This window comes from Ranitomeya imitator, chromosome 2 (assembly GCF_032444005.1).
Source record: "Ranitomeya imitator isolate aRanImi1 chromosome 2, aRanImi1.pri, whole genome shotgun sequence".
NCBI classification, from domain to species: Eukaryota; Metazoa; Chordata; class Amphibia; order Anura; family Dendrobatidae; genus Ranitomeya; species Ranitomeya imitator.
In genome coordinates, this window is record NC_091283.1 from 310859921 (window position 1) to 310994678 (window position 134758).

The following is a 134758-nucleotide window of genomic DNA, read 5'->3' on the forward strand; positions in this document are numbered from 1 at the left end:
CATGAGGATGGCCTAACTGCCCAACGTCCACAGATGGGGGTTGTGCTCACAGCCCAACAATGTGCAGGATGCTTGGCATTTGCCACAGAACACCCGGATTAGCAAATTCGTCACTGGCGCCTTGTGCTCTTCACCGATGAAAGCAGGTTCACACTCAGCACGAAGTTCAGTGACAGAGTCTGGAGACGCCATGGAGAGCAATCTGCTGCCTGCAACATCCTTCAGCTTGACCGGTTTGGCAGTGGGTCAGTAATGGTGTGGGGTGGCATTTCTTTGGAGGGCCGCACAGCCCTCCATGTGCTCGCAAGAGGTAGCCTGACTGCCATTAGGTACCAAGATGAGATCCACAGACCCCTTGTGAGACCATATGCTGGTGCGGTTGGCCCTGGGTTCCTCCTAATGCAGGACAATGCCAGACCTCATGTGGCTGGAGTTTGTCAGCAGTTCTTGCAAGATGAAGGCATTTGAAGCTATGGACTGGCCCGCCCATTCTCCAGACCTGAATCCGATTGAGCACATCTGGGACATCATGTCTTGCACCATCCACCAACTTCATGTTGCACCACAGACTGTCCAGAAGTTGGCGGATGCTTTAGTCCAGGTCTGGTTGGTCATCCCTCAGGAGACCATCCTCCGCGTCATTAGGAGCATGCCCAGGCATTGTAGGGAGGTCATACAGGCACGTGGAGGCCACACACACTACTAAGCATCATTTCCTTGTCTTGAGACATTTCCACTGAAGTTGGATCAGCCTGTAACTTCATTTTCCATTTTGATTTTGAGCATCATTCCAACTCCAGGCCTCCGTAGGATATTAGTTGTGATTTATGTTGATCGTTTTTAGGTTTTATTGTTCTCAACACATTCCACTATGTAATGAATAAAGATTTACAACTGAAATATTTCATTCAGTGATATCTAGGATGTGGGATTTTAGTGTTCCCTTTATTTTTTTGAGCAGTGTATATTTCAGGCTCTGACTACAGGCAGATTATACTGATAGAAATACACTGCTGTGTACAATGGATGTTTCTGTATTCTAGAGGAGAATAAGAGAATTTTTCATCCTATAAAATTACTAAAAAATAATAATAAAAACCACTTGATAATGAAAAATAATGTCAATTTTGAATGCGTTTTTTAACCTCTTTGAGGTGGACTCTGGCGGTGAGCCCACCTTAAAGCCGCGACATGTCAGCTGTTCTCAACAGCTGACATGTGGCCGCAATTGGCGAGAGCGGAATCGCAATCCGCCAGCACCCATTAACTAGTTTAATGCCGCTGTCAAACTCTGACAGCGGCATTTAACAAGCGCCGCGTGGCCGGAAGCGCTCGCACCGCTGACCCCCGTCACATGATCGGGGGTCATCGGTGCATTGCCATAACAACCTGAGGTCTCCTTGAGACCTCTATGGTTGTTGATGGCAGATTGCTGTGAGTGACACCCTGTGGTCAGCGCTCATAGCAATGCTGCATTTCTGCTACATAGAGATGATCTGTGCTTCACCTCTATGTAGCAGAGGCGATCGTGTTTGCATGCTTCTAGTCTCCTATGGAGGCTATTGAAGCATGCAAAAAAAATATGTTTAAAAATATAAAAGTTCAAATCACCCCCCTTTCGCCCCAATCAAAATAAAACAATAAAATAAAAAATCAAACCTACACATATTTGATATCGTTGCGTCCAGAATCGCCCGGTCTATCAATAAAAAAAAGGATTAACCTGATTGCTAAACGGCGTAGCAAGAAAAAAAATCAAAACGACAAAATTAAATTTTTTTGGTCGCCGCGACATTGCATTAAAATGTAATAACGGGCGATCAAAAGAACGTATCTGCACAAAAGTGGTATAATTAAAATCGCCAGCTCGGCATGCAAAAAATAAGCCCTCAACCATCCCCAGATCACAAAACTGTAGACGCTATGGGTATTGGAAAATTGCGCAATTTTTTTTTTAGCGATTTGTTTTTTTCACCACTTAGATAAAAAAATAACCTAGACATGTTTGGTGTCTATGAACTCGTAATGACCTGGAGAATCATATTTGCAGGTCAGTTTAAGCATTTAGTTAACCTAGCAAAAAAGTCAAACAAAAAACACAAAAAGTGTGGGATTGCACTTTTTTTTCAATTTCATTGAACTTGGAATTTTTTTCCCGTTTTCTGTTACATGACATGGTAAAACCAATGGTATGGTTCAAAAGTACAACTCGTCCAGCAAAAAATAAGCCCTCACATAGCCATATTGATGGAAAAATAAAAAAGTTATGGCTCTGGAAAGAAGGGGAGCGAAAAACGAAAAAAGCTCCGGGGGTTAAGTGGTTAAATAATAAGCATCACAAATCAGTAAGTAACCCGGACATGTTTGTGTCAATATAATCATAACGACCCGCACAACACAGCGATCAGATTATTTACAGGAATCGGTAAATTATGTGGGAAAATGGCGTAATTGATATTTTTCTCTATTAAACCTATAAAATACTGTAATAAACTAATGCTGAGGTCGTGTTCACACATAGCGTAAATGCCGAGTTCTTTCTTCTGCAGGAGTCCGCACCAGGTGACGCAGTGATAATCTTCTCTGATTATTGCAGGTTTGTTGCGTTTCTTTTATGCGTTTGCCCCCATATTTGATGCGCTTTTGGGGCAGATATGAAGCCGCATTTAACACTTTATTAATAGTACAGAAAAGCTTTGATTCTGCGCTTAAAAATGTAACGGCGTTTTTTTTCTCTTCTTACGTTTTTTTCAGAAGAAGCTTATAGAGGAAAAAATGCATCAAACCCCAGAGTTCAGCAGCGTCTTCAGACCAGAAAGCGGAGATTTCATGGAATCACGTCCACTGCTGTGAAATTTAGATCATGTTCACATGTAGAGTAAATGCTGAGGATTTTCTGCTGATTTTTTTTCATAAAAATTCTGCTGTTTAACTGTCCAAGCAAAGTGGATGAGATTCCATGAGATCTGCGCGGCTATTAGGATCCAGCACTCAGTATCTCACATTATGTAACAGTCAGTATTTCTCTATATGTCGTCCCTCCGCCTCTTACAGACGTTCTTCCTTCCCCTTTTCTTTCCTTGCCTTTCCCATTCCTTTTCTTCTCCTCCGGTCTCTTAAATGTTTTATATATAAGGTCTTATACCTGTACTGTAACCCCTTCCCCTGCCCATCCTGTACAGACCAATCTTTTTCATTTTCCTTTTCATTTTTCCCTTTTCCCTATTTTTCTTAATAAACCATATTTTTCCTCCCTCATCTCATCCTTAACCCTTTCCACCCTGCATTTTGCCTTTATCTTTCATCCCTTTATATTTCCCCTTTTTTTGCTGTTATTTGGTTCCTGTTTGCATTTATATTTCTGTGCATTTATAATCCGTCTCCTCCTTTTTCTTTACCCAATTTATGTAAGAAATCCTTAATAAAAACTACTGTAACATAGAAGGCGCTCGCTGTGCCCCAAGGCTAATGTGCGGTTTTGGGGCTTTTTTTCTCGTCTTCTATGTGGAGCCTAATAAAAACGCAGGTAAAAAACTGCAGAAACTTTATTAAGTGCAGAATCAAAGCTTTTCTGTACCATAAAAAGTGCATTAAAAAAGCGGCTTCACATCTGCACCAAAAACGCATCAAATAAGGGGGAGAAGATTGTTATTGTGGAGTTTGATCCTGCAGAAAACAAAACACGCAGTATTTCTGCACCGTGTGAACTCGGCCGTACAGACACAACAAAGCCGGATGTCGTATAGTGACGCTACATAAAGATGAGAAAGTTCTGGAGGCTCCGACTGTGAATGGAGGAACAAACAATAATCCCCAGGTCCCACGTGCTGGACCAGAGACCCCTGAATCCCCCTGCTCCTCTCTAGTCCCAACTGTCCCAGATACAGTGGACAGTCCTGGATTTGGGTCTACACCCTGCAGTCTCAGGCGTCTGCTGAATTTCCCTCACTACCAGCTCCCCTCTGACAACTCCTTCTGCCAGGGGAGCAAGAAATGGTAAATGGGCGTGGATTGGGGTGTGGACAAAATTAGCCGCTATGTGCACCGCATGATCTGTGCTTCAAAGTTTGGGACATGTGCACAATTACTTGGTGTAATACTGGTGGATGTGGACCCAATGCACCACGGGCCGGGCTTACCCTGGAGGGTGTAACTAGGTCTTCACTACAGCTACTGGTGGAGAGGACAGGCTGGACAGCCGGTAGACACAGGTACTGCTCCAGGGTAGTCACCAGGACTGCAGCAGCTGATCGGAGAGTCAGAGACACAAGTGTGAGGTACAACAGGAGAAATAAACTAGACACAAGCAGATTGAACAACCTAGGAACCAACATTCAGCAGAGCGGTGGATGGAGCTGCCTGAGGCCGGTTTCACACGTCAGTGGCTCCGGTACGTGAGGTGACAGTTTCCTCACGTACCGGAGCCACTGACACACGTAGACACATTGAAATCAATGCATCTGTGCAGATGTCATTGATTTTTTGCGGACCGTGTCTCCGTGTGCCAAACACGGAGACATGTCAGTGTTCGTGGGAGCGCACGGATTACACGAACCCATTAAAGTCAATGGGTCCGTGTAAACACGTACCGCACACGGATGCTGTCCGTGTGCTGTCCGTGTGCGTTTTTCCTGCCATAGGGTTAAAATTGTTGCAATACACGGACTGCACACTGACAGCACACGGACCATAAAAACATACTCACGGACATCACACGGATCCCACACGGATGGTCTACGTGAGCACACGGACACGGATAACTCCGGTACCATTTTCTCCGGTACCGGAAATATCTGGATGTGTGAGACTGGCCTAATATAGGACCTGCCAGCACGTGATAAGCTGGGGAACCTAATCTCTGAAGGACACAGCAGGGTTATATTCCTGTAGAGACCGGCCAATCCCCCCTAAATGAAGCAACATGCTGAGAAGCCGTGCGGTGACCATAGTGAGTAGGGAGGCGCTGAGGGCAGGTGAGGTACCACCATGACACCTGGTTAGGAGCCCACTCAGATGTTTCCCCCTGAGCTGAACCCCTCGCTGCGCCTCAGAACAAATGTAATATTATCTTCATGACCAAATGGTAAAGAAACCAGTGACACCTGTGGGATAAGAATGCCCATTACACCCTGAGATGACTTCCCTGGTGGGTGCAGTGTCCGAAATGGGGTCACATTAGGGGGTTATGTGTCTTCACACACCACGGGGGCTTTGCAATTAACCCCCACAAGCGAGGACTGCCAAATTACTGCTCCAAAAGCAAAACAGTGACTCTCCCCATTGGAGCCCGGCCGTGCGCAGTCATTTCTGGCCTCAGGTTTGGGAGAAATTTCCGTATAAATTGTGGCTCCATTTTACTCTGTGAAACTGAAAAATTTTGACCCAAAACATTTTAGTGGAAAAAATAATTTTTCCATGACACACACACAAAAAAAAAAGATCTACGATGTAATGGTGGGAAAAAATGCCCCCCACCCCAGATGGATTCCCTGAGGACTGTCGATCTGAAATGGGGTCACTCTGGGGGTGGGGGTCGCTGTTCTGGCAGCTGCACATTATTCCAGACAAATGTACAATCCAAGAACCAAACAGTGATTCTTCCCTCCGGAGCCGCGGAAGCGAGATCTCCTGCCACATTCTGGGGGTCGCCTCATTCTCCAGAAAATACTTTATAAATTGTGCCGCGTCCTATAAGATATTCCTGCCCACAGCGCCCCCATCCAGCGAGTGTCTGTGACGTTTCGGTGTAATGACCTTTCTCAATGTTCACGTGTGCTATACGGTCTGCTCCGTACACCTCGTACACACGCGGCTCCGCTCCTCACATCTCCTACACACACGGCTCAGCTACATCCACACTGTAAACCCCTCCTGACCCCACACAGAAACTTCCCCTCATCCAGCACCATGACAACCAGCACAGCAGAGTCCTGCATACACTGAGGCCCCTGATCATGTGACCCCTGACTCCTCCCCTCCTGTGACCTCATCACAGGTCCTGTGCGCACAGAACAGCCATTCAGCTCGTCTGCTGGTATTGCTCCTTTAAGAACAGGTAACGTTGCAAAAAGTAGAACAATTTCCCCCAATAAGTGACTGGATCCCCCAGATCTTAGTGATATTATAGACAGGAGTTTCCAGAGCGCTGGATTCAGGGCAGTCCTAGTGTGACTGAGCCGTGCGCCTCCATCTATAGTTCTGTTGTGTTCGGTGGTGGTGGAGCCGCTCGTTCCTCTGCATTGTTTGCAGTGAAATAATCTTCTCCATTGTCAGGATGGACGCTGAGGTGACTTCTAGGCAGTTGTGACGCAGGTCTCCTGGCAGTGTGCTGCGGGCGCGCTCCGGCCTATCACAGGGGCAGCACCTGCACGTCTGCAAACATCCTCAGCCAATAGCCGGGAGACGGATGTGTCAGAGGCTGCAGACCGTTACACTGCATCTGTCTGCAGAAGGTCTCAGTAGTTTGCTTTGCAGACGAGTGGCCACCTCCCTGGTGCTAATGGCCACACCTGGACCTGAGTGTTGATATACTTGCTGCTGGCAAGTCTGGGTGATATATTCTATTTGCACTTCCCTGTTGAGGCCTGGAGCTGCAGCAGTCGCCTGGCGTCCTCTGTGGAGTTTGAAGGACGACGGTGATTCTCTCTGAGTCTACTCAAGCTAAGTTTCCTTGTTTTATGTGTCGTAGCTGTCTTTAGCAGTAGTGGGGAGTGACTAGCGCTATCCTGTCCTTCCCATTGCAGTTCTTATCCCCAGGGTCAGGCAGGGATTAGGTATCCTGCTTGGCGATAGGTGCAGAACCTATGTAGGGACAATAGGGCAGACGGTGAGTTAGATCTATCTAGGGGTCTTCACTCCCCTTCCCTAGTGTTTGGTTGACTTTCCCCTTATCCATTCGTGTTGCACATAGCCTTTCCTTCACGTTACATGACAGAGACTTTTGATATTTAAGGCATCCTCTATTATTGGGAGGTACCTTAGCAACTATAGTAATCAGTGTGTTTTCTGCTACTCAGTTGTAAGGTCCCTGTACCTGTGCTCCCTTATTCTGTTCTTGTCCATCATGCTTGCCCTGTTTGAACCTGATCATGTGCATCCTTCTGTAACCTGCTCCTCAGCCCATCCTGCATCTACCAGAACCTGATTCGTCCTGTACGCACCTATACCGCTACCCTCACCAGTGCAGTCTGAACCTGCACCTGTGTGATCCTGTACCCGAGTCCATCCTGTGCTCCTGAACTTATTGTGTCTGTTTCCTATCCAGTACCTGTCATTTTACCAACCGTTCAGTCCTGATCCAGAACTTATTCTGTCTTTATGTGGTGCTTTGCTTAGATATTCATACTGATGGCTTCTAACAGGTCACTGATCCCTCACTGACCTGCCCCCTATTTTACATACTGAATATAATATGTTTCGAAAAATATAAATGCACATTCAGCAGGCAGGTGCTGGCTACGGCAAAGCCTGCGCTGTAGCATGATCACATCTATAATACCCATTTAATTATTGTATTTGGTGATATAAACGTATTCAGGAAAAAACAAAAATTCTCTCTCAAAATGGGGCCGGCCGTGCCTGTGCAGTGGCATCTATTTGCGATCTGATAGCTGCTACTGCATAGGTGCCGCCGGTGCCATCCTGGTGGAGTCAATTTTTTTTTCCTCTAACAAAATGGCATGGTCAGCTCCTGTGCAGTAACATCCTTCAGAATTTTGAGAATTTTGTTTTCTGAATAAGTTTATATCACCAAATAAAATAATTAAATGGACACTATAGATGTGAACATGCTATGGAGCAGGCATCGTCGCCGCCACTGGCACCTGCCTGCTGAATGTGGATTTTTTTTTTCAAAACATATTACATTCAGTATGTAAAATAGGGGGCAGGTCAGTGAGGGATCAGTGACCTGTCAGAAGCCATACAAATGAATATGTATGAAGAGCACCACATAAAGCCCCGCCCACAGCCCCGCCCTGAAGCACGAGAATCTCATTAACTGAAAATTGTAAGTAAAGATTAAACAACAACCACAAGACGGATTTCATCACCAGGTATCAATGTAATCAGTATAACGGCGCCGACCTGACACTGTCTGTAGGTTCCTGTGCACAATCCTGCTGACAGGTTCACTTTAAATCATGTTGATCAGAGGGGCCCTGACCATTCAGAAGCTCTTCCCTTATCTCAGGCCAAGTGACAGGTAACTGTAATAAACAAATCTGGACCGTTGTATATCTGAACATGTGTCATGGCATCCTGAGCGTACTCGTGCATATGTCTGTGACCTGTTAATGTAGCCGGAAAAATAACCATTCCCCAATGTCCACCACATTGTCATAATTGGCAACAGCATTTCTTATATTAATGTATTCATCCACTCTGAATATTTCTTGCTTCAGTCTTATGTACAGAAGATGCTCCCTCTCCCCCTTGGCATACAGATCTACTATACATTGATGAGAAAGTTGCCTCCATTGTTGTCTGATCATTATTTGGAAGGCGTAGAAGTCCATAGCTGATATTTTATTGGTTGGTTTATTGGTCGGCCTCGCAGTGTTGGGATCAGTCTGCGTTAGATTATAGTGATCGCCATCTTGGCCATTCCACAATATTATCGGATATTGCAGAGCATCATATGATCTATGTGTTTCTGTAATACACTGAAGATTTTCACTTCGTCACTGAATAATTATATCTCGGCTTAGAAAGTCCCGTCCAACCATTTCAATAGCATTTTCATTAACACTGGGAAAAGTAAATCTCCTTTTGTGCCACCAACCGGGGTCTTGTCTGCTCTTATTGCACCCTGATATTCCGCACTTGACATTCTTTATAAGGCTGCATTATAAAGGTTTACTAACTGATTGTGTTGATGGAAAAATCTTTGCAAATTCAAAACAATGTCTTTTAGTCTCAGGTATAACTTCACAGTGGTGATCAGCTTGTATCTGTTCATCTCCCAAACAGTAAATTTGTAAAAATGTTGGGTCTTGATTTTCTACAGGAAGCATCAAACCTATTTCGTGATAGATTTGTCCCTGGACTTTAAAAGTCGGCATAAATCTTGCTTCAAGTCCAGCTGTCGTACAGGATGTCATCTGGAAAGATGAATTGTCTCCTAATAATTTGCAGTAAATGCTTAGACTCATGAGTTGTTCCCGACATGTATGAAAAAAGTGGTTCAGGAGGTAGAGTTAAAGGTGACAAACTGTAACGCCGCTGGGTTTATACCTTGTTTCTTCGGCGTTACTTTTGCATGTCTCTGCTTTAACCCTTTGCTCCTCTCCCCCTAACTTGCAGGGATACTGTAGTCTGTTACCTGTATGGATGCGGCTCAGTTCCTTGTACTGCTGCATAGCTGTACATGTGTTGTGATGTCTTTGCCCTGCTGCATGACGACCCGCATGTGCGGTCCCTGGCTGCCGCTGTGGAAGCTATCCGCAGCTTGCAAGATCTTCTGCAGCTGGCGTACGACTTTCCACGTGTGTTCAGGCTAGCAATCACTGCCAGGTGCCCTAAGCCACAGTTCCTGTGCTATCTGTGCTGTAATGGTTTCTGTTTGTGCTTAGGGTGCGCGCAGCCACACCTACCCTGCTTTTATCAGGGTGTGAGTGTGCACCTGTAATGCTTTCCTGAGCCTATCGCTGAGAGGCAGCTTCTATATAAACTCCTTCTTTCCTGTTGGGCGTTGCCAGAGGAGAACTTTAATCTAGATGCTACCCTACCCCTGAGGAAGGCCTCACAGGATCCTCTACGCTAGAAGCTCCTTTCTCCCCCGGGCCCCGTGGATTCCAGGTGTTCAGCTCTGCAGGTGGAGGTCTGTGCAGTCCTCGTCATCCTCCATGTGGGGGATTCCTCCTCCTATATAGCCTCCATACTCCGCACCCTTGCTATAGCGCTTATTCACCCCGGGGATTCCTGGCTGTGTCTGTGCAGTGAGTGCGTTTTCCTCTGTCTCCAGACAGTAATGTCCTCCCCTGTGTAACGGCCACTGTAATAATTCTCCCTTCCCACATATAAGATTCCCCTATTCACCTACAGGAGCCATAAGTCTTTCTGTGTAACGGCCACTGTAATAATTCTCCCTTCCCACATATAAGATTCCCCTATTCACCTACAGGAGCCATAAGTCTTTCTATGTGGCCCTAAATAGTATTAGTGGCTCCTGTGCGCCCCCATATATCACTACTGGCCTCTGTGCGCCCCCATATATCACTACTGGCCCCCGTGTGCCCCAATATATTACTACTGGCCCCCGTGTGCCCCCATATATTACTACTGGCCCCCGTGTGCCCCCATATATTAGTACTGGCCCACGTGTGCCACCATATATTACTACTAACCAGGGATTCAAGCTTGAGGAGGTTAATTTGCATATTCCAGGTGCCTTTTGGGAAAAGCGAAGAGTCTCCCTAAGCAAGAAGATCGTTGGGTACAGCCGGGACCAGCTGCTTGGAAAGCATCACCAAACCAGGGATTCAAGCTTGAGGAGGATAATTTGGATATTCCAGGTGCCTTCTGGGAAAAGCGAAGAGTCTCCCTAAGCAAGAAGATCGTTGGGTACAGCCGGGACCAGCTGCTTGGAAAGCATCACCAAACCAGGGATTCAAGCTTGAGGAGGATAATTTGCATATTCCAGGTGCCTTCTGGGAAAAGCGAAGAGTCTCCCTAAGCAAGAAGATCGTTGGGTACAGCCGGGACCAGCTGCTTGGAAAGCATCACCAAACCAGGGATTCAAGCTTGAGGAGGATAATTTGCATATTCCAGGTTCCATCTGGGAAAAGCGAAGAGTCTCCCTAAGCAAGAAGATCGTTGGGTACAGCCGGGACCAGCTGCTTGGAAAGCAACACCAAACCAGGGATTCAAGCTTGAGGAGGATAATTTGCATATTCCAGGTGCCTTCTGGGAAAAGCGAAGAGTCTCCCTAAGCAAGAAGATCGTTGGGTACAGCTGGGACCAGCTGCTTGGAAAGCATCACCAAACCAGGGATTCAAGCTTGAGGAGGATAATTTGCATATTCCAGGTGCCTTCTGGGAAAAGCGAAGAGTCTCCCTAAGCAAGAAGGACATTATTGCAAGAAAGATTAGCTGAGTAGATTACACAAGAAGGAAAACACACAGCAAGTCAGCAGAATCTAGGAGCAACATGGCAGATGTGACAACCTACATGGTGAGCTGCAGCATGTGCTACATGTTCACAGATCGACCAGAAGAAGAATCCAATTTCACCTGTCAGAAGTGTAGACTAGTGGCCCTTTTAGAAGAAAAGGTGCGGGGTCTGGAAGAAAGAATAGCAACTTTGAAACTCATCAAAGAGAATGAAGACTTCCTAGACAGAACAGAAGCATCTCTACTGGTCACAGAAGGTGAAAAAAGTGTCAGAGAACCTTCAAAAGCAGATGAGTGGAAGCATGTGACCAAAAGAAGCAAGAAGACCATGGAGAAATCACCAACCACACAACTGAAGAACCGATATCAAATCTTTGTAGAGGATGAAGATGGCACACCTAAGGATGAAGCAATACCAGCAAGCAAAAAAGAAAAGGGCACACAGCAACAAGTGACCACAAAAAGTACAGCCAAGAAGCAACGAAGAGTGGTGGTGGTGGGAGACTCACTACTGAGAGGCACAGAAGCAGCCATCTGCAGACTGGACATAACCGCAAGAGAAGTATGCTGCCTTCCAGGTGCGATGATCAAGGATGTGACCGATAGGATACCAAAGCTCTTCAGCTCCAAGGACGTCCACCCATTTCTTCTGATACATGTTGGCACCAATGACACAGCAAGGAAGGACCTACCGACAATCTGCAAGGACTTTGAAGAGTTGGGGAAGAAAGTAAAGGAACTGGATGCACAGGTAGTTTTTTCTTCTATCCTTCCAGTAGACGGGCATGGCACCAGGAGATGGAACAGGATCCTTGATGCGAACAACTGGCTAAGACGATTGTGCATACAACAAGGATTCGGATTCCTGGACCACGGTGTGAATTACTTGTACGATGGACTCCTCGCCAGAGACGGACTACACCTCAACAAACCTGGGAAACACACATTCGCCAGAAGACTCGCTACACTCATCAGGAGGGCGTTAAACTAGAAGAAGAGGGGACGGGAAGAAAAACATTAGACTTGAACAAAGAAGACCCAGGAAAACATACTCAGAAGGGAGGTAAGAACATTTCTAAAACAATCCACAGCGAGGAGATTGGAACAAAACAAAATCCTCTAAACTGCATGCTCGCAAACGCCAGAAGCCTGACAAACAAGATGGAAGAACTAGAAGCAGAAATATCTACAGGTAACTTTGACATAGTGGGAATAACCGAGACATGGTTAGATGAAAGCTATGACTGGGCAGTTAACTTACAGGGTTACAGTCTGTTTAGAAAGGATCGTAAAAATCGGAGAGGAGGAGGGGTTTGTCTCTATGTAAAGTCTTGTCTAAAGTCCACTTTAAGGGAGGATATTAGTGAAGGGAATGAGGATGTCGAGTCCATATGGGTCGAAATTCATGGAGGGAAAAATGGTAACAAAATTCTCATTGGGGTCTGTTACAAACCCCCAAATATAACAGAAACCATGGAAAGTCTACTTCTAAAGCAGATAGATGAAGCTGCAACCCATAATGAGGTCCTGGTTATGTTGGACTTTAACTACCCGGATATTAACTGGGAAACAGAAACCTGTGAAACCCATAAAGGCAACAGGTTTCTGCTAATAACCAAGAAAAATTATCTTTCACAATTGGTGCAGAATCCAACCAGAGGAGCAGCACTTTTAGACCTAATACTATCTAATAGACCTGACAGAATAACAAATCTGCAGGTGGTCGGGCATCTAGGAAATAGCAACCACAATATTGTACAGTTTCACCTGTCTTTCATTAGGGGGACTTGTCAGGGAGTCACAAAAACACTGAACTTTAGGAAGGCAAAGTTTGACCAGCTTAGAGATGCCCTTAATCTGGTAGACTGGGACAATATCCTCAGAAATAAGAATACAGATAATAAATGGAAAATGTTTAAGAACATCCTAAATAGGCACTGTAAGCAGTTTATACCTTGTGGGAATAAAAGGACTAGAAATAGGAAAAACCCAATGTGGCTAAACAAAGAAGTAAGACAGGCAATTAACAGTAAGAAGAAAGCTTTTGCACTACTAAAGCAGGATGGCACCATTGAAGCTCTAAAAAACTATAGGGAGAAAAATACTTTATCTAAAAAACGAATTAAAGCTGCCAAAAAGGAAACAGAGAAGCACATTGCTAAGGAGAGTAAAACTAATCCCAAACTGTTCTTCAACTATATCAATAGTAAAAGAATAAAAACTGAAAATGTAGGCCCCTTAAAAAATAGTGAGGAAAGAATGGTTGTAGATGACGAGGAAAAAGCTAACATATTAAACACCTTCTTCTCCACGGTATTCACGGTGGAAAATGAAATGCTAGGAGAAATCCCAAGAAACAATGAAAACCCTATATTAAGGGTCACCAATCTAACCCAAGAAGAGGTGCGAAACCGGCTAAATAAGATTAAAATAGATAAATCTCCGGGTCCGGATGGCATACACCCACGAGTACTAAGAGAAGTAAGTAATGTAATAGATAAACCATTATTTCTTATTTTTAGGGACTCTATAGCGACGGGGTCTGTTCCGCAGGACTGGCGCATAGCAAATGTGGTGCCAATATTCAAAAAGGGCTCTAAAAGTGAACCTGGAAATTATAGGCCAGTAAGTCTAACCTCTATTGTTGGTAAAATATTTGAAGGGTTTCTGAGGGATGTTATTCTGGATTATCTCAATGAGAATAATTGTTTAACTCCATATCAGCATGGGTTTATGAGAAATCGCTCCTGTCAAACCAATCTAATCAGTTTTTATGAAGAGGTAAGCTATAGGCTGGACCACGGTGAGTCATTGGACGTGGTATATCTCGATTTTTCCAAAGCGTTTGATACCGTGCCACACAAGAGGTTGGTACACAAAATGAGAATGCTTGGTCTGGGGGGAAATGTGTGTAAATGGGTTAGTAACTGGCTTAGTGATAGAAAGCAGAGGGTGGTTATAAATGGTATAGTCTCTAACTGGGTCGCTGTGATCAGTGGGGTACCGCAGGGGTCGGTATTGGGACCTGTTCTCTTCAACATATTCATTAATGATCTGGTAGAAGGTTTACACAGTAAAATATCGATATTTGCAGATGATACAAAACTATGTAAAGCAGTTAATACAAGAGAAGATAGTATTCTGCTACAGATGGATCTGGATAAGTTGGAAACTTGGGCTGAAAGGTGGCAGATGAGGTTTAACAATGATAAATGTAAGGTTATACACATGGGAAGAAGGAATCAATATCACCATTACACACTGAACGGGAAACCACTGGGTAAATCTGACAGGGAGAAGGACTTGGGGATGCTAGTTAATGATAAACTTACCTGGAGCAGCCAGTGCCAGGCAGCAGCTGCTAAGGCAAACAGGATCATGGGGTGCATTAAAAGAGGTCTGGATACACATGATGAGAGCATTATACTGCCTCTGTACAAATCCCTAGTTAGACCGCACATGGAGTACTGTGTCCAGTTTTGGGCACCGGTGCTCAGGAAGGATATAATGGAACTAGAGAGAGTACAAAGGAGGGCAACAAAATTAATAAAGGGGATGGGAGATCTACAATACCCAGATAGATTAGCAAAATTAGGATTATCTAGTCTAGAAAAAAGACGACTGAGGGGCGATCTAATAACCATGTATAAGTATATAAGGGGACAATACAAATATCTCGCTGAGATCTGTTTATACCAAGGAAGGTGACGGGCACAAGGGGGCATTCTTTGCGTCTGGAGGAGAGAAGGTTTTTCCACCAACATAAAAGAGGATTCTTTACTGTTAGGGCAGTGAGAATCTGGAATTGCTTGCCTGAGGAGTTGGTGATGGCGAACTCAGTCGAGGGGTTCAAGAGAGGCCTGGATGTCTTCCTGGAGCAGAACAATATTGTATCATACAATTATTAGGTTCTGTAGAAGGACGTAGATCTGGGGATTTATTATGATGGAATATAGGCTGAACTGGATGGATAAATGTCTTTTTTCGGCCTTACTAACTATGTTACTATGTTACTGGCCCTCGTGTGCCACCATATATTACTACTGGCCCCCGTGTGCCACCATATATTACTACTGGCCCTTGTGTGCCCCAGTATATTAGTACTGGCCCCCGTATGCCCCCATATATTAGTACTGGCCCCCGTGTGCCCCCATATATTAGTACTGGCCCCCGTGTGCCCCCATATTTTAGTACTGGCCCCCGTGTGCCCCCATATATTAGTACTGGCCCCGTGTGCCTTCATATATTAGTACTGGCCCCTGTGTGTCCCCATATATTAGTACTGGCCCCTGTGTGTCCCCATATATTAGTACTGGCCCACGTGAGCCTCCATATATTAGTACTGGCCCCCGTGTGCCCCCATATATTACTACTGGCCCCCGTGTGCCCCCTTATATTACTACTGGCCCCGTGTGCCCCCATATATTAATGTTCCCTATAGATAGAAGATTGCAGTGTGGGGAAGACGGGAAACCTTCATATAGACGGCCGGTGGTGGTGGAGTCAGTGACGGACTCTGGACAAATATGTTTCTAGAGCCGTAGTAGAAGATGAAGATGTCGTCCTCATCATGAAGTAGTTATTTCTCCTGTCATGTGTAATGAATATCTCCTGCAGTATTGCTAATGCCGATTCCAGTGTCGGTAAATGAGACGAAAATTAGCGTTATGGAAGATGAGTCTATGAGAAACGTATTCAGCTGCCGACTCCGAGGAAGAAACTGCTTGTTGTCTGTGGCCTAAATATATAGGTTTTATTAGTAGATGTAAAAACGAAAACTAAATACTGTAAAATAATAAATCTCATACAGTATGTTTCCCTTATTATCTCCAGTAATTGTATTATTACACAGGATTTTTATGATGTTGCATTGGCTCATCTTCTCATTCAGGTCTCTACAATATCGGATCCTGTCAGTGAAGATCTTCTATATAAGAGAATTTTCCTGATTTACCCATCAAGGATGGATATGGACAGAGACAAGATGGCGGAGAGGATATTACACCTCACCCTAGAGATCCTCTTCCGGCTTACTGGAGAGGTGAGAGATTCTGATGACGTCACATTACATCATTCTTATCTATGGGAATAACAGATGGACAGAACTGGAGAGGTGAGGACTCTGGAAATGTCTGTAGTGAGATTTATTAATGTGTCTCTCCATAACCAGGATTTCACAGTAGTGAAGAAGACCTCTAGTGAGCGCTGTCAGGACCCTGTGTCTGAGGGATGGGGAAGACCCCTGAGCCCAATCACGGGGCCTCAACCTCACCCCCTGATACATGAGGACTTCAATGACCAGAAGATCCTAGAACTCACCTACAAGATGATTGAGCTGCTGACTGGAGAGGTGACACTGCTGGGAATGATGGGACATTTTGCAGTAATGCTATGAAGGGATCGGGGGGATGACTGTATCATTGCATGTGTTAGGTTCCTATAAGGTGTCAGGATATCACTGTCTATTTCTCCATGGAGGAGTGGGAGTATTTAGAATTACACAATAATCTGTATGAGGACGTCATGATGGAGGTTCCCCAGCCCCTCACATCACCAGGTAATAGACAGGACTAAATACACATGGCCTATAATTATCTGTATGTAAAGAATGAATTCAGTCCCTGTATGTGTTTCCTCCAGATCTATCCAGTAAGAGGACAACACCAGAGAGCTGTCCCCGTCCTCTTCTTCCACAGGACTGTAAACAAGAAGATCCCAATGTTACTGAGGATTATCAGGTAGATGGAGAGAAGGTGTCATGACATCTCTCCTATGATGTGTAGATGTCGGTGATGGTCTTGTGCTCAGTCTTGTTTTATCCCCCAGTATTATATACTAGCTATTGAACCCGTTCTACGCCCGGGTGGCTAGCATCTATATTGGTATATGGTTTCCATCCTGGTATGTGCTGCTCCATCCTGCGTCCCCATCCTGTCATTTGCTGCACCCATCCTGCGCCCCCATTCTGTCATGTGCTGCACCCATCCTGCACCCCCATTCTGACATGTGCTGCTCCCATCCTGCACCCCCATTCTGACATGTGCTGTTCCCATCCTGCGCCCCCATTCTGACATATGCTGCTCCATCCTGCATCCCCATCCTGCCATGTGTTGCACCCATCCTGCGCCCCCATTCTGTCATGTGCTGCTCCCATCCTGCGCTCCCATTCTGTCATGTTCTGCACCCATCCTGCGCCTCTATTCTGTCATTTGCTGCTCCCATCCTGTCATGTGCTGCTCCCATCCTGTGCCCCCGTTCTGTCATGTGCTGCTCTCATCCTGCGCCCCCATCCTGTCATGTGCTGCTCCCATCCTGCGCCCCCGTTCTGTCATGTGCTGCTTCCATCCTGCGCCCCCGTTCTGTCATGTGCTGCTCCCATCCTGCGTCCGTTCTGTCATGTGCTGTTGCCATCCTGCGCCCGTTCTGTCATGTGCTGCTCCCATCCTGCTCCCCTGTTCTGTCATGTGCTGCTCCCATCCTGCACCCGTTCTGTCATGTGCTGCTGCCATCCTGCGCCCGTTCTGTCATGTGCTGCTCCCATCCTGCGCCCCGTTCTGTCATGTGCTGCTGCCATCCTGCGCCCGTTCTGTCATGTGCTGCTGCCATCCTGCGCCCGTTCTGTCATGTGCTGCTGACATCCTGCACCCGTTCTGTCATGTGCTGCTCCCATCCTGCGCCACCATTCTGTCATGTGCTGCTGCCATCCTGCGCCCGTTCTGTCATGTGCTGCTGCCATCCTGCGCCCGTTCTGTCATGTGCTGCTGCCATCCTGCGCCCCCGTTCTGTCATGTGCTGCTGCCATCCTGCGCCCGTTCTGTCATGTGCTGCTGCCATCCTGCGCCCGTTCTGTCATGTGCTGCTGCCATCCTGCGCCACCATTGTATTATATGCCCCCCATAAGACGCTCCAGTGTGTATGCCCCCGTATGCTGCTGCCATATAAAAAAAAAAAAAAATACCATACTCACCTATCGTCCGGCTCCACTGCAGGTGTGTCTTCAAGAAAATGGCGCCGGAAAGCGCGGACTGCGCAGGCGCCGATTCCGGCAGCAGGAATCGGCGTCCGCGTTTTCCGGCGCCGGCGTCACAGCAGAGGAGCCAGGAGACGGAGCCGCACGCAGCGCTGGAACGGAGGACAGGTGAATATAATACTCACCCTCCTGGCGCTTCCACGGTCCCTGATTCTCCGGTGGAGATCGCGGTATGCGTTCAGTGTTTATGCATACCGCGATCTTCTGGGAGCGTCACTCTGTGGGGGCCAGACTGCGCCGGCGCTTGCGCCTGTGCAGTCTATAAAGGCTTCGGACAGAGTGACGCTCCCAGCGTTATATTATAGATATTATTCTTGTGTAATCAGAATGGTGGAGATGGCAAGATTAGATCTGATCATAGATGTGACTTCTCCATCTGTCTGTGACTTTTACAATATTTGATTCAGGGTGAAGATCTGACCCATATTAATACTACAGAGACATATGTGAGGGGTGATGAGCGGTGTAAAGAGGACATTCCCACATATGACTACCCAGGTGAGTAGTAACCACTAAATGCAGAGAAGTCATAGATTCTTCTCAGTCACCGGCTGTGGCTGCTTTATCGGTGGTGTAGTTCGGACGTATTACCATGATCACCATTTTGCCTCTAGACCACAACATTCTCCTCCATTCAAAACTGTTCAAATGACTTTGGGCATTGAAAGCCCTTTTCTATAGAACTTCAACCTGGTAGATCCCCCTACCCCTTGGGTTTAGGAGACACTGTTACCTGCCCAGATCTGTAAACTATAAAGCCAAATGACAGCGTACGTAGAATGTGCTGACAAGATATGATATTTTTCTTCAAGTGATTTTTCTGATGGTCCTGTAAGAGAAAGCGGAGGGTAATGATGCTGTTGGCTTCCTAGTACCCTGAGATCTTATTAGATGAATCTCCCTTCTCTCCCATCTGTGCTGCTGAATGTGCTCATATGGTCCCTACAAGACCAGGTCCAGTCTTTCTGGCCAAGCTTCCGTTTTATGATTGACGACATTAAATGTGCAGTGAGGCCAAGTGTGAATTTCTGTACAATAACGGAGATTCCCTTTATTCTGACTTTTCAATTTGTATTAAAACCAACTAACTTCAAGGAGGATTGTGATAATCTACATAAAACACAACACACCTGTGCTATACCGTATCTTTTTCTCTTTGCCACGACAGCACCCACTGAGAGTGGGGATCCGCCCCTAGGAAACCTACAGAGAGATAAAAGGGGCGGCCCCCCCTCGCTCCTCAGTTGGTTTCCTGTTCCTAGAGGGGAACCTGCAGAGATTTCTCTCTGAAGATTGTTAAGAAGAAGAATTGCTGCCTGTGCAGTTTCTGGTATAGCGGCAGGGGCTCCAGTGCGGGTGGCAGTTGGGGGAATGTTGCTGCTGGCTCCCCCCTCTTCTGTGAAACATGAAATATGGGCATGTTAGCAACAGTCTCCTTGCTGGGACACTGGTTGCGTAGTCACATCACCAGGAGTGCGCTGCTTCAGAGGGCCGAAGGTAAGGCGCTGATCACCAACCGCAGGCGCTTAACTGAAGTCAATGTGTGCCGGGTCCGGTAAGGACCGCTGCTGGGGCGACGCGGTGACGCTGAGAAGCAGCATGGATTTGCACGCATGCGCGGTGGATCAGAGCACCCGGAAGTAGTTCGATACACTTCCGGGATTGCTATGGTGGATTAGGTAACGCAGCCTTGAGCGCCGGGGGCGTGGCGGTGACGGACAGCTTACATGCTGGATTAATGGAAGGTGACGCCCCCATGTCTGTCGGCTTGCTCTTTGTCCTGAAGGCCCCATGTAACGCTCCTTCCCCTGCAAAAAAAAAAAAAAAGGGGGTGTGTATGTGTGTGGATGAACTGCCATGACCTGGATATAAGGCACAAGCTGAGAGAGCTGAATGTGTGTGTGCTAACATGTCATCTCCTAGTGACAATATCGCGCGCTCACTGGAGGAGCTAATGTTACCAGTGCGTGACAGTGGCAAGAAAAGTAGTGGACACTCTAAACAGTGATTCCACAGATAAAACGGGGAGGGAGAGAAGATCAAACCGGTCTACACCACAGTCTAAGCAATCTTCCCTACAGCCGGTATCTTTTCAGATTATTCGTCAGGGTGAGTTTTGGGAGAAAATTTTTAAGCTGATGGTCGCCTGTTTTTGTTTTATATATTCATAGGCCAAAAAAACTGGGAAAACCAAACATAAGCAATGTGCTTTATGTTCTGAACCCCTGCCAGATACCTATCTGAAGAGATTATGCCAGTTTTGTATAAATAGTACCTTACAGGAGGAAGGCTCAGTCAAGATGGAGGACACTCGTTTAATGATCCGTGAGGAACTACAGTCCTTAGCTGAACCAAGTACTAAATTATAGAGGAAGTCCGGCAGGAAAATGAGCTCATCCACAGCAGAGTCCTCTTCTGAGAGTAGGGAAATAAATTTGGATGTATCACAGGCGTCTTTATCCTCGGATGAGGAGGAATATGTGTGTTTTCCAACGGATGGTATTAATAATTTAGTTAGACCCATTGTGTCTCTCACGGACTTATCAGAGTCTAAAGAGCCCCAAACTCCCCAAGAGGTTATGTTCCCAGGCCTTTCTCAGCGGAAGGGTCACATTTTTCCTGTGATACAGACAATTAAGGATCTTGTTAACAAAATAATGGGACAAACGGGGGCAAAAGGGTTTTGTGCCCGTAGCATCAAAAAGACGCTACCCGTTTGATGAGGATCTGGCCTCCTGGGCTAAAGTACCCAAGGTGAATGCAGCTGTGGCCTCTACTTCACGTCGCTCCTCCTTGCCGGTGGAGGATGTCGGAACCTTATCTAACCCAATGGACTGTAAATCGGATGCACTCTTAAAAAGATTCTGGGAAACTTGTATAGCTACGTTCAAACCAGCAATCTCAGCCACGTGCACAGGGAGGTCCATGCTTGTTTGGCTAGATCAGCTGGATCAAAATATAAAAAATGGAATATCCAGAGTCAAGTTTCGCTTTGCTATTCCCTTGATTAACCCCTTCCCGACCCATGACGCCACGTAGGCGTCATGAAAGTCGGTGCCAATCCGACCCATGACGCCTATGTGGCGTCATGGAAAGATCGCGTCCCTGCAGATCGGGTGAAAGGGTTAACTCCCATTTCACCCGATCTGCAGGGACAGGGGGAGTGGTAGTTTAGCCCAGGGGGGGTGGCTTCACCCCCCCGTGACTACGATCGCTCTGATTGGCTGTTGAAAGTGAAACTGCCAATCAGAGCGATTTGTAATATTTCACCTAAAAAAACAGGTGAAATATTACAATCCAGCCATGGCCGATGCTGCAATATCATCGGCCATGGCTGGAAACACTGATGTGCCCCCACCCCACCGATCGCCCCCCCCAGCCCTCCGATCTGTCCGGTACACTGCTCCGGCTCCCCTCCGTCCTGTGCTCCGCTCCCCCCCGTGCTCTTGTCCGCTCCCCCCGTGCTCCAATCACCCCCCCCGTGCTCCAATCACCCCCCCTGCACTCTGATCCAACCCCCCTGTGCTCCGTTCCACCCCCCCGTGCTCCGTTCCACCCCCCCTGTGCTCTGTTCCACCCCTCCCGTGCTCCGATCCACCCCCCCATGCTCCGATTCCCCCCCCCCCCCGTGCTCCCCCCTCCACCCCATCATACTTACCGATCCTGCCGGGGTCCGTCCGTCTTCTCCCTGGGCGACGCCATCTTCCAAAATGGCGGGCGCATGCGCAGTGCGCCCGCCGAATCTGCCGGCCGGCAGATTCATTCCAAAGTGCATTTTGATCACTGAAATAGATTATATCTCAGTGATCAAAATAAAAAAAATAATAAATGACACCCCTCCCTTTGTCACCCCCATAGGTAGGGACAATAAAAAAATAAAGAATTTTTATTTTTTCCACTAATGTTAGAATAGGGTTAGGGCTAGGGCTAGGGTTAGGGTTTCGGTATGTGCACACGTATTCTGGTCCGCTGCGGATTTGATAAATCCGCAGTGCTAAACCGCTGCGGATTTATCGCGGATTTACCGCGGTTTTTCTGCGCATTTCACTGCGGTTTTACAACTGCGATTTTCTATTTGAGCAGTTGTAAAACCGCTGCGGAATGCGCACAAAGAAGTGACATGCTGCGGAATGTAAACCGCTGCGTTTCCGTGCAGTTTTTCCGCAGTATGTGCACAGTGATTTTTGTTTCCCATAGGTTTACATTGAACTGTAAACTCATGGGAAACTGCTGCGGATCCGCAGCGTTTTCTGCAGCGTGTGCACATACCTTTAGAATTAGGCTATGTGCACACGGTGTGGATTTGGCTGCGGATCCGCAGCGGATTGGCCGCTGCGGATTCGCAGCAGTGATCCATCAGGTTTACAGTACCATGTAAACCTATGGAAAACCAAATCCGCTGTGCCCATGGTGCGGAAAATACCACGCGGAAACGCTGCGTTGTATTTTCCGCAGCATGTCAATTCTTTGTGCGGATTCCGCAGCGTTTTACACCTGTTCCTCAATAGGAATCCGCAGGTGAAATCCGCACAAAAAACACTGGAAATCCGCGGAAAATCCGCAGGTAAAACGCAGTGCCTTTTTACCCGCAAATTTTTCAAAAATGATGCTGAAAAATCTCACACGAATCCGCAACGTGGGCACATAGCCTTAGGGTTAGGGTTGGAATTAGGGTTGTGGTTAGGGGTGTGTTGTGGTTAGGGTTGTGATTAGGGTTATGGCTACAGTTGGGATTAGGGTTAGGGGTGTGGGGGGGTTAGTGTTGGAGGTAGAATTGAGGGGTTACCACTAGTGTTGAGCATTCCGATACCGCAAGTATCGGGTATCGGCCGATACTTGCGGTATCGGAATTCCGATACCGAGATCCGATACTTTTGTGATATCGGGTATCGGTATCGGATCAATAGGGATGTGTAAAATAAAGAATTAAAATAAAAAATATTGATATGCTCACCTCTCCGGCGGCCCCTGGACATCACGCTGCTAACCGGGAGGCTTCTTTGTTTAAAATGCGCGCCTTTAGGACCTGCGAATGACGTCGCGGCTTCTGATTGCTCGCGTGCCGGTCACATGGGCGGCACGCGACCAATCAGAAGCCGGGACGTCATTCGCAGGTCCTAAAGGCGCGCATTTTAAACAAAGAAGCCTCCCGGTTAGCAGTGTGATGTCCAGGGGCCGCCGGAGAGGTGAGCATATCAATATTTTTTATTTTAATTCTTTATTTTACACATCCCTATGGATCCCAGGGCCTGAAGGAGAGTTTCCTCTCCTTCAGACCCTGGGAACCATGAGAATACCTTCCGATACTTGATGTCCCATTGACTTGTATTGGTATCGGATATCGGTATCGGCGATATCCGATATTTTTCGGGTATCGGCCGATACTATCCGATACCGATACTTTCAAGTATCGGACGTATCGCTCAACACTAGTTACCACTGTTTAGGCACATCAGGGGTCTCCAAACGCAACATGGCGCCACCATTGATTCCAGCCAAACTTGCATTCAAAAAGTCTAATGGTGCTCCCTCACTTCCGAGCCCCGAAGTGTGCCCAAACAGTGGTTTACCCCCACATATGGGGTATCGGTGTACTCAGGACAAACTGCGCAACAATTACTGGGGTCCAATTTCTCCTGTTACCCTTGTGAAAATAAAAAAATGCTTGCTAAAACATCATTTTTGAGGAAAGAAAAATGATTTTTTTATTTTCACGGCTCTGCGTTGTAAACGTCTGTGAAGCACTTGGGGGATCAAAGTGCTCACCACATATCTAGATAAGTTCCTTTCGGGGTCTAGTTTCTAAAATGGGGTCACTTGTGGGGGGTTTCTACTGTTTAGGCACACCAGGGGCTCTGCAAACGCAACGTGACGCCCGCAGACCATTCCATCAAAGTCTGCATTTCAAAAGTCACTACTTCCCTTCTGAGCCCCGATGTGTGCCCAAACAGTGGTTTACCCCCACACATGGGGTATCAGCGTACTCAGGAGAAACTGGACAACAACTTTTGGGGTCCAATTTCTCCTGTAACCCTTGGGAAAATAAAAAATTCTGGGCTAAATAATTATTTTTGAGGAAAGAAAACGTATTTATTATTTTCACGGCTCTGCATTATAAACTTCTGTGAAGCACTTGGGGGTTCAAAGTGCTCACCACACATCTAGATTAGTTCCATTGGGGGTCTAGTTTCCAAAATGGGGTCATTTCTGGGGGATCTCCAATGTTTAGGCACACAGGGGCTCTCCAAACGTGACATGGTGTCCGCTAATGATTGGAGCTAATTTTCCATTTAAAAAGCCAAATGGCGTGCCTTCCCTTCCGAGCCCTGCCGTGCGCCCAAACAGTGGTTTACCCCCACATATGGGGTATCGGCGTACTCAGGACAAACTGGACAACAACATTTGGGGTCAAATTTCTCCTATTACCCTTGGCAAAATAGGAAATTCCAGGCTAAAAAATCATTTTTGAGGAAAGAAAAATTATTTTTTAATTTCATGGCTCTGCGTTATAAACTTCTGTGAAGCACCTGGGGGTTTAAAGTGCTCACTAGGCATCTAGATAAGTTCCTTGGGGCGTCTAGTTTCCAAAATGGGGTCACTTGTGGGGGAGCGCCAACGTTTAGGCACACAGGGGCTCTTCAAACGCGACATGGTGTCCGCTAACGATGACGATAATTTTTCATTCAAAAAGTCAAATGGCGCTCCTTCCCTTCCAAGCCTTACCATGTGCCCAAACAGTGGTTTACCCCCACATGTGAGTTATTGGTGTACTCAGGAGAAATTGCCCAACAAATTTTTTTTTTTAAATTCGTTTATTAATTACAGGACAGATCATACACACATTTGCTTGTATTCATCATTATCCATTAGTTAGTTACAGAAAATTACCATACATAGCCATGTATAAAATATTATAAAGATAATAAACTGTGTATGCTAATCATTAACATCTTATTTGAACCTTAACTACATTAACTTCTAATAAAGCCTCCAAAACTAACATAACATAGTGCCTCTTGCAGGAGAGTTCTAAATAGACTCCGCCCTGTGAGTGAATAGTGTCTGCATAATCATATACCCTTTTTTATGCGTATACTGAGTTATCTTGACCTAAACAGTATGACAGGATGAGTTCCATCTTCCCCATATCTTCTCAAATTTGGCTGGACAACCCCTGTTTTGATACAGCGTCCGCTCATATGGAATAATTGAGTTCACTAAGTCAATCCATGCTCTAAGAGATGGACAGGAACCTCCCATCCAACGCATTGCTAACACCTTTCGTGCCATAAATAGCGATTCTCTCAGAAAGATTCCCGTGTGGTAATCCCAAGTCTCTGCCCCCCACACCCCAAACAGGCATACCAGTGGCTCAAGTGGAACAGGGATCAACACCAAGGATGTCAATAGTACCGTTACCTCTCTCCAAAATTGAAAAACAACAGGACATTTCCATATCATATGAATGAAATCTGCGTCACTGGAATGACACCTCAAGCAGTCTGATGAATGAAGATGGCCCATTTTAAATAGACGAGTCGCGGTCAAATAGGATTGATATATAATATACAGTTGGGTCATCCTATTATTGATTGATGGGGAGACCTTAGTTGGGGATTCCAAGATTTCATCCCATTCTTCTCCTAGTGTATCTGGAAGTAGCCTCCCCCATTTTCCCTTAATTAAATCTAAGGTGGATTCTTCGCCTATGGATAACATATAGGTATATAAAGAGGAGATGAGTCCCTGAGGCCCTTGTGATTTGAGAATTCCTATTAATGGTAAAGTTGAAATAGTTCTACCTGCACCCGTATGCCGTACATATGATTGGAAAGCAGATCTTAATTGTAAATAGCGGAAAAATTGAGATCTCGGTATATTGTGAGTATTTTGTAATTGTTCAAAAGAAACAAAAATTCCTTGGCTATGTATATCACTCACTGTGAGGACACCATACGATATCCAAAATTCAGTAGATGGATGGCCTAATAATCCCGGGAAATAGCTATTGTTCCACAGTGGCATTTCGGCTGCTATATCAACAGATTTTGTAACTTTTTTAATTTGCCTCCATATCGATCGAGCCAATCGGAGCAAAGGAAGCAAATGAGGGACAGTAATTTTCTCCATTTCCAAAAAACCCAGCGGGCAATCAATTTGAGCTGAATGTAATACATGGCTTTCAGAGTTGGGAAGAGACTCCCCGGGCATCCACTTATTTATCATTTTAGCCTGCCCAGCAAGGTAATACAGATAGAAGTCCGGCAAGGCCGCCCCACCCCCCTGTTTGGGTCTCTGCAGAGTGGATAATTTAAGTCTAGGCCTAGCCTTCCCCCATATGAAGGATGTGGTAAGGGAATTCAGGGTTGCAAAGAAAGATTTAGGTATTAAAACGGCACTATGTTGAAGACAATAGCTCAATTTTGGGAGTAATATCATTTTGATCAGGTTAATACGACCAGCCACAGATAGCGGGAGCTTGTCCCAGGTAGCAAATTTAGATTTAACCACGTCCAGTAGTGGATATATATTGAGATACAAATCTTGGTGACTGCATTGAGACATATGTATTCCAAGGTACTTAAAATTGGAGACAATGGGCAGCAGCGAGAGGGTTTCAAGGCATGGCATTGGGGTATGGGAGAGAGGCATCAAAGCAGATTTATCCCAATTTATATATAGACCAGAAAATTTACTAAATTTATCAATCATCGTTATTACTTTTGGTAATGTATCTTCTGTCTGGTCCATAAACACCACCATATCGTCTGCATAAAGACCAATAATGTCCACCCGATCAGCAATATGTATCCCTTTAATGTCTACAGAGGACCTTATCCGTATTGCCAGGGCTTCTATAGCCAAGGCAAATAGAGCTGGGGAGAGAGGGCATTCCTGGCGAGTTCCCCTATGCAAGGAAAATGGTGCAGATACAGAACCGTTTACCACCATACGTGCCCCAGGTTTCGCATATAGTGTACCTATCCCTCTTAGAAATTTATTCCCAAACCCATATTTCCGTAGGCATGCAGTTAAAAAGGACCACTCAAGGGAGTCAAAAGCCTTAGCTGCATCCAACGAAACCAATGCCCACTTATTGTCCGGCTCTAATGAACTATATTGAATGACCGATTGCACTCTTCTAATATTAATAGAGGTATTTTTCCCGGGCATAAAGCCAGTTTGATCTGGGTGTATGAGATCTAATATGATCGCATTCAATCTAGTAGCCAGAATTTTAGTGAAAATTTTGTAGTCCACATTCACTAAAGAAATTGGTCTATATGATCCACAATCCAGAGGATCCTTCCCCTCCTTCCTAAGCACGATAATATTAGCATCATAAAACGATTCGGGTACCGATTCTCCCTCCCATATTCCCCTAAGTACCTTCAGCAATATAAGTGCTAATTTATCACGGTATTTCCTATAAAATTCAATGGGAAATCCATCAGGTCCCGGGGCCTTCCCAGTAGCCATATCTGCTATAGCATGTTCTACCTCTTCCAGAGTAAATTCAGCCTCCATAAGAGCTCGTTGGGATGGACTCAGCGAGGGGAATGTTATATCCGATAAATAATCCAGGCATTCGTCGACATCTAAACCACTCTTAGACTTATACAACGAAGTATAATAATCATAAAAGCCCTGAAGTATTCCATCAGTAGAGGACACCAATGAGCCATCGGACACCCGGATCTGCAATATTGTGTTGGAGGTGCTATGTTGGCGCACCAAGAAGGCCAGGAGTGTGCTGGCCTGATTCTCTAGCTCAAAGTAGGACTGACGAGTAAAAAATAATTTGCGCTTTGACTTAGCATCTGTATGTTGGGTATACAATCTCTGGGAAGTAAGCCACTCAATTCTGTTACTGCTGGACTGATTAGCTATATAAGTGGCCTCCTAGTCTTTTAATCTTTGCTCTATCTCCTCGTCCTCCCTCGCCGTCACCCTCTTAATATAGGAAATAGTAGAAGACAAGCATCCTCTCAAGTATGCCTTCAGGGTATCCCAGAATAGACCAAGGTTTTGGATTTCCGAATGTGTCAGCACAAAGCTATTCAACTGATCAACCGTCCTATCACTAGAGTCTATCAATTTTAACCAAAAGGGATTTAATTTCCAGGACCTATTGCTATTATCGGATTGCCCATATTTAAGTTTAAGAATGATCGGGCTATGATCTGAGATCCCCCGGTTACCATGTTCAATGCTATCCACCCATAACGCCAAGCCACCCGACCCAAATATATAGTCTATTCGAGATAAAGACTGCCTAGTAGACGAGTGGCAGGTGTACCCCTTAACTTCTGGATGGTTTATTCTCCATAAATCTAACCACCCACTCCCTTCCATAAACAGTGCTAATTGTGAGGGGTGTTGAGGCACAGCTTCCCCTGAGTCCACATCGTCCAATCTCAATCTATCCATGGACTGATTCATTATTAAATTAAAGTCTCCCATACAGATAACATTGGCTTCCGGATATTTTAAGGAGAAGCCCAGAGCCATACGTAGGATTGACATGTTAGCAGGAGGGGGGTTATAGATACACAACAACACATACTCTCGTGAGTTAATAAATGCATGCACAAAGACGAAACGACCCTCCGGATCACGTCTCGCCTCTTTAGCCTCCCATCTGACCTCTTTGTGTATCAGCAGAGAGACCCCTCTTGAATAGCTAGTGTGGAATGCGTGTAGGGACCATTGTACCCATGGCTTTTGCATACATCGAGCCGTGTCTCTTGTCAAATGTGTCTCTATCAGAGCTACAACTTGAGGGTGATATCTTTTAATCTGCGAAAACACCTTAATTTTCTTTCGAGGAGTTTTTATACCTCGTATGTTCCAGGTCATACATATAAGTTCAGCCCCCATATTTACTCTTAAAGGGAGCATTGATACATATCATTATCATTCGAGTGCAGTCTAGCGGCATCACACAGAGCAAAGAGTTAGCATTAGAGGCAACCATGCTTAGTAAACATCCAAAACTAGTATATAAAACTAAACAAAACTTGAACAGTAGGGGAGCATATTTCCATACTCCCACAGTCAAATTGAATAGGGGATACCCTCACTGGACTCAGTGTCCGGTAATGTTGATATTTTCCGCACCCAGGCAGAAAGCTCTATCTATGTTGCCATTAATCAGGGAACTCAGGTTAGGAGTCTTCTGCATTCGACCCCCCGCGAGACCGCAACCACTCGGTCGCCTCCGCTGGATCCGTGAAGAATAAGGAGGAGCCCTTATGAACGATACGAAGCCGGGCCGGATAAAGCATGGAGTAAACGATGTTCTTATCTCTAAGTTGTTTCTTGATATCCATAAATCGTGCTCGCTGCTTTTGAAGTTCCATGGAAAAATCTGGAAAAATCGATATGGTAGCATTATCGAATTTGATGAGGCCCTTCTGTCGTGCCAAGCGGAGGATGATATCTCTGTCTCTACAATTAAGGAGACGCGCCAGGAAAGGCCGCGGCGGGGCTCCAGGAGGAAGAGGCCTGGTCGGGACCCTATGGGCCCTTTCCACCGCGAATGTCGAGGAGAATCCATCTCCCAGTGATGACTTGAGCCATTCCTCCAGAAACTGTTCAGGCTGCTGACCCTCCGACCGCTCCGGGAGACCTATAATTCGGATATTATTGCGGCGCAGTCTATTTTCCAAGTCGTCTGCCTTTTGCTTCCAGGCATTTACGGATCCGGCAGCTTTGGTCAGTTTAGCCTCCATAGGGGTGATAGTGTCTTCAATATGAGACACCCTTGTTTCAACCTCCGTGATGCGCCCTCTCATAGTTTGCATGTCATGACGCAGGCGTCCCACCTCAGTATGCACATCTTCTATTTTCTCCGTAAGAGCTGATCTAGTGAGGGAGATAGCCTGCATCAACTGCTCTGATGCCTGTTTAAGAGTCAGTTCATCCTCTCCTCCCTCCTCATTGCTGTCAGAGGGGCGTTCTTTACGTTGAGACGGTGTAGGATTATTTCTAAGATTGCGCACATTATCATGAGGATCATCTTTGGCATATTTTTTTAATTTTTCAGCAGCCGATGCTCCTCTAGGGTGCTGCATGATGGATACTCACAAGGGGATTTCACAAAGCGACCCAAGGAGTAATTATGGATAAGCTGTATTCTGATTTTGAGACTTGTATTATGGAGCCCGAGGTTATAAGACAGGAGTCCACTGGGCAGGCAGCTTAGGGTATCCGGTATATAAAGATAGCCGCTGTAACACTCAAGCCGTGCAATTCCACAGTTACCATAAGGGGAGCAGCTGAAAAGGGGTTAATCCCTGTAATGTTATGGCGTTAGCAGGGAAAATGTCCACCCGACAGGGGGGCGCAGGTCCCACTTTCTCAGGGCACACACTGCACCACCCCTACTTCTTCAGGCGTACACTCACCGCCCAGCGCCGCTGATAAGATTAGAAGCGCACTTTCCCTATCTGTCAGGGTGTGCGCTGATATGATGGCCGCTGCCCCAGGCACGTACCGCCACTTGCGTCAGTCCTCACGGCTTACCGGCACTATCCACCGCCACCGCCTCCAAGATGAGGGGGACCCGGCTCTAGCAGAGAGCAGCACCGCGTCCCGTATGTCTTTCCTGCTTCCCCTTGCAGGTCCCTCGTCGCGCCCACCAGTGCGGTCGGTCACCGCTGCCTCCGAGATGGTAGGAGGTCCAGCTCCGGCAATAAACAGCGCGGTGTCTTGTGCTCCCTAGCGCGCGCTCCCAAGATGGCCGCCGCTGCACATGGGGTTCTCCTGCCTGTTTTGGCTTCTGCAGCTCCCGGCTCCACGAATCTCCACAGCGGTCTCCCAGAAGGTCCACCAGACCCTCCGGTGCATGGGGTCCCGATCCGGGTTAGTACCGCTCGGTCACGCACAATATTTATAGCAAAAATCAGCTCAGGATGTATGGAGCTCTCCTAGGATGCCTCCTTCTTCTTCAGCTACATAGCCACGCCCCTGCCCAACAAATTTTAGGATCCATTTTATCCTGTTGCCCATGTGAAAATGAAAAAATTGAGGCTAAAAGAATTTTTTTGTGAAAAAAAAAGTACTTTTTCATTTTTACGGATCAATTTGTGAAGCACCTGGGGGTTCAAAGTGCTCACTATGCATCTAGATAAGTTCCTTGGGGCGTCTAGTTTACAAAATGGGGTCACTTGTGGGGGAGCTCCAATTTTTAGGCACACGGGGGCTCTCCAAACGTGACATGGTGTCCGCTAAAGAGTGGAGCTCCTTCCCTTCCAAGCCCTGCCGTGCGCCCAAACAGTGGTTTACCCCCACATATGAGGTATCAGCGTACTCGGGACAAATTGGACAACAACTTTCGTGGATCAGTTTCTCCTTTTACCATTGGGAAAATAAAAATAATTGTTGCTAAAAGATTTTTGTGACTAAAAAGTTAAATGTTTATTTTTTCCTTCCATGTTGCTTCTGCTGCTGTGAAGCACCTGAAGGGTTAATAAACTTCTTGAATGTGGTTTTGAGTACCTTGAGGGGTGCAGTTTTTAGAATGGTGTCACTTTTGGGTATTTTCAGCCATATAGACCCCTCAAACTGACTTCAAATGTGAGGTGGTCACTAAAAAAAATGGTTTTGTAAATGTCGTTGTAAAAATGAGAAATCGCTTGTCAACTTTTAACCCTTATAACTTCCTAGCAAAAAAAAAAATTGTTTCCAAAATTGTGCTGATGTAAAGTATACATGTGGGAAATGTTATTTTTAACTATTTTGTGTCACATAACTCTCTGGTTTAACAGAATAAAAATTCAAAATGTGAAAATTGCGAAATTTTCAAAATTTTCGCCAAATTTCCGTTTTTATCACAAATAAACGCAGAATTTATTGACCTAAATTTACCACTAACATGAAGCCCAATATGTCACGAAAAAACAAACTCAGAACCGCTAGGATCCGTTGAAGCGTTCCTGAGTTATTACCTCATAAAGGGACACTGGTCAGAATTGCAAAAAAAGGCAAGGTCATTAAGGTCAAAATAGGCTGGGTCATGAAGGGGTTAAAGGAGCTGCGGCCTTTTTGTCAGTCGCTTCTATAGACTCCCTGCGTTTAGCGGTTCGAACAGCTAGTTTAACCAATACAGCTCGCAGAGCATTATGGTTGAAAAATTGGAAGGGTGGTGCCCAATCCAGATCTAGTTTTGTGGGATGCCCTGTCGGGGTGAGTACCTTTTTTGGCACAGTTTTAGATGATATCCTGACTAAAGGTACCTTCACACTAAACGATATCGCTAGCGATCCGTGACGTTGCAGCGTCCTCGCTAGCGATATCGTTCAGTTTGACACGCAGCAGCGATCAGAATCCTGCTGTAATGTCGTTGGTCGGGGCTAGAAGGCCAGAACTTTATTTGGTCGCTGGCTCTCCCGCTGACATCGCTGAATCGGCGTGTGTGACACCGATTCAGCGATGTCTTCGCCGGTAACCAGGGTAAACATCGGGTTACTAAGCGCAGGGCCGCGCTTAGTAACCCGATATTTACCCTGGTTACCATCCTAAAAGTAAAATAAACAAACACTACATACTTACCTTCGACTGTCTGTCCCCGGCGCTGTGCTTCTCTGTACTGGCTGTGAGCACAGCGGCCGGAAAGCACAGCGGTGACGTCACCGCTCTGCTTTCCGGCCGCTGTGCTCACAGTGAGTGCAGGAAAGCACAGCGCCGGTGACAGACAGCCGAAGGTAAGTATGTAGTGTTTGTTTTTTTTACTTTTAGGATGGTAACCAGGGTAAACATCGGGTTACTAAGCGCGGCCCTGCGCTTAGTAACCCGATGTTTACCCTGGTTACCGGCATCGTTGGTCGCTGGAGAGCTGTCTGTGTGACAGCTCTCCAGCGACCAAACAGCGACGCTGCAGCAATCCGGATCGTTGTCTGGATCGCTGCAGCGTCGTTTAGTGTGAAGGTACCTTAAGGCAGGAGAGGGGGAAAAGGGATTTCCTAATCCATTCATTCCCTCTTACAGAAGAGCATTCAGGAAGTCTGCATTTGGCAGGAAAAAAGACTATAAAGATCCTTGGAACAATTAAGATTTCAGGCAGAATGGGAATCTGTTTAACAGACGTCCCTTCAAGCCGGCAGATAAATTCCGCTAGTTCCGCACTGCCAGTAGGGGGTAGATTACTGCATTTCGGTCACCAATGGGAAAAAACGGCTAATTCCTGGGCCACTGACATTGTAACATCAGGCCTAACCTTAGACTTTATCCGGAAACGTCTGGATTCCTTCCTATTGACTTCCTTAAAATCCCAGGTACAACAGAAAGCATTGGAGGTAGAAATTAGGAGTCTTTTATCCAAACAGGTGTTAGTAGAAGTTCCGGTATCCCAAAGAGGGAAGCCTGATGGTTCATTTAGAACCATAATTAATCTAAGAAAATTAAATACCTTTTTAAGATCTAAAACCTTCAAAATAGAGTCTATACGTTCAGGCATTAAAGTTTTATTTCCCGGTTGTTATATGGCAGTTTTAGAGCTTAAGGATGCATATTACCATCTGCCCATACACAATTCACATCAACAGTTTATTTGGGTAGCGGTCACAATGGGGTCTGTCATTTACAATTTAGAGCTATGCCCTTCGGGTTATCTATGGCTCCCCGATTCTTTACAAAATTATTTGAGGTAATGCCTTTTTTACGGGTTAAAGACACCCTAATCATTCCATACCTAGATGACCTCCTCATTGTAGGAAAATCCCCCCTTCAATGTGAACAGAAACTAGAGGATATAGTATCTTCTTTACAATCACTTGGCTGGATTATCAATTGGGAAAAATCCAGACTTCAGCCAGTGACCTGCCAAATGTTCCTTGGGCTTCTTCTGGATTCGGTAAGCCAGAAATGTCTGCTTCCTGATGCAAAAAAAGACATCCATTATTAATCATGGAAGGCTGGCAGTTGATAAACATAGTATGTCCTTAAGGAAGACCATGTCCTTACTGGGTTCATTAACCTTTTGTATTCCCGCAGTACAGTGGGCTCAGCTACACACTAGGAAATTACAAAAATTTGTTTTACAGGAAGATACCAGATTGCAGGGACATTTAGAATGCACACTATTCCTGCCATTAGATGTAGTTCACTCCCTTAAATGGTGGTTAAACCCAGTTAATCTCTCGGCTGGAGTTCCTTGGGTGATGGCTCCCTCAAACATAATTACCACAGATGCTAGTCCTTGGGGCTGGGGAGCACATTTTAAGGATGAGGTGGTTCAGGGTCAATGGTCTAGAGCAGAGATTAGGGACTCTTCTAATGTGAAGGAATTAAGGGCAATTTATTATGCCATACTTAACTTTCATCCGCAGCTACAAGGTTCCCATACGAGGATTCAGTCTGACAACACCACCTCAGTAGCTTACCTAAACCATCAAGGAGATACGCGGTCAAACACCCTCATTAGCATTACAACAAGCATGAATCTAGCCGAGAAACATCTGTTGTCCCTATCGGCCGTTCATATCAGAGGTATAGACAATTTCCGGGCAGATTTTCTCAGCCGCCACACCTTACATCAGGGAGAATGGATGCTCAGCAGGCGAATCTTCAGGATTATAACTAGCCGATGGGGAATACCTCAGATAGACTTGTTTGCGACAAGACGCAACAGGCAGGTCAAAAGATTCGCCTCGTGCAGGCAGGACAATCCAGACATATTCGACGCCCTACTGATTCCATTGACATTCTATCTGGCCTATGCCTTTCCCCCATGGAATCTTCTTCCTATAGTCATCAGGAAGATAATAGAAGGGGCAAGAGTACTGTTAATAGCTCCTTTTTGGTCCAAAAGGCCATGGTTTTCATGGCTAACAGCGATGTCAATTTCCGATCCGTGGATTCTTCCGGAGACCAGAGACCTACTCTCACAAGGCCCCTTCTTCCACCTTGACGGTATGGAATTTGAGAGGCAACTATTAACACTTAGAGGATTTTCGGTGGGTTTAGTAAATACCCTCTTAAAAAGTAGAAAACCATCCACTACTAAAATATACACTAAAGTCTGGAGAAAATTCTTAGTTTTATACAGCGGCTGTAGCTACGGAGATACCTATATTTCCCATATTAGAGTTTCTACAAAAGGGACGTGAATTCGGCCTATCAGTAAATACTTTAAAAGTGCAAATTTCAGCTCTAGGGGCCCTTTATAATCAGGACATTGCAAGTAATAGATGAGTTTCTCGTTTCATATCTGCGTGCCGACGTTCAAACCCTGTCCATATACCTCAGGTCCCACCATGGGATTTAAATTTAGTTCTGGATGCATTAACAGAAAGCCCATTCGAACCTATCCAGGTAGCCTCAATAAAATTTGCCTCGTTAAAAACTATATTATTAGTAGCTTTGGTGTCTGCTAGGAGAGTGAATGACCTCCAAGCTTTATCAATTGATACACCTTTTTTTTATCAATATGGCCTGATAGAATAGTCTTAAAAACAGACCCATCCTATCTTCCAAAAGTAGCTACTAAATTTCATAGGACACAAGAAATCTTCATTCCTACTTTTCATGAGAACTACTCGACACCAGAGGAAGAGAAGCTACATACCCTGGATGTAAAAAGGACTGTTTTGGCCTATTTAGATAGAACTAAGGCCTGGAGGCAGAGCAGGGCTCTCTTTGTCTCTTTTCAGGGTAATAAGAAGGGCTCCAGAGTTATAAAAAAAAATACGCTGTTTTGCTGGATTAGAGATGCCATAATGCTGGCATATAAGGCCAAAGGAAGAGATCCACCAGAAAATGTGGGAGCGCATTCTACAAGAGCCATATCGGCTTCCTGGGCAGAAAAGGCGGACGTTCCAATAGATCTTATATGTAAGGCCGCTACCTGGTCTTCGCCTTCTACCTTTTATAGGCACTATAGTCTAGACCTATCATCTTCTTCTGACTTAGTCTTTGGAGTATCAGTTCTTGACACGGTGGTCCCACCCAGGTGATTGTCTCTGTAAATCTCACAGTGGGTGCTGTCATGGCAAAGAGAAAAAAACGGATTACTTACCGGTTATCCTCTTTTATAGAGCCCACGACAGCCCCCACTCACATCCCTCCCTTATTATAGTAACACATGGTACTTTGGTGGTAAGGAGTTAATGGTAAACTGTAAATAATAAGAAATTGTAAATATGTATATATAATTATTATGGAGCTTATTGACTAAAACCTGGTGGCGGTTCCTCCCATTCTCTGTAATACAACTGAGGAGGGAGGGGGGGCCGCCCCTTTTATCTCTCTGTAGGTTTCTTGTTCCTAGGGGCGGATCCCCTCTCTCAGTGGGTGCTGTCATGGGCTCTATAAAAGAGCATTGCAGGTAAGTAATCAGTTTTTTCGCTTTGTAAGATGCACTTTTTTCCCCCAAAGATGGGGGGGGTGTCTTGCAAAGCATACATGCCTTACCGATACCATGGATGTAGGCCGCAGGCTGGGATGAGGGGGTGTCTCCGGTGCCCAGCAGTGTTGCGTGAGTGTCCGGCGCTGCCCGGGGCCCTGCTGACATTTTGCGACAGGCTAAAGCCCCGGTAATTCCACGGTCCCCTGTGCGGTGGACTTCGGAAATATGGCCGCTGCCGGGGGTGGCGCATGCACAGATCTGATCTCGGGACCAAGATCTCGAGAGATGAGATTTCAGCTTTGATATCTCATCTCTTGAAATCTTGGTCCTGAGATCACCATCTACGCATGCGCCGCCCCTGGCGGCAGCCATATTCCCGGAGTCACACACACAGGGAACCATGGAATTATCGGGGCTCTGGCCTGTCGCAAAATGTCAGCCGGACACCCACGCAGCACCGCTGGGTACCGGAGACACCTGCAGCACCGGCCAACAACCGCCGGCCACCCTGAGACACCCGGCAGCACCACCGGACACGCACCAGCACAAGACCCCCGCACCAGGGTGCAGCACATTGGAGCTCCCCCTCATCCTGGCCTGCAGCATCACCCCACTCCTGCCTCCTTCAGCAGCAACTTGAAGACACAAAAAGAGCACAGTGAGGTCAAAAATACTCTGTTGTAAAAAAAAATCACAGTAATAAGCAAGTGCTAGTCAAAAGATGGAAAAAAACAGGGTATTTAGTTGATACTTTTTTTTTGCCAAAAAAAAGTATACTAAGCTGCTCCACCAATCATCAAGGTATACCCATATAGAGCAGTCCTACCTAATGTATATAATCCCTATCTGATGTATTTAAAAACCTGATCATCTGTATAGTACCTGTATAAGCAGGGTTCAGAGAGAGAATTTTCATGTGGACATGCTGGATGGAACAGCTTTGATGCAAATGACCCATAAGGAGTGGTGGACCCCCTAGTCTTGTAGAAACAATAGAACAATTACAGAACCAGAAACACATGAGCTACTTGCGCAATGAACAAGTCTGTAGGAACCTGTTCACCCTGGTAAGCAATAAGACGCATGGATTATAAAAAGCACCACTATTTTATTAAAAAATATTTTTTTCTTATTTTGCATATGTAATCAGCACCACATAAAGCCCCACCCCACAGCACGAGAATCTCATTAACTGAAAACTACAAATACTATAACCACAAGGTGGATTTCATCACCAGGTATCAATGTAATCAGTATAACGGCACCGACCTGACAGTGTCTGTAGGTTACTGTGCACAATCCTGCTGACAGGTTCCCTTTAAGACATCTCAGCTCTGCACTCTTATACACAGTTCTCTTTAAATGTGTAATCTTTTTTCTTTAAACTCATCTGATAGAAAATATTGGACCTTACGATAGTTTAGATTGTGAAGTCACTGAACCCCATGCTCTAATTACCCCAGAGAGGTTTAACCACTAGCTACTCATTTATTACTGATGGAGACTGTTCAGTTTGATCATTTCAGTAGTTGTCTATTGTCACAGTTTTTGATTACAGTAGTGTCCAAAATACTCTGATTTAACCTCTTCCTGCAGCCAATTTTGTGTTCTTAATCAGGCCCCATTTTTACAATCTGACGTGTGTCACTTTATGTGGTGTGATGCAGTGACCCCTGTAACAGGTAGTAATAGTGGTGTTTTCATGGGAGGCTGGCAGGGCTAGTTATGAGAGATGGGAGGGTCAAAATAGCCACACTCCCACCCAGGGGAGTGGTTACGGATATGTAATGTGACCAGGGTGTGGGTCACATGGTGTGAGTGAGGGGACCTGAATGGTCCATGTGCAAGGTCCTGGTAGAAACCTCGGTGTTGGGTGTGCTAGCCCTGAAGAGCACGTGGTGGGACTTTGCTACTGGTGGCTTGGGTATTGGACGGTCCCAGTGTGATCCTGGTCCCAGGCCACCTGTGTGATCCTGAGTAACCTGGGTGTTGGGAGTTCCTGGGAGTAGGACCGGATCCCTGAACAGCACGAGGTGAGGACAGGGATCTGCAGAGACAGTGACAGCTACTATGTGGGGAAGCTACAGTCCTTCGGTGGGTCTGGAACTGACTAGTGTGTGCCGGCTAGGCAAGTTGGTGATCCCCGTAGGTAGCTTCTCCGGAAAACAGGTCCCCGTGTGGTTCTGCAAGTGAAAACATGCAATGCTGACAAGCAGGTAATACCAGACTGTGTGTGTTTGGCTCCAGAGCAGCCTGAATGCTGGACTCGACCAAGAGTGTATGGTAACAGTCCTGAGGGAGCAGAGCCATGCTATGAACTCTGTTACTTAGTTTTGCTATACCATGAAGACTGTTGTTTTGTGATACTGGGGTTTATGGAGTAATAAACCCAGTTGAACTTTTGAAGAAAAACGTCTTGCTGTGTGTTATCACAAGGAGAAAAAGAAAGCCTATGCATAGAAGAGCGCACACCTGTTATGTAACAAAATAATTACCAACCTTTATTATGACAAAAACAAAGACACACCAATCAATTTAAAATCAATTAAAAACATGTAATGAACACACCCTTCCCCCTGGAGAAACAAACGACCAAAATAAGGTCCAATACTGCATAAATAGTATACCAAAACATTTTACATGAACAATATATTATGGCATGCAGAGATGTAAAAGCACAATATAAACTCTCACGGTAAAGGCAAGAATTGGGCGTCCCCAAAATAATCATGAACTATTTGAGCCAGAAAGAGAGTGTGCAATACCAAGTTATAGGTAGAAATATAAGAATGATTGAGCCCCTATTGAAAGGTATTTGTTACAGCCAAAAGCTGCAGCATAGTAATGGGAATAAACCTGCAGAGACAGGGAACAGGTGGCAAGTGGTCATGCCATTTCTATGCATGTTTGCAGCACCTTATTAATACATCTTGGATATTTTGATTATACTGGTGCACCTGTGATCCCATTGCTTACTTGCTGTATGTTATATCGCTGCCAAGCGAGTATTCCCCAACCCGTAAGTAAGTGCAATCTTACATATGGTGCTAGACTGCGGGCAACGGTCCAGAAAGCACGTGCAGAGTTGGTTGCTGTGGCTCGGCGGGGCCATGAAGATTGCAAGCATCGTGCTGTAGCTCGGCGGGTTACGAAGGTGACAAGCGGCTTGCTGTGGATCGGCTGGTCCACAAAGTTTGCGGTGGAGCCATACAGAGCATTGTGGAGTGTAGCTTAGGTTGCAGCAAGAGGTTCCAAAGCAGCTGGAGCTGCAGTGGCAGCAGCAGCGGCTTGTGATCGTCAGCCGGAGGTGCTGGTTGTTTGTAACTGCAGCAGGGGCTGTGGTAGTTCCAGCAGGAGCTGGTGCTGATGTGACATAAAAAAAAAAAAAAAACATTGGTGGACCAGGCCGTGCAGAGTCTTAAAGGGCCAGTGCAGCCCAGAGACATATTTTGTGTGTACTGTGTGAACTGGTGCTTAAGAGTACCGTGGGAGTCCACACGGTGTACCCCAGGGAAAGTGTAGTGTCCCAAAAAGGGGTGGTGTCCCTAGAAGTGGGCGGTAACCCAAATGGGGATGGTTGCCCAAAAAGGGTTGGAGTCCCAAAAAGGGGCAGTAACCCGAACTGCGATAGTTGCCCGAAAGGGGGTGGAGCATCCCGAAGGGGTGCCGCAGATGAATTGTTGCCCAGGGCATGTAAATTATGTGTGTCCGGTTTGCTGTGTAAACTATCCACCCGGTGAGAGTTTACAGAGGTGTGCCCTGCAGATGCATGATATGGAAATGTGCGGACTGGTCGATTCTGGGAGCCCGGTGACTCAGGTGAGGGTTGCACCCGAGGGATTTGAAATACCCGATAGGAGGGTCAGGGTCTCCTGCATCCATGGGCACACTAAGGACTATCCAGTGGCCAGGGTGGTCCTAGAGACGGCTAGGGACAGTGCAATTCATGATGTCGCCATAGTCTCAACCTCACCCTGTCCGGTGATAATTGGCCGGGACTTTGGGCTGTTCACAGACTTGTGAGAGAAAGGAGCTTTTTTACAGCAGGAGAATGGAGGGCTCTCAGCTGGTGGGGTTGCGTACCTTAAAGTATTTATTCCTCCCAAAGTTGAACGGTCAGATGCCAGATTGACCATGATGCCCAAACTAGACTGAGAGCGCCCTCGCGGCTTATAGGGCAAGGTGACTTGGGTACCTGGTCTCGAGGCCCCTGGGTTAAGACATGTCCAACCCCACAAGTTTGAACAGAGGGGGGATATATGATACAGTGACCCCTGTAACTGGTAGGGGGCGCTGCATGGTCTCTCCAGTATACGCACGGAGGCGTATTGAGGCCATGAGTGCATGGGAGTTGCATGCATAGCTGTGGTAATGAGACAAAGTTCGGCAGTGTGGTGAATGGCCGGTATGTGTATCGCAAAGGTAGACACTCTGTGCTGGCAGCCTGAAATATGTGATGTTCTGGGACCTGTAGTCCCACAAGTAATTGTGTTGTTTTCATGGGAGGCTGGCAGGGCTAGTTATGAGAGATTGGAGGTTCAAACTAGCCACACACCCACACTCCCACCCAGGGGAGTGGTTACGGGTATGTAATGTGACCAGGGTGTGGGTCACATGGTCTGAGTGAGGGGGCTTGAATGGTCCATGTGCAAGGTCCTGGTAGAAACCTCGGTGTTGGGTGTGCTAGCCCTGAAGAGCACGTGGTGGGACTTTGCTACTGGTGGCCTGGGTATTGGACGGTCCCAGCCAGGAATGGACGTCCTGAAGAGTACCCGTGGAGAATACAGAAGGCTAGCACTTGACTATTGTGGACGTGACAGTGCTAGTGAACGGAGCCAATGGTCCCATCAATCGTAGAAATGTATAGTCACTGCACTCATACTATGGAAAATATTTGTTTCCAGTGAAAAGTTTATTCAATTTTAGAAGTGATGTAGCGATAGGCAAAAACTTGTTCACAATATCGCTGAAACAGACAGAGAAAAAACATGCAATGAACATTTTCAAATCACAATATACATATATACAGTTGCCGAAGCATATATATGGTTTCAAACCCACATTTAGCGTGATTGCCAAGGAGTTATATCCAAAGATACAGGTATATGCTAACATGACATGTATGGTTGAAGGACAACATATAGAGCAGTGTTTCTCAACTCCAGTCCTCAAAACCCCACAACAGGTCATGTTTTCAGGATTTCCTTAGTATTACACAGGTGATAATTTCATCACCTGCTCAAGCATTAATTCCATCGCCTATGCAATACTAAGGAAATCCTGAAAACATGACCTTTTGTGGGGTGTTGACGACTGGAGTTGAGAAACACTGATATAGAGGAACCGGGTAATAAAAGCAGAGCATACATTTCATATACTGGAGAAGGCCGAGTAGATTGACATACCCTTATTCAAGGTTCTTTCTAGTATACTGTGTTGAGTTATTCAATTAGGTTTAGAGATGTATGTGCCTGTTGGAAGCGACAAGGGGTAGTGAGCAATGGCGGTATGTACTAAAGAAAAGACCGTATTGTCAAAATATTCTATAGGGAAATATGCACAATGGGTGGTCAGCCTTTAGAGTGTTATACTCATGTGACCGAAGGGTTAACGTTAGAAATGACAACAATTAGATGCAGGAAAGATATATATATATATATATATATATATATATATATATATATATATATATATATATATATATATATATATATATATATATATATATATATATATATATATATATATATATATATATATATATGTACTGTGTTAGCCAGTCTTTTAGTCTTTGCCTGATGAAGAGACCTGTGTAGTCTCGAAAGCTTGCAATTTGTTACCATCTTTTCAGTCAGCCATTACAAGGTATCAACCACTGAGGACTCTCAATTCTAAATATTTTTTTAACAATTAGATAAGAACACAGTCCAGTAGTGTAGTAGAATACAGTGCCATTGTACAATCCCCAATCGCCATATTGAAGATACAGCCTAACACATAGCGAGATTGAATAGGGAAGTACTATGGTGTGGTGCCGTGCTGGGGTCCCATGAATATTGGTAGAGCACCTAATCAGCAGGCCCTACAGGGTCACCTAAAGGTGATTTGATAGCTATAGTGTACTTGCCGGTATAGTATTAATGCGATTGGTGCCAGGTATGTGGCGGCTGAAATGGCATCGCCGTACGAGGTTGAAGGCAAATAGCTGTATGGAGAAATTCAGATATATGTTGGATGAAGTACCAAGGCCGGGTAACAAAGTACTGAGTGTATGGTTATTTAGTACCTGCCAAAAAGATGTAGAGCCAGCCAGATCCAAAATGTGGTATAGCTGTATTGTGTTAGTACCCAAAAGGGGAATATGCAGAGGTACAGGTGAAAGACAAAACCAGACAGCAGGTGGAATGAAATTTCCAGTGTTATACTGTAGAGGGTAACTTACTGTATCTGGTGAGTAGAGTGGTTATCGCGGTCTTAGTAGTGGGAGAACTGTCACGCGTCCTGTGGTTACCGCAGTCCTGGTCATGGGAGCCAGCATTGGTGGCTAAGTGGAGCTGACACAATTTGTGACCAAGCAGGGAAGAGGCTGCGGTAAGTGAAACGGTGGCGCTATTTAAGACCCAGGCCGGTCATGTGACCGGACCTTGTGTGACGCACCGGCGCATGCACGGTGCGTATTGTGGGCAGCGTGGTCCTCGGTAGGCGTGTATTTGACAGAGAGATGCCGGCGTGTGCGCAATGCGCATCGGTCTTGTGAAAAACAAGGGGGAATTTGTTTATATGTTACTATAGGGATGTAAATCCCCAGTAGATCAGACGTGGATGAAAGTGAGGCTGAGTGTGACTGATTGTGTATTGTAAGAGAGAGAGAACAGATATGGCAGCACCTGGTTGAAATAACAAATACATGGGAAGTTGCACAGTATCAACATAATGTATATTATGGTCATCCCCAGGATAAACGTAAACACGCAATTCATACATGAAATACTTAAACAATAAGGTAGGAGTCCAAACCAAATAGATATATGGAGTCGTTGAAAACTTGAACATTCCTATGTAACTAAAATGAGAAAGGTTAAATGGGTATACTGCACGGAGAACCAAATTAAATGGATAATAGCAATTAGAACACCATAAGGGAAGGGGAAAATAAAATAAATATAAATATAAAATAAAAAATGAGAATGAGAAGTAAAATAAAATAAAAAAATGAAAGAAAAAAAAAATAAAATAATGTATAATGGAAAATGGAGGTAAATATGAAATATTTAAATAAAGATGAAAAATATGCAAAAAATGAAACTTATGAAATACCTAAAGGGTATGCATCTTACCATCTCGAGTATGCAATAAGCCGAGACTACATGTGCGTTGGATAAGTTCATCTAGGAAAAATAAAATTACGTTAGCCACTCAATCTCTCGGTTCAGTCCCTTCGGGTGCAGGGTATCCAGAGTGTAAATCCAGAAGGTTTCCCTCGGAAGGGGTACCTTTTCTACCACCTGAAATCTAAGCTGGGCTACATTGTGTTTAGCCTCTTTGAAATGTAGGGGTAAGGGTAACCACAATTTTTCACACCTGATGGTGGACTTGTGGCTGGATATTCAGTCTCTGATTGCCTGGGTGGTTTCACCAACATATAATAGCCCGCATGGGCATTTGATGATGTACATCACAAAGTTAGTTTCGCAGGTATAGTAGTCCCTGATAGGATATGACTTGCCGGTACGGGGATGTATCACTTCGTTACCCTTGATTATGTTGGAGCAGCTCATACAGCTTAAGCATGGAAATGTGCCTGTTCTCTTTTGACCCGTTAACGTTCTAGTGATAGGCGTTTTGTGTGATCCTAAGTCAGCCCTCACCACTTTGTCCCGTATGTTTTTAGGTCGTCTTGTGCACATCAATGATGGATCCTTAAAGATAGAAATAGTTGGGTAGGCCTTAGTTAGGAGAGGCCAATGTCCCTGGATAAGGTTGTGTATCCTGCGTATAGTAGGGTGCTGGTTATGGACAAAGGGAAGTCTCGGGGTTTTTTGTGGGCTGATGGCCATATTGTCCGTGTCATTGAGGGCTTTGATGGATTCTGTGTTAAGGAGCTCGGTTGGATAGTTACGGGCCTTAAACTTGTTTGACATTTCTTGTATTCTTGTTTTTCTGATTAAGGGGTTAGAAACAATTCTGGTCACTCTCTTGAATTGTGATCTAGGGAGACTATCTTTAGTAGATTTAGGATGGCAGCTGTTATATAGCAAGAGGCTGTTGCAATCAGTAGGTTTTGTGTAAATGTCCGTGCTGAAATTGCCCTTGGCATCTTTGAGCACTTTGGTATCAAGGAACGTGACTTCCTTTTTGTGATGACAACCACAAGAAAAAACTAAGTATATTACCTCAGATTATCCATAAAACGATCAGTTTATTTCAAATATTTAAAAAAGACAGAGTATAATATAACAATAGAAGTATTAATACAGAGATATTTGAGTTATAAGGATCGGGTGCACCACAACACCCACTATCACATTAGAGGAGGGGAGGAGAACATGAGTTGTAAAAGGAGTAGTGGTACGTCCCTGTATAAGCTTATTAAGACCTAAAGTGCCAGTGCTCAGTATCTAACAGGGCATTAAAGACATCTCCTAATGCTGCGGACACATATCAGGGAAAATATCCCAAGATCTAGTGACCCATAGTCCCCATAAAATGCAGCAAAGTATATGTTCCACATGTAGCGATCTTACCCTTCTCCATCTCCAATAAAACACGCCCCAACGCGTGTTTCGCCCACGGCTTCCTAGGCATAAAAGCAACACTGAAGCAAAGTCCTGCTTACCCATGTCGCCTGTCAGCATGTGTCCAAGGCAGCCCCGACGCACGTTGAGGAGGCAACCTCCTGAAGAAGCCCACGCGAAACGCGCGTCGGGGCTGCCCTGTACACACACTGACAGGCGACATGGGTAAGCAGGACTTTGAGTGTCGCTTTTATCCCTAGTAGTGATATTTGCCTAATAGGTTTATTTAGAGTGATGTATACTCTCCCACAGTAAACCATATTAAGCTCTCTACTTTTTCGGATAATTGATATAATGTTTGCACCTTATTTGCACTATGCACTTTTTTGCTATTGCATTGAAGTTTATTGAGGTGGAGATTTATGACCTCTATTTGCTTGCCCAGCCTGTGTTTTCTCAGTTCTCCTGTTTTTGTGTCCTTCACACAGAAGCTCTCTATGTGCCTTGTCATTGATAAGCTGTTTTTATCATAATTTTTTGTGATTTTCTTGTGATACAATGTTTTCAATAAACTTATTTTTATGAAATTATTATTTTTGGACATTTCCTCCGTGTGTTTGTGCAGGAATTATCTAGTTTGGAGTGTCCTTGATCATATTGATCTAGTCCCTTTAAAAAGGTATGTAATCGGACCTGTTTAATTAGTATGTATCAGTGGTTTTTGTTCTCAGATACTCACTGTGCTGTGTGGTGACATGGTGTGTATCACACTCAGCATGGACCAGAGGAAGCAAAGGAAAGAGTTGTCTCAGGAGATCAGAAAGAAAATTATAGACAAACATGTTAAAGGTAAAAGTTATAAGACCATCTCCATGCAGCTTGATGTTCCTGTGACTACAGTTGCACATATTACTCAGAAATTTGATATCCATGGGACTGTGGCTGCAGGAGGAAGATTGATGGCAAATCAAAGAGACTTATAATCCGAATGGTAACAAAAGAGCCCAGAAAAACTTCTAAACAGATTAAACGTGAACTTCAAGCTCAAGAAACCTCAGTGTCAGATCGCACCATCCGTCGTTGTATGAGCCAAAGTGGACTTCATGGGAGACAACCAAGGAGGACACCATTGTTGAAAAATAATCATAAAAAAGCCAGACTGGAATTTGCCAAGCTACATGTTCAACAAAATACTGTGAGATAGTGGTTTTTAGTTTTTCGAAAATACTTGGGTTATCTAATAGAGATTCATTTAATCTCCAAGACATAGCGGGATGGGGTAATGTGTTAATAGTAAGGTCAATAAAAATAGGTGCATGGTCTGAAATTGTGATAACTCCTATTTTAGCAGCTTTAATTAATTTCAAAGCCTGAGATTGGAGTAGGAGAAGATCAATTCTGTGATATGAGGCGTGGGGAGAAGAAAGTAAAGTTTTTTGTGGTGGGATGGAGGAGACGCCAGGGATCTATGAGCTGAAGAGCGTCTAGCTTATTCAAGAGTTTACGTCTTAGTACCTGGGAAATGGGTGAAGATCTGCTAGAGGCATCTATTTCAGATTGGAGTGTTAAATTGAAATCGCCCCCCACAATCAGTAGCTCCTCCTTAAAGAGTTGTAGCGTGTCCAGTGTATTTGTAATCCATTGTACTTGGTGAGTGTTGGGGGCATATAAGTTAGCAAAGGTAACCATTGTATTGGCCAAACACCCTTTAACGAAGATGAATCTTCCCTCATGATCTCTTAAACTATATTTTAATGAGAATGGGAGACCTTTTCTAGTGCTACACTAACTCCCTTAGAGTAAAATGTACTACATCTATTAAACCAGATGGGATAAGAAGAAAAATACATATTGGGGACTCTGCCGACTTTAAAGTGGGTTTCCTGCAGGAAACAGTGAGTTTTGTTTTTTTTGAAAGTGTAAGGATTTGGTTGCATTTTGCGGGGGACTTTGACCCCTTGACATTGAAAGGCTACGTTCACATTTGCGGTGTTGGGCGCAGCGTCGTCGACGCATGCGTCATGCACCCCTATCTTTAACATGGGAGGTGCATGGACATGCGTCGGTATGCGTTGAATTGCGTTTTACGACGCATGCGTCAGTTTGACGCACCAGACAGGGCGCGGAGGACGCTACTTGTAGCGTTTTCCCTGCACCAAAATTCAGGAACTTAATACTAGTTTGTCAATGAATGCGTTAAAAAACGCAGCGTTGTGTATTACGTTGTTGGTTGCGTCGACGACGCTGCGCCCAACAACGCAAATGTGAACGTTACCAAAGAAGCCACCGTGACAGCCTGGACTCGCATGACTTTTCATATTTAATAAAAAAAAGAAAAAAAGCAAGCAGCACAGCCTTTAGAAGACCACATAAATCAGTGTGTCAGGAATCTGGCACTCACGGGAGGTGCTCGCGTGTAAATCAACTGTGAAAACATCCGAAAGATAAGAGCAAAACACAACAACACTCACCGGTCCTGTGATGCAAAGCTTGTCTTTATTAAAGCCTGTGTCGACATAAATCTTCACGGCACGGGGGAGAACGATGGAGTGAGGAGTGAACAGACGATGATGACAGCTGTTTCACGCCCGATCGGTGCTTCTACAGGTCCCTGTGTTTTGCTCTTATCTTTCGGATCTTTTCATATTTAACATATCTCGAATAGAATTCTCTCATCAGAAAACCTGAAAAAAGAAAATAACAGAGTAAACAATAAACTTTTAACAAATATAAGCTCGCCTAACGCAGGGGGGGGGGGGGGGGGTTCGTAGGCCCAAACATAGGCTAGGTAGTACAAGTTGCTAACTTAAAGTGAGAGTGGAGGATTTAAATCGTTGACTGGATTAAACTAGGTAAAATTGGAACTAAGAGAACAGAATACTCATAAGACATTAGTCGAAAAATATCAAGCAGAAACGTTTTGCAAGATCAAGGTGGATGTTTCTTGGGATCATGTTTCTTGACTTTTGGAGAAGTATGTTTCTTCTTCAGGGACCATTCTTGCGATCTTGTTAGTGGAGGAAGGCTCCAATTGGTGTCAGTCGGCATCCAAGAAGGCAGGTTAATCGGAGAAATGTCCAAAGATTCCCAAGCTTTGTGTAGATCATCCGGGGAGCGTATTGAAATTTGTCAGCCTCCTACGTTTATAGCAAGGCCAAAGGGGTACAGCCATTTAGAAGTCAGGTTTTTGGCTCTTAAAGCTGAGAGAAGGGGGGCTGAGAATCCTTCTCTTTGCAAGGGTGGATGGAGCCAGGTCCTGGAAGAGTTGAAGTTGAGTTGTCATACAAGATTTTATCCTGTTCTCTGGCGCTTGCTAAGGCTACTTTCACACTAGCGTTGTGTGACGGCTGTCGCAATGCATCGTTTTGGAGAAAAACGGATCCTGCAAAGGTAACCGCCATTGACTTGCATTAGCGACGCATTGCAAGCTCGGTGTACTCTTTCAATTGTAATTGCGGCTGCTCTGTCTTGACCAAGAAGGTTGACAAAAATCTCTCTGGAAACTTTTTCTAAAGATTCACGCGCAAAAGTCTCAGGAATGCCTCTAATTCGAATGTTTTTTCTTCTGCTCCTGTGTTCCTGGTCCTCTGCTGCTAATAAACCAACATTAAGGTGGTGGTGTTGTTGTTTGAGAATTTGCTCATTAAGGCAATTTAGAGCATCAATAGTGTCCGTGTTTGCAGATTCCAAAGCTTCAACTCTTTGACCTAAATGTTGGAGATCCGAGCGCCTGCCAGACAGTTCTTCAAGGAGGGGTTTCATGTTTTGGGCCATCAGTTTTTTCATAAAGGCTCTGGAGATAGGAGCTGCATCTTCCATCACGAAGCCACTATCAGAGTCGTCTTCGCTGAGGTCAGAATCGTTGATATTATCGAAAGAGTTAGATTTTTTTTTAAGGGATCCTCTTGCAGGGGTTTGAGAGGAGTCTGATTTTTTTTCTTTAAATGTTTGTCGAGATCCCCATGAGCATTTTTTTTTCTGTTCGTCTGCATCAGCTTTATTCGCTAGTTTTTCACGTTCTTTTTGTGATTTAACCATTACGAGTGTTCTGTTCACGTGAAAGGCTCTTCACAACTTGGACATATGAAGACTTGTTTAAATGTGCATTATGGTGGAAATAGAGCAAAATACCTAGCATAGACACTAGGTGTTGCTGATAAAATATGAAAAAAGGGAAAAAATGGATTTGAATACAGAGCAGAGTTGTTTTTTAAAATATATGTATAAAACAAATGAAATAGAGGAGATTTGCCCCTTATTGCGCTGCTATAGAGGAATTAGGGGAGAACAGTCACCAGGTCCAGGAAGTCAGCCAGCAGACTTTGTATATGGTTATTTGTTGGGGATGGAACAGAATGGGGTGTCTCCTCACAAGGAAAAATTATTACAGCTCTGTATCAGAGCACAGAAGGGTTAATAGCCCCAATAGGCCGGTCTTCAGGCCTTTATGTCTGTTGTTACTGGGTATTGGGCAGCAGGGGAAAAACGTCAGGTAAGGGGGATTAGGGGGGCGAACCGCCTCTTCATCAAGACTGAATGTCCACTGATCCCTTGGCCGTGGAGAAAGGGTCCAAGATGGCCATGTAATTTGCAGGAGATTCCTCTGAGCCGCCGGACCCACAGGGACACTCCAAGCCGGGGTCCTCTGCTGGGACAGGAGAGCCATGGAGCACGGCAGCAGGAAAGGCAACCGGACCCCGAAAACACGCCCGCCCATGAGCCCCGGTCCTCGCCGGAGCACTCCCACACAGGAGCCAAAGGTGGATGATGGAGGTGACCCCAGGCGTCGGCAGCGGGCGCCTCTGTGAGCTCCTTATCCGGATCTGAAGTAACGGAGATCCTGTACAAGTGAGCGGTAAGCCGGAGTGGGGGAGTGTAATCGGCGCTGCAGTGGCTGGTACCTCTGTGGAGCGGTCTCCTCTTGCATCACGGCAGGTCCCAAGATGGTGTTCCCCCGCACCGCTTTCTTCTCCCGGCCAGAGCACAAGTCTGTTAGGTGAAAAGGGCGCTCACAGTGCAGAGAAATCGCCCCCGGTGTGAATTGCAGTGGATTTTTCTACTCAGGGGATAAAAGTTGGCACTATAGTGGCAGAAAAACTTGAGTAGTTTCACTTTGGTGCAGGAGCTCCTTGTTAGTGCGACTGGTCTGCAGTTCAGTCAGGCCAAGCCCCCTCCCCCCAAGCTACATGTTCACAAGCCCCAAAGCTTCTGGGAGAATGTCGTATGGACAGATGAGACAAAAATGAAACTTTTTGGCAAGGTACATCAGCTCTATGTTTGCAGATGGAAAAATGAAGCATATCAAGAAAAGAACTGTCCCTACTGTGAAACATGGAATAGGCTCTGTTATGTTCTGGGACTGCTTTGCTGCATCTGGCACAGGGTGTCTAGAATCTGTGCAGGGTACAATGAAATATCAAGACTATCAAGGGATTCTAGAAAGAAATGTGCTGCCCAGTGTCAGAAAGCTTGGTCTCAGTCGCAGGTATGGGTCTTGCAACAGGATAATGACCCAAAACAAAGCTAAAAGCACCCAAGAATGTCTAAGAGGAAAATACTGGACTATTCTGAAGTGGCCTTCTATGAGCCCTTACCTAAATCCTATTGAGCATCTATGGAAAGAGCTGAAACATGCCGCCTGGAAAAGGCGACCTTGAGCCACGAGACAACTGGAGTTGTTTGCCCTTGAGGAGTGGGCCAAAATACCTGTTGAGAGGTGCAGAAGTGTTATTGACAGCTACAGGAATCGCTTGATTGTCTCTAAAAGTTTGTGCAGCAAAATATTAACTTAAAGGGAGGGTGCCGTGATTTTAGTTTTTGTATTAATAATTATTGATTATATAATCAATTATTTTTAATACAAAAGTAAATGTACTACTTTAATACTTTTTTATTTATTCATTTTTATTTTTGCCACTGGAGGCCGCCATTTTCATTAGTGTGGGTGTAAGTGTCTGGGCACAACACTTGCACACCTCACTTACGGCAGCCATGGGCATAGGAGCCAACAGTCGGGCTCCGACCGCTTCTCCTGCCTCTCAGCTGTGACTTGGGCACGCCCACTGGGCTGCTACGTCACAGCTGTGAGAGGAGATCGCGGCCATTTTGTTTTTTATTTTCCTCTGTCATCGCACACACAGCTCAGGGTTGCATCTAGTTTGGAGTTGATTTTTTGTGGTTCTCAAAAAATCAACTCCATTCTAGCTGATTCACTAGTGAGCCGTCTAGATCGGAGTTGATTTTTTGAGGTCTCATTTTTTCAACTCCACTCTAGACGGCTCACTACTGAAGTGACTAGATCGGAGTGGATATTTTGTGGTCCTCATTCCAGCCACTCCACTCTAGATGGTTCACTGGTGAGGTGACTAGATCGGAGTTGAATTTTTGAGGCCTCACTGCAGTCACATGTTTTTGATGACCTCATTTTAGCAACTCCACTCTAGCTGATTCACTGGTGAGGTGACTGGATCGGAGTTGATTTTTTGATGATCTCTCTGCAGCTTCTCCATTCTAGACCGTTCAGTTTCTACAGTGACGTCCCTCAAAAAATCAACTCCAATGTTCAGAATGGAGCCGATTCCAGGAGCCTCATAGACTGCAATGTAGTGGAATTGAAATGTATACACAGTGTGTGTGTGTTTGTGTGTGTGTGTGTGTGTATATATATATATATATATATATATATATATATATATATATATATATATATATATATATATATATATATATATATATATATATATATATATATATATATATATATATAGATGTCAGCTTTATAATTGTAATAATATAATACTTTTATTTTTTAGATGCTTGCTTAAACTATTATATTTGTTATGTATTTCCAAAGGGCAAATTTTTTTTTTCATGATTAATCAAACTTGCATTTTATTATTTCTTTTTATAATATAAATAATTACACATAGCGCAGTTTGTTGATTTTTGCCTGAATTTTACTTTTGCTGTATTGCCAGTCCTGGCTGCAGCATTGACATTGGAAGAGTGGACGGAGCCTCACCAGGAAAAACGTAACAGAGAACATCAACAGAGTCCTCATAATTTACAACATTGGATCCTAGTGGATTTTTCAAGGACCTCATTTTAACAACTCCATTCTAGCTGATTCACCATTGAGCCGTCTAGATCGGAGTGGATTTTTTGAGGACCTCATTTTAGGAACTCCATTCTAGCTGATTCATTACTGAGCCATCTAGATCGGAGTGGTTTTTTTGAGGACCTCCCTGTATCCTCCAATCTGTACAGTTTGATGCTGAGGTGACTAGAATCGAGTTTTTCAAAGAGTGAGCGGAGCTTCACAGGGAGAAACATATCATAGCACAGCAACAGAGTCCTCATAATTTATAACATTGGATCCTAGTGGATTTTTTGAGGACCTCATCTTAGCAGCTCCATTCTAGCTGATTCATTAGTGAACCGTCTAGATCGGAGTGGATTTTTTGAGGACCTCATCTTAGCAGCTCCATTCTAGCTGATTCATTAGTGAACCGTCTAGATCGGAGTGGATTTTTTGAGGACCTCCCTGTAGCCTACAATCGTGACAGTTTGGTGCTGAGGTGACTGGAATTGAGTTTTTCAAAGAGTGAGTGGAGCTTCGCAGGGAGAAACCTAACATAGCACAGCAACAGAGTCCTCATAATTTACAATATTGGATCGGAGTGGATTTTTCGAGGATCTCATTTTAGCAACTCCATTCTAGCTGATTCATTAGTGAACTGTCTAGATCGGAGTGGATTTTTTGAGGACCTCATTTTAGCAACTCCATTCTAGCTGATTCATTAGTAAGCCGTCTAGATCGGAGTGGATTTTTTGAGGACCTCCCTGTAGCTTCCAATCTGTACAGTTTGATGCTGAGGTGACTGGAATCGAGTTTTTCAAAGAGTGAGCGGAGCTTCACAGGGAGAAACATAACATAGCACAGCACCAGAGTCCTCATAATTTATAACATTGGATCCTAGTGGATTTTTTGAGTAACTCATTTTAGCAACTCCATTCTAGCTGATTCACCATTGAGCCGTCTAGATCGGAGTGGATTTTTTGAGGACCTCATTTTAGCAGCTCCATTCTAGCTGATTCATTAGTGAACCGTCTAGATCGGAGTGGATTTTTTGAGGACCTCCCTGTAGCCTACAATCGTGACAGTTTGGTGCTGAGGTGACTGGAATTGAGTTTTTCAAAGAGTGAGTGGAGCTTCGCAGGGAGAAACCTAACAGCACAGCAACAGAGTCCTCATAATTTACAATATTGGATTGGAGTGGATTTTTCGAGGACCTCATTTTAGCAACTCCATTCTAGCTGATTCATTAGTGAACTGTCTAGATCGGAGTGGATTTTTTGAGGACCTCATTTTAGCAACGCTATTCTAGCTGATTCATTAGTAAGCCGTCTAGATCGGAGTGGATTTTTTGAGGATCTCTCTGTATCCTCCAATCTGTACAGTTTGATGCTGAGGTGACTGGAATCGAGTTTTTCAAAGAGTGAGCGGAGCTTCACAGGGAGAAACATAACAGCACAGCAACAGAGTCCTCATAATTTATAACATTGGATCCTAGTGGATTTTTTGAGGAACTCATTTTAGCAACTCCATTCTAGCTGATTTACCATTGAGCCGTCTAGATCGGAGTGGATTTTTTGAGGACCTAATTTTGTCAACTCCATTCTAGCTGATTCATTAATGAAGCGTCTAGATCGGAGTGGATTTTTTGAGGACCTCCCTGTAGCCTACAGTCATGACAGTTTGGTGCTGAGGTGACTGGAATCGAGTTTTTCAAAGAGTGAACGGAGCTTCGCAGGGAGAAACATAACAGAGCAAAGCAACAGAGTCCTTGTTATTTACAACATTTGATCGTAGTGGATTTTTTGAGGACCGCCACAGCCACGTAGTATGTAACACAGCCCACGTAGTTTGTTGCACAGCCACGTAGTATGTTGCACAGCCACGTAGGTATATTGCACAGCCCATGTAGTATATTGCACAGCCACGCAGTATATTGCACATTGAGAATATAATGATTATTTTTTTTAAATTATTTTTAACATTACATCTTTTGTCACAAAGGGTTAATGGCAGCGTTAACGGACCGCGTTATGCCGCGGTGGAATGTACTCCGTTACGTTCTCCGTGTGAGCGCTGACTGGAGGAGAGTATGGAGGGGGCACTGACTGCAGGGGAGTAAGGAGCGGCCATTTCGCTGCCGGACTGTGCCCGTCGCTGATTGGTCGTGGCTGTTTGGCCGCGACCAATCAGCGACTTGGGTTCTCCGTGACAGACAGACAGAAAGACGGAAGTGATCCTTAGACAATTATATAGTAGATTATAATACATTTTTATAACTCCATTTATTCCACGGTGCTGTACATGTGAAAGGGGCAGATATAGACAAGCACAATGAGCATGAGCAAAACAAGGCACACACAAGTACAGAAGGAGGACCCTGCCCACGAGGGGATGAGTGAGGATACAGTAGTAGAGGAGAGAGCTGGTCATGCGGCGGTTCAGCAGACTAAGGATCACTGCAGGTTGTAGGCTTGTCAGAAGAGGTGGGTCTTCAGGTTCTTTTTGAAGGTTTCCGTGGTAGGCGAGAGTCTGATGTGTTGGGGTAGAGAGTTCCAGAGTATGGGGAGTCATAGGAGAAGTCTTGTATGCAGTTGTGGGAAGAAGAGATAATAGGGGAGTAGAGAAGGAGATCTTGAGAGGATCGAAGGTTGTGTGTGGATAAGTACCGGGAGACCATGTCACAGATGTATGGAGGAGACAGGTTGTGGATGGCTTTGTATGTCATAGTTAGGGTTTTGAACTGAAGCCTCTGGACAATAGGAAGCCAGTGAAGGGCTTGGCAGACAGGAGAGGCTGGGGAATAACGGGGAGACAGGTGGATTAGTCGGGCAGCAAAGTGTAGGATGGATTGGAAAGGTGCCAGAGTCCTAGAGGGGAGGCCAGAGAGTAGGAGGTTTCAGTAATCAAGGCGGGAGATGATAAGGGCGTGCAGTAGCGTTTTTGTGATTTCATGGTCAAGAAATGCACGGATTCGGGAAATATTACTGAGTTTAAGTCAAAAGGAGGAGGCAAGGGCTTGGATATGAGGCTTGAAAGAGAGGGCAGAGTCGAGGATCACCCCGAGGCACCGAGCATGCAGGACTGGGGAAAGTGAGCAGCCATTGACATTGATGGATAGGTCTCGAGGAGGGGCAGATTGAGATGGGGAAGGATGATGAATTCTGTTTTGTCCATGTTCAGTTTTTGAAAGCAAGCAGAAAAGAAAGCTGAAATAGCAGACATTGTGGGATTTTGGTAAGGATGTGAGGTCGGGTCCAGATCGGTAGATCTGCGTGTCATCGGCGTAGAGATGATACTGCAAACTGTGGGATTCTATGAGCTGTCCCAAGCCGAAGGTGTAGATGGGGAAGAGCAGGGGCCCTAGGACTGAGCCTTGGGGAACACTGACAGACAGGGGGCGAGGTGAGGAGGTGGTGTGGGAGAGGGAGAAACTGAATGTTCGGTCTGTTAAATATGACGAGATCCAGGACAGAGCCAAGTCTGTAATGCCAAGAGATGAAAGAATCTGTAGCAGGAGGGTCGACAGTATCGAAGGCAGAACACTGGTCCAGGAGAAGGAGGACAGAGTAGTGTCGCTTGCTCTTGGCAGTTAGTAGGTCATTGGTGACTTTAGTTAGGGCAGTATCAGATGAGTGATGCGGTCGAAAGCCAGATTGTAACCGGACAAAGAGGGAGCAGGAGGAGAGGAAGGAGGACAGTTCAAGATGGAGATGCAGTTCAAGTATTTTTGAGGCATAAGGGAGAAGAGATGTTGGGTGATAGCTAAACACAGAGGATGGGTCAAGGGAGGGCTTTTTGAGGATGGGTGTGATGGAGGCATGCTTGAAGGATGAGGGGAATTTGAGTGAGAGATTGAAGAGGTGTGTTCGGATTGGGATGAAGACTGTGGGGAGGTTAGGGATGAGGTGGGATGGGAGCGGGTCAAGCGAGCAAGTGTTGAGATACGATCTGGACAGGAGGGTGGAGAGCACATCTTCTGTCATGGAGAAGCTGGTTTTGGAGGAACAGTGTTGAGCAGCTAAGAGGGGTATTGGGGGCTGCGGGCCAAAGCTTTCTCTGATCGTATCAATCTTCTGCTTAAAGAGGCAAGGTCTTCAGCAGAAATGAGGAGAGGGGGGAGGTGCTGGGGGACGTAGTAGAGAATTGAAAGTGTTGAAGAGCTGTTTAAGGTTGTGTGACAGGGAGAATATGAGAGATGAGAAGTTTGTGTGAGCGTGGACTTAAAGCTGGCAAGGGACTGCTTGTATGCGATGAAGTGCTCGGCAGAGGGGGATCGCTTCCATTTCTGCTCAGTGACCCTGGAAGCCCGCCTCAGTTCTGTGGTCAGGCTGGTCAGCCAGGGCTGCCTGTTGATTGTACGAGTTTTGCTATGTGTGAGGGGGCAGCCGAGTCAAGTGTTGATGTCATTGTGGTGTTATAAAAAGTGATAGCAGTATCTGTGTCATGAAGGGAAGCTGTCTGTTAGAGGGAGAAGGGACTCGGAGTGATTGTAAATTGAGGTGGTAGATTTCTGCGAGGGTGAGTGAGTTTGTGGAGTAGGGGTTGCACACTAGGAGAGAATGTCAGTAGGTTGTGGACAGACAGGGGGAGGGGTGAGTTAGTGAGATTGAGATTAGTAAGGGAACAGAGGCGGGTGGAGATAAGGTCCAGCATCTTTGTGAGTGGCCACGGAGGACCATTGAGTCAGGACAAAGGAGGCAGTGAGTGATAGATGTTTAGAGGCAGCTGGGGTGGAAGCATCAATGGGGATGTTGAAGTAGACCATGATGATAGTGAGGATGTCAGCAGAAAGGAAATGAAATAGCCAGGTGGTGAAGTGGTCGAGAAAGGTGGAGATGGCTAGTTCTGGGGGGTGGCATATGAAGGCCAGCTGGAGGTTGGAGGGGAAGTAGATGCAGACGGAGTGCACTTCAAACGAGGGAAGAGTAGCGGAGGGTGGTAGTGGAATTGGGGTAAAGGAGCAGGTATCTGACAGGAGCAAGCCAAGTCCTCCACTGCGTTTGTTGCTGGGGCGAGGGGTGTGAGAGGTGGAATCCGCCATTGGAAAGTGCAGCTGGAGAGGCTGAGTTAGAGGTAGTCAGCCAGGTTTCAGTGATGGCAATGAAGGAGAGTTTGCTGGTGATAAATAGGTCATGGATAAACGGCAGTTTGTTGCAGACAGAGCGTGCACTCCATAGAGCGCCAGCTAAGGGGACCGAAGGACTGGGGGCTGGATGAGTGGGTATGAGGTTATCATCATTGAGAAAACATGTAGAGGATCGTGGTAGGGTGTTAAAAATGAGTGTGGGGATGTGTTGAGGAGGGCCAGGATTTGGGGATACGTCGCCAGCAACGAGGAGTAGCAGAACGAGCATTAGAAGGTGGGAGCAGGATAGGACATGATGAACTTTCTAGACTGGCCTCTATTCTGTAGCTTGGTGCTAAGGCGACTGGATTTGAGTTTTTCAAACAGTGAGCGGAGTTTTTCCTTGTAGCCTCTATTCTGTACAGTTCATTGCTGACATGACTAGAATGGAGTTGCTGGAGTGGTGTCCTCATAGAATCAAATCTAATCTAGACGGCTCATGACTGAAACTTCCAGAATGGAGTCAATTCCAGGAGCTCCTCCTAGATTCCAATCTTGTGGCATAGGAATTATAAATGTATGCATGTATGTATTGTCACTTTTTGTAAAAAAAATAATTACACACAGCACTGATTGTTCAGTTTTGCCGAATTTGACTTTTACTGTATTCCAACCTGTCCCACCTCCGACATTTCTGGAGTGGGTGGAGCTAGACCGGCTGATAACCTCTGAAGGAGCATGCGACTTTTGCCATTTTTTTGTGTGCCTGATTTTGCCAATCGGGACTTTGCAATGCGTCGGACCTTTCTGATGAGGATGTGGAGAGGCATCCAGAGGAGGGTGTTATAGTGCTTCAGTAATCAACATTGTTGGGATATGAAAGAGCGGGGGTTAATAGAAATTCTTTATTAGCTATTTGGGCTATAGGGAATGATGTAGGATGCCCCAAGATTGCCATAGAAACACAGCTGTGACCTAATAAAATAGTCTGTAGGATGACATATATACAGGATGAAAAAGATCTACATTATTGCAGACCTATTATTGTGGCTATTTGTGTAAATACTTCTGGATTTTTAAAAAAAGATTTTGCAAGAAAACTGTTTAATTAACCCCTAAGGCTACTTTCACACTAGCGTCGGGCTCGGCCCGTTGCAGTGCGTCGGGCCGAGGTTACCGACGCTAGCGTTGTTTGCGCCGCACAACGGGTGCTGCGGATGCAGATTTTCATCGCATCCGCTGCCCCATTGTGAGGTGCGGGGAGGTGGGGGAGGAGTTCCGGCCGCACATGCGTGGTCGGAAAAAGCGGTCCGTCGGCAGCAAAAAACGTTACATGTAGCATTTTTTGCTCCCGACGGTCCGCCAAAGCACGACGCATCCGTCGTACGACGGATGCGACGTGTGGCAATCCGTCACAATGCGTCGTCAATACAAGTCTATGGGGAAAAACGCATCCTGCAAGCACTTTTGCAGGATGCGTTTTTTCTGCAAAACGACGCATTGTGACGGATTGCAGTTAACGCTAGTGTGAAAGTAGCCTTAGTGACAGAGCCAATTTGGTACTTAATGACGGGCCAGTTTTTACAATTCTGACCATTGTCCCTTTATGAGGTTATAACTCTGGAACACTTTAACGGATCCCGCCGATTCTGAGATTGTTTTTTGGTGACATATTGTACTTCATGATAGTGGTAACATTTCTTCGATATTACTTGCGATTATTAATTAAAAACATGAAAATATGGATAAAATTTTTAAAATTTTGCAATTTTCAAACTTTGAATTTTTATGCCCTTAAGTTGGAAAGATATGTCACACAAAATAGTTAATAAATTAAAAAAATTTTTAGGAACCATCTCACATTTAAAGTCACTTTGAGGGGTGTACATGACAGAAAATACCCAAACTTAACACCATTCTAAAAACTACACCCCTCAAGGTGCTCAAAACCACATTCAAGAAGTTTATTAACCCTTTACGTGCCTCACAGGAACTGAAACAATATGGAAGGAAAAATTGAACATTTAACTTTTTTTTGCAAACATTTTACTTCAGAACCAATTTATTTTATTTTCACAAGTGTAAAAAGAGAAAATGAACCACAAAATTTGTTGTGCAATTTCTCCTGAATACGCCGATACCCCATATGTGGGGGTAAACCACTGTTTGGGCGCACGGCAGGGCTTGGAAGAGGAGCACCATTTGACTTTTTCAATGTAGAATTGGCTGGAATTGAGATTGGACACCATGTCTCGTTTGGAGAGCCCCTGGTGTGCCTAAACAGTGGAAACTAGGTTTGAGCAAAACGGATCGGTCAAATTCAAAAATCACCGACTTTCGGCAAAGTCCTAGTGTTGGATCGACCATAACCCAGAACATGTTGTGACTATTTGTCGGGGTCGTCACGACAATACCCTTCATCTACCAGTCATTCCAAATCAGATTTAAAGCAGTGGTACCGGAGTGAAGAATGAGTCAGACACAATGCTGGTTCAAACTCAGAGTCTGCTTATGCTTCCACACGTAGTGGTAACCTCACAGCAACTACTGAACTTTATTTCATATACACAACATTATATGGTCCATTGGGGGAAGGTGTGCAGAGGGCGGGGTTAGGCGGGGTTTAAGCAATGTATCTAGTATTCAGTCCCTCTGATTGGCCTGACATCATCTGATGAATCTTCCTTTGTCCACATCGCTTTAAGTATCATTTCCAGAGAAATGATACTTGTCCTGGAATGTGAAACTTGTTTCTTCAGCCTGAAAGTGGGGCAAAGGTGAATACTGGCAGCCATCTTAAATACAGTTAAATTTGCATTTGGCAAGCAAAGGGAAAAAACTTATTGTTTCACAGCATAAGAATATATAAAAGGACAAAAGTGTATAAAGACGTATATTTTTACCTTGACAATCCCCCCTAAACACTAAGTTTTTCCCTAAAAAGAAAGATCCTTCGAGACTGTCCATGTGATGGGGAAAGGGGAGGTGGATTTCTTCATCCAGACACCTCAGAAGCTCTCCCCTTGTGAGAGGCCTCCAGGCAGCTGAACCCTTCACTAGCTTCACATGGAGTTCTCCTACTGTCCCTAAACTAAATCTTTTTACATCATCTGAAAATAGTGGGTTTTGTCTAATTTCTTGAGGGGGACGTACTTAGGGATTTCCCCTGGATCAGTACCATCGTACTCTGGTGAGTCTACTTCTTGGTTGAGGAAGGTGCCAGTCGGAGTTGCCTCAGTGATAACCTTTTTTATACAGGGGAATAACACAACAGAGGATTATCGATCTAACTACAAGAAGGGCAATCAGTACTAGACAAGCTTGTTGAAGGAATCCTTTGAGCCCACCCAACCAACCGGAAAAGAAAGATGTGTCTACTCCAGCATTTTAATTCTGCTGCTAACCCATTTATCTTTTTAAGGGCTATCATGGTCTTTCCATTTACCCCAGAGTTCTGAGGGATATAGGTACAACATTCCTCTCCCACCATCCCACAGACTCCTCCTTTCTCTGCTAAAATCATATCGAGGGCTAGTCGGTTTTGGAGGGTCATTCTAGTGTTAGGACCCAATTCCTCTACTATACCTTGGAAGGCATCACAGGTAAAATTGACAAACCTTTGTTCACTGTAATATATATAATTGATCCAATCAACATTTTTATTAATCTGCACCTGCGGGATTATGGAAGCAAAGCCAGCATAGATCTGGTTCTGGGCTTTAAACTGGTCAGGCACCCCCCTTGGCACTCCAATGCCATCGACATATACTAATGGATTTTCTTCGTAACTCATGTGGAGCTGATCGAGACTTCTCCTCTTTCTGGTATATTCATCAGGTGTCTCTGATGAAATATACCCTTTAACAAGGGTGCATTGACCTATCCAGGCATTAGGCAACCTAGGACGGAGCTTACCATGTCCACATAACCGATAAATGTCGTACATATACTGTGTATGATTAGCTAGCAAGTCAGTGTCCAGGGAACTGTTCTCTTTGCAGAAACCTGTCTCGAAGACCCCTACTGGTGTACCTGTAGTGTTGTGGGAATTATAGCAGGTATAATTATCAGCTAACACAGTTATCCCCCCTGGAACCTTTAGTTTAGGTGCTTCATGAATTAGTGGGACATAATCTCAGCAATTAGTGGGCTTTAGACCCTTCAACAGATTCATAACACAGGCAGTGGTATTGTCATCAGGAAAAAAACAATGCATATGTGTATAGATGTGTATTTGCTGCAGCACAAGCAATACATCCTACAGAGATATTCTGGACTCGTACATTGTATCTTACCCATTCTAACCATAAATTTGTCCTTGGGGCTGTTTGTGTTTCTATGGAGGAAACTTCTAACACATATATAATACTGGATGATTCCCTCTACCACCCGCTGAGTCTCGGGGCACTTGACTACATGGCAGAAATCAAATCACCAGATATTTACCGGGGCCGTTAGGTTTACCCAGAGAATAGTGGCACCGGAATTCTTATTTACAATAGGGGCCGGAAAGGTAGGGGCGAGGATGGCCCCCAGCCTCTGGACCAAAAACAACAGCAACATTTTCCTTCAATCACCACTGTGACTAAGCGCTGGTTCGGTCTCTTTTGCAGTGTGAAGTGTAGATCCAGGTGCTCTTTCCTTCAAGTTTTACTGACATAGCTTTTCACGACCATAAAACCACCAGGCTTCAAATTGTGACCAATATCGGTTTCTGCTGAATCTGGAAGGGAAAAAGAAACTAAAACATGGGTGTTAGCAACATTTTTTACTAAGCTGAATAACATATTGAACAGCACGGTCAGTTTCCTCTGACAACTACTGAGACTGAAAATTTACAACTGAGAACCTAGCACCAAACAATATCTCATATGGGGACAGGCCATGTTTTGCAATAGGGGTAGTACGAATGTGTAAGAGCCCTGGCCATGGAGCCGTAGTCTCCTGCATCATTTTGGTCAATTGTCCCTTCAGCGTGCCGTTCAGCCTCTTAATTTTCCCACTGGATTGTGGAGATTATGGAGGGCTACAGTGGATCCAAGCATTGTCAGAACCTCCTGACACACATGAGAAGAAAAGTCCGGGCCCTGGTCACTTTCAGCAACTTCTGGAACACCATATCTGCATATAACTTCCATCACCAGTTTCTTTGCTGTGGTCTTTGCAGTCACGTTGGTAACGGGGAATGCTTCTGGCCAACTGGAGAACATGTCGACAACCACCAGACAATATTCATACCTTCCAGACTTCGGCAACGTAATGTGGTCCACCTGGAGCCTTTGGAAAGGATAGTCGGGCTTAGCAAGGTGCTTCGGGGTTACACGTTGAAGTTGACCGAGATTGCAGGTCTGACAGATACCTCGATGTGTGGGCCCATGCGCCCACGTGGCAATAGCACTGTACATCCGCTTAGGGAGACACACAAGTTGGTCCTTTTTCCAGCGACCATTGTCCATACGTGCTCCATCAGCTTTCCACTGCTTCACTTCTTCCTTTGAAGACATTCTCTGCATCGTCATTAAGCGGTCTTGCGGGGTCCGGCAGAAAACCTCAGTCTGGCATAGATCATCAGGTTCCTGTAGAGTCAGTGTTTCTTGTAACTGTTTACGCTGAGAGCGTGTGGTCACCATAGCTGGTATGGTCTGTTCAACGGGCAGAAGAGCAGCGGCTTTTGCTTGCATATCCGCACAGGCGTTACCAACAGTCTGTTTACTGTTCCATAGCACCGTGCTCCTTATCTTTGATAATGGCCACCTGGGTAGGTAATTCGATTGAGTCCATAAGGGTTTAACAGCTTCAGCATTCTTCACTGGGTCCCGGCGGTAGTAACAAATCCTCCATTGGTCCATAGAGCTCCGAAATCATGAGCAATACCAAATGCATACTGTGAGTCCGTGTATATTAGCCCGCCTGTCTTTGGCCAGAGTACATGCAGTAGGCAGAGCCTGAAGTTCTACTTCTTGTGCTGACAGGGAGGGAGGGAGTGCAGCTCCGTGCACTACAGTATCTTCCGTAGTATCAGCATATCCGGTGTGAAATCTGCCAAAATCATCAGCATATCTTGAACAGTCTTTCAGGGCCTTGTAGAGAAATTGCATTATGCGGGGTGCGTCCGGTATCCACTGACAATAAATACATAGTCCAAGGAAACGCTGGAGCTCAGTCTCATCTTTTGTAGCTGACGGCTATTTTTCTTTCTTCTGTGAGGTGTCTGGCACCCTGAAGGAGACAGTGACCCAAAAATATCACTTGACCAAGGCAGAACCGAAGTTTCAAGGCCGAAACCCGACAGTTCAGATCTGCCAGATACTTGCGAAAACTAACAGTGGCAACAATGGCTTCCTGCTCTGTCTGTGCACACAACAAAAAAAACAAAAAATTACCCACATACTGAAGCAGCATAACATAGGGATATTCTAACTGCCAGGGTTAGAGACACTATCCCCCCTATTTTTTATTTTTTTTTAACACATCTCATTATACTCGTCTACATAGGGGTTATATAACATAAATACCATCTGACCATCATCTTGGCTCACCAACTCTCTAGGTCTGCTCAGGTGCACCTATACATCCATCATATTATCTTTGTCTGTAAAATGGGAAAGGTTTGTTCTCAGGGTCAGCCAATTATTTTAGCGTAGCTAGCTAGTCAGAGGGCTTCCAGGGATAATACTCCTGTATCTGTTTTACACTACCTGATGTGGTTGGTTCTCTGGTGGTGGGGGTGACTAGATGACCGGTTGGGGGTGACATGACATGCTGGTCTACAGCTCCTTCCCAAAAGGATTACTGTCAGCCTACTCCCAAAATTAATGTCCCCACTACCCACTATCCTGTGTCAGCTTCTTATGTCACTACATGTGATCTTATCTGGACAGGAATCAGTGTAATTCATTTAGATTGGGTTGCAACACAGATTATACAAGTATTTCTCCAGTCTGGGTTTGTCTGACCGCAATATTTACAAATCCATCTGTCTTGGCTTGGTCTGAAAATTAACATGGCGAGAGAGATTTCCAGACACAGGGTTAAAATGAATATCGGAATATGAGACTAGATTTGTGTAAGGGAGGGGGAGCTGGAGCTGAAGTCTTCTGCTTCTTGGGCCACTGATAAGGAAGCGAGCTGCGTGTCCTTGAAGCTGCGGCGGGGGGGAGGACTAGAGAGCGAGTAAAGATCGCTGCAGCTGCTGATACAGACTGGGTTAAGTTCTTCTGAAAACTTTGGCCCCCCTTTCTCTGGCCCGCAGCACAAAGAGGAGAAGTAAAAAAAAAACAATTCGCGCAGGGGTTCACCCCTCCCATCAGCTTTAAACACAGAAATAAGAATTTACAGCATTCCTCAACACAAAAGGAAACAATAACGCAGCTATTTGACTCCCCCCTCCCATGGGGTGTTTTGGAAAACCACAGTAACGGAATACAGCAATTCTCAGACTCAATTAATTTCTACAAAACCTTCACACAATTCATATACCAAAACACCTTAGAAAAACCAATGATTGAGGTATTTTATAGCCAAACACGGGCTCTGCATCTCCTCATCCTCCCTCTCCATCAACCTTTTTCCTCGTTCTTTAAACCTCGCGCAACTCGCAGATGAGCTTGCACTTGTTCTAACAGTCCTTCATCTTTCAACATTCTTGACTGCCTTCTTCCCCTCCCGTGACTCTACTATTGTCTTGACTTCCACAGCATCCTCATCTAACTCGTGGGGCACGGACTTCTTCTGCCATAAGAGACGCAACATGACTCACAGAATACTATGCCCTGCTGCAGCCCAGGATCACTGACAGCGGTAACAACACGTGTGTCCTTAACACGGAGCTTCTCATTCGACGTGTCATGAATAAAGAGCCTCGCGCTCGATATCCTGTCCCTAACCTGAACACCCGTGATTAACAGTCTACCCTGTCACGATATTCTAACCAGTCGGGAGGCGGTCTCCTAGTGAGAGCCCTCCACAGAAAAACAGGTGGTCCCCTCTCGGGACGTCTTAATTACCTAGTTGGTACAATATCACAGAGGCTGCGTCTCCTGTCCCTTCTCTCAGCCGCCCCCAATCCACAAACTTCCTCAATCTTTCACTCTATCACTACTAGGCAACAGTCACGGGTAGGGTGGTTGAATGGAGTACAATGACCGGTGGAGGAGGTGTGGTGTACACGAGGACGCGCAGAGTGCGACGTCTCTCAGTTGCTTGTTCGAAGCGTGGCACGGGATCGCGCTCGGTCTCACCACTCGACCGGTCACTCCCCGGACCCAAGGAGACCACAGACTAACCAATAACGGCTGAAACACTAGCAAGTGTGACACATACATAGTATGCATTCTCCACTTACCGTGCTTAGAGGGTGATCAGTCCTCGAGGTCAGCCACTACGGGTGTCGTCCACGGACGTCCAGGCATGGGTCCAGGGGGTCTCGGATCGCGGGCCACGCCCCACGTTGGTTGCGCCAAATTGTCGGGGTCGTCACGACAATACCCTTCATCCACCAGTCATTCCAAATCAGATTTAAAGCAGTGGTACCGGAGTGAAGAATGAGTCAGACACAATGCTGGTTCAAACTCAGTCTGCTTATGCTTCCACACGTAGTGGTAACCTCACAGCAACTACTGAACTTTATTTCATATACACAACATTATATGGTCCATTGGGGGAAGGTGTGCAGAGGGCGGGGTTAGGCGGGGTTTAAGCAATGTATCTAGTATTCAGTCCCTCTGATTGGCCTGACATCATCTGATGAATCTTCCTTTGTCCACATCGCTTTAAGTATCATTTCCAGAGAAATGATACTTGTCCTGGAATGTGAAACTTGTTTCTTCAGCCTGAAAGTGGGGCAAAGGTGAATACTGGCAGCCATCTTAAATACAGTTAAATTTGCATTTGGCAAGCAAAGGGAAAAAACTTATTGTTTCACAGCATAAGAATATATAAAAGTACAAAAGTGTATAAAGACGTATATTTTTACCTTGACAGTGACTATTAAGAACATACATTGATAAGTATAGTCTCCTTGAAAGGAGACCATCAGACTACTGCGTCAAGATTCTAGCAATTCTAACAATTAAAGACAAAAGGCACTTAAAGGCAAACTATTAACCCTCCTATATCAACAGTGATTGGCTTGCTTTCTGTGGCGTCACAGGGGCTATGAAGGGGCGTGCACGCCGACCGCCATCTTATTTCTGCCGATCTTAGCATAGGGAGAGGTTGCTGCAGCTTCATCAGAAGGGATATAGTTAGGGAGGGAAGATTAACCCCCAAACCGCTTGTACTGTAGCGATTTCCACTGTCCAACACCAGCTTTTCTTTGCAGGGACAGTGGAGGCTATATTTTTGCGCATCAGCTCTGTAGCTTTTTAGGCTGCCTTATAAGGCTCACTGATAGCTGCATTGCTGTTTGTACGCCGCTGTGCAAACCAACTGCTTTTTTAAAAGCAAAAATCCTGTTGCTCCTTTCTGCACAGGTATCTTGTTTCTTTGTCCACACTGTTGTGTGCAGCAGTCCTTTTTATTGCTGCCATACTTGTCCTGACTCTGAGATCATTGCAGGGAGATTGAAATTGTACTACAGTCCTTGTATTTTTTTTATATATCTTCCAGCCACATTCTGCCACTTACATTGTGTAGTGTTATACACTGGGCCTGAGTTTTGTTGCAGTCTTCCCCCACCCCCCCAAAAAAAGGGAGATTTAAATTGGCACTAAGTGGATCTACGTCAGTTTTATTTGTCGTATATCAGCCAGCCACGTTCTGCCACTTACATTGTGTAGTGTTATACACTGGGCCTGAGTTTTGTTGCAGTCTCCCCCCCAAAAAAGGGAGATTTAAATTGCCACTAAGTGGATCTACGTCAGTTCTGCTTGTCGTATATCTTCCAGCCCTGTTCTGCCATTTACATTGTGTAGTGTAATACACTGGGCCTGAGTTTTGGTGCAGTCCCCCCCCAAAAAAAAGGGAGAATTAAATTGGCACTAAGTGGATCTACGTCAGTTCTGTTTGTCGTATATCAGCCAGCCACGTTCTGCCACTTACATTGTGTAGTGTAATACACTGGGCCTGAATTTTGGTGCAGTCTCCCCCTCAAAAAAGGGAGATTTAAATTCTCAACAAGTTTATATACACCTTCTACCTTGTTTTACAGTACCATATAATGGTTGTTATTTTGCTTACGTTTTCCAAAAAATGAGGAAGTCTGGTGGAAGAGGCGGTGGGCGGTCGTTGCCAGCTCGTAATGATGGTGGTGGTGGAGCATCATCTGGTGGTAGCGGGAAAAGCAAAATAGCACCTAAGGCTCGAGGTGTTGAGCCAGCGTCATCGTCTGGCTACACAAGCCCTCGAAGGCTCCCTTATTTTGGAGTAGGAAAACCGCTTTTAAAGCCGGAGCAGCAGGAAAATTTTTTGGCTTTCCTTGCTGACTCAGCCTCTAGCTCTTTCGTCTCCTCTTCAGAAAGTTCGAAATATAAAAGCAGCCGACAGTGGATGCTCCCGGTCAGGAACAAGTCGCTTCCTTGTGTCCTTCACCGAAAGCAAAAGTGAAGGATGCGTCAGGCGACACTAGTTTACTCCATGGAGCTATTTACACATACCGTGCCTGGGTTAGAAAGGGAAATTGTTAAAAGCCCATTACAAGATGAATCGGACGTGGAGTGCACAGATGCACAGCCACAGCTAGATTATTATGCTGTTCCATTGACTCAGATCACTACATTGCCTTCGCAGTGTACTGAGCCAGAATCTGACCCTGATGAGACTATGCTTCCCCGTCCCGAACGCTATAGCACCTTACACAGTGACACAGAGGAAGGTGCACATGACATTGAAGAGGAGGTGATAGATGACCCAGTTGTTGACCCAGATTGGCAGCCATTGGGGGAACAGGGTGCCGCTGGCAGTAGCTCTGAAGCAGAGGAGGATGATCCGCAGCAGCCATCTACATCGCAACAGCTTTCATCTGGCAGGCCCGTATCTGGCCAAAAACATTTGACAAAACCAAAAACTTTAGGGCAGCGTGGCCATCCGGTGAAAGTAGCACAGCGTGCAATGCCTGAACAGGTTTTCGATATTAGGAAGAGCGCAGTGTTGGAATTTTTTAACCAAGATCCGAATGATCAGTGCAGTCATCTGTAAGAAATGCTCAAAGACCTTTAGCAGAGGGAAGAATGTCCAAAATGTACATACAACGTGCATGCGTAGACATTAAACCAGCAAGCCTGGACTAACTACCAAACGTCCCGTACCGTTGGTGCACCCGCTCAGAATGTAGTCAGCAACGCTACATTGCTTCCCTCACTCGCTTAGGACACCACCAGCAGCAGCAAATGTGGAGGTATCGTCGCAAGGCCAAAGCAGTCAGGGAATCACAAGGTTCTTAGTAGGAAACACTGTATGTAGGCCAACATCAAGAATACCATCACCAACCCTCTCTCAATCTGCCATATCCACCACCACCCCCGCTAGCTCCACCATATGCAGCTCTCCAGTCCAGCTCACCCTACAAGAGACTCTTGTTAGGAAAAGGAAGTACTCATCCTCTCATCCGCGTACACAGGGTTTGAACACCCACATTGCTAGACTAATCTCGTTAAGAGACGATGCCCTACCGGTTGGTTGAAAGCGAAGCTTTCAAAGCCCTGATGGCCTACGCAGTACCACACTATGACCTACCCAGTCGACACTTCTTTGCGAGAAAAGCCATCCCAGCCCTCCACCAGCATGTCAAAGACCGCATTGTCCATGCACTCAGGCAATCAGTCAGTAGAAAGGTGCACCTCAGAACAGATGCATGGACCAGTAGGCATGGCCAGGGATGTTACGTGTCAATCACGGCACACTGGGTTAATGTGGTGGATGAAGGGTCTACAGGGGACAGCCATAGTGGGCCTAGCCCACGGTCTAGGAAACAGTTGGCTGTAGGCGTTCGCCACCCCTCCTCCTCCTCCAGAAGCGAAAGCACCTCCACAGAGCGCAGTCACACGACCACTCCATCCACAGCTGCCAGTGTTGCACACGAGGTGTCCCATTATGGAACAGCTAGTGGTAAGCGTCAACAGGCTGTGTTGGAAATTAAGTGTTTGGGCAACAACAGACACACCGCGGAAGTACTGGCCGAGTACTTGCAGCAAGAAACTCATTCATGGCTGGGCAGTGTACTGTACATCTTGAGGCAGGCAAGGTAGTCAGTGATAACGGAAGGAATTTTATGGCTGCCATAGCCATTTCAGAACTGAAACATACCTTGCCTGGCTCACACCTTGAACCTGGTGGTGCAGTGCTTCCTGAAAAATTATCCGGAGTTACCAGCCCTGCTCCTGAAGGTGCGAAGCCTTTGCTCGCACATCCGCCGGTCGCCCGTACACTCCAGCCGTATGCTCAACCATCAGCGATCGCTGAATCTTCCCCAGCACCGCCTAATAATCGACGTTGCAACAAGGTGGAACTCCACACTGCACATGCTTCAGAGGCTGTGCGAACAGAGGCGTGCTGTCATTTATTTGTGGGAGGATACACATACACGGGCAGGCAGTTGGATGGCAGACATGGAGTTGTCTGGTATGCAGTGGTCAAAGCTACAAGACCTCTGTCAAGTCCTTCAGTGTTTTGAGGAATGCACATGGCTGGTAAGTGCAGACGACGCCATCATAAGCATGAGCATTCCACTAATGCGTCTGCTGATGCAAAGTTTGATGCACATTAAGGAGCAGGCGTCTGCGGCCGAGGAGGAAGGAAGCCTTGATGTCAGCCATTGTCTGCTCAGGGAACTCTCCTGGACGAGGTGGCGGACGAAGAGGAGGATGATGGGGATGAATATTTATGGGAGGAGGATGCTTCTCAGGGGGCAATAGAAACTGGTGGCGTTGCAAGGTCAGGTACAGGGTTTTTGCGGGAGACAAGTGATGTTGATTTGCAAGAAAGGCTATGTTTACATTTGCGTTGTTGGGCGCAGCGTTGTCGATACATATTGATGCATGCGTCCCTATTTTTAACATGGGGGCGCATGGACATGCGCCGGTATGCGTTGTACTGCATTTTATGACGCATGCGTCATATAGACGCACAAGACAGGGCGCAGCGGACGCTACTTGTAGGGTTTTCCCTGCGCCGAAATTCCTGATCTGTAGGATCTTATGACAACGCATGCGTCACAAAACGCTGCGTTGTATACATGCGTTGTTGGTTGTGTCATCGATGCTACGCCCAACAACGCAAATGTGAACGTAGCCAAAGTGCTCCTCAACCCAGCACAAGCAGTGAATTGACACCTGGAACATTCGCCCACATGGCTGACTATGCCTTGCGTATCCTAAAAAGGGACCCCCGCATTATCAAAATGATGACCGATGACAATTACTGGTTGGCCTGCCTCCTGGATTCACGATATAAAGGGAAATTACAAAATATTATGCCACATGAGAACCTTGAGCAAATATTGGCTACCAAATAAGCAACTCTTGTAGACCGTTTGGTTCAGGCATTCCCAGCACACAGTGGCGGTGATGGTTCTCACACGAGCTGTAGGGGGCAACATAGCAGAGGTGTTAGAGGTGCACAAATCAGAAGTGGCGTTGGACAGAGGGGTTTTATGACCAGGTTGTGGAGTGATTTCGCAATGACCGCAGACACGACAGGTACCGCTGCATCGAGTCAAAGTGACAGGAGACAGCATTTGTCCAGTATGGTTACAAACTATTTTTCCTCCCTTATCGATGTTCTCCCTCACAGGTCTTTCCCCTTTGATTACTGGGCATCTAAAATAGACACCTGGCCTGAATTGGCAGAATATGCATTACAGGAACTCGCTTGCCCAGCTGCTAGTGTGCTATCAGAAAGAGTCTTCAGTGCTGCTGGTTCAATACTGACCGAAAAAAGGACTTGTCTGGCTACCCAAAATGTTGATGATCTAACCTTCATAAAAATGAACCAATCATGGATTTCAAATTATTTTGCCCCACCTTCTCCTGACACGTAGCTTGCCTGAAATATGTCTTGCTTTTGGCCTCCTCTTACTGACTGCTCCAATTCCTCCATTTGCAGCTGCTGAAATTCCACCATAGCCCATTTAGGGAGGTATAAAAATGGCTTGACTCCCCCCACAGGGCCGTGGTCACCACCTGTCGCAAGCACCCGTGCGAGTGCCGTTTGCCTGGACAGGTGGGTGCGCCCACTCTTGGGCGACGGCACTGGCACAGGGTCCCTCATAGTACAATGAAGTGTCTCTGACGGTGGTGGTGCACAACCAACATCAGACACACCGTCGTAATATGAGGGGCCCTGTGCCAGTACCGCCGCCCACGAGGGAGTGTTCCCCCCAGCTCGAACAGTGCTCTACCACTTGCAATACTTACCTCTCCCTGCTCCACTACTGTGTAGTCTGTGCTGTTAAATCCTTCAATGGCACTGCCAATACAAATTTGTTGAAATTATAGATGATTGTTAAAATATACTGGGGCCCTGGCCTCCATTTAGACCAGTTAATACTTTGCGCCTACTACCACTGTTTGCTACTCAGCAGAGGAGCCCACCCCCGTACCTAGCTATGCCGCCTGTTTAGTCCGGTTACCAATTTTGAACTGCATTTAGCCTACTTTTTTATTTTGGGCCTACTTTTTCTGTGCCACTCAATCCTTAACAGAACAAAGCTATGCCGCCTGTGTACTCCTGTTACCATTTTTGAACTGCATTTTGCCTACTTTTTTATTTTAGGCCTACTACCTGTGTCTGTCTGTGCCACTCCTTAGGCTAAGTTCCCATTGCGTTAATGGGACAGCGCTAACGGATAGCGTTGCACGGTGAAATTAACGCTGTGCAACGCGTCCGTTAGCGCGCCCATTAACAGCAATGGGAACACGCATCACTAGCGCGTGCCATTTTCGGCACGCGCTAGCGATGTGCTGGTATTGTGGCCCGCCGCAGACGCGGCTTGCAGCGTCCGAGGCGCGCCCGAGGTCCGTTCCACGCTCTTGCCGATCGGAGATCTGCGCTAGCGGGGACGTTTAACGCGACCCCTTAAAACACCTTGCGTTAGCACAATCCGCTAGCGCTAGGCGCTAAACGGATTGCTCTAACGCAATCTGAACCTAGCCTTACAGTTGTCCACCACCGAACAAAGCAATGCTGCCTATGCACTCCTGTAACCAATTTTGAAGTGCACTTAGCCTTTTTTATTTTAAGCCTACTAAGTCTGTCTGCGCCACTCAATACAGCTGTCCTCCACTGAACAAAGCTAGGCCGCCTGTGTACTCCTGTTACCATGTTTGAACTGCATTTAGCCTACTTTTTTTTATTTAAGGCCTACTAAGTCTGTCTGCGCCACTCCTTACAGTTGTCCTCCACTGAACTAAGCTATGGCGCCTGTGTACTCCTGTAACCAATTTTGAACTGCATTTAGCCTACTTACTTTTTTGGGCCTACTGTCTGGCCCTCATTACAGTTGTCTTCCACTGAACAAAGCAATGTCGCCTATTTACTCCTTTTAGCTATTTTGAACTACATTTAGCCTACTTACTTATTTGGGCCTACTAACTGTGTCAGCCTTTCATTACAGTTGTCTTCCACTGAACAAAGCAATGCCGCCTGTTTAGTCATGTTACAGATTTTGAACTACATTTAGCCTACTTTCTTATTTGGGCCTATATCTGTGTTTCCTCCTCGTCCTGCCCATTGGCCAGCCACTGCTAGATGAGTCTGATGGTACATTGACAAAGACCACAACATTCCCCTTGCACTCTACACAGCCAGAATCTGACCCTGCTGAAAGTCAGGTTCCCCTTCCCGCATACTATACCACCATACACGGGGACAAAGAGGAAGGTGCAGATGAAAGTGCAGATTCCTTCATCAGGTGGGGGGGGCATACTTGTTGGCACTGGCCCCTCATAGTACGCAAAAGTGTGTCTGGCAGTGAGAGGCGCCGCCCACCATCAAACATACCGCCGTACTATGAGGGGCCCTGTGCCAGTGCCAACTAGTGGGCCCCCCCTGCTTGCTCTGGATTACAGCACTTGCAAAGTTGAAATACTTACCTCTCCCTGCTCCACCGCCGTGACATATTCCGCGCTTCCTGGGCCCACGAAAATCTTGAGCCAGCCCTACCCCCACAACTTTAGCCAAATGACCCCGTTTTCAATGCCTAATTATTATAAAGTAAATTAAGATTGACAAGCTTCAGTAATAAGAATTGATGTTTTTGGCATTAAAATGGGCACTGTAGGTGGTTTCCTGTCCTCCACTCACTGCCGACTTTGATTCCCCATTGACTTGCATTGGGTTTCGTGTTTCGATCGGCCCCCGACTTTTTGAAATAATCGGCAAATTTCACCCGACCCGACTTTTGACAAAGTAAGGTTTCGCAAAACCCGACTCGATCCTAAAAAAGTAAAAGTCGCTCAACTCTAGTGGAAACCTCCAAGTGACACCATTTTGGAAACTAGACCCCTTATGGAACTTATCTAGATGTGTGGTGAGCACTTTGCGTTATAAACTTCTGTAAAGCACTTGGGGGCTCAGAGGCGTGAAAATAAAAAATCGTATTTTTTACACAAAAATGATCTTTTCGCCCTCAAATTTTTATTTTCACAAGGGTAACAGGAGAAATTAGACCACGAAAGTGGTTGTGCAATTTTTTCTGAGTACGTCGATACCCTATATGTGGTGGTAAACCGCTGTTTGGGCGCACGGCATCGCTTGGAAGAGGAGCGCCGTTTGACTTTTTCAATGCAGAATTGCAGAGCTCCTGATGTACCTAAACAGTAGAAACCCCTCACAAGTGACCCCATTTTGGAAAGTAGACCCCCAAAGAGCTTTGGAGTGTGGAGAGCACTATGAAGCCCAAAGTGTTTCACTACAGTTTATAACGCAGAGCCGTGAAAATAGAAAATCAATTTTTCCCCACAAAAATAATTTTAGTCCACTTTTTTTTTTTCACAAGGGTAACAGGAGAAATTAGACCCCCAAAGTTGTTGTGCAATTTTTCCTGAGTACACTTATGCCCCATGTTTGGGTAAACCACTGTTTGGGCGCACATCGGAGCTCGGAAGGGCGAGAGCACCATTTGACTTTTTGAATGCAAGATTGGCTGGAATCAATGGTGGCGCCATGTCACGTCTGGAGAGCCCCTGATGTGCCTAAACAGTGGAAACCCATCAATTCTAACTCCAACACTAACCCCAACACACACGTAACCCTAATCCCAAACCTAACACACCCCTAACCCTAATACCAACTATAACCCTAACCACAAGCCTAACACACCCAACCCTGACACACCCCTAACCCTAATGCCAACCCTAACCCCAACACACCCCTAACCCTAACTCCAACCCTAACCCCAAGTGCCCACGTTGCAGATCCGCAGTTTTTGAAAAATCCGCAGGCAAAACGCATTGCATTTTACTTGTGGATTTACAATGTTTTCTGTGCGCCTTTCACCTGCAAATTCCTATTGAGGAACAGGTGTAAAACGCTGCGGAATCCACACAAAGAATTGACATGCTGCGGAACATACAACGCAGTGTTTCTGCGCGGTATTTTCCGCACCATGGGCACAGTGTATTTGGTTTTCCATAGGTTTACAAGGTACTGTAAACGTGATGGAAAACTGCTACGAATCCGCAGCGGCCAATCCGCACCGTGTGCACAGAGCCCAATTCTGACCCTAACCCTAATTCTAACCCTAGTGGAAAAATAAAAATATATTTTCTTTATTTTATCGTTTTGCCTACCTATGGGGGTGATAAAGGGGGGGTTATTAACATTTTTTTTTTATTTTGATCACTGTGATAGGTTGTATCACAGTGATCAAAATGTACCTGGAATGAATCTGCCGGCCGATTTGGTGGGCGCACTGCACATGTGCCTGCCCTTTTGTAAGATGGCGGCGCCCATGGAGAAGATCGGCCATGGCTGGATTGTAATATTTCACCAATTTTCAGTTAACCCTTTCACCCGATCTGCAGGAACGCGATCCTGCCATGACGCCACATAGGCGTCACAGGTCGGATTGGCACAAGTCGGATTAACTTCTCTATGTACCATTTTATTATGTTCATTACTAAACACCGGGCTTGGTATTATCTATCTATAGATTTATCTATTATCTATGTGTGTGTAAATATTATTCTTCAATGGAGTATATAAAGGAAAAGGTTGAACAAGAAATGACATCACAATTCTTTTTTGTTAAAGAATAGACCTTTATTTAGCTTACAAAAATGCACACAAAGCCGTATGAAAATCAGCATCAAATCTGCACAGATTTTTCTGCCAAGAGATGCAGAACCTGCACAGAAAATTCCACAGGCAGATCTGCAACGTGTGCACATACCCTAACGCACACTCTCCCCCCCCACGCCCAAAAAAAAAAATTGGTGCAAAAAACAGGGTGCATCTTATAATCTGAACCTAAAAAAAAAAAAAAAAAACTTACTGAGGGTGGTTGCGGTGGTGGAGCAGTGATGAATGCCCCCTCACACCATCCCCCTAGATGCCCCTCTACATACCCCATGCCCCCTCACACCAGCCACAAGGCACCCTGGATGCCCCTCTAATTACCCCATGCCTCCTCACAACAGCCACAAGGCACCCTGGATTCCCCTCTACATACCCCACGCCCCCTCACACCAGCCCCCTGGATGCACCTCTACATATCCCATGCCCCCTCACAACAGCCACAAGGCCCCCTCGATGCCCCTCTACATACCCCATGCCTCCTCTACATGCCCACCCCCCCCTCACACCAGCCCCCTGGATGCCCCTCTACATACCCCATGCCTCCTCACAACAGCCCCCTGGATGCCCCTCTACATACCCCATGCTTTCTCACAGCAAATTACAACCTCGGAGCACTCACACTGATTCCTGCATCCTCATTCCCTTGTACAAGGCTCCATGGTGCCACCCGAGTCCTCTCCTTACACAGCTCCATGGTGCGGCCCCTCAGTCCTCTCCTCACACGGCTCCACACTGCAACCCCTCGGTCGTCTCCTCACACTGGCTCCATGCTGCAGCCCCCCGGTCCTCTCCTCACACTGCTCCATGCTGCAGCCCCCCGGTCCTCTCCTCACACTGGCTCCATGCTGCAGCCCCCCGGTCCTCTCCTCACACTGCTCCATGCTGCAGCCCCCCGGTCCTCTCCTCACATTGGCTCCATGCTGCAGCCCCTCGGTCCTCTCCTCACACTGCTCCATGCTGCAGCCCCTCGGTCCTCTCCTCACACGGCTCCATGCTGCAGCCACTCGGTCCTCTCCTCACACGGCTCCATGCTGCAGCCCCTTGGTCCTCTCCTCACACTGCCTCCACGCTGCAGCCCCTCGGTCCTCTCCTCACACTGGCTCCATGCTGCAGCCCCTCGGTCCTCTCCTCACACTGGCTTCATGCTGCAGCCCCCCGGTCCTCTCCTCACACTGGCTCCACGCTGCAGCCCCCCAGTCCTCTCCTCACCTCCACGCTGCAGCCCCTCGGTCGTCTCCTCACACGGCTCCATGCTGCAGCCCCCGGTCCTCTCCTCACACGGCTCCATGCTGCAGCCCCTCGGTCCTCTCCTCACACTGGCTTCATGCTGCAGCCCCCCGGTCCTCTCCTCACACTGGCTCCACGCTGCAGCCCCCTGGTCCTCTCCTCACCTCCACGCTGCAGCCCCTCGGTCGTCTCCTCACACGGCTCCATGCTGCAGCCCCCGGTCCTCTCCTCACACTGGCTCCATGCTGCAGCCCCTCGGTCCTCTCCTCACACGGCTCCATGCTGCAGCCCCTCGGTCCTCTCCTCACACGGCTCCACGCTGCAGCCCCCCGGTCCTCCTCTCACACTGCTCCATGGTGCAGCCCCCCGGTCCTCTCCTCACACTGCTCCATGGTGCAGCCCCCCGGTCCTCTCCTCACACTGCTCCATGGTGCAGTCCCCCGGTCCTCCTCTCACACTGCTCCATGCTCCCCCAGTCCTCTCCTCACACGGCTCCATGCTGCAGCCCCCCGGTCCTCCTCTCACACTGCTCCATGCTGCAGCCCCCCGGTCCTCTCCTCACACTGCTCCATGGTGCAGCCCCCCGGTCCTCTCCTCACACTGGCTCCATGCTGCAGCCCCTCGGTCCTCTCCTCACACGGCTCCATGCTGCAGCCCCCCCGGTCCTCCTCTCACACTGCTCCATGCTGCAGCCCCCCGGTCCTCTCCTCACACTGCTCCATGGTGCAGCCCCCCGGTCCTCTCCTCACACTGCTCCATGCTGCAGCCCCCCGGTCCTCTCCTCACACGGCTCCATGGTGCAGCCCCCCGGTCCTCTCCTCACACTGCTCCATGCTGCAGCCCCTTGGTCCTCTCCTCACACTGCCTCCACGCTGCAGCCCCCCGGTCCTCTCCTCACACGGCTCCATGGTGCAGCCCCTCGGTCCTCTCCTCACACTGGCTTCATGCTGCAGCCCCCCGGTCCTCTCCTCACACTGGCTCCACGCTGCAGCCCCCCAGTCCTCTCCTCACCTCCACGCTGCAGCCCCTCGGTCGTCTCCTCACACGGCTCCATGCTGCAGCCCCCGGTCCTCTCCTCACACGGCTCCATGCTGCAGCCCCTCGGTCCTCTCCTCACACTGGCTTCATGCTGCAGCCCCCCGGTCCTCTCCTCACACTGGCTCCACGCTGCAGCCCCCTGGTCCTCTCCTCACCTCCACGCTGCAGCCCCTCGGTCGTCTCCTCACACGGCTCCATGCTGCAGCCCCCGGTCCTCTCCTCACACTGGCTCCATGCTGCAGCCCCTCGGTCCTCTCCTCACACGGCTCCATGCTGCAGCCCCTCGGTCCTCTCCTCACACGGCTCCACGCTGCAGCCCCCCGGTCCTCCTCACACTGCTCCATGGTGCAGCCCCCCGGTCCTCTCCTCACACTGCTCCATGGTGCAGCCCCCCGGTCCTCTCCTCACACTGCTCCATGGTGCAGTCCCCCGGTCCTCCTCTCACACTGCTCCATGCTGCAGCCCCCCAGTCCTCTCCTCACACGGCTCCATGCTGCAGCCCCCCGGTCCTCCTCTCACACTGCTCCATGCTGCAGCCCCCCGGTCCTCTCCTCACACTGCTCCATGGTGCAGCCCCCCGGTCCTCTCCTCACACTGGCTCCATGCTGCAGCCCCTCGGTCCTCTCCTCACACGGCTCCATGCTGCAGCCCCCCGGTCCTCTCCTCACACTGCTCCGTGGTGCAGCCCCTCGGACCTCTCCTCACACTGCTCCATGCTGCAGCCCCTCGGTCCTCTCCTCACACGGCTCCATGCTGCAGCCCCCCGGTCCTCTCCTCACACGGCTCCATGCTGCAGCCCCTCGGTCCTCTCCTCACACGGCTCCATGCTGCAGCCCCCCGGTCCTCTCCTCACATTGGCTCCATGCTGCAGCCCCTCGGTCCTCTCCTCACACTGCTCCATGGTGCAGCCCCCCGGTCCTCTCCTCACACTGGCTCCATGCTGCAGCCTCTCGGTCCTCTCCTCACACTGCTCCATGCTGCAGCCCCCCGGTCCTCCTCTCACACTGCTCCATGCTGCAGCCCCCCGGTCCTCTCCTCACACTGGCTCCATGCTGCAGCCCCTCGGTCCTCTCCTCACACGGCTCCATGCTGCAGCCCCCCGGTCCTCCTCTCACACTGCTCCATGCTGCAGCCCCCCGGTCCTCTCCTCACACTGCTCCATGCTGCAGCCCCCTGGTCCTCTCCTCACACTGCTCCATGCTGCAGCCCCTCGGTCCTCTCCTCACACGGCTCCATGCTGCAGCCCCCCGGTCCTCTCCTCACACTGCTCCATGCTGCAGCCCCCCGGTCCTCCTCTCACACTGCTCCATGCTGCAGCCCCCCGGTCCTCTCCTCACACTGGCTCCATGCTGCAGCCCCTCGGTCCTCTCCTCACACGGCTCTATGCTGCAGCCCCCCGGTCCTCCTCTCACACTGCTCCATGCTGCAGCCCCCCCGGTCCTCTCCTCACACTGCTCCATGCTGCAGCCCCCCGGTCCTCTCCTCACACTGCTCCATGCTGCAGCCCCTCGGTCCTCTCCTCACACGGCTCCATGCTGCAGCCCCCCGGTCCTCCTCTCACACTGCTCCATGCTGCAGCCCCCCCGGTCCTCTCCTCACACTGCTCCTCGCTGCAGCCCCTCGGTCCTCTCCTCACACGGCTCCATGGTTCAGCCTCTCATTTCCCGCGTCTCTTCTCCACCAGCAGCTTCCTTCCTTGCTATCGGCTCGTCAATAAAGGAGGCCCCGCCTCTTCCGGTGACATCACGATTTCAAGGAATCATTCCTCCCCCTCAAGAAATCAACTCCAATCTAGACGCTACACACAGCTCAGTGTGTGTTCGATCATAGCAGGAGCTGCCAGGGAGAAGCTGCTGCTGGGAAGAGAGGTTCGGGGTGAGTATCTGCAGCCAGGAGCTGTGATTGCAGCCTGTACTTAGTATTACAGCACAGGCTGCAATCACTGCTCACTGCCGTTCAGAGCAGGGAGATCGTCACACTGCTCTGCCCTGAACATGACTCAGCACTTCCTGGAAGAGGACTGAAGGTAAGTACAGGGTTTTTATTTTCTTATGCATCTACCACTGCTACTAGCTAGCCCCTATATACCACTGCTACCTTCTCCTATATACCACTGCTACCTGCCCCTATATACCACTGCTACTAGCCCCTATATACCACTGCTACTAGCCCCTATATACCACTGCTACCTGCCCCTATATACCACTGCTACTAGCCACTATATACCACTGCTACCTGCCCCTATATACCACTGCTACTAGCCCCTATATACCACTGCTACCTGCTCCTATATACCACTGCTACCTGCCCCTATATACCACTGCTACTAGCCCCTATATACCACTGCTACCAGCCACTATATACCACTGCTACTAGCCCCTATATACCACTGCTACTAGCCCCTATATACCACTGCTACTAGCCCCTATATACCACTGCTACTAGCCCCTATATACCACTGCTACTAGCCCCTATATACCACTGCTACCAGCCACTATATACCACTGCTACTAGCCCCTATATACCACTGCTACTAGCCCCTATATACCACTGCTACTAGCCCCTATATACCACTGCTACCTGCCCCTATATACCACTGCTACCTGCTCCTATATACCACCGCTGCCTGCCCCTATATACCACTGCTACTAGCCCCTATATACCACTGCTACTAGCCCCTATATACCACTGCTACCTGCTCCTATATACCACTGCTACCAGCCACTATATACCACTGCTACTAGCCCCTATATACCACTGCTACTAGCCCCTATATACCACTGCTACCTGCTCCTATATACCACCGCTACCTGCCCCTATATACCACCGCTACCAGCCCCTATATACCACTGCTACCAGCCCTTATATACCACTGCTACCAGCCCTTATATACCACTGCTACTAGCCCCTATATACCACTGCTACTAGCCCCTATATACCACTGCTACTAGCCACTATATACCACTGCTACTAGCCACTATATACCACTGCTACCAGCCACTATATACCACTGCTACTAGCCCCTATATACCACTGCTAATAGCCCCTATATACCACTGCTACCAGCCACTATATACCACTGCTACCAGCCACTATATACCACTGCTACCAGCCACTATATACCACTGCTACTAGCCCCTATATACCACTGCTACTAGCCCCTATATACCACTGCTACTAGCCCCTATATACCACTGCTACTAGCCCCTATATACCACTGCTACCAGCCACTATATACCACTGCTACTAGCCCCTATATACCACTGCTACTAGCCCCTACATACCACTGCTACCTGCCCCTATATACCACTGCTACTAGCCCCTATATACCACTGCTACTAGCCCCTATATACCACTGCTACCTGCCCCTATATACCACTGCTACTAGCCCCTATATACCACTGCTACTAGCCCCTATATACCACTGCTACTAGCCTCTATATACCACTGCTACCTGCCCCTATATACCACTGCTACCAGCCACTATATACCACTGCTACCTGCCCCTATATACCACTGCTACCTGCCCCTATATACCACTGCTACTAGCCCCTATATACCACTGCTACCTGCCCCTATATACCACTGCTACCAGCCACTATATACCACTGCTACCAGCCCCTATATACCACTGCTACCTGCAGGGCTGCCACTAGAAATTTTGGGGCCCCATACTGGCAAAATTTTCGGGGCCCCCTTGAGACTCCGCCCAGGCTCCACCCCAGCCCCGCCTCCAGGCTCCACCCCTCAAACTGTCCACAGTCCCACCGCTATCTCTTGGAAAATCTCCACTTCTCACCTATCACACATTAACAGTTCCCATCACCAGATCACACATATAGCCGGCAGCTTTTGTTTTGGCCAAAAGATTTTTTAAGCCGCCACCAGAACACGGTAGACACTTTTGGCCGGGCCCTACTGTACTGTAACCTACTAAATATTTGTTAAAATATGCAATACAATTTAGGTATATTTTTATTTATTTTTCAATTTTTAAAATGACCTATAATACTACATACAAGGAACAAATACCACAACACTATGACCAGATGACATATTACCACCACAGTGATCGAATAATATAAAATACAAGGAACAAATACCACAACACCATGACCAGACCGCATATTACCACCACATAGTGACTGAATACTACAATACTGATCAGTAATAAAAAAAAACAACCACAATACTATCACCATCAGTGCCATTATACACAGGAGATCTGTAATTAGTAAGCAGTGTCTGTGTACAGGTAATACAGTGATCACCGGTGACATTATACACAGGAGCTCTGTATATAGTATACAGTGTATAGTGTCAGTGTATAGTTAACACTGACTCACCAGTGACGTCTCTAGGTGAAGTCCTTCATCTTTCATCCAGCACAGACCGCCATCATTTCTTCCAGCCAGGACTCGTCTCTGCAGGAAATAACACAGTTATCTCGAGTTCCACTTGCAGAATACATTACTTAATTTTCACAGCCTCTACATTACACCACATAAAGAAGGTGACATAGTATCACTCTGCACAGTAACAGGACCTCCCCCCATTTAAAACAGTATACTCAAAAAATAAAATAAATACATCACTGCAATAATAATATCCCTTAATTAGCCCCTATGATAATATTCGCCATCCTAGCCCCCGTGTGTCTCATTGCAGGCTCCAGCCATATGTTCTCCCATCCTGCCCTCATGAGTATCCATTCTGCCCCATATGATCTCCCCATCCTGCCCCATCTGTCTCCATCGTATCCATCCTGCCCCATCTGTCTCCAATCCTGCCCCATCTGTCTCCATTCTGCCCCATCTGTTTCCAATCCTGCCCCATCTGTGTCCAGCACTCTGCCCCATCTGTGTCCAGCACTCTGCCCCATCTGTTTCCAATCCTGCCCCATCTGTGTCCAGCACTCTGCCCCATCTGTGTTCAGCACTCTGCCCCATCTGTGTCCAATCCTGCCCCATCTCTGTCCAGCGCTCTGCCCCATCTCTGTCCAGCGCTCTGCCCCATCTCTGTCCAGCGCTCTGCCCCATCTCTGTCCAGCGCTCTGCCCCATCTCTGTCCAGCGCTCTGCCCCATCTCTGTCCAGCGCTCTGCCCCATCTCTGTCCAGCGCTCTGCCCCATCTCTGTCCAGCGCTCTGCCCCATCTCTGTCCAGCGCTCTGCCCCATCTCTGTCCAGCGCTCTGCCCCATCTCTGTCCAGCGCTCTGCCCCATCTCTGTCCAGCGCTCTGCCCCATCTCTGTCCAGCGCTCTGCCCCATCTCTGTCCAGCGCTCTGCCCCATCTCCGTCCAGCGCTCTGCCCCATCTCCGTCCAGCGCTCTGCCCCATCTCCGTCCAGCGCTCTGCCCCATCTCTGTCCAGCGCTCTGCCCCATCTCTGTCCATCGCTCTGCCCCATCTCTGTCCAGCGCTCTGCCCCATCTCTGTCCAGCGCTCTGCCCCATCTCTGTCCAGCACTCTGCCCCATCTCTGTCCAGCACTCTGCCCCATCTCTGTCCAGCACTCTGCCCCATCTCTGTCCAGCACTCTGCCCCATCTCTTCCCAGCACTCTGCCCCATCTCTGTCCAGCACTCTGCCCCATCTCTGTCCAGCACTCTGCCCCATCTCTGTCCAGCACTCTGCCCAGCACTCTGTCCAGCACTCTGCCCAGCACTCTGCCCAGCACTCTGCCCCATCTCTGTCCAGCACTCTGCCCCATCTCTGTCCAGCACTCTGCCCCATCTCTGTCCAGCACTCTGCCCCATCTCTGTCCAGCACTCTGCCCCATCTCTGTCCAGCACTCTGCCCCATCTCTGTCCAGCACTCTGCCCCATCTCTGTCCAGCACTCTGCCCAGCACTCTGCCCCATCTCTTCCCAGCACTTTGCCCCATTTCTTCCCAGCACTCTGCCCCATCTCTTCCCTGCACTCTGCCCCATCTCTGTCTAGCACTCTGCCCCATCTCTGTCCAGCACTCTGCCCCATCTCTGTCCAGCACTCTGCCCAGCACTCTGCCCCATCTCTTCCCAGCACTCTGCCCCATCTCTGTCCAGCGTTCTTCCTTGGGCCCCCGGATCGCCGCTTATTCTGTCACGCGTCCCTCACGTATGGACTGTCCTATGCTCAGCCTCATGAGAACGTTGCCATGTGTGGGAAACTGCATGCAGATATTACTCGAGTCGTACCTGAATTCTTCTAGTACATCCGTATCCACAAGACAAAGAGTCAGAGAGTAGATTACTTGGCAGTTTATTTTGCCTTGAAGCAAATCACGGTCCACTAGGTAAAAAGACAATTCCTTTGCCAGGTCAGAAAGTATGTCTTCCCACGATGTTCCAATAACAGAAAAAACACAGACAGGAAGAGGCACTGGAACTAACCGGAAAGGCAAAGTCTCCACCCAGGTAATTAACATATACACATATACATGCTGAACACCAAGATGACCACTGGGTGGCAACAAATCATAACAAATAAGAATACAATACAAACCGAATGCATTTACAGAACAACTAGGAAAAACCAGACAAAATAATAATGTAAATACATTCGAATCTGCCACTGCGTGGCAGCACACTCCTCGCCTAAAATCCAAGGGATTTTACTCCTTTAATAACTGCATTGGAAAATGCCCAAAGTCCATGGAATAGCTGCAAAGGAAAAGCATTAATAGATGCACTTTTAATAGACACAATATGCAAAAAGAACAGTTGTAGTCTTTGTTCATAAAAAGGGCAAAAAGGCAAAACAGGAACAAGTTGTAATGAAGGTGTGAGGCTGCCTCCTGGCGAAAGCCTCATGGAAAAAGAACAACAAACTGTAATCCAAAGTGTAACTGTAATCCACAGGGTGGCAAATCCAAGAATTCACAGCGACACAGGATAACTCCCGCCGTGAACTGATGAAGTTAACAAAGAACTATTCCTCAGTAGGCAAAAGCAAAATCACTTGGTGGATGGGCCTCAAAAATGATTTTGGTTCACCATCTTTAATGAGTATAACCTTTACTTTTCTAACACTGCCGTCATCACTGGGAATGAGCTTATCAATCCGTCCCATAGGCCAGTAAGGACGAGTAAGGTCCTGGTCTTTTACTAAGACAATGTCCCCTTCCTGCAAATTTGGACTTTTATTTTGCCACTTTCTTCGTTCCTGTAGCAGAACAAGATACTCCCTTTTCCATCTGTTCCAGAAATAGTTAGCTAAATGTTGCACACGCTTCCATTGGCTCTTATATATATTGTCAGATGGGCCAACAGGAGGGCTGGGTATGCCTCCTTACTTTTGTGTTAACAGGATGGCTGGGGTTAATATAGTTGGAGATTCTGGGTCTGTAGAAACTGGTACAAGAGGTCTGGAATTAATGATGGCAGCTACTTCTGTTAAGAGGGTGGTCAGCACCTCGTGAGTCAGCCTCACAGCATTTGAATCCATAAGCATAGAGTCCAAGATCCTGCGGGTTATGCCAATCATCCTTTCCCAAGACCCACCCATATGTGAGGAATGAGGAGGGTTGAAGACCCAGCTGCAGTTGTTTTCCGTCAACCAGTTTCGCACTAATGCAGGATCTAATTGTAACTCCCTGCATGCCCCAACAAAGTTTGTACCACGGTCAGACCTCAATTGTTTCACTGGTCCTCTTATTGCTAGAAACCGTCTTAACGCATTAATGAAGCTGGAAGCGTCCATTGATTCAATTACCTCTATATGTACAGCACGCACACTCATGCAGGTAAACATCACTGCCCATCGCTTGCTGTTTGCTAGGCCTCCTCTAGTTTTACGCGCTGTGACTGACCATGGCCCGAAAACATCCAGACCTACGTAGGTAAATGGCGGCTCTGTACTGCACCTTTCTGCTGGCAGGTCTGCCATTTGTTGTTGCTCCAACTTCCCTCTCGTTTTAAGACACTAAACACACTTGCGAAGTAGGGAAGAAATGAGTCTCTTAGCTCCCACTATCCAGTAACCCGCGGATCTTATTGCTCCTTCAGTGAAATGTCTGCCTTGATGCATAATCATTTTATGGTGGTGCCGGATTAACAGGGTAGTAACATGGTGATTTTTAGGAATAATGAGAGGGTTTCTCTCCGACTCTGTAAGGGTGGACTTGTTCAAGCGCCCGCCGACTCTTAACGTACCCAGACTGTCAATAACAGGGTTTAGCTTGGCAATAGGGCTGGTCTGGGGCACACTCTGACCTTTTAGCAAACATTCCAGTTCTACTTTAAAAGCGTCCCCTTGCACGATGCGTATAACTATTTGTTCACTTCTGGCAATGTCCTGCGCATCTAGTGACTCCTGACACACATGCCACCCCTGACAGACAGTATCAGCATTTTTCTCACAAAAACATTTTGCAATATGGACTAACCTTGCAATAGCTCGTACAAGCCTCGTCCAGCTCGAGAAATATTCAAAGTGCTGGCGGTCCTGTCCCGCTCTGGTTTTATAAGCCTTGACTTCCTGATGGATCTCAGGATCGCTGTTGGGATTCTGGAGACTGAAGAAGTTGTCCTGAGTTGACTCCTCCTCCTTGTCCAGCAAGAATGATGGGCCTGTCAACCAGGCAGATTTCACTAGGGCACTGGCAGATATTGCCCTGGTAGCGAGATCAGCAGGATTTAATTCAGACGAAACATAGTTCCACTGTTCAGGCTTAGAAGATTTCCTGATTCTTGTCACACGGTTATGTACATACACATAGAAACGCTTGGTTTGATTGTGAATGTAACCAAGGACGACCTTGCTGTCTGTATAAAACTTAACATTGTTCACATTGACATCTAGCTCCTGCTGCACAAAGTCTGCCATCTCCACGGCCAGCACTGCCCCACAAAGTTCAAGTCTAGGAATTGTATGATCAGGTTTGGGGGCTAGCTTAGCCTTGCCGAACAGGAACCCAACATGGTTTCTGTCTGAAGAATCTGTGATCCTTAGATAAGCAACAGCTGCTATGGCCTCAGTGGATGCGTCAGAAAACACATGTATCTCAGATCTTTTACTTGAGGCAAGAGGTATTGGTACATAGCGTCTTAACACATTAACCCCTTCTAAGGCTTGAAGGGATTGCTTCCAGGTTTCCCATTTTTTAAGCTTATTGTCAGGCAGCGGTTCATCCCAATCTTTCACAGTCTCTGAAAGCTGCCTTAATAGGAATTTACCCCGAATGGTGATGGGGGCAACAAATCCCATAGGATCATAGAGACTATTGACTACTGAAAGGACACCTCTTTTTGTAAACGACTTGTTGGCACAGCTGACCTGAAACCCAAAGGAGTCGGTTGACAAGTCCCATTTCAGGCCTAGGCTCATCTGCACAGGTGGCAAGTCTGACCCTAGGTTTAAGTCTTTAAAACCTGGAGCATGGTCATTAGGTTGAAAAGCCTTCATGACCTCTGCGCTATTGGAGGCAATTTTGTGCAGTCTTAAACAAGCTTTGGACAGCATACTCTGGGTTCTTTTTAACAGATCAATGGCTTCCCCTTCAGTGGGCAGGGACTTCAGTGCATCATCAACATAAAAGTCTCTCTCCACAAAGCGCTGAGCATCTGCCCCGTATTCTGCCCCTCCTTCAGATGCAGTCCTGCGCAACCCATAGGTAGCTATGGCAGGTGAAGGGCTGTTACCAAACACATGTACTCTCATACGGTACTCTATTACCTCCTTATTGGTGTCATTGTCACGATGCCACAGAAACCTGAGGAAGTTTCTATGGTCCTCTTGCACAATAAAACAATGAAACATTTGTTCAATATCAGCAGTGATGGCTACACGCTCTTTTCTGAACCTCAATAGCACCCCCACTAGGTTATTGGTGAGGTTGGGACCTGTAAGGAGCACGTCATTAAGGGATGTACCGAGGTGCTTTGCGCTGGAGTCAAACACTACTCTTATTTGGTTTGGCTTACGTGGGTGGTATACCCCAAAGAAAGGCAAGTACCAGCACTCCTCGTAGGCTTGTAGTGGAGGGGCTGATTCGGCATGGTTGTTGCCGAATATCCTACCCATAAAGGTGACAAAGTGTTCCTTCATCTGAGGTTTGTTGCTTAAAGTGCGCTGTAAAGAGTTGAGCCTAGATAAGGCTTGTTCCCGGTTGCTTGGGAGTTTGGCCCTGGTGAGTTTAAAGGGTAAGGGTGCGACCCAATGACTGGTCTTGTCCTTGACAAACCCACTGTCCATAATATTGACAAACTCCTCGTCTTCTACTGATGGGGCTATCTTGTTGTCATCGTGAGTTGTGCGGAAGACCTGTCCCCCCAAACTGTCATCATAAGGGGTGGGAATGACATCGGGTATCCGCACTATGTCAGAAGGCCCCTCTTTCACTTGGTAATGACAGGGACAGGGTCTGAAGCAGGTAGGACGGCCATTACTCAGAACATAAGTCTTAAAGGAATTCACACAGTCCGCGTGATGAATCCTATCCAGGCACACGTCTCCTACGATTACCCAGCCTAAATCAAGTCTTTGCGCATATGGGGCATTATCGGGACCATTGCACTGCTGGCGCACCTTGTGCATCCTAAGGACGTCTCTCCCAAGAAGGATTAGTATTTCTGCATTCATGTCCATGGGAGGAATCTCACTGGCCAGGTGCCTTAAGTGGGGATGATGACAAGCGGCCTCAGGCGTGGGTATTTCGTCTCTTTCATCTGGCATATCATTGCACTCAATCAATGCGGGTAAGGGAAAGCTCTTTGTGCCCTTAATTGGAGAGATCATGTACCCGCTGGCCCTTCTGCCCGTGGTGTCTACCAGCCCGGAACAGGTCCTGAGAGTGTAGGGAGTGGCCGGTGTCTTTATACCAAAGATGTCAAAGAACTTTGGTTTTGCTAGAGACCTGTTGCTCTGCTCATCTAACATAACGTACATGCGGACAGCTCCCTCTGGCTTCCCCTCTGGGTAAACACTGGCTAAGCATATTTTGGCACAGCATTTGGGACCGGATCCCTCCCCACAGACTTCAGTGCAAGAAGATGAGACTGTTGCTTTAGCAGCTACTGGCCCCTCACCCTCCCCGCCTTGGACTGGTACAGGACTGGGGGCAGGGGTATGCTGGGCAATTCCAGGAGCTAGGGCAAGGTGCATGGCTGTTACATGTCTATTGCTACTGCACTCAGCACATTTGACTTCTCCCGTACAGTCTTTGGCAATATGGTTGGTAGATGCACAGCACCTGTAACATATTCTATGTTTCTTTAACAACTCTCTGCGCTCCCTTAGAGCCATTGCCCCTACAGTGATGAAGAGAGTGAGATTTGCCATGGAGTGGGCACTCTCTATTGGGATCCTTTTCCCTCGGGGCAGGGAGAACTGATGTAGCAGGAGGGGGCGTAGCAGAAGGGATGTCAGTTTTCTTGACAGATACAGTCCTTCTAATTTCTCTGTGTTTTGGTGTGGTGTTGTCATACCTCTTAGCGGCAGATGGTGGCATTGACACGTCAGGATCGGTGTAGACGAAACTGGGGTCATTTCTCACCCGCGCTTGGTTCTGGACAAACCTACAAAGGTAAGAGAAGGGGGGAAAGGACACACCATAATCTTCCTTGTACTTGGAGCCTTGTATTGTCCATCTCTCCTGTATGCCATGTGGTAGTTTCGCTACTATGGGGTTCACACCAAGAGCACTGTCGAGATATCTCAGTCCAGTTAGGCGTGGGTCCGCCTTAGCAAACTCGAGTTCTGTCAGTAAATCGCTGAGATCCTGAAGCTTGCGAGTTTCCCTCATCTGGATCCTAGGAAAGTTTTTAAGTCTGTCGAGCAAGGCACGCTCAATGACCTCCGAGCTGCCATACGACTCCTCGAGCCTTTTCCAGGCGGCAGCGAGACTCGGAGCTGGGTTTTCCATGTGCACTGACCTTAGCGGTTTGATGCGATTGGTAGACTCTGGACCGAGCCAGCTGATAAGTAGATCAAGTTCTTCCTTAGCGGTGAGGCTTAGATCTGCGATTGCAGCCTTGAAGGTTGATTTCCAGGCCCTGAAGTTCTCTGGACAGTCATCAAACTTGGAGAGGCTAACTTTGATCAGTTCCCTGCGTATCATGTACCTGGCAAAGTCAGACAGATCTGACCTCTCGTTCCTTGTTGCCGCTGAAACTTGTAGTCCCTCTCGGACGGGTAAGTCGTTTGGCGTGTAAGGCTGAGCTGTACCAGGGTGGAACGACGTAGCATAAGGGTTGAGCTGCGGTTTAACCTCTGTGGTAACTGGTGGCTGTAGCTTGAACTGTGGCGGTGCGCTGGTGTTTACCTTGTGGTCTGCTGCAGGTGAGATCTGCTGATGTGTAGGCACATTTAAGGATTGGATTTGAGGTGGAGCCAGTGTCTGTGGTACTGTGACATCTGGTTTAGGCGGTTGCATGAGATCGCTGTTAGGAGGCATGAAGGCTGATTGGTTCAGCACGTACTCAGCAGTGCGATCAGTCGGGCTAACCTCCTCTGTGGGGAGAAAACAGTCTGTATTAGTGCACTGGCCCAACGCTTGTTCCAGGACCTTCACTTTAGCGAAGGCAGCGGCCCTCTCCTTTTCTGTATGGAGGATTTTCAATAGGGCATCTGCTTTTGCCTGTTTGGCTTGGGCCTCTGCTTGTGCTTGTTTGGCTTCAGCTTCTGCTTCGGCTTCTTTCTTTGAGAAGGCACTCCTCACCTCTAAGTCTGCAGCGGCTATTTGCGCTTGGATGAGTTGGTCACTTAAGACTGACCTCCTGGAACTAGTAGTTCTGCATGACCGTAATGATCTGGCTGACCTGGTGATATGCCTGGATGCAGCAGATCGGTGTGATCTGGTCTCCTGTAAATGGACGATGCGGAGGTCTGCTTTAACCTTGGTGTTTTCAACTGACCCCTGCCTCTGCTGGCTCAGTTCTTCTATTTGGGCAAGGGTTAGTGAGGCATCTGGAACATTACTACTTTTCAGAAAGGTGATATACTTGGTAAGAAGCCTCTCATAGGATTCCTGCTTGGCAGATAAACGGTTAATGAACGCTGTTAATTCTGCTGTATCATCACCGTGAGGGAAAGCTGAGATGCATTGGGAGACTCTTTCCCATAGTTCACATAAGTTGCTTTCATATTCACCTTTTGTGTATATGTAACTTTCCACTGCCTTTGTGGATGGGTGGAGTGCCCTTTTTGGTTTTGTGGCTGCATCTGCACTCTCTGTGACTTCTGTGCACACAGGAATGTCCATCACTGTCACTGCATCAGCAGGCGAGCTTATATCAGACATTTTACTTCACTTTGAAATAAAGATGTCCTGTCACTTTAAATCTTTTTTGAGGCAGAAAGCAGGCTTTAGATGATGCAAGAAAGGAATACAGTCTATGATTAATCAAGATCTCTTTGAGCGCGTGGCGGATGGCGCGGACTGTAAATGGCAGCAAGCTGGGATTTCAACACGTGCTCTCACAAATGGAGGATGATGAGTCACAGTCACTCATAGATAAGCAGATTGTATGACAAATCGGATAGGATTATCACTTAATAGAGGGCAGATGGGTTCGGATTGTATCTTGAACAGTTGTGAGCACCATGCGGCTGCTAGGTGAGGCACACACACAGGCAGGTGTCACATTACAGTCTCTGATTTGCGCTGGGCTGCTGAGGCTTCAGGCAGCTTATGGGACACACACAATGCAGTGCTGAGAAATCTTCACACAAAGCTTTCTTCCTGAATATACTGTATTGTCTTTTTACTATTCTGTCACGCGTCCCTCACGTATGGACTGTCCTATGCTCAGCCTCATGAGAACGTTGCCATGTGTGGGAAACTGCATGCAGATATTACTCGAGTCGTACCTGAATTCTTCTAGTACATCCGTATCCACAAGACAAAGAGTCAGAGAGTAGATTACTTGGCAGTTTATTTTGCCTTGAAGCAAATCACGGTCCACTAGGTAAAAAGACAATTCCTTTGCCAGGTCAGAAAGTATGTCTTCCCACGATGTTCCAATAACAGAAAAAACACAGACAGGAAGAGGCACTGGAACTAACCGGAAAGGCAAAGTCTCCACCCAGGTAATTAACATATACACATATACATGCTGAACACCAAGATGACCACTGGGTGGCAACAAATCATAACAAATAAGAATACAATACAAACCGAATGCATTTACAGAACAACTAGGAAAAACCAGACAAAATAATAATGTAAATACATTCGAATCTGCCACTGCGTGGCAGCACACCGCTCTAAAAAAAAAAAAAAAGAAGTTCTTCTTACCTGCCGCGCTCCTGCGGCGGGCGAAGTCTCCACGCAGCTGCAGCGTGCATGCACTCGCCGGCGACTAACAATGATGTCAGACGCCGGCGACATGCACGCACGCTGCGGCTGACGTCAGCGCCTGCCAGCCTCAGATTGGCTGGCGGCGCCGCGGCTGTTAACTATTGACGTGCGGGCCCGCGCCCGCACGTCAATAGCTTTAAACAGCTGCAGCGTCGGCGCTAAGGGCCCGGTTAGCCTGCGGCTGCCGGTAGGGGCCCGGTGAGCAGATAAGAGGGGGCCCCCTCTGCTCACCGGGCCCCATACGCCAGTCACGGCCGTCATGCCCTGATGGCGGCCCTGGCTACCTGCCCCTATATACCACTGCTACCTGCCCCTATATACCACTGCTACCTGCCTCTGTATACCACCGCTACCTGCCTCTGTATACCACTGCTACTAGCCCCTATATACCACTGCTACCTGCCCCTATATACCACTGCTACCAGCCACTATATACCACTGCTACCTGCCCCTATATACCACCGCTACCTGCCTCTGTATACCACCGCTACCTGCCTCTGTATACCACCGCTACCTGCCTCTGTATACCACCTACCACTGCTGCCTGCCTCTATATACCATCTACCACTGCTGCCTGCCTCTATATACCATCTACGACTGCTGCCTGCCTCTATATACCATCTACGACTGCTGCCTGCCTCTATATACCATCTACCACTGCTGCCTGCCTCTATATACCATCTACCACTGCTGCCTGCCTCTATATACCATCTACCACTGCTGCCTGCCTCTATATACCATCTACCACTGCTACCTCTGTCCTGTGTAGCTAATCTAGTCTTGTGTAGCTAATCCTGTCCTGTGTACAGTATCACACAAGATAGGATTAGATACACGGCGCAGCACAGTATCACACAGGACAGGATTAGATACACGGCTCAGCAGTCAGTATCTAATCCTCTCCTATGCACTCCTCTCCCCCCTGCGTGTCTTTCCCCATTGTGGTTTATTATTTTTGTTGTGGGAGATGAGGGAGTCGAGGATTATGCGTTCGGTATGGTATTAAAAAGATTAATAAAGGACTTTATTCTGGCCGAGTCTTTATTTACAATACATGTGAGATCTATGTGGCGGCATTATGGGTGATCTATATGGCGGTATTATGTGAGAAGCATATGGTGGTATGTGAGAACACTGGCGGTATTATGTGTGATCTATATGGTGGTATGTGAGAACACTGGCGGTATTATGTGTGATCTATATGGCGGTATGTGAGAACGCTGGCGGTATTATGTGTGTTCTATATGGTGGTATTATGTGAGAACTGTATGACAGTATTGTGTGATCTATTTGATAGTATTGTGTGTAATCTATATGGCGGTATTATGTGAAAACACTATGGCAGTATTATCTTCAGAAAGCGGACCCATTCTATGGTGGTTCTGGCTGAGCACCTGCACGCGGGTCTGGGGTAATAGAGGGGACAGCGTGACCTCCAGTTAGGTGCAGTCAGGGCTGGTGAGGCAGCTGAAGAAAGGGGTCTCATTTTTATCGTTACTACATGGCTACATTTCCTTCCCAGCGTCACCCCAGACTGCGCCTGTCGCCTCGCTTTCACACATTGCCAGGACAGGATGGAGAAGACAGGATCTGAGGAGGGGAATGGGGTCTGTATGCAAAGTCTGGATCAGACCAGGCCATCAATCCGCAGAAATGTTTCCTGGATTTCTGTGGAGCAGACGGTCCATCCATGTGTATAAAAGACAGCGCTCTATGTACTATGCCTGGTTGCTCCGCGCACCAAACAGGGGGCCCCTATAGACCAGCACACTGCTCTCCTGAAATACTCTGTGCTGCTGTCACCCTGCTCCCTCCACCACATATCTCCCAGAATCCTTGCTCCCTGCCATCCTTGGTGACTGTCTACTTGTCAGTATAAGGCTGCCGTCCACTATCAGTATTTGGTCAGTATTTTACATCAGTATTTGTAGCCAAAACCAGGAGTGGGTGATAAATGCAGAAGTGGTGCATATGTTTCTATTATACTTTTCCTCTATTTGTTCCACTCCTGGTTTTGGCTACAAATACTGAGGTAAAATACTGACCAAATACTGCTAGTGTGACGGCAGCCATACTCTGCAGTCACCAACAAAATGGCTGCTCACTGGGTTCCTGAATATCATCCTCTCTAATCCCTTAGCAAACACCCAGAAGGGGAGGAGAGGGGACATCACACACGTCAGCAGACTCCGCCCATAATTACTGCAGTGCAGTAATGTGAGCTATTTGTACACTAGGTTTTTCTGAAATTTCAGCAGCTGCTCCCCCTAGTGTTGAAAAGTGGAAATTCCAAAACTTTTCAAATTATTTTTCATATTTTACTAAATTATAAACAAATGATAATATTTTTTAAGAAAATGTAATCATTAATTCTTTACATTTTTATTTCTGAAAAAATTTTTTTTTTGATGGCACCTTCCCTTTAAGGGTCACATCATCTCTGTCCAGGGTTTTATTTTTTTTAAAATTCTGTTGAAGCATGGCTGAAAAGCAATGTCTGACTTTCATTTATTTCTGTGACCATTGTGGGTTTTTCTGTCATTTAAACGAGGGGTACCAACAATTTAGACCATGTGTGTAGGAGTTATGAATATTCTGACTCCACAGCCACTTTCTGGAAAGTAACACGCGGTGGATGCTGGAGAGTGAAAATTACACATTTGTAATTTTATTACCCAGCACATAATGCCCAGATTGTGCTCCAGGAGACACACACCGCAAATTACCGTAAGTGGATTCTTTTCACTATAATATTGCTAAATACAGGGATCCTAAATGTTGTTTGAGCACACTGCAAGACTCAGAAGTGAGAGCAGATTTTGCTGGATTGGTTTATAGAAACTCTGTTGCTTTTCAACAACCTTTGAGCCACTAGTAGTGTGGAAACCTCTGTTTTTCCATTGACAGATGATGGACCTGATTGGAGACTTGTTTTCTGTGAGATCAGAATTGGTATTCCTTTTGCCTACATAACATTGATTGGTTTCTCTTTATTCGATATTTGGGAGGCAGAATGAACAAACAGTTGAACACCGCGCACTACTGGTTCATCCAACAAGGTTTTATATTAGACTGTGAACAGTCATTGTTTTGGTAAATAACACCATGGAACACAATTTTTGTTCCTGGTTTCCAAGTGTAATATTTCAACTGCTTATGTTTAAAGACTATGGAAAAATGACTACATTCATCACAAATATTGATTTTTATGACCACAGCCCTGAAAAATTTCATATTTATTTTGACCAAAAAAGGAAATTATTATATTTCTCTAGTCACCTTCCAGGACAGCAACAAAGGAGGATGTCTCCCCGCCCTAATGGGGAACAGGAAATACAAAAGAGGTTAAATACCCCTTTCCTTCCAACAACCTCCAGTGTTTTTCCTTTCCCCTATGGGGTGTGAAGAGGTTTCTGATGGCGCTGCCGAGGTTGCCGATCGGGAGCACCTTAATGGATTAGTTTACCACAATGCCAGGCAGCTGAGGTCGGGGGAGCTCCGCTCTCCTCTGAAAGAAGCTGCTCCCGTCTCCATACTGCTTGTGACTCGGGACCCCGTCTTGCCCCTCACCAGCGGGGTGAAGCGGGGCAGTGACATTCCGGCTGGGGTTCTCTCGCAGCTCCCCGGCATCCTCCTCCCTCCGAGCAGCTGATTCCGGAGTTCGCGCGCACCGGATATGATGTCACACGAACTTCTGGTTTACCTCCCTGGGCGTTCCACGCTGGAATGCACGCACAGCAGATGCCGGCGTTCTCTGGGACAGCGGCCATAGATGGGAAGTTCCTTGTGGTTCCTCCCGGTGGACCTGAGGCAGGAGGGGCACAAATCTATGCTGGGGCCTCGATTTCTTTAAATCCTGTTCGAAGAAGCTTCCAGGTAAGACATTCTTGTCTGTCCCTCTGTGACAGAAACTGACCTTACGGACGACGACAAACCTTCCCTATCTGCATCTGCAGAGCCCAGCGTTCACCCTCCTACTGTAAGTAGTCGTGTGGCCCTTGCTGTCCAGGTGTTCCTAGCCTTATGGGTTCTTTAGTATACCTTCTCTCTCTTTTGTTAGGGAGAAAAGGTCCCTGCTCCTAAGAAGGATAAGACCAGCCACAGATGTGGTGTGTGTGCCTCTAAGCTACCCTCAACATATAAGAAGACACTTTGCCAGTCTTGCACGGATGATGTGTTACGTGCTGTACAGCCCTCTCTCCTGGACAGCATCAAAATCCTCATTAAACAGGAGGTTCAGTCTTCTATGGCTGCCCTGTCCCAGGCCCTGATTCTACAACCACCACCTCCTAAGAAAATGGCTCCTGTGGAATCTGACTCAGACTCGGGCAAAATCCGTTCCTCGGGTTCAGGGGAGATTTGGGAGAATCAGGGCTCCACTTCCAACCCCAAATCTGAAAATAAAAAAAAAAATTTTCTTCTGATATACTAAGTACTAACAGGAGAGGCGCACTCTGTATCAAATGTCAAGTGGTGCTCAGAGGAAAAATTACAATATCAAATTTTTATATATAACCTCTGGCACTCAAAAAAACAACTTGGTTTTGAATTTCAAGGATTTATTCACCACCGGTCATATTTTAAATCAGACAATCTCCAACGTTTCGGCTTTTTAGCCTTTTTCAAGGGAGTCTAAGATAAACAATAAATAATAATTTTATCAGATAATATCACATATGCTGCACTTTGTAACCTATTGAAGTACCAAATAGTACCCGGTGGTAGTGAAAGATCCTAGCGAAAAGGTCACCAAAATTTTAGTGAATCAATATACCAGGAATGTGAAAAGGGAAAATGAATAAGTCCAAAACTATATAGTGCCAAGAAAAGGCCTAAGGAAACCAAAGTGAGAAACAGCTGATAACGCCACGCCGCCATTAATGGCTATGAGAGGTAAGAGAAAACAGTATGTATCAAAAGCTAAGAAAAAACTAGTACCTGTATCCAGACTACATCAGTAGAAAACTAAAGGGGAATCAGCCAATCCTGTTACAAAAGACATGAGGAATCCCTCTGGTGAAAACCGATGTGCATAAGATAATAAATGAGCAGCCTGGAGACCAAATACCTTAGTACATGTGTGTCCTCGGGGAGACCGGTGTGTACGCTGACCTGCGGTGGTGGATAATGCCGAAAAGTAGGTATAAGTGCGGTAAAGACCGTTACATCATATCCGGTCACCGCAGTGTACTGTGATAAGTATAGAAAACGAAAGTGAAAGAAGGCACATGCGCAGAGCAAACAAGTGTGGTCACAAAGCAAATAAGGGTAGAGAGAATCTTGAATGCTGCGAGAATCTCATATGAAATGGCCGAACACTATGGCCAAATATGCATATAGAGGAAAGCTGTATACAATAATGACCGCTAATAGTAAAATCTTAAAGGTGAATCTCGATGTTAGATATAAATGGAACACTATAAAAATAATAAAGGGGGCTCTGATCGCATGTATATAGTAACCCTACCTTAGTTTAAAGATGCAGGGATAGAAGGAAAAAACACCCGTGCCGGAATATGATAGAAGACACAGACTAAGGAAAAAAGAAAGAAAAAAAGGGAAATAATATAGATACAGAAATACATCAATATATATCATTTGTTTTACATTATGATGAATTATACATAATCACGTCAATATATTAGTTTGAGAACGTGTCCTCTAACAAGAAAACAATAGCAGAATATTCAAATCATGTAGGCATCTGAAAAAAACAAAAGGACAAAAGAACATCCAGTTATGCCATAATACATAGCAAGACAATATGTCCATTTGAAATTTCAATGGGGAATCACCTCATATTCCCTATTCATGCCCAAGGGATGAAGTGTTTGGAGTGTAAAAATCCAATAGGATTCCCTCTCTTTTAGTTTTAAAACTCTATTTCCGCCCCGTCTCAGTGGGGGAATACTCTCTAGAACCTGAAATCTCAACTGAGATATAGAATGTCCCGCTGATATAAAATGTGCGGGGACCGGCAACAATGTACGTCCACGGCGAATAGTAGATTTGTGTTGAGAAATACGGTCTCGGATAAGTTGGGTAGTCTCTCCAACATATCCGAGACCGCAAGGGCATTTAACTAAGTAAACAACATAAGTAGAATCGCATGTAAAGAAACCCTTAATAGGGAATAATTTTCCGGACCGTGGATGTGAGAAGGTATCTCCTTTCGTGACATTGGAGCATTGTGAACAATTAAGACATGGGAATGTACCCCTTCTTTGTGTAGTTAATGTGGTTTGTCTCAGGTCTCTTTTACTTGTACCTACATCCGCTCTCACTAAAATATTACTAATATTTTGTGATTTTTTGTAACATAATAGAGGCGGTGTCATAAATTCTGGGATAGAGGGATAGGCTCTATTCAATAGAGGCCAATGCTCTAAAATGGACCCTTTAAGAAAATTCGTATAGGGATGATAGGTAGTTACACAGGCCACTCTTTTAGTCCTTTGGGGGCGCACCTGTAGTTGGTCAGAGGTACCTTTTAAAATCGAAGGGGGATAACCACGGGCCCTAAATTTCATTTGCATCTCCTGAATCCGTTGTTCCTTCACATCTGGTCTAGTGACAATCTGTTTAATACGTTCAAATTGCGACCTAAGTAAAGATCTTTTCTGCTATTGTTTTCTTGTTAGAGGACACGTTCTCAAACTAATATATTGACGTGATTATGTATAATTCATCATAATGTAAAACACATGATATATATTGATGTATTTCTGTATCTATATTATTTCCCTTTTTTTCTTTCTTTTTTCCTTAGTCTGTGTCTTCTATCATATTCCGGCACGGGTGTTTTTTCCTTCTATCCCTGCATCTTTAAACTAAGGTAGGGTTACTATATACATGCGATCAGAGCCCCCTTTATTATTTTTATAGTGTTCCATTTATATCTAACATCGAGATTCACCTTTAAGATTTTACTATTAGCGGTCATTATTGTATACAGCTTTCCTCTATATGCATATTTGGCCATAGTGTTCGGCCATTTCATATGAGATTGTCGCAGCATTCAAGATTCTCTCTACCCTTATTTGCTTTGTGACCACACTTGTTTGCTCTGCGCATGTGCCTTCTTTCACTTTCGTTTTCTATACTTATCACAGTACACTGCGGTGACCGGATATGATGTAACGGTCTTTACCGCACTTATACCTACTTTTCGGCATTATCCACCACCGCAGGTCAGCGTACACACCGGTCTCCCCGAGGACACACATGTACTAAGGTATTTGGTCTCCAGGCTGCTCATTTATTATCTTATGCACATCGGTTTTCACCAGAGGGATTCCTCATGTCTTTTGTAACAGGATTGGCTGATTCCCCTTTAGTTTTCTACTGATGTAGTCTGGATACAGGTACTAGTTTTTTCTTAGCTTTTGATACATACTGTTTTCTCTTACCTCTCATAGCCATTAATGGCGGCGTGGCGTTATCAGCTGTTTCTCACTTTGGTTTTTATCCTAAGTCATATTGCATGACTCGTTAAAGAGTTGATTGTGACTTGTAGGATCACTACTTCCAACAGGTGGCGCTATAGAGTTTAAGTCCTCTTTTTCTCAGAAGAGGCAATTTGCACAACTAATGCACACTTTTAGGATTCTCCCTTGCCGGTGAACAGTCATGTCAGCACAAGCATGTGATTTGTATACTTCTGGCAACATTCCGACTAGACGTGCCCGGCCTCGCTCAGTTCATTTTCATTGAGTGATGCCACACTATCTCCTGACGAAGCTGCGGTGACAGCGAAACGCGCGTCGAGGTGCAGCCTTGTGATCATTATCCTTATACTGCGATGGCCGCAGGTAATCGATACATCTATTTATACTAAGCATGTCTTATGAGATTGAGCTTACTGGTGCCTCATTTTGGGCATAATTTATGGTGGATTAAATTATCATGCATATTTACGATAGGTGGTGTGCAGCGGCCTTGTAGATTTACATCATATGGGATACTCGCTATATGATATTACATCTTTATACATTTAGGTTGGTCAATATCCCTGTAAATTAGCAGTGTCAGGACATATGAGTCACATCCTCTATTTTGTCTGTTGCTATCCATTTTCTGTCCATGAGCAACAGGGTTGTTTTTCACCTCTGTTGCGTATTATATATGTGGTTATTTATAGTGAGATATATTTATACTCTATTTACGCTATTTATGGAATTGTCCTATTTGATATCTTAATAAAATCATTTATTTGTTTTATACTATTGATCGTGTTGTGACTTCACTGTCTCTTTTGGTGGTAAGCGGGGGAGACATTGCGGACCGCCGAATTAGGCGGCCCGACTGTGCCCCCCTGCCGGCTGCGCCCGGGGCACATGCCCTGGCTGCCCCCCACTAGATACGCCACTGGGCTTTCATCCAGTACACTAAAGTTGCAGGTGTCCGCTCTTAGTTCCTTTTTTGGTCAGGACTTAGCTGACCACCGATGGGTTAAATGCTTTGACATCCGCAACTAGGATTTATAATATATATCCTTAGGATTTGAATATAGTTTTTAACAGCCTAACTCGGGATCCAATTGAGCCTTTGTTATACCTGAGTCTAAAAAACCTGACCTTAAAAAATGTGTTTTTTGTAGCAATTAATACTGCTAGACGCATAGGGGAGTTGCAGGCCCTTTCAGTACAAAAACCCTATTTAACTAGCACTACAGATAGTATTATCCTTCGATTGGACCTCTCCTTTATGCCTAAAGTGGTCTTGGATTTCCATAGGAATCAGGATATTGTTTTACCCTCATTCTGCCCAAATCCTTCCAACACGAAGGAAGAAACATTCCATTCCCTTGATGTTCGCAGGATAGTTCTTTGTTACCTCCAACAAACCGAAGATTGGAGGATTGACCAAAAGTGGCAAAATATACAATTGCCAATTGGATCAAACAAGCTGTTTGGCATATTCTTCACAAAGTCTCTCCCCTCCTGTATCTCTGAAGGCTCATTCTACTCGGGCAGTGTCGACATCATGGGCAGAAAGAGGGGACGCTTCATCTGAGCAGATATGCAGAGCTGCCACTTGGTCGTCTGTCCCAATATTACAGACTAAATTTTGATAGGGATTTAACTTTTGGCAGACGTGTTCTACAGGCTGTTATGCCTCCCTAGAGAAATTAGTTGTTGGTATTACGCCGATGCTGCTGTCGTGGAAGGTGACTAGAGAAAATAGAATTAGTTCTTACCGGTAATTTGGTTTCTAGGAACCTTCCACAACAGCACTAATTTCCCTTCCTATCTAACATTCTTATTGGAGGATTCCTGCACTTGAGTGGTAACTATACTTGCTAGTGTGTCCAGAAAAAAACACTGGATATTGTAGGAAAGGGAGGGGTATTTAACCTCTTTTGTATTTCCTGTCCCCCATTAGGGCGGAGAGACATCCTCCGATGCTGCTGTCGTGGAAGGTTCCTAGAAACCGAATTACCAGTAAGAACTAATTCTATTTTTCGTTCATGTGGTCAGATAAAAAACAACACTTGAATGGTAAATAGACAAAGACAGTCAGAAATCTCTTAAAAAGCTTCAGAAATGAGTAGGTATTCTAGATTTGCGAGTGCACTGCAAATCGCTTTGTCAAAGAAGCCCCCAAATTTAGTCCCCCATCAAGTTTCCCCATCAAGTTTTCGTTATAATGTCCTTGGTAACGACGTTCAAAGTCCAATATATTTTGATGAAAGCGCTCGCCTTGCTTCTCTGAGTTGTCATGTTCTCCTTGAAGTTATCAAGATGAGTGTCAAGGATATGGACTTTAAGAGATATTCTGCATCCCATTATGGCTCAATTATTTTTGAGTGTCTGAACCAACTGCATATAGTTTTCAGCCTTGTAATTAACCAGGAAGCCATGAACCACTGCAACGAAACTGTTCCAAGCTGTTTTCTCTGTTATGTTCAGCAGCTTGGCGAACTCGTCACATTCTATGATCTTCTTGATTTGGGGTCCGACGAAGATACCAGCCTTGTCCTTTGCCTCGGACAGCTTTGGAAAGAGACCTTGGAGGTACTTGAAAGCTGCTGACTCCTTGTCAAGAGCCGTGACAAAATTGCTTGATGAGGCCTAACTTGATGTGTAGTGGTGGCATCAGCACCTTCAGAGGTTCTATCCGCGGCTCCCACTTGACGTTGCTTTTCCCCACAGAGAACTCGGTCCACTGTGGCCAGTCCTTTCAGTGATAGTGTACCTTAGTGTCACGGCTGTCAAAGAGGCAAAGTGGAAATTTTGTGAAACCGCCTTGAAGGCCCATCAGGAATGACACCATTTTAAAGTCTCCGATGACCTCCTATCCATAGTCCTCCTACTTCAAGGCACTCGGCAACATCTTGACACTGGTGTAGTCCTCTTTGAGATACACAGAGTGAGCCATAGGGAGAGACGGGTAGATGTTTACGTTGTGAGGCAGCACGGCTTTGAGGCTCCGGGATGAACTGTATGAATAGGCGCCATTCACTCGGGTTACAGGTGATACCTATAGCCTCAAAAGACCGGCCACATTGTTGCAGAAGCACAACCCATCTTCTCAACAGAAAAAGTTGGAAAATGTTTGGTGAAGCTTTCACTGATCTGTGGCTTGCACGCTTTCATCCAATAAGTTCCACTGCTTGAGCCTGGATGTCAGAAGTTCAGCATTGGACTTGGTAAGATGAAGGTCTCTGATTAAATCGTTGATGTCTTTCTGGTTAGGAAAGTATGGCCTTCTCTCTTCTCTCCTCAACAGCATCTGTGAAAACGTAATCTTGATCTCCAATATCTTCCTCGCTGTCCAACTTGCTGCTTTTTCTTGAAGATGGCTGATCCCTCTTTGGAGGAGTTGGAACAGGCATCTCAGGGCAATGTGGTACTGGGGCAATGGAAGAAGGAATGTCTGGATAAACGATTTGAGGCGCAGTTTTGCCTGTGCGACTTTTGGCAGGATCCGCCATGCAGAAGTAGCAGTTGCTTGAGTGGTCGGTCAGTTGCCGTCAAATTAGCGGGATAGCAAACTTCATGGCTCTTTTCTCCCCTGTACCAACCTGTAACATAGCAGATATAATTAATTATATACATTTAAAAGCATGACGTTTTACACATTACTTAATACATATTTTACTATAGTGCATTGACATGTGAAAATGTTGTCAATTGCAACTCCATAAACTGTCTAAATCATTGAAATTCTACAAAATAAACCACTGCCATCTAAATGAGTAGCAATTGTTCACCTTACCTTCAAGAGTTTTCTTGCAATATTCGCATGTGAAATGAGGTGCCCAGGGCTTGTCTTGATCCCCGACGGGCATGCCGAAATATGCCTTGTAAGCCTCACACATCTTACGACATACTTTCATGGAACACTTTCTCGCTCTTGTCTTTATAAATTGTCCACACACATAGCAAAATGCATCTGCTGGGCGCAAACAACCTCTTAATTCCATCTAAAAAAAATAATTCCTCTTTAACTATGATTCATTATTCTCTTACTCAGCAATAGCATATACTGAAATGTTGGTTCGAGTCACCTGTACTTATACTTGTATGACTACAGTTGAAAAGTCCGAGAATGTTATAGAAAATTCTAAAAGTTTCTAGAAACTTCTAGATAATTCTGGAAAATTGTAGAAACCTCTGCACAATTCTAGCAGTTCAAGAATATTCTAGAAGGCTACTCAGTATTGAATAAGAATCAAGATTTTTGCCGAAAACAGACAAATTTCAAAATTTCATTGTCCTGATCACAGAAGCAAAGTTTTGGTGGAACAACAACTATTTTCTATTTGTCTTAGGCTAGGTTCATATTGCGTTAGTGCAACCCGTTTAGCGCTAGCGCTAGCGGGTTGCGCTAACGCAATGTTTTTAATGGGGCCGCGTCCCGGGGTCGCGGTAACGTCCCCGCTCTCGCAGATCCCCGATCTGCGAGAGCGGGGAACGGACCGCGGGCGCACCTCAGACGCTGCAAGCAGCGTCCGCGGCGCGCCAAGAAACACCGGCGCGTCGCTAGCGCGTGCCGAACATGGCAAGCGCTAGTGCTGCGCGTTCCCATTGCCGTGAATGGGCGCGCTAATGGACGCGTTGCACGGCGTTAATTTCGCCGTGCAACGCTGTCCGTTAGCGCTTTCCCATTAACGCAATGGGAACCAAACCTTAGGCATAACGGGTTAGGAAAACACACTTTCTACCCAGGAACAAAAAATTATTGTTACATAGTATAATTAAAGTTTTTTTTACATAGCTTGCCATTTTATGGAAAATGTTCAAAAATATAAAACTCAAGGATATTTTATTAAAAAATAATAATTGTTTTTTTTTATCTTAGCAGATGACTGTACCAGGAGATCAGAGGGAAAGCTGACATCTTCACTTTTTAAATCTGATGAGTTTGAGATTGTACAAGATACAACTGAAGTGAATGCCATTATTCCAGATATATCATCATCCATTCACAGCAAAGATCTATCATCTGATCCTATGAAACAGGTCCCATCTTCTGATTCATTACGGACTACTAAGGAAAATCAAAGTCACGACATAAGCATTAAAAAGCAAACTGCTCCTAAAGCAAATAAGTCATTTTCCTGTTCAGAATGTGGGAAATGTTTTAACAAGAAATCACATTTGATTGCTCACCAGAGAACTCACACAGGGGAGAAGCCTTTTTCATGTTCAGAATGTGGGAAATGTTTTATCCAGAAAAAAAATTTGGTTAATCACCACATAACTCACACAGGGGAGAAGCCTTTTTCCTGTTCAGAATGTGGGAAATGTTTTCCCCTCAAAGAGAATCTTGTTAAACACCAAAGAACCCACACAGGGGAGAAGCCTTTTTCATGTTCAGAATGTGGGAAATGTTTTACCCAGAAAACAGATTTGGTTAATCACTATAGAACTCACACAGGGGAGAAGCCTTTTTCATGTTCAGAATGTGGGAAATGTTTTACCCAGAAAACAGATTTGGTTAATCACCATAGAACTCACACAGGGGAGAAGCCTTTTTCATGTTCAGAATGTGGGAAATGTTTTACCCAGAAAACAGATTTGGTTAATCACCATAGAACTCACACAGGGGAGAAGCCTTTTTCATGTTCAGAATGTGGGAAATGTTTTAGCCAGAAAAAAAATTTGGTTAATCACCATAGAACTCACACAGGGGAGAAGCCGTTTTCCTGTTCAGAATGTGAGAAATGTTTTAAATGGAGAGCTGATCTTGTTAGACATCAGAGCAATCACACAGAGGTTAAGCCTTTTTCATTGTATTAATGCGGGAGATATTTTACTTGGAAATAAACTGTTAATAAATATCAGAGATGTCACATAGGGAAGAAGCTTTTTTTTATGTTTGTAATGTTGGAATAGTTTTAACCAAAATTGAATCTTCTGAAATGGGTTGTCTCTTCTCATTCCTAATGTTTGCTAACAAAAGGATAAAACTAAACTTTATTAATTCCAAATGTAAAACTATACGCATAATTTACCCCCTGAAGGTTGGTCAGTAGGTGACTAATAGAAAAAACGTGTACCCCACAGTTCAGTGTATAGGGTGAGATGACGTATACACACTCACTCTCCAAACCTCTTATTTCTATGGGTTTCATCGTCCTCACCAAAGGCGACTCATCAGGAAACTATTTAATATTGACCTATATTTAAGCGAGACTAGACAAAAAAAAAAGCTAAAATCATGTATCATGTTGTCCAAAACGGTCAGAAAACTAGCCAAATATTGGCAGATTCCAGACCTCAAACTATATACTTTGTAAGTTTATAAGCCACTCCAGTGTCAGGAATAGATAGTATGTGAAAATACAGTATTTTTCCTCCTATAGGGACTGGCCTAGTTTGGTATTGTAACAGCTGTTAATTAGTAGTGCAGACAAATTGTCCTAGACTAAACTCCATTTTCATATTCCCCAATATGTACCACTCAGGGAAAACTTACCTGCTCCAAAGATCAATAGCAGCTTCTAACCAATGGCCATGCTGCGGTCTGTCAAGGAATGAGTACAATATCGTTATAAAGACTAGGGATGTGTGTAATCATAATGTCTGGAAGACCTGTGCCATTAATTAGTATGAATATGGAGATTATCTCTGAAAGCTAAGTGTTCCCTGAGCGGTATATACTGTATTTTCACATACTATCTACTCCTGACAATGGAGTGGCTTATAAACCTACAAAGTATATAGTTTGAGGTCTGGGATCTGCCTATATGTGGCTAGTTTTCTGACTGTTTCGGATAACATGATACATGATTTTCGGGTTTTCTTTGTCTAGTCTCTCTTGAATATACCGTATATACTCGAGTATAAGCCGACCCCCCTAATTTTGCCACAAAAAACTGGGAAAACTTATTGACTCGAGTATAAGCCTAGGGTGGAAAATGCAGCAGCTACCGGTGAATTTCAAAAATAAAAATAGATGCTCCATACCGTTCATTATGGCCCCATAGCTGTGCCATATAGTGCTCTGCACCGTTCATTATTGCCCCATAGATGTACCATAGAAAGGTGTGCCATATAGTGCTCTGCACCGTTCATTATTGCCCCATAGATGTACCATAGAAAGGTGTGCCATATAGTGCTCTGCACCGTTCATTATTGCCCCATAGCTGTGCCATATAGTGCTCTGCACAGTTCATTATTGCCCCATAGCTGTGCCATATAGTGCTCGGCACCGTTCATTATTGTCTCATAGCTGTGCCATATAGTGCTCTGCACCGTTCATTTTTGCCCCATATCTGTGCCATATAGTGCTCTGCACCGTTCATTCTTGCCCCATAGCTGTGCCATATAGTGCTCTGCACCGTTCATTTTTGCCCCATAGATGCTCCATATAGTGCTCTGCACCGTTCATTCTTGCCCCATTGCTGTGCCATATAGTGCTCTGCTCCGTTCATTCTTGCCCCATATCTGTGCCATATAGTGCTCTGCACCGTTCATTATTGCACCATAGCTGTGCCATATAGTGCTCTGCACCGTTCATTATTGCCCCATAGATGCTCCATATAGTGCTCTGCACCGTTCATTTTTGCCCCATAGGTGCTCCATATAGTGCTCTGCACCGTTCATTCTTGCCCCATAGCTCTGCCATATAGTGCTCTGCACCGTTCATTATTGTCCCATAGTTGTGCCATATAGTGCTCTGCACCGTTCATTCTTGCCCCATAGCTCTGCCATATAGTGCTCTGCACCGTTCATTATTGCCCCATATATGCTCCTTATAAAGCTCTGTCATTGCTGCTGCTGCTGCAATAATAAAAAAAAAAAAAAGCCATACTCACCTCTCTTGATTGCAGCTCCCGGCGTCTCGTTCCGGCGTCTCGTCCCGGCATCTCTCCGCACTAACTGATCAGGCAGAGGGCGGCACGCACACTATATGCGTCATCGCGCCCTCTGACCTGCACAGACAGAGCGCAGAGACGCCGGGAAGACAGAGCGGCGCCGGGAAGATGGAGCGACGCCCGGCGTGTGGAACAGGGACAGGTGAATATAAAATACTTACCTAGTCCTGCCGCTCCTGACGCTGCCCCTGCCTGTCACACTGTCTCCAGGTGCCGCAGCTCTTCCTGTCAGCGGTCACTGGCACCGCTCAGAGGAATGAATATGTGGCTCCACCCCTATGGGAGTGGAGTCCATATTCATAAGTTTAATGAGCGATCCCACGTGACCGCTGACAGGAAGAGCTGCGGCACCCGGAGACAGTGTGACAGGCAGGGGGAGCGTCAGGAGCGCCAGGACTAGGTAAGTATGCCTCAGCGCCCTCACCTGCCGACCCTGCCACCCACCGTGACTCGAGTATAAGCCGAGAGGGGCACTTTCAGCCCAAAAATTTGGGCTGAAAATCTCGGCTTATACTTGAGTATATACGGTAGTTAAATATTAAATAGTCTCCTGATGAATGAATCCAATGAATATTCATTTCTCTTAAGTAGGGTATGCGTACCATGGTAGGGATGAGGGGGCCATACGTACCAGGGTAGGGATGAGGGGGCCATGCATACCAGGGTAGGGATGAGGGGGCCATGCGTACCAGTTAGGGAGGAGGGGGCCATGCGTACCAGGGTAGGGATGAGGGGGCCATGCATACCAGGATAGGGATGAAGGGGCCATGTGTATCAGGGTTCGGATTAGGGGGCCATATATACCAGGACAGGGGATATTAAGTACAGAATTGACCACATTTTTTGCTTCAATTATTTTTCCTAATTTCCTCCTCTAAAACCTAGGTGCATCTTATAGTCCAAAAAATGCGGTATATATATCTTTTTTTTTTTCTCAGTGAACTCATTCCTCATGTTTGGCCTCATTAAAATAAAAACACTCATACTCCGCTGGCGTGCCTGCTCTACTTCAGCGGTGTCGAGACTCACTGTCCCGGGGCTTATGTGAGGTTGTTACATCACACGAGCCCTGCACCCGATCAGCGGCAGCTTCACTGTTCCTTTCTTCAGACGTATTGAACATAAACAGGAAGCCAGGGCCGCGGCTGCTCTCTAACTGCCTCATGATGCTTGATTTGTCGGAAGGTGGGGACAGTGACGTCTGCGCTGATTGGGCACAGGGCTCACATGACGTAAAAACCTCAAAAGAGCCCCAAGAACACAAGCGCCAACACCACTGAAACGGTGCCACCATGAGAAGTTTGTATAAGTGTTTTTATTTTAACAGGACCAAACATGAGGAATGAGAAGGGCTTGTCCATCTAGTTGTCAACCCTTATAAACATCAATAATCCCACACAGGAAAAAAGGGGTAAGTTTTCTCCTTGTGGAGAGTGACATACCAGCTCTGGCGTGTCAAGGTAAGTAGGCTTCTTCACCGTGCAATGCTCCTCTGGGAAATTTAATATGCAAATTGCCTCTTCAGAGAAAAAGAGGACTTAAACTCTATAGCGCCACCTGTTGGAAGTAGCGATCCTACAAGCCACAATCAACCCTTTAACTCAGGGGTCCCCAACTCCAGTCCTCAAGGCCCACCAACAGGTCATGTTTTCAGGATTTCCTTTGCATTGCACAGTTGATGCAATTATTACCTGGGCAAGACTAAGGAAATCCTGAAAACATGACATGTTGGTGGGCCTTGAGGACTGGAGTTGGGGACCCCTGCTTTAACTAGTCGTGCAATATGACTTAGGATAAAACCAAATCAGTATATCAATTCGCAGACACGATGTTTCGGGCTGTTGGCCTTCGTCAGTGCGAAGCATGAGAACTAATTTGGCTAGGCGAGAGGCTCTGGACTGGGGTCTAAGGGTTGTGAGTCGCGGGTGCGCACGAGTGGCTTTCTCCATGGAGACCACATATACTTCCGCCTTACGATCCAGGCATTCCTATGCGGTCAGGCATTTCTCCCGACACCTCTCGGCCTGGCCCAGACACAGCGGTATGTCTTTTACTTGATTGCTGAACATATTTAAACTGTTCATACTTACCTCAAGCACACTTCTCCTAACGAAGCTGCTGCGGCATCGATACGCGTGGGGCCTTCCCCCACCTCCCACTCTTGCCTCTGGGTTACCTGTGGTTATTACACCATTCTTACTCCTCTCAGGTGTTTTATCTCTTCTTCTCCTTGAGCTTGCTACATGATGGTTCTCACATATGCACTAGGGGCTACCTGGTCTATGCAGCTGCTTTGACAAGACGGGACTACGGTGTACGATTCTGGGATCAACTACCAGGTTGTATATGTGGACTAATATATTGGGAGCTCCCTAAAAAGTCCGAGATATATGATATTTATCCTGAGTGGTCTTTTTTGCCTTATGTTTGGCTGTTGACAGATAAGAGTGCTTATATTATTTACATAACCATCCATTATTGTGCATATGTGCTTTTTGCCATATATTTGCTCATAGGACACTCTTTGTGACTCTGATTGTATTCTCAGTAGGCTCACGTTTTGATATATATACAGTACAGACCAAAAGTTTGGACACACTTTTTGAGTTAAAGATTTTTCTGTATTTTCATTACTATGAAAATTGTACATTCACACTGAAGGCATCAAAACTATTAATTAACACATGTGGAATTATATACTTAACAAAAAAGTGTGAAACAACTGAAATTATGTCTTATATTCTAGGTTCTTCAAAGTAACCACCTTTTGCTTTGATGACTGCTTTGCACACTCTTGGCATTCTCTTGATGAGCTTCAAGAGGTAGTCACCAGAAATGGATTTCGCTTCACAGGTGTGCCCTGTCAGGTTTTATAAGTAGGATTTCTTGCCTTATAAATGGGGTTGGGACCATCAGTTGTGTTGTGCAGAAGTCTGGTGGATACACAGCTGATAGTCCTACTGAATAGACTGTTAGCTGCTTTTTTCTTGCCATAATACAAATTCTAAGTAAAGAAAAACGAGTGGCCATCATTACTTTAAAGGGACACTGTCACCTGAATTTGGAGGGAACAATCTTCAGCCATGGAGGCGGGGTTTTTGGGTGTTTGATTCACCCTTTCCTTACCCGCTGGCTGCATGCTGGCTGCAATATTGGATTGAAGTTCATTCCCTGTCCTCCATAGTACACGCCTGTGCAAGGCAAGATTGCACCTTGCGCAGGCGTGTACTATGGAGGACAGAGAATGAACTTCAATCCAATATTGCAGCCAGCATGCAGCCAGCGGATAAGGAAAGGGTGAATCAAACACCCAAAAATCCCACCTCCATGGCTGAAGATTGTTCCCTCCAAATTCAGGTGACAGTGTCCCTTTAAGAAGTGAAGAAAACTTTGAAAGTGTCCCCAAGTGCAGTTGCAAAAACCATCAAGCGCTACAAAGAAACTGGCTCACATGAGGACCGCCCCAGGAAAGGAAGACCAAGAGTCACCTCTGCTTCTGAGGATAAGATTATCTGAGTCCCCAGCCTCAGAAATCGCAGGTTAACCGCTCAGATTAGAGACCAGGTCAATGCCACATAGAGTTCTAGCAGCAGACACATCTCTACAACAACTGTTAAGAGAAGACTTTGAGCAGCAAGCCTTCATGGTAAAATAGCTGCTAGGAAACCACTGCTAAGGACAGGCAACAAGCAGAAGACACTTGTTTGGGCTAAAGAACACAAGGAGTGGACATTAGACCAGGGAAAATCTGCTTTGGTCTGATGAGTCCAAATTTGAGATATTTGGTCCCAACCACCATGTCTTTGTGCGATGCAGAAAAGGTGAAGGGATGGACTCTACATGCCTGGTTCCCACCATTAAGCATGGAGGAGGAGGTGGGATGGTGTGGAGGTGCTTTGCTGGTGACACTGTTGGGGATTTATTCAAAATTGAAGGCATACTGAACCAGCATAGCTACCACAGCATCTTGTAGCAGCATGCTATTCCAACCGGTTTGCGTTTAGTTGGACCATCATTTATTTTTCAACAGGACAATGACCCTAAACACACCTCCAGGCTGTGTAAGGGCTATTTGAAAAAGAAGGAGAGTGATGGGGTGCTACGCCAGATGACCTGGCCTCCACAGTCACCAGACCTGAACCCAATCGAGATGGTTTGGGGTGAGCTGGACCGCAGAGTTAAGGCAAAAGGGCCAACAAGTGCTAAGCATCTCTGGGAACTCCTTCAAGATTGTTGGAAGACCATTTCCGGTGACTACCTCTTGAAGCTCATCAAGAGAATGCCAAGAGTGTGCAAAGCAGTCATCAAAGCAAAAGGTGGCTACTATGAAGAACCTAGAATATAAGACAATTTCAGTTATTTCACACTTTTTTGTTAAGTATATAATTCCACATGTGTTAATTCATAGTTTTGATGCCTTCAGTGTGAATGTACAATTTTCAGTCATGAAAATACAAAAAAAATCTTTAAATGAAAAGGTGTGTCTAAGCATTTGGTCTGTACTGTGTGTGTGTGTATGTGTGTGTGTATGTGTATTGTTGTGAATTCTGCTTTTGAGCTCCCCCTGGTGGTAGTAGATGATAATGCAGTTGTTCCTGGGCTGCAGTCTTGGACAGGTGTATCTGCTAATTGCAGTTCTGACTGGGGTATTTAGGCTTGCAGGACTCATTAGTCCTTGCCAGTTGTCAATGTTTTTTGGGATATGATGGATCTCTGTCTGGCTTCTCCTACTTGGCTGCCATTTCAGCAAAGATAAGTGTTTGTTTCTTTTTCTGTGGCACACAGGCTGTGTGCTTGTTTTTGATTGTATTCCTGCTCTGAATGTAGGATTCGCTGGAGTTGCAGATATACGCTCCTACGTCTTTAGTTAGGTGGAGGAAGTTTTTGTATATTCTGCTGTGGATATTTTTGAAGGGTTTTAATACTGACCGCACAGAACTCTGTCCTATCCTGTCCTATTTTAGCTAGAGTGGCCTCTTGTGCTAAATCCTGTTTTTCTGCCTGTGTATGTTTTTTCCTCTCCGACTCACCGCCAATATTTGTGGGGGGCTGTCTATCCATTGGGGTTCTGCTCTGAGGCAAGGTAGTATTCCCATTTCCATCTTTAGGCGTATTTAGTCCTCCGGCTGTGACGAGGTGTCTAGGATTGGTTAGGTACACTCCACGGCTACTTCTAGTTGCTGTGTTAAGATCAGGATTTGCGGTCAGTATAGTGACCACCTACTCCAGTGTAAGTTTTCATGCTGCTCCAAGGTCACCGGATCATAACAGTGTGTATATATATATATATATATATATATATATATATATATAGTGCGTGTGTGTATACATTCCAATTCCACTACATTGCAGTCGATGAGGATCCTGGAATCCGCTCCATTCTGAACATTGGAGTTGATTTTTTGAGGAATGTCACTGTAGAAACTGAACTGTCTAGAATGGAGAAGCTGCAGAGGGATCATCAAAAAAATTCACTCCGATCCAGTCACCTCACTAGTGAATCAGCTACAGTGGAGTGGCTAAAATGAGGTAATCAAAAACATGTGACTGCAGTGAGGCCTCAAAAATTCAACTCCAATCTAGTCACCTCACAAGGGAACCGTCTAGAGTGGAGTGGATGGAATGAGGACCACAAAATATGCACTCCGATCTAGTCACTTTAGTAGTGAGCCGACTAGAGTGGAGTTGATAAAATGAGGCCTCAAAAAATAAACTCCGATCTAAATGGCTCACTAGTGAATCAACTAGAATGGAGTTGATTTTTTGAGGACCACAAAAAATCAACTCCGAACTAGACGCAACCCTCCCCATATGGCTGCTCTGTGCACACAGGACCTGTGATGAGGTCGCAGGAGGGAGGAGTCAGGGGTCACATGATCAGGGGCCTCAGTGTCAGTGAATGATCTCCTGAGTGTAGACCCTACATGGAAACTTCTCAGTCAGTGACATTTCCGCCATTATTCGCCCCTCACTACTGGCACAATTACCCCGCGCCGCCTTTTCTACACAGTGTTATGTGTGGACTGTAACATGTGATTTCTCTGCTTGGAGACAAATAGACCCCAGACATGAGGGAATTATTACCGGTTACCGGATGTCTACTATATGGCGGCATATGGTTGTGTGATCAACTTCATGCCAGGAGGTAAAATTTCGAAATATCTGTTTAACCTTGTCCAGGGAGGGCGGCCCTCACAGACTACACTGTGTGCAGAATTATTAGGCAAGTTGTATTTTAGAGGATTATTTTTATTATTGATCAACAACTATGTTCTCAATCAACCCATAAGACTCATCAATATCAAAGCTTAATATTTTTGAAAGTTGGAGTGGTTTTTTTTTAGATTTGGCTATCTTTGGGGGATATCTGTTTGTGCAGGTAACTATTACTGTGCATAATTATTAGGCAACTTAATAAAAACCAAATATATTCCCATTTCACTTGTTGATTTTCACCAGGTAAACCAATATAACTGCACAAAATTTAGAAATAAACATTTCTGACATGCAAAAACAAAACCCCCCAAAATTAGTGACCAATATAGCCACCTTTCTTTATGATGACACTCAACAGCCTTCCATCCATAGATTGTCAGTTACTTGATCTGTTTACGATCAACATTGCATGCAGCAGTCACCACAGCTTCCCAGACACTGTTCCGAGAGGTGTACTATTTTCCCTCCCTGTAGATCTCACATTTTATGAGGGACCACAGGTTCTCTATGGGGTTCAGATCAGGTGAACAAGGGGGCTATGTCATTATTTTTTCTTCTTTGAGACCTTTACTGGCCAGCCACGCTGTGGAGTAGATGGAGGCATGTGATGGAGCATTGTCCTGCATGAAAATCATGTTTTTCTTCAACGATACCGATTTCTTCCTGTACCACTGCTTGAAGAAGTTGTCTTCCAGAAACTGGCAGTAGGTCTGGGAGTTGAGCTTCACTCCATCCTAAACCGGAAAAGGTCCCACAAGTTCATCTTTGATGATACCAGCCCATACCAGTACCCCACCTCCACCTTGCTGGCGTCTGAGTCAGAGTGGAGCTCTCTGCCCTTTACTGATCCAGCCTCTAGCCCATCCATCTGGCCCACCAAGAGTCACTCTCATTTCATCAGTCCATAAAACCTTTGAAAAGTCAGTCTTAAGATATTTCTTGGCCCAGTCTTTACGTTTTATCCGGGCCTCCATTCTCTCTGTGCACACCCTCAGTCCCTGCTTCACTGCCTGTGCTGCACTGTGCACAGACATCCCTCCACCGGACCCGGTAATCACCGCGCACAGTAGCATACCAGCAGAGGTGTATCTAGGGTTTCTGGCACCAGGGGCAAGAATTCATTTTGGTGCCCTCCCCCCCATAGGACATATGTGATTTGTACACTTAGTCATGTGCCCTCGAGTTCCTCTCCCTAATGCTCTCAATGTTCAGTGCAAAACAGAAGCAGAAGAGAAGCTCGTTGTCACAGGACCACAAGTATGAAAATCGTATATGAGTGAAGTGTCCATGTGATGACTACTGGAACCTGCAGAGCTGAATCCTGACATCGCAGGCTTCTGAATTCTCACAACTCATGCACTGCACACTTTTAGGATTCTCCCTTGCCGGTGGACAGTAATGTCAGCACAAGCATGCGATTTGTATACTTCTGACCACATTCCGACTAGACATGCCCGGCCTCGCTCAGTTCATTTTCATTGAGTGAGGCCACACATGTCTAGTTAGCGCATGACTGCATGTATGTAAATCAACGGCACAAGAAAATCCTGACCGTGCAATGCGCACTGTGAGAACTCAGAAGTCTGCATTCACAAAGAATGACTGCAGACTCATAACAAACCTGGACATCCCCTTTAATGCTCCTAACATAAATAAAAACATGAGAGTTAGTATCACAAATAACATTTACATCCAGGTACCTCATAGATGGCGTCGTCTCTGGAGTCATTCTTTTTTTCATCTTGTCCAGATCCCATGATGAGTTTTCTCATCCACAGCCGTCTCTGCAGACCTCCATCTTCTCCGCTCTTTTGCAGAAAATCTCCACATGATGCCCTTAAAGATACAAGTGTCATTATAATGCTCCTGAATAAAAAATTTCCCCTCACTATATTGTCTGTACAAAATATTACCCCACACTGTCCCTCTTATGGTACATGCTCTTCACACTGACCTCTCCTTTCCATATCGGCCCCCTCTTCACATTGTTCCCTCATACTATGTCCCCACTATAGGGCTCAGTATTTATACTGTACTCTCTCATCACCCCCTCCCTCCCCCCCCTTAGTATACTGTCCGCTCCTGGCTGTGCCCTTACACTGTCCTCCATGCTCTGCCCCCACTACTCAGTTTCTATTCTGTACCCACTCACTTTTTACTGTCTCCTCACACTATTCCCCCCCCTCCTCATACGGTCTCCTATCACATCCCCCCTGTTCACCATCCTGTCTCTTATATTTACCCCCTCACTTTCTATACTGCCTGCTCACCTGACTCCCCATGCTTTGTCTGCACATATCCCATCGCCCTCACTCCCCGTACTCTGTCCACATCCATTTTTCACATGGCTACTCATACTGTGTCCACACACATTCCCTCGTTCGCTCCCCATACTATCTGCACCCATCCCCCCATATTGTTTCCTCACATATGCCCCCCATTCCCCCATACTGTTTCCTCATACATGCCCCCATTCCCCAGTACTGTTTCCTCATACATGTCCCCCATCCTATCCTGTATGCATGGCTCCGCTCCCCCATCTTGTATGCATGGCTAGGCTCCCCCATCCTTCCATCTTATATGCATGGCTCGGCTCCCCCATCCTGTATGCATGGCTCGGCTCCCCCATACTCCCATCTTGTATGCATGGTTTGGCTCCCCCATACTCCCATCCTGTATGCATGGCTCGCCTCCCCCATCCTTCCACCCTGTATGCACGGCTCCTCCATCCTCCCACCCTATATGCACGGCTCCCCCATCCTCCCACCCTGTATGCACGGCGCTTCTATCCTCCCACCCTGTATGCACGGCTTCCCCATCCTCCCACCCTGTATGCACAGCCCCCCATCCTCCCACCCTGTATGCACAGTGTAACGGGGTCTGTTATGATGCGGTGGTTTAGGAGCAACATGGAACGAGCTCTGAAGGAGCAAAATCAAGATACCATATGTAGAGATAAATTGACAATCTATATATTTATACCCAGCTTGCTAATATCACCTACCAATACATAACACGTGCGAAGAAAAACATTTTAAAGCCGAAATCAATTAGTATTCTGACCCATGAGTTGTCTTGTATATCCAATCTTATTATAAACACCAATAATAGAAACTATAGCAAATTAAGCTGACTCGATTGTCCCATAAGAATAAGCAACATATTTGTCACGATATTGTATGAAATATCATATAAGTTTAGTTTCTCCTGTTAGCCAGGCTGTGGGCTAACCCCTCCCCTCCCCCCTTCCCTTTCAGGCAAGAGCTGCCTTGCCAATGTACATGGGGGGGAGTTTTATTGAAGAACGGAATTTACGACCGGTATAGCTGCATAGACAGTTGTACCAGCTTACACTGGTAGAGAAGCTCCCAGAATCCATGAAAGTCCTTTGTTCTGTTTTTGTAAGATATTAGGCAAACCAATTAAGATAGGAACAGGAAAATGTATATTCTTAATCTCCCTCGGTGGATCTATCCACCACTCTAAACATGAGCTTCTAACGCCATCAGGTAATCATGGTGCTGCAGCAGAGGTCCAACCACTGAATACGGGCCCTACTGGCAACCAGGGGGGAGCAGACCTCCTCTTGCAGCTGGCTCTGCAACAATGCTCCGCAGATGACTTAGAGAGATGTCTGCAGCTGATCCAGCAATACCAGCAGCGAGCCGAGAGGCCCGAGCCGAGCGGGAGGCTGAGAGAGCAGAGCGCCATGCCCAGCGAGAACATGAACGGGAGATGCTCCGGCAGGGGGGGATGCCCTTCACCGCCCAGAGCCGTGAGCCCAGCAGCGCTCAGATACCTTATCCCCGGCCCGATCACTTTCCTGTTATGGAGAAGGACGGGGACTTGGACACGTTTCTGCGGGCCTTTGAGAAAGCCTGCAGACAGTACCGGCTGCCTACAGATGAATGGGCCCGATACCTGACACCAGGGCTGAGAGGCAAAGCTCTGGAGGCGTTTGCTGCCCTCCCTCAAGAACAAGATGGAGACTATGAGGCCATCAAGCAGGCCCTGATAGCCAAGTACCAGCTTACACCCGAGGTGTACCGTAGAAAGTTCCGGACCCTCTAACGTGGCCCACACGACAGTTACAGTGATGTGGTGCATGGACTGGGGACCCACTTTGACCAGTGGACCCAAGGACTGTCAGTGACCACCTTTGCACAGCTGCGAGACCTGATGATCAAAGACCAGTTCTTACATCTTTGCCCAGCTGAGGTGCAACAGTTCGTGATGGACAGAGAACCCAAAGACGTGACGAAAGCAGCGCAGATTGCTGATGCCTATGAGGCCAATCGTAGATCGGAAGCGCGGAAGCCAGTCATCACCAGCTGGAGAGGGGGTAAGCCTGCATCCAACGCCAGTGCCCCTGCCAGCCAACACACCAGAGGTCCTGCCCCCGTGGCCAACAACACCAGACCTACTACCGAACTTCGCCAGTGTTACTACTGCAAGCGGCCTGGTCATATCAGTACCCACTGTCCAGACAAGCAGAAGAACCTCCCAGCCAGGGCCTAATGTGGCAGTTCTTTTCGTGGGTGGTGTGGTTGGGAGGGTGTGTGACAACGTACAGCACGTCACTATGGGAGGCCATGTTGCTACAGGCCTCAAGGACACCGGGGCTGAACGAACCCTTATCCGACCCGAACTGGCAGCCCCTGAAGAAATCATTCCGGGGAAAACCCTGTCACTGGGATTGGGGGCATCAGCTGTCCCTTACCAATGGCCCGGGTTTATATTGATTGGGGTGCCGGGAGTGGGGTGAAGGAAGTGGGGCTGTCTGATAATTTGTCCACTGATGTTTTGTTGGGGACTGATTTGGAGAGGATGGTTGCATACTACATCCCTGACACCCCTCCCCAATCTGCTAATAAGGGTAACGTTAACCCTGGTGATGATGATGATGATGATGGGAAATCGCATGTGTTACCTGACCATGCTTTATCTTGTAATGATGCATCTAATAACCATTTTTTCCCTAGGATTGATGGTGAAAATGTTGTACCTGTGCCAACTGAACCTGATAATGATTTTTCTGTGAAGGTTAATGTGTCCATAGGTACAGGAGTGCCCAGCCACGTCGCTCTGCGGAGTGAGACGGCTGAGGAACCCCTAACAGGGGCAAGTGTCGGTGCTACAGGAAATGGGGAGATGCATGGGAACCATGAGGAAGGTGATGCCATGAAAGTGACCAGTGCCACCGAGGAAGGTAACTGGCCCATAAGTAGCACTGCCCCTGGAGTGTTGGGGGTGGATGGGGAGGTAGAGCCCATAGCAGCGCCGGCTGATGGGTCTGTAGAAACCCCCGGGGAGACAGCCTACGTAGCTGCTGTCACCCGCAGTCAGAGTGCCCGGAACGCAGATAACGGTCGGCCTTCCGGACCCTCCTCAGTCATCAGTGTGACTGAACCAGAGGTGGATCCAGAGCAGGTCCAAGAGGGTTCCCGTGGGGAAGGGACCCTGACATCGCTTCTGGCTTCCCCTAGTCAAGAGTTTCAGGCCGCTCTGCGCACAGATAATAATAATTTTTTATTTATATAGCGCCAACATATTCCGCAGCGCTTTACAAATTATAGAGGGGACTTGTACAGACAATAGACATTACAGCATAACAGAAATACAGTTCAAAACATACCAGGAGGAGTGAGGGCCCTGCTCGCAAGCTTACAAACTATGGGATGCGGGCCTATAGAGTTTGAGACAACTCGCCGAGACGCCCACCTCCGAGACTGATAAGGAGAGGGTGTTCTGGGAACGAGGAAGGTTATACCGGGAGACAGTACCCGGAGAATCGCACGAGTGGTTGAGGGAAAGACAGCTGGTCGTCCCGCAGCAATTCCGGGGTGAGTTGTTACGGATTGCCCATGAGATCCCACTAGCTGGACACTTGGGGATCAGCAAAACTAAGGCCTGGCTGTCTCAAAACTTCTATTGGCCTAAGATGGGAACAGATGTGTCAAACTAAAGCCGCTCCTGTATCACTTGTCAAAGAGTGGGGAAGGCGGGGCCTGCTCTTAAGGCTCCCCTGATCCCTTTACCAGTGATAGAGGAGCCTTTCCAGAGAATCGCGGTGGACATTGTGGGCTGTCTCCAGCAGCTCTGGAAAGCAATACATCCTTACTGTGGTAGACTACGCTACCCGGTATCCAGAGGCAGTAGCTCTGTCGTCAACTAGGGCAGATAAGGTGACGGATGCCCTGTTGGCCATCTTTTCACATGTAGGATTTCCCAGGGAAATGCTTACTGATCAAGGGACCCAATTTATGTCTCGCCTAATGGAGGCTCTCTGTAAGAGAATGCAGATGAAGCACCTGGTATCGAGTGCGTATCACCCACAGACCAATGGCTTGTGTGAATGCTTCAATAGTACCCTCAAACAGATGCTACGCATGCTGGTTGAGACCCATGGGCGCGACTGGGAGCGGTACCTCCCACACCTGCTATTCGCTTACCGAGAGGTTCCGCAGGCCTCGACGGGGTTCTCCCCCTTCGAGCTCTTGTACGGCAGGCGAGTCCGGGGACCCCTTGGGTTGGTAAGAGAATCCTGGGAAGAGGAGCCGAAACCCTTCTGAAGTGTCCATAGTGGACTATGTCATGCGCTTCCGTGACAAGATGCAGACCTTGACGCAGTTGGTGCATGACAACATGACGCAGGCTTAGGCTGACCAGAAGCACTGGTACGACCAGAATGCCCGGGAGCGGACCTACCACGTGGGTCAAAAGGTGTGGGTGCTGGTCCCCGTACCAAAGGATAAGCTTCAGGCAGCCTGGGAGGGCCCGTACGTTGTCCACCAACAGCTCAACCCGGTCACCTACGTGGTCACGCTTGACCACGCTCGAGGTAGGCGAAAGGCCTTTCACGTCAACATGATGAAGGCTCATCACGAACGTGAACCTTTCGTCCTACCAGTCTGCAGCTTGTCCGAAGACGGGGAGGAAGGCACCCTCCTGGACATGCTGGCCCAAGGCAAGGCCAGTGGGTCCATCGAGGACGTGGAGGTAAGCGCCTCGTTAACTGAACCACAGCGGTTGCAGTTGCAAACCACACTGGAACCCTTCCGAGTCGTGTTCTCCAACCGACCTGGGAAGACTTAGTTAGCAGTCCACGAGGTGGACCCCCGGAATCACGCCCCACTACGGCGAACACCCTATCGAATCTCTGACCAGGTGCAGCAGGTTATGCGCGAGGAGGTCGATGAGATGTTACAGCTGGGGGTGATTCCATGGTCAAAGAGTGCGTGGGCCTCACCTGTAGTTCTCGTGCCAAAGAAAGACCGGACCATCCGGTTCTGCGTGGACTACAGGGGGCTCAACACCATCACATCCTCTGACGCGCACCCAATGCCACGCATCGAGGAGCTGCTTTAGAGGTTAGCTGGTGCAAAATACCGGACAATAATGGATTTGAGCCGAGGATACTGGCAGATTCCCCTGAGCCCCGAACCGCAGGAGAAGTCCACCTTTATCACACCCTTCGGACTGTACGAGTCCACGGTCATGCCCTTCGGCATGAAGAATGCCCCTGTCACTTTCCAGCAGATGGTCAACCTCCTGCTTCAGGGACTGGAGAACTACGCAGTGGATGACATTGCCATCTTCAGTCCCTCCTGGAAGGAACACCTGCAGCATCTCGAGGAGGTGCTCAGGCGAATTCACCGAGCTGGACTGACTATCAAGCTGGGAAAGTGCCAGATGGGCATGAGGGAGGTCCACTACCTGGGACACCGGGTAGGCGGAGGCACCATGAAGCCAGAGCATGGCAATGTTGATGGGTTGGCCCACCAGGGTGTATCTGCTGAAGTGCGCATGGAGGAGCACCATGCCTCCGTAGCGCACACCAAAAGGGGGAGGTGTCACGATATTGTATGAAATATCATATAAGTTTAGTTTCTCTTGTTAGCCAGGCTGTGGGCTAAACCCCCACCTTCCCTTTCACTCAGGCAAGAGCTGCCTTGCCAATGTACGTGGGGGGGGGGGGGGAAAGTTTTATTGAAGAACGGAATTTACGACCGGCATAGCTGCATAGACAGTTGTACCAGCTTAAACTGGTAGAGAAGCTCCCAGAATCCATGAAAGTCCTTTGTTCTGTTTTTGTAAGATATTAGGCAAACCAATTAAGATAGGAACAGGAAAATGCATATTCTTAATCTCCCTCGGTGGATCTATCCATCACTCTAAACATGAGCTTCTAACGCCATCAGGTAAAAACATAGGGATTTCTCTGTAATGACGCATCACACATATGACATATTTGATCTCATTAGAATGCCAATGTCAAGACGAGATGAATGCTGGGTTTGTTATGTCTATGACATGTTCTGTAGTGGAGTTACAGACATTAGATAAAAGTTAGGGTAAAGTTAGTTAACTGAAGAGGTAGGAGGGATGAGGTGATCCAACCCCTTTCTGGGATGTCACAGGCTGCAGCTATAACTGTCTGGCCAGATCCCAGCAGTCAATCTGCTGTTGGAAGAACATGTGAGTCTGATCTGAAGAGCTGTACCTCATGCATTGGGACTTTTGGGAGCTCCGCCCACCAGCATGGTTTTTGCCTGAACTGATATGAACTGAGAACCTGTGAGTTGTACCTTTTCTTATGTAATCCCTGTTTATTTTATAATTATCTTGTACATATTTTCAATTGTCTCATATTGTAACATCTTTATATAACCGTTTATAAACACTGCCTGAAACTTTTGATGGGGTATATTATTTAATACTAGTTTGTTCTTCCTGTTCTAAAATGTACCCTAAGTCTCCTGAAGGGAATTACGCTACTGTTTTTGGGTTAGCTTCGGACCCGTTTAATCGAAGCTGGTGGCAGCGATACCGTGTGCCGGCCTTTGGGAGTTGTTGTAGCGACTGCGGCGTGGATAATTATTGTTCCTGCCTGAGTGGGAGTAGTTTATCGCGTCGCTGCAGTGTGCCCAATAGCCAGTACATAGCAGGCAGCCTTTCTGGCGACTAATTACCCCAGGTGCAGTACCTCATCTTACCTGAGAGTAAGGGGGGTGCCAGAGAGCTGCAAGTCTTAAGTGGAACTGTAAGCGGGATATACATAAATCCCTGCAGTTTGTGGTATATTGAAGAGAAGTGGGATACCTAGAATAAGCCCCTGCTGTAAACTAAGATGTCAATACCCTTGTGTGTGTTTTTCATCACAGGGTGGAGTGGAGGGATAACTAAGATAAGCCCCCCTGCACATGTGATAACCGTCTGTTGGCCTAAAGTCACCCCGACCCGTGACGTAGGAGTGACGGTCACGGTGGGAATCGTGACAAAACCAATAATAGAAAACTATAGCAAATTAAGCTGACTCGATTGTCCCATAAGAATAAGCAACATATTGTTATGCTAAACCCATGAACATGTATATTAAATACATTTCCCTGTTGGAATAAATGAAATCGCAACCAAAATCAATGCACCCACTTATCCTGACTCACTCCTATAGCCAAGGTGCACAACAAGACATCAGCTATATTAGCTATTACACACCATCCTGGAGTAGTTATATCAGAAATGTACGGTCAGAGTAAATAATAACACCACAACTACATTGCATGTAGCAAGAGACCGTGCAAACATTCATATATCTCGTGGGCTAGATAAGATGACTAAACAAGACCTCTATGCCGCAAAAGCTACTGCCTGCATAAATACGACTATGTCAAACGCAAACGGCTATGAAAACTGAATGTATACATATTACCTAAATACGAGGTGCTCCCTGCTCGCAGCCACACATGGCACGCCGATCTCTGCCAAACCCCGACGCGTGTTTCGCGACAGCTTCCTCTTGGGGGCGTCGTCAAAAAAAAAACTCTTTTGATTTAACGTGCAGTTTAATAATTGCTTGGTTGATCAGTATGTTTTGATATTGAGCTGAGTGTTACCCATCCCGAGAGTGAGGTAATGGGTCTGGGTCATATGTTTACACGTGCCATCAAGTGCCTAGTGGCAAATACGGCCCTGACTAAAGGTAACATCCTCACCTGTGACCTATGTCTGGAAAATTGTTCGGGATGCAAAGAAAAACCCACAAATAGCATTAGCTGAAATACAGGACTCTCTGAAAACTAGCGGTGTGGCTGTTTCAAGATGCATAATAAGGAGGAGCTTAAAAAAAAAATGGGCAGCATGGTCATGTCGCCAGAAGAAAGCCAAATGACCTTGATCAAAAGCTCACATACCCCATTCTTTAATACCATGTATTGTCCCCTCTAACATCAATAATAGCTTGAAGTCTTTTGTGGTAGTTGTGGATGAGGTTCTTTATTTCCTCAGATGGTAAAGCTGCCCACTCTTCTTGGCAAAAAGCCTCCAGTATCTGTAAATTCCTGATCTGTGTAGCATGAACTGTGCACTTGAGATCTCCCCAGAGTGGCTTAATGATATTGAGGTCAGGAGACTGAGATGGCCACTCCAGAACCTTCACTTTGTTCTGCTGTAGCCAATGACAGGTCAACTTGGCCTGAAGTTTTGGGTCGTTGTCATGTTAGAACGTCCAAGTACGTCCCATGCGCAGCTTCCAGGCTGATGAGTGCGAATTTGCCTCCAGTATTTGCTGATAACATGCTGCATTCATCTTTCCTTCAACTTTAACCAAATTTCCTGTGTCTTTGTAGCTCACACATCCCCAAAATATTAGCGTGCCACCTCTGCGCTTTACAGTAGGAATGGTGTTCCTTTCATCATAGGTCTTGTTGACCTCTCTCTAAATGTAACGTTTATGGTTGTGGCCACAAAGTTCAATTTTGGTCTCATCACTCCGAGTTACCTTGTTTCAGGAGTTTTCAGGCTTGTCTCTGGGCTGTTTTGCATATTGTAGGCGACATACTTTGTGGCATTTGTGCAGTAATGGCTTTCATCTGGTGACTTGGCCAGACCATACAGCCCATTTTTCTTCAAGTGTCTCCTTATTGTGCATCTTGAAACAGCCACATAGCTAGTTTTCAGAGAGTCCAGCTGTCGTTATTTGTGGGTTTTCATTGCATCCTGAACAATTTTCCTGCCATTTGTCACAGGTGAGGATGTTACGTTTAGTAGCCATTCAAACCCATTTGTGTCAACTTCTGTGCATGTTATCAGGCCAAAATCACCAGGGTATGTAAACATTTGATCAGGGTCATTTGGATGTTTTGGGTTATCATTATGATTTAAAAGAGAAAACACAGTAGTTTGACAATAAATGGCTTCACCCAACCACTAACCATGAGTGGAGAAACGGTTTTGGTGTTATCATTTATATTCTCTGATAAAAGGCTAGGAAAGCAAAAATTCTCCCGGGATATTATTATTTATTTATTATTATAGCGCCATTTATTCCATGGCGCTTTACATGTGAGGAGAGGAATACATAATAAAAACAGGTACAATAATCTTGAACAATACAAGTCACAACTGGAACAGGAGGAGAGAGGACCCTGCCCGTGAGGGCTCACAATCTATATATGTAAACTTTGGAGCACAACTGTATACACAATGTATTGCTATGGATGTGTATACTCTTCTTCTGAGTGCATTGCCGGCAATATAGCGGTCAATATCACCAAATTCTCCCATCTCCAGCATTGTGAGCTTTGGCTCACTGGTAAAGCAACCTATAGCCTGCAGACACTGAGATGGAAGTTCATAGTCCTGGGGAGACCAATCACTGGAGGGAGAGTGAATATTACATTTAATTTATGCACTCAACAGAGAGAAGCAGCCCCTCCGAGGAGGAGGAGGAGGAGCTATGGGAGCAATGAAAACATTAGAGGTGAGTATAGAAGTTGGGAGAACAGCTGAGATGGGACAGGACAGTCCAGCTGAATCCAGGATGGTTGGGAGCTATGCGATTGAGATGCTGTGTCATGACCTTAAAAAGGCGGTTCATGCTCGGAAATTCTACAAAGATGAGTGGCCAAAATAACTCCAGAAACTCATTGCCAGTTATCGCAAACGCTCGATTGCAGTTGTTGCTGCTAAGGGCGGCCCAACCAGTTATTAGGTTTAGGGGGCAATTACTTTTTCACACAGTGCCCTGTAGGTCCTGTAATAATAAAGACCATTTAAAAACTGTATTTTGTGTTATATTTGTCTAATATTTACTTTTGTTTGGTGATCTGACACATGTAATTTTCACAAACATGCAAAAGAATAGGAAATGTGTGTGCATATGTCTATGTATACACATATATATATGGTGATGAGGCAGGGAGTAGTCTGTGTGGAAAATGGAGAAGACGTGCCAAGTGCTGGCTCACGGGCCAATGCAACACATGATGGAACTTGTAGTATTAGAAAACAGTACGCCTGGGGACAAGAAGTGATTAATAAACATCAGAGTTGTATCTGGCAGACACCAAGTGATGCTATCTGCATGATAAAGGTATATATCTATAAGAGTATGGATGCATTTACTGGCACATAATAGATTAATGAATGAAAAATGAAACGAATTAGGGTAGTGGGTAACTTTAATATTTGGTACAGAAACCTTTGTCTGAAATTACAGAGGTCAGACATTTCCTGTAGTCCTTGACCAAGTTTGCACACTGCAGCAGGGATTTTGACCCACTCCTCCATACAGATCTTTTCCAATCTTTCAGGTTTCGGAGCTGTTGCTGTGTAACATTGATATTCAGCACTCTCCAAAGATTTTCTATTGGTTTCAGGTCTGGAGACTGGCTAAGCCACTACAGGATCTTGAAATGCTTCTTACGGAGCCACTCCTTAGTTACTCTTGCTGTGTGTTTCGGGTCATCGCCACGCTGAAAGACCCAGCCACGACCCATCTTCAATGCACCTACTGAAACGAGGAGGTTGTTGGCCAAAATCTTGCGATCCATGACCCATCCATCCTCCCTTCTATACAGTGAAGTCGTCCTGCCTGCTTTGCAGAAAAGCACTCCCAAAGTATGATGTTCCCCCCCCCATGCTTCATGGTTGGAACAGTGTTCTTGGAGTTTCACTCATCCTTCTTCCTCCAAATATAGCGAGAGGAGTTGATAGCAAAAAGTTCTATTTTGTCTCATCTGACCACATGACCTTCTCCCTTGCCTCCTTTGGATCATCCAGATGGCCATTGTGAGCTCTAACGGGCCTTCACATGTGCTGGCGTGAGCATCAGGACCTTGCGTGCCCTGAAAGATTTTAATCCATGACGGCATAGTGTGTTTGTAGTACTGCTACTGGCATCCCTGCATGGTGTCCCCTTCCCCCTCCATGCTGGGATGCTGGCTTACTGCCCCAGACCCTCGGCGCAATTATCTGCATTCTCCTACTTCCTGGTTGTGTGAGCGCAGCACCCAGCGGCGCACCTAGTATGCATATATGCACACTCCCTCATTCTTAAAGGGGCAGCGCAAGCATATACTAAATGGCCTCAGCTTGTTGTTCAGAGCTATATACTATAATTACTACACCTGTAAGATGGCTTCCAGAAAATTGCTGGGAGTTATCCTGAGAGATAATATATGGCAATTTCTGGCTTCATGAACACTTTTAGTATCATCAATCCAGGTTAAATGATATAAGTAGGGCGAATACACATGCAAACTAATTATGATAACTGAATGGCAGATATTATAAGGTGTGCACATCACAAAAAAATAATAGTATGAATACAGTTTTTTCTGGAGTATTATCGGGAGGGGGGTTGTATTAGTTGAATGAAAAAAAAAAATCGAATCCCTGGAAGAAGATGACAACTTTATTGTATTTTATGTACAACAATAACATATAATGATACCTTGTAACATTGAAAATATCAAAGTATCTTTTTTCTACTGATGTATCTTTGTAAAAACTCTATTGTGTAATGTTAATCTAAAGGATCTAATAAAAAAAGGTGTGTGTTATAGTCCAAGAAATATGGTAAGTTCTAAAGTAATTTCCCTTTCTCATTCAATTATACGTCTTTCTGTTACATGTTTTTGTACAATTTGTCAATAACGTATATAGTTTGAGTTATTTTTGCTGGTCAACAAAATACTATCTTCCAGTAATTCATTTTTCACACTCTAGGTATGATAAGCCGGATTACTACCAGTAATGCCATTTTAATGAGCCACGACAGCACCCACATTGAGACAGGGACCCGCCCATGGGAACAGGAAACCTACTGAGATAAAAAGGGCGGTCGCCCTCTCCTCCTCAGTTGTTTTTCAGAGTACGAGAGGAACCGCCATTGTTAAATTAATGTATATGTCCGTAATTTGTTTGTACATTTTATCTTATTTATATTCACCCATGAGAATATTTTGTGTAAATAACTATACATAACTAACTAGGGTGGGAAGTGACAAGGTGCTGTCGTGGCTCATTAAAAGGGCATTACCGGTAAGTAATCTGACTTTGTACCCTTCGCCATGACAGCACCCACATTGAGAGATTTACAGAGAACCTTCACCTGGGTGGGATCACCGTGCTGAGGACAGCTCTCCCGAATGCCAAGTCAGATGTAGAAGATAGATAAAGCCTATGTCTATAAAAAGTTGAAGGCAACGACCAGGTTGCGGCCTTACATATAAGCTCGATGGAGATGTCTTTATTCTCCGCCCAAGAAGATGATACGGCCCGAGCTGAATGTGCTTTTACTCCTTCTGGAGGATCTTTGCCTTTTGTTAGGTAGGCAAGATAGTTGGCATCTCTGATCCAGTGAGACAAAGTAGCCTTTGTGACCCCGTGCCCTTTTCGGTGACCCTCAAAAGATACAAACAGAGCCCTACTCTGTCTCCAGGACCGGGTTCTCTCTATGTACTTTAAGACTGCTCTTTTCACATTGAACATATATAGCTTCTCTTCTTGATTTGATGGATTGTCATAAAAGGAAGGGAGAAAAATCTCTTGAGATCTATGGTAGTGTGTCGCTACTTTAGGGAGATATGATGGATCTGGTTTAAGAACTACCCTGTCCTGGTATGTCATTACGAACGGAGGGTCTATGAAGAGGGCCTGGATATCTCCTATTCTTCTGGCAGAATTTAAGGCTATCAATAAGGCAACCCATATGGGTTGAAATTCATGGAGGGAAAAATGGTAACAAAATTCTCATTGGGGTCTGTTACAAACCCCCAAATATAACAGAAAGCATGGAAAGTCTACTTCTAAAGCAGATAGATGAAGCTGCAACCCATAATGAGGTCCTGGTTATGGGGGACTTTAACTACCCGGATATTAACTGGGAAACAGAAACCTGTGAAACCCATAAAGGCAACAGGTTTCTGCTAATAACCAAGAAAAATTATCTTTCACAATTGGTGCAGAATCCAACCAGAGGAGCAGCACTTTTAGACCTAATACTATCTAATAGACCTGACAGAATAACAAATCTGCAGGTGGTTGGGCATTTAGGAAATAGCGACCACAATATTGTGCAGTTTCACCTGTCTTTCACTAGGGGGACTTGTCAGGGAGTCACAAAAACACTGAACTTTAGGAAGGCAAAGTTTGAACAGCTTAGAGATGCCCTTAATCTGGTAGACTGGGACAATATCCTCAGAAATGAGAATACAGATAATAAATGGGAAATGTTTAAGAACATCCTAAATAGGCAGTGTAAGCGGTTTATACCTTGTGGGAATAAAAGGACTAGAAATAGGAAAAACCCAATGTGGCTAAACAAAGAAGTAAGACAGGCAATTAACAGTAAAAAGAAAGCATTTGCACTACTAAAGCAGGATGGCACCATTGAAGCTCTAAAAAACTATAGGGAGAAAAATACTTTATCTAAAAAACTAATTAAAGCTGCCAAAAAGGAAACAGAGAAGCACATTGCTAAGGAGAGTAAAACTAATCCCAAACTGTTCTTCAACTATATCAATAGTAAAAGAATAAAAACTGAAAATGTAGGCCCCTTAAAAAATAGTGAGGAAAGAATGGTTGTAGATGACGAGGAAAAAGCTAACATATTAAACACCTTCTTCTCCACGGTATTCACGGTGGAAAATGAAATGCTAGGTGAAATCCCAAGAAACAATGAAAACGCTATATTAAGGGTCACCAATCTAACCCAAGAAGAGGTGCGAAACCGGCTAAATAAGATTAAAATAGATAAATCTCCGGGTCCGGATGGCATACACCCACGAGTACTAAGAGAACTAAGTAATGTAATAGATAAACCATTATTTCTTATTTTTAGTGACTCTATAGCGACAGGGTCTGTTCTGCAGGACTGGCGCATAGCAAATGTGGTGCCAATATTCAAAAAGGGCTCTAAAAGTGAACCTGGAAATTATAGGCCAGTAAGTCTAACCTCTATTGTTGGTAAAATATTTGAAGGGTTTCTGAGGGATGTTATTCTGGATTATCTCAATGAGAATAACTGTTTAACTCCATATCAGCATGGGTTTATGAGAAATCGCTCCTGTCAAACCAATCTAATCAGTTTTTATGAAGAGGTAAGCTATAGGCTGGACCACGGTGAGTCATTGGACGTGGTATATCTCGATTTTTCCAAAGCGTTTGATACCGTGCCGCACAAGAGGTTGGTACACAAAATGAGAATGCTTGGTCTGGGGGAAAATGTGTGTAAATGGGTTAGTAACTGGCTTAGTGATAGAAAGCAGAGGGTGGTTATAAATGGTATAGTCTCTAACTGGGTCGCTGTGACCAGTGGGGTACCGCAGGGGTCAGTATTGGGACCTGTTCTCTTCAACATATTCATTAATGATCTGGTAGAAGGTTTACACAGTAAAATATCGATATTTGCAGATGATACAAAACTATGTAAAGCAGTTAATACAAGAGAAGATAGTATTCTGCTACAGATGGATCTGGATAAGTTGGAAACTTGGGCTGAAAGGTGGCAGATGAGGTTTAACAATGATAAATGTAAGGTTATACACATGGGAAGAGGGAATCAATATCACCATTACACACTGAACGGGAAACCACTGGGTAAATCTGACAGGGAGAAGGACTTGGGGATCCTAGTTAATGATAAACTTACCTGGAGCAGCCAGTGCCAGGCAGCAGCTGCCAAGGCAAACAGGATCATGGGGTGCATTAAAAGAGGTCTGGATACACATGATGAGAGCATTATACTGCCTCTGTACAAATCCCTAGTTAGACCGCACATGGAGTACTGTGTCCAGTTTTGGGCACCGGTGCTCAGGAAGGATATAATGGAACTAGAGAGAGTACAAAGGAGGGCAACAAAATTAATAAAGGGGATGGGAGAACTACAATACCCAGATAGATTAGCGAAATTAGGATTATTTAGTCTAGAAAAAAGACGACTGAGGGGCGATCTAATAACCATGTATAAGTATATAAGGGGACAATACAAATATCTCGCTGAGGATCTGTTTATACCAAGGAAGGTGACGGGCACAAGGGGGCATTCTTTGCGTCTGGAGGAGAGAAGGTTTTTCCACCAACATAGAAGAGGATTCTTTACTGTTAGGGCAGTGAGAATCTGGAATTGCTTGCCTGAGGAGGTGGTGATGGCGAACTCAGTCGAGGGGTTCAAGAGAGGCCTGGATGTCTTCCTGGAGCAGAACAATATTGTATCATACAATTATTAGGTTCTGTAGAAGGACGTAGATCTGGGTATTTATTATGATGGAATATAGGCTGAACTGGATGGACAAATGTCTTTTTTCGGCCTTACTAACTATGTTACTATGTTACTATGTTACCTTATATGTGATATTTTTTTAGAGAAATACAATGTAAGGGCTCAAAAGGAGGTTCAGTTAAAGCATCTAGGACTAGATTCAAGTCCCAGGGCGGTAATCGTGGAATATGTACTGGTGTACACCTTTCACATGCTCAAATAAATCTTGCTATCCACCTGTCACCAGCTATGTTAGCACTATAAAGGGCTCCTAAGGCAGACACCTGAACTCTTAAGGTATTGACTGAAAAACCCAGCTCATGGCCCTTTTGTAGAAATTCTAGGATAGCTTTAACAGGGACCTTGCTAGAAAAGGGTTTTGTATAGAAACTGAGGAATTTTCTCCATACTCTGCTATATATTAAAGTTGTAGACTTTTTCCTACTTAGCAGTAATGTGTTAATTAACTCTTGAGAAAACCCTCTTAACGTTAGTATTTGCCTCTCAAGTTCCACGCTGTTAGGTGAAGACCTTTCACTTGCTGGTGGTAGAATGGACCCTGAGACAGTAGGTCTGGGATCATTGGCAGAATCCACGGATCGCAAACTGACATCGCTCGAAGACAGGAGAACCAAGACCTTTTTGGCCAAAATGGTGCTATTAATATCACCCTTGCTTTCTCTTATCTTTTTGATGACCAACGGTATTAACATCATTGGTGGGAAAGCATAGGCCAGATCGTAGTCCCACGGATACTGGAGCGAGTCTATCATGTCTGGATGATCTGCTGTATTTAAGGAGGCAAATATCGGTACCTGTCTGTTGTTCCTGGTTGCAAGCAAATCTATTTGTGGGAGACCCCATATGTCCACTATGCTCCTGAATATTTGAGGATTGAGAGTCCATTCTCCCTGGCGGAGCGTGTGGCGACTTAGGAAGTCAGCCTTTGAGTTTTCTACTCCTTTGATATGGAGAGCTGTGAGTGATAGAAAATTGGGTTCTGCTAAGTTGAAGATGTTTGCCGCTGAAGACATGAGACTTCCCGATCGCGTTCCGCCTTGACAATTTAAATATGCGACGACCGTTGTGTTGTCTGACAGGATTCTGATATGAGATCCTCAAAGCTGGGGAAGGAAAAAATTCAAGGCATAATAAACCGCATTTAGTTCTTTCCAGTTGGAGGACTGCTGAATTTCTACAGAATTCCAGCGGCCTTGAGCTATATTTTGATCCAGATGGGCCCCCCACCCTTCTGGACCTGCGTCAGTAAGGACTAATTTCGAGGGTATTATCGTCCATGAGATTCCTCTGGACAAATGGGTTTTATCCAATTACCAAAGAAGTGAATTAAGCACGTCTTTAGATAGGGTAATTTTTGTATTTAAATGACCATGACAATGTGATTGTGCATAAAGTATCTGGTGTTGTAAGGCTCTAGTATGATATTGGCCCATTGAACCGCAGGAATGCAGGAGGAGAGTGAACCCAAGAGAAACATGGCATCTCTTAGGGACATTTGAGAATTAGACCTTGCTATAGTAACTTTTGAGATTATGGTTAATTTTTTGGATTCAGGTAAGAGACATCTTTGACTTACAGAGTCCAAGATTAGTCCTAGGAAGGACTGAAGGGTTTCCGGATGTAGTCTGGACTTTTTGAAGTTCACAATCCAACCTAAAGCCTGTAACGATGAAATGGTATTAGTCAAGCGTTCTTTACATTGTGAGGCTGAATTTCCAATTATTAGGAAGTCATCTAGATAACGCACAATTAGTCTATCCTGATGATGCAGATAAGCCATCACCTCGAGCATGACTTTTGTGAAAACCCGAGGAGACATGGAAAGGCCGAATGGCATAGCTGTAAATTGGAAGTGACGGATCTGGACCTGTAGGTTTACCGCCACTCTGAGGTATTGTTGGTGTTCTGCATAAATGGGAAGATGATAGTAAGCATCCTTCAAATCTAGACCCGTCATAAAGCACCTAGGAAACAAAAATTTAATAGTGGACCTTATTGATTCCATTTTAAAGGTGTTGTCATACAAAAAGGAATTCAGTTTTTTTAAATTTATTATAGTACGAAAAGTACCATCCGGTTTTGGAACCAGAAATAAAGGGGAATAAAATCCTCTACCTTCCTGACTCCTTAGTACTTCTATGAGAACATTCTTAGCCAAAAGGCTTAGAATTTCTAACTGAAGCGCTTTTTGCTGTTCCGGCGCTCTCAGTGATGTTATAATAAAAGTATCCTGTGGCAGTTTAAAGAACTCTAGTTTTAGTCCAGATTTTACTAGGCGAAGGATCCACTGATTTAAGGTTATATGCTCCCACTGTCGATAAAAAAATTTCAGTCTTCCACCCACCGGGATTTCATTACTGATGGTATCTACCACGTCTAGATGTTTCGGGGTTACTAAATAAGGCACCTTTCGGTTTTGTTTCCTTCGTTTCCCAACGATCTCTTTGCGGCTCATACGGCCTCCTTCTGTTAAATGGCCGTCTTCTAAACGCTCTGCTATAAGAAGGAAGAAACTGTTTAGGAAATCCCTTCCTTCGTTCTTCTGCTTTATTGAGTAGGTCATCAAGAACCCTTCCAAACAGGAACTCACCCTGGCACGGGATTGTACATAATCTAGATTTAGACTGTGCATCCCCTTTCCATCCTTTCAGCCAGAGGGCTCGACAAGCTGCATTGACAAGGCCCGCTGATCTTGCTGACAGACGTAGAGAATCTGCTGAAACATCAGCTAAGAATGCCGCAGCACGTCTAATCAATGGAACTGCTTGTAAGATTTTTTCTCTCCTCACTTTGCCTTTTACCTGTTGCTCCAGCTGGTCTATCCATATTAATAATGACCTAGCTGTGCATGTACTTGAAATGGCAGGCTTAAAGGTTCCTGTGTTTGTCTCCCAAGATCTTCTAAGAAGAGCTTCGGTTTTACGGTCTATTGGGTCTAGTAAGATTCCTGCATCTTCCACAGGGAGAGATGACTGTTTTGAGGTTGATGCCACTGCCGCATCCACTTTTGGAACCTTGGACCATACTGCTAACTCTTCATCACTGAAGGGGTATCACCTTTTGGAAGAGGATGGGAGAAACCCCTTCCCTTGTTTGTCCCATTCTTTTTTAACAAGGTCTTTGATGGCGGAAACGACAGGGAAAGCTCGCCTTTTTTGTGACCTAGGCCTGCGAACATAATATCCTGGGCTGATCAGACCCCTTTAGTGTCTGGACAACCCATAGTGTTTCTAACGGATTTTATAAGATTGTCTATACTGTCAACTGGAAAGCATGCTCCGCCCTCATCCTCAGAAGAACTAGTTGATGATCCTGAGGTATTGGAGGATCGGATTAAACCCTCCTCAGACTCTGAACTGGAAATGAGGGAAAAACTTTTGCTTTCTTGTTTTTTTAGGCTTTTTGATCCCAGAGATTGGATCTCCTGCCTAATTATGGCCCTGATATTAGTGGTTGTAACCGCAGCCTCGTCCTGTAAGGTCTGATTTATGCAGCTTGGACACAAC

General features: G+C 46.0%; 1 protein-coding gene across 2 annotated transcripts; it reads left to right on the forward strand.

Annotated features, from left to right (window-relative positions):
• The first annotated feature begins 5982 nt into the window (after positions 1-5982).
• Positions 5983-105442, forward strand: LOC138663408 (oocyte zinc finger protein XlCOF8.4-like). Of its 2 annotated transcripts, none has more exons than XM_069749598.1 (7): positions 5983-6055; positions 16003-16152; positions 16282-16461; positions 16545-16668; positions 16752-16849; positions 18549-18639; positions 104449-105442. In XM_069749598.1, exons 2-7 carry the CDS (start codon positions 16075-16077, stop codon positions 105387-105389), a joined length of 1512 nt encoding a protein of 503 aa, XP_069605699.1. In that variant the 5' UTR covers positions 5983-6055; positions 16003-16074; the 3' UTR covers positions 105390-105442. The 2 variants fall into 2 exon arrangements, with proteins under 2 accessions (XP_069605699.1, XP_069605700.1); XM_069749599.1 differs by having other exon boundaries at positions 104452-105442.
• Positions 105443-134758: the final 29316 nt, after the last annotated feature.

Bases quoted from the DNA above. Each gene is read 5' to 3' on its own strand.
- LOC138663408 (XM_069749598.1), top strand. From the start codon at position 16,075: ATGGATATGGACAGAGACAAGATGGCGGAGAGGATATTACACCTCACC. The intron at 16,153-16,281 runs GTGAGAGATTCT...CTCCATAACCAG, and splicing joins TCTTCCGGCTTACTGGAGAG to GATTTCACAGTAGTGAAGAA. The intron at 16,462-16,544 runs GTGACACTGCTG...TGCATGTGTTAG, and splicing joins TTGAGCTGCTGACTGGAGAG to GTTCCTATAAGGTGTCAGGA.